At 37.5% G+C, this 144,179-nt stretch overlaps 8 protein-coding genes and 3 pseudogenes across 9 annotated transcripts; 7 read left to right on the top strand and 4 right to left on the bottom strand.

The window, feature by feature from the left end:
• Positions 1-11,012: 11,012 nt before the first annotated feature.
• Positions 11,013-12,879, top strand: LOC143531977 (protein TUNICAMYCIN INDUCED 1-like). Its single transcript, XM_077027145.1, has 3 exons — positions 11,013-11,153; positions 11,256-11,570; positions 11,899-12,879. Exons 1-3 carry the CDS (start codon positions 11,013-11,015, stop codon positions 12,631-12,633), a joined length of 1,191 nt encoding a protein of 396 aa, XP_076883260.1. The 3' UTR covers positions 12,634-12,879.
• Positions 12,857-15,761, bottom strand: LOC143532026 (protein NRT1/ PTR FAMILY 4.5-like). The gene is made up of 6 exons (XM_077027183.1): positions 15,537-15,761; positions 15,341-15,419; positions 15,012-15,229; positions 14,479-14,916; positions 13,915-14,039; positions 12,857-13,819 (listed from the first exon to the last, which is right to left on the bottom strand). The coding sequence occupies exons 1-6, from the start codon at positions 15,537-15,539 to the stop codon at positions 12,958-12,960; spliced, it is 1,725 nt and encodes a 574-aa protein (XP_076883298.1). The 5' UTR covers positions 15,540-15,761; the 3' UTR covers positions 12,857-12,957.
• A 23,430-nt stretch (positions 15,762-39,191) lies between these two features.
• On the top strand, positions 39,192-43,898 carry LOC143532005 (protein LURP-one-related 10-like; annotated as a pseudogene).
• A 21,151-nt stretch (positions 43,899-65,049) lies between these two features.
• Positions 65,050-71,125, top strand: LOC143532004 (mitogen-activated protein kinase kinase kinase 5-like). 2 transcript variants are annotated; one of them, XM_077027165.1, is made up of 11 exons: positions 65,050-65,438; positions 66,001-66,516; positions 66,662-66,749; positions 69,309-69,371; positions 69,448-69,611; positions 69,722-69,797; positions 69,890-69,949; positions 70,030-70,155; positions 70,240-70,449; positions 70,547-70,647; positions 70,758-71,125. In XM_077027165.1, exons 1-4 carry the CDS (start codon positions 65,050-65,052, stop codon positions 69,324-69,326), a joined length of 1,011 nt encoding a protein of 336 aa, XP_076883280.1. In that variant the 3' UTR covers positions 69,327-69,371; positions 69,448-69,611; positions 69,722-69,797; positions 69,890-69,949; positions 70,030-70,155; positions 70,240-70,449; positions 70,547-70,647; positions 70,758-71,125. The 2 variants fall into 2 exon arrangements, with proteins under 2 accessions (XP_076883280.1, XP_076883279.1); XM_077027164.1 differs by lacking the exons at positions 69,309-69,371; positions 69,448-69,611; positions 69,722-69,797; ... (3 more) ...; positions 70,547-70,647; positions 70,758-71,125 and having other exon boundaries at positions 66,662-67,002.
• A 13,137-nt stretch (positions 71,126-84,262) lies between these two features.
• Positions 84,263-85,322, bottom strand: LOC143532003 (uncharacterized). Its single transcript, XM_077027163.1, has one exon. The coding sequence runs from the start codon at positions 85,284-85,286 to the stop codon at positions 84,360-84,362; it is 927 nt and encodes a 308-aa protein (XP_076883278.1). The 5' UTR covers positions 85,287-85,322; the 3' UTR covers positions 84,263-84,359.
• Positions 85,323-90,703: 5,381 nt separating this feature from the next.
• On the top strand, positions 90,704-93,032 carry LOC143531976 (serine carboxypeptidase 1-like). Its single transcript, XM_077027144.1, has 7 exons — positions 90,704-91,073; positions 91,144-91,251; positions 91,334-91,605; positions 91,691-91,942; positions 92,035-92,141; positions 92,456-92,561; positions 92,669-93,032. The coding sequence occupies exons 1-7, from the start codon at positions 90,704-90,706 to the stop codon at positions 92,822-92,824; spliced, it is 1,371 nt and encodes a 456-aa protein (XP_076883259.1). The 3' UTR covers positions 92,825-93,032.
• A 2,493-nt stretch (positions 93,033-95,525) lies between these two features.
• LOC143532001 (serine carboxypeptidase 1-like) lies at positions 95,526-98,060 on the top strand. Its single transcript, XM_077027162.1, has 8 exons — positions 95,526-96,189; positions 96,255-96,362; positions 96,444-96,715; positions 96,798-97,055; positions 97,282-97,388; positions 97,498-97,590; positions 97,692-97,803; positions 97,908-98,060. The coding sequence occupies exons 1-8, from the start codon at positions 95,820-95,822 to the stop codon at positions 98,058-98,060; spliced, it is 1,473 nt and encodes a 490-aa protein (XP_076883277.1). The 5' UTR covers positions 95,526-95,819.
• A 2,906-nt stretch (positions 98,061-100,966) lies between these two features.
• Positions 100,967-103,136, top strand: LOC143532000 (serine carboxypeptidase 1-like; annotated as a pseudogene).
• An 8,397-nt stretch (positions 103,137-111,533) lies between these two features.
• LOC143531975 (uncharacterized) lies at positions 111,534-112,097 on the bottom strand. Its single transcript, XM_077027143.1, has one exon. It carries the CDS (start codon positions 112,095-112,097, stop codon positions 111,534-111,536), a length of 564 nt encoding a protein of 187 aa, XP_076883258.1.
• Positions 112,098-128,672: 16,575 nt separating this feature from the next.
• Positions 128,673-135,771, top strand: LOC143532025 (uncharacterized). The gene is made up of 14 exons (XM_077027182.1): positions 128,673-129,089; positions 129,460-129,685; positions 130,026-130,268; positions 130,345-130,457; positions 130,538-130,636; positions 131,217-131,304; positions 131,376-131,605; positions 131,693-131,877; positions 132,433-132,962; positions 133,506-133,607; positions 133,690-133,987; positions 134,528-134,676; positions 135,071-135,355; positions 135,455-135,771. The coding sequence occupies exons 1-14, from the start codon at positions 128,785-128,787 to the stop codon at positions 135,674-135,676; spliced, it is 3,075 nt and encodes a 1,024-aa protein (XP_076883297.1). The 5' UTR covers positions 128,673-128,784; the 3' UTR covers positions 135,677-135,771.
• Positions 135,772-135,923: 152 nt separating this feature from the next.
• Positions 135,924-141,300, bottom strand: LOC143531999 (uncharacterized; annotated as a pseudogene).
• Positions 141,301-144,179: the final 2,879 nt, after the last annotated feature.

Raw genomic sequence — 144,179 nt, 5'->3', positions numbered from 1 at the left:
CGCGTGGCAACACTCTGATATGACTGGGTTCCGCGAGACCTGGCACAACATTCTCTCAACACCTTCAAGTCTGTTGAGCCAATTGCGCAGAAGAAGAGAGTCATGGGGGATGAAAAGGCGAGGGCCATGAATGAGCAGGTTGAGGATCTACTGCGCGCAAACATCATCCGCCCGATACGATACCAGACGTGGGTAGCCAATCCTGTGATGGTAAAGAAAAGTAACGGGTCGTGGAGGATGTGCATTGACTTCAAGGACCTCAACAAAGCGTGCCCAAAGGATTGTTACCCCCTCCCAAACATCGACGCAAAGGTGGACTCCGTGGCGCCATTCAAGCTAAAATGTTTCCTGGATGCCTACAAAGGCTATCACCAGATTCAAATGGCACCACAAGATGAGGACAAGACCGCCTTCAGAACCGACAAGGGTGTTTTTTGCTACACAAAAATGCCCTTTGGTTTGAAGAATGCGGGCGCCACCTACCAAAGACTTATGGATGCCGTTTTCAGCGAGCAAATCGGGAGAAACCTAGAAGTCTATGTGGATGATCTGGTGATCAAGAGCAGGGAGGAAAAGCAAATGCTCAAAGACATCAAAGAAACCCTTGGGCGCCTAAAGGAAGTTAACATGAAGCTCAATCCGAGCAAATGTACTTTCGGTGTACTAGAGGGAAAATTTCTAGGTGTAATGGTCACCAAGGATGGTTTCAAGGTGAACCCTGAGAAGGTGGAGGCCATCCTTGACATGCCCTCGCCATCCACCATGAAAGAAGTTCAGAAGCTGAATGGTAGATTAGTATCAATCAACAGGTTCCTAGCGAACCATGCAACCAAATCTACCCCATTTGTCAATACATTGAGAAACTGCTTAAAGAAAAGCCAGTTCAAATGGACTCCTGAGGCCGAACAAGCTTTCAGTGAGATTAAAGAATGTTTGATAAATCTGCCCGCGCTCACAGCTCCACTTCCTGGTGAAACTTTGACATTGTACCTATCAGCAGGAGAGCGCGCCATCGGCGCAGTATTATTGGTGGATCGCAAGGGAATCCAAACGCCAATATACTATGTGAGTCGGGTGCTGACAGATCCTGAGACGCGCTATTCCATCATGGAAAAGTTAGTTTTATCACTAACACACGCGTCTCGCAAGCTTCATAGATATTTCAATGGTCATCCCATTGAAGTTCTGACTGGTTACAACATCCAGCAAGTCTTGCGGCGTCCCGCGCTCTCAGGAAGGCTGACAAAGTGGGCGCTGGAATTAGGCGAGCACACGATCGCCTATAAGCCCCGTCCAGCAATAAAGGGACAAATCTTGGCTGATTTCATTGCCGAGGTCCCAGAAGGAAAAATTGAAGAGGCTCAGCGCGAGGTAGACCCTCCGCGAGCCAGCGATGAAGGAAGTGTTTGGAGATTGTTCACTGACGGAGCTTCAAACAACGAAGGGTCTGGCGCAGGCCTAAAACTGGTGGATCCAGAGAATCAAGAATATACTTACGCCATCAGGTTGGACTTCAAAAGCACCAACAATGAGGCTGAGTATGAAGCCCTGCTGGCTGGCCTGCGCATCGCGCACAAATTCGGGGTTAAAAAGCTAGAGGCCCATGTTGATTCGTACTTGGTAGCAGCACAGGTCAATGGCCTTTATGATGCCAAGGAGAACACCATGCCTCTATATCTAGAGCAGGCGAAAAAGCTCATCGAGCAATTTGACTGCTTCAGAATCATTCATATTCCGCGCAGTGAAAACAAATCTGCAGACGCGCTAAGTAAGATGGCATCAACCAGTTTTGATCACTTTGGCAAAGATGTCAGGGTAGAAGTAATGAGCACCCCGTCGGTGGTAGCGAAGTCTGTCCTGGTAACTCATACAACCCCTTCATCATGGATAACTCCAATAATGGAATTCTTGAGGGAGGGAAAGGTACCAGATGATCGCGCACAAGCGAGGAAGATAAGACACAAGGCGCAGAACTATGAACTGCTTGATAGTACATTATATCGACGATCTTATCTTGGGCCGCTCATGAAATGCCTAGATGCTGAGGAAGCAAGCTATGTGATCAGAGAGATACATGAAGGAATCTGTGGAATACATGCTGGCCCGCGCATGGTGGTTGCCAAGGCAATGAGCGCAGGTTACTATTGGCATGGCATGTACTTGGACGCTCTAAAAGAGATCCAAAAATGCAAAGCATGTCAGAGCTATGCGCCAAACACCATGCGGCCAAAAAACAACTTGATTCCGGTGACCTCCGCATGGCCTTTCCACAAATGGGCAATCGACATTGTGGGTCCCCTACCGCAAGCGCCTGGGCGAGTAAAATTTTTGGTAGTGGCAGTAGACTATTTCACAAAATGGGTTGAAGCGAAGCCACTAGCAAAAATAACAGCCGAAGCGATGAAGCAGTTTATCTGGAGCCACATCATATGCCGTTTTGGCTTGCCCATGGAAATTGTGAGCGATAATGGCAAACAATTCACTGATAAGAGGATATCCAGCTGGCTCAAGGAATTGCGCATCAACCAAATTTTCACTTCAGTTTATCACCCTCAGGGGAATGGACAAGTGGAACGCGCGAACCAAAGCTTGTTAAATGGGCTGAAGAAAAGGTTGGAGGGAGAATCCCATTCTTGGGTCGAAGAGCTACCTAATGTCCTGTGGGCACACAGGACATTAAGCAAAACCAGCAATGGCGAATCCCCGTTCAGCCTAACCTATGGAACAGAGGCAATGATTCCAGCGGAAATTGGATGCCCATCCCATAGAGTGCTCATGATGAGCAAAATTGATAACGAGCGCGAAAGAAGATTGGATCTCAACTTACTTGAAGGGCGCAGAGAGGCAGCTATTATCAGTGAAGCCAAGTACAAGAAAAAACTGGAAAAATATTACAACCAGCGTGTGAAAGAATGCCACTTCAAGAAAAATGATTTTGTCCTTCGAAATAATGAAGCTAGCCGCGTGATACCCCCGGGAAAAATGTCCCCCAACTGGGAGGGACCTTATCAAATCTCAGAAGAATTGGGGAAAGGCGCATATGCTTTAAAAGATTTGAATGGAAAGAAGATACCACGCGCATGGAACGCGGCACAGCTTAGAAAATGTTTCATGTAAATGTCAAGTTTGTAATCAAGGCTTTTTGAGCCATTATGAATAATGATACGTGCTATCTTCTATTAATGTGGATTCTAGTACCTTTTGCATACATGTTTCACACCTCCCTTTATTAGTTTTGAGCAATATGACAACATTGTATTGACATCAAAACGAAATAAAACGAGGTAAAACATACATGCGCGAGCTTCACGCTGAAACGCGTAAGGAGTCTTAACTCTAAAGCGTCAGGGCCTTAGCCCAATTCTATTACCATTCGCATACATGTTTCACACTTCCCTTTATTAATTTTGAGCAATATGATAACATTGTATTGACATCAAAACAAAATAAAACGAAGTAAAACATACATGCGCAAACGCGTTAAAGAGTCTTAACTCTAAAACGTCAGGGCCTTAGCCCAAAAATGTGAGCCTTAGCTCAAACAACTCACAACATCCATCCTGCATGCTGCGCAGCCTAACCATAAAATACCTAAACACAACTAAGGCAGAGCAAGCGCCAAAACATAGTTGTTAAGGTCTCAGGTTGAGGTCGCGCATAAAATTGTAATGGATATCTGAGTAACACACTGACGCGTAAGGCTAAAAAACTCATAATTCCATAAACGCGCGATAACGTCGCGCAAAAGAGGAATAATGAAAGCGCCAAGACACGTGTCAACACAATCAAGATATGGCAAAATCACTTACAATATGACAAGGGTTAAGTATAATAAATTCCTTACAACCTTGTTCTTATTCCAACGTGCAAGCATATCTTATATTCAACAAGCACACATGCGATATAAAGAGATGAATGGGGAATGCGCAAGATGCGAAGAAGGAAAAAACAGAATTTCATTCAAAAGCATTGAAATTTACAAGTTTACAAGATGAGATACAAATTACAAATAAAAATAAAAACATGAAGGGCTTCTCAAGTCTCCACGTTGACATTAGCCTCTTCATCATCCTCATCATCGCCCTCGGCATCTGGCGCAGCCTGCTCCTCTTCATCTCCAAACTGACCATAGTCAAGTTCTTCATCTTGAATGGAGTCTTCTACCATAACAGTGTCAGGAGCGGATCCTTTGGCCACGCCAGACCCGCTAGCAACGCCAGCATTCTCCGCGCCATTGTCGCCGCCAGCCCCTTCGCACTCATCAAGTAATTTCTTTAGCGCGGCGAGATCGGGCTGGTCAGCAAGCGCGGATATCTGCAAATCATAAGCAAAAATATGAGTACAAAAAGACTTAGAAAAAAAGTCAAGGTAATCCTATTAAGGTTAAAATACCTGCGCAAGGATGGGAATGGGAGTGTTCATGTAATTCTCCCCCATCGCGGTCATTTCCGCGCAGGCAGCGTTGCTCTGATAAGGGTACTCGGATGGATTCTTCTTCAACATGCCATATTCATAACCATCCGTGAACCCTTCAGCTCGGCCCACCACGCGCGCGGCAGCGTTGTAATCCATCACCAGGGCCTGAAACTCGTTTGAGTATTTCATCGCGAAAGCGCAACGAGTCATGCCCTGTGAGATGAGCCAGTGGCGATCCTGCGCGAGGCCAGCAACAGACGTCTCGAGGGAAGGAACCTGAGAGTTTAATAACTCAACAGTTTCCTTAGTCTTTTTCAACTCCTCTTTGTCAGACGCTGCTGCCGCCAAGATTTCTTCTTTCTCCGCTCGCGCAGCATCAAGTGCTTCCTGGCTAGACGCCGCCGTCGCCTGGGCTTCATATTTATCGGCCTACTCGGCCGCCAGCTCCCTCTTCAGGCGCGCAACCTCACTCTCCAGTGATGATTTTTCAGTGATAGACTGGACAAGAGCTTGGTCACGCGCCTCCGCCTCTAACTCCAAGTCACGCGCCCTGCGCGCGAACTTGGCCGCATCCGCCTCCGCCGCCTGCAGCTTCTCCCGCGCCGCCTGAAGCTCATGCCCGCGCTTCACGAAGGCGCTGTTGGCACTGGCTCTGTTCTCACTGAGCTCGGCTTGGAGCTTTTCAGCTCTCTCGCGAGCATCAGAAAGATGCCAAGCAGACACCTTAGCCTCTTGCTTGGCTTCCGCAAGAGCATCACGTACTTTTACGTAATCAGAGCGAAGCTCTTGGGAGGCAGCAATGAAGGCCGACCCAGCAAACATATGATCATTGAGCAGGTCGTCGCGAGCGCGGCCCTCCTGGAACCTCCTTTCAGTTGGAGGCACAGCATGAGCCCAGAATTCCGCACACACACCCATGGACTGAAAGGTGCTGTCTTCAGTTATATTCCATCTCGGGCGGTAAGTGTGATCGGATTCCTGCAAAAGCAAAGTAATTATCTAAGTTATCAAAAAACTAAGATGGAAGTCCGCGCAGCGGAACAAAAAATAACCTATACCTGCGGGGATGAAGCAGAAAAGTCATCGCCAGCCCTACGAGAAGGCTCCGCCGCGAAACCTCGTGGCGCAGCAGGGCTGGCGCGGGCGCCCGCGGAGTCTTCAACTTCAAACTCCTCACCCTCCTCTGAAATAGGCCTATTCTCCTGCGACCTAGAATCAAAATCGGTCTCGCAGGGAGGGCTGTGCGCAGGAGGAGGTGAGGGAGGTCTCGACGCCGCCAAGTCAGCGCGCAAAACGGTCTCCTGCTCCTTAGTAATGCCGATGAGGGGAGATTCATCGCTTGCAGGAGCAGGAGCAGAGCCAACGGCGCTGGGAACGGCGCCAGGAGTGCCGCCAGAAGCTTGTGCACCAGCTACGGCTTCTATGAAAATCAACAACAAGAAATGGTTAAGGACTTGATCTAAAAGAAAGTCAGAAAATAAGAGCGCAATACGTACCTTGGCGCAACTCCGTTCGCGCAGCAAACATCGCCATGAAGTCCATTCTACCCTTCTTTGAGGGTAAAACGGGGGACTTCGAAGCGACCTCCGGCGCAGCCTCGGCATATTGTTGCGCTGTCGCCGGCTCTACAAACATTTGAGTAAGACAAGATTCATTAGTAATCCTATAAGGATCGCGCTCATAGAAACATAAAGGATAAGCAAAGTTTACCTGTCGTGGGCGTTTCCGCCACGCGAAGGGAAGAGGTAGTCGCACCATGCCTCAGGTGGACAGGAGGTCTGCCCACTTTTATAGGCAGGGAAGACAAGGAAACCTTGGTGGTAAACTCTTGGGTTTTCCCAAATCCACCCGCCTGAGTAGGAGGGTCCTGAACAACAGGGGCAACATCTTTTTTCTGTTTCTTACTGGCCCCTGCGCCAGTTTTCCCCTTAGCTTTACGCTTTAGTTGGGGCGCCTCCTCCTCCTCCTCCTCTTCCGCGAGCTCCAGCTCGTAGTTCTCCAGCGCATCTACAACACATGCAACAGAAGTGTTAGAAAAATTTGGTATTATAAAGGAAAATGTATAAGTACAAAGGCTTACCAGGCGCATCGCTGTCGAAGACAAACCCCAGATCAACAGGGATGAACATGTCATCAAAGCGATCAGGGAAACCAACCTCCCCAGCGCCAAGCGCGACGGAGCCACCCTCCATGTGCTCATCATAGGCAGCATGGATATACTCCTTGGTGACTGCACAAAACAAGTCAAATGAGTTCAGCAAAAAAGAATTATATTCGCGCAGAAGTAAAGAAAGGAGATAAAACTTACATAACCCGTCGACTTGGATAACGGGCTCAAGCGCGCTGTCCGCCCACCTCTTGCTCATACCAACCCCCACCAGCGCCTCCTCACAAATGTTCTTGGCGGGGGATGGTTCAGCGGTCAGCTTATTAACCCAGGCGCCAGTTGGGTTCTTGAGGACACCCACATCCGCAGGCGCAGAAGAAATCGCGCGCATGGTCATGCGGATGGGGATCACACCAGCCCTTATGTAAAAGAACCTCTCAGACCAGTCATGAAGGCTCTTGAAGGAAACAGTGGAGCACTTCACCTTCTGACTGCGAGGAATAAAAGAGAACCAATTGTCTTGGATCTTGGGCTTGTAAAAATACTGAAAGCGCCGAGGGGTGGGCTCCTCGCGCTGGGATTTGCACATAAACTCAAAGTGAGTCATGCGCACAAGTCCAAACGGATGAACTTGGGATATATGAATCCCATAAAACTGAAGCAGTGCACCCACAAACCTTGTCATTGGGAGACGAAGGTTGCAGTGGGTGAAAAAATGGCTATATAGGGATATATAGCCGGTAGGCGGGTCCGCCGCCGTTTGCCCGGCACTAGGCAACATGCAGCCAAACAGGGTGGGAAAACCCTGAGAGGCGATAAGGCGGTCAAGATCAGACTGCCTCAATTTGCAGGGGATTTCATTCCACCTCTTCACCGCCTTGGTCCTCCCTACCTCCTCCGATGAGCCCTCAGCAGCCTTCTTCCCCTTGCCGGTCTTCTTCAATGTAGACATTACTAACGATTTTATACGGCAATGTATGGGGGTGATTGTGTTGTCTGAGCTATCAGACATACAACGGTGATAAACAACGAATGATGCTTCTGAAACAACAGATATTTGGGAAGCAGAACAAAGATAATCAGAAGACAAAGAAAGAAAAGCTCAGAAGAATAAACAAGAAGATGAAGGATAAAAAAACTCGAAGGGCTGGCTTTTATAGGCCCAGGAGAGAGAAATTTGGGGGTTGAACGGACTACACGCGCCCCCACTCGCAGGCTTAAGCCAATACGAGCGCAACACGTGTCCCTGACACTGTGTGAGGTGACATGAAAGGAAACTATACGGCTGCTGCCAGAGTTCACGCGCCACCACTCGCAGGAACGGACCAGCGTGAGCGCGACACGTGTCCCTGACAGCATGTGAGGGGACACGAAAGGCAACTGTAGCACCTCGAGCACACGAAAAGGTCTGACACGTCTCCATCACTGACCCACGTCAGCAACAACCAACCACGTCCAGGGACGATTCGTTTGCACCCAAGAGGATAGAACTTCGCGCAATGAGGAATAATAAGAAGAAAAAGACAAAACCCCTACCAAAAGAGCAAACTATTTAGTCTAACATCTATCTTACCTCGCTCGCGCGAGACAAGACACACATTAGACTGGGGGGGCTTGAAGAGGTATGTACCCGCCTCAGCACGGAGCAAGGCGGGTCAACCCACAAGATATAGACAACAGGCTTGAAACCAAGACATTACGAAGGCACAAAGCCATGCGCATGGCGCATACAAAACATGCTCAGGCATCATATGCCCAGGCACCACACATGCTCAGGCATCATATGCCCAGGCACCACACATGCTCAGGCATCATATGCCCAGGCACCACATATGCTCAGGCATCATATGCCCAGGCGTCACATATGCGCGCGGCGCGTCAGCGCGCGGCGCATATCACATCTGCGCGTGAGAATAAAGAGAAGACCTCGCGCATCCTCAGGATTGGCGCATATCACACATGCACATAATCAACCTCATCCTTATCCAAATCAGGATTAGGGCAACCCTGATTGTGCACGTCAGACAACCTTCCAGAAGGTATCTTTTTAAGGAATAAAAATATGCTGATGTTGACAGCTGCCAAATGAAAGGTCGACAACTCAGCATGACACATGTGCTACCACGTGATTACAACCAATGAGAAAGCGCCAGGTGTCCCAGAGGACACGTGGCGCAGAGCGATTGGAGGAGGCCAACAAGGCTGAGCCCAATCAGTGGAAACCCTAGCACTATAAATACAGCATCAACTCCACAAGGAGAGACACTGAATCATCGACAGTTACTGCCAGTAACACACATTCATTCACATTCAATCATATTCAGTTATATTCACTCACAGTCAGTTACATCCAGTAACACAATCATATAGAGTATTCAGCTACTAAGCAATACTCTCCAGATTTCCTTATTGGGATATTACTATCTTCTCCACAAATACTTATTCTCACACCGGAGGGTTACCCCAAAGAGGACCCCTCTGTCCCTTTCTGAGGGGTAAGTTGACGGTGCTGTTCATTTTGTAGGTGGAAGAACCCAGATCCAAGAGAAACCATCGGTGAAATTGCATAATCACACCCGAGGAAAGTAGATCGTCTACCAGTGAGTCGATCCACGTTTCTTCAAGTAACCCAAACGCCACGTGCATAAGAGCTTTCAAGAATGTTTCCCAACGGTCACCCGGTTTCCAACACCTGACATATACGTTTTTGGCGGCCACCTTGTTTTTACAAACCTCGACGGCCGCCTTGTTATTAGGAGACGTTCCAGGAGCCTTGTTTTGTTCCAAGCGCCCTGTTTTATTCCGGGCCCAAATGATAAGACCCATTTTACTTTCTTTTTGTTAGCCCAATAATTGTATGACCAAATAGTGTTTACTTGTATAACAGCCCTAGGCTTGCTTTCGCACATGCCAAATGTTTCCTTCCGCCTGGAATATTATTTTTTGACACAAAATGTCAATTAGGGTGTGGCCCTATGATTAGGGCCGACCCAATCTTTTTGGAGGCCTAAAGCGAAATGAAAAATTAAGGCTTTTTTTATTAGTTTTGTTATCGTCCCGGATTGTAAAAGGATGCTATTTTTTGTGTCGCATATGGTTATGCGTGTTTATAGAAAACTTTAAATGGATTGTTAAACATTTAAAAATGCTAACATATTGTGACTTATACCAAATACGATGTCATAATAACAGTTTTCATTTGCATGTTAGCCTTCCTGGTAGTCACTTATGTATAGTGTAATGGTTTTGAAAATCAACGTTATTTTTACCGGAGATATATTTACTTTATATAAAAGAATACAAAGACTAAGGGCTATTATGATATGTACAACTACAAATGAACATTTATAATAAAGGTTAAATCAAACTTCTAAAATAGAAACGATGATTATGGATCTTAATTCTGGAATATTCACATCCCAAAAATAAATAAATTAAAAAATAAATAAACATATAATTTCTGCTGAAAACTCTATATGATAGCCAAACATTATTATTATTTCACAGCCCATAATTTAAAAGCTCGGTTATATGATTTTTTTTTTAAATATGAAGCCTTAGAAAATAGGGTCCCAAAGCCCTTGCTTGGGCTGTCTCTACTATTGGGCAGGTACTGCCTATGCCCTCCCTAATGTAGGCTACACCATAGCTCAAATTTATTCGTTTTCAATCCCATAAGTTGTTCGGGCCTTCCACGTGCTTACGTCCTCTCAGTTATCGCTTAATATTCATATAATAACTTCAAAATGCTCGCTTAAGCCCCAGTTACCTACACATACAAAACTAACACAAAATACTCGCGTTCGATATGGTAAAACAATATTAAACATTAAAACATAGACATTTATCCACTCATCAATATGTTTCCCATTGATATTGAATGGAAGATTACATCATACGGGTGCCTTGTTTGAAGATAAACAAAGATGAATCACTCATGGTGCTTTGGAACTCATACACGGTGCTCTAAATGACATGCGGTAATTATATGTTACAACGCTAAACCCGAATTCTGAGTCGTAGGCAACACATTAAATATCTAATATTCATCTTACAAATCATTAAAGAGGTTTTGTCACAGCTGCCACTTTTATCTAAATAGGTAAAGAAAATAGAATAATCCCTAACTTAATGTTAGAAAACAGACATAGTTAACAATTTGGATGAAAACTCTTAGAATTATAAACGTCAAGGGTCCAGATGTAAAGAAATTGTTTTTGAACTAGTCGCGTAATTAACCAAATTTCAAGGGCGAAAATGAAACATCACTCAAATTGGTGTATCGTTTATGTACCTCATGCATAAAAAGATGTACCTTGGGTGGCCGTAATTAACTACCTAAATCAAGTACTACAATCGTCATTATGAGCCCCTAATTAACCAGATCTAGAAAGTGTGCAAATATCGTTTTAGTTTTAGTTGAGATTCACAAACAGTTCAAAAGTTCGTTAATTCACCACCAAAATCATCACATCAATTCAACCAAAGCATGATCCTCACTAGATTCAATCTCTTCCTCCTATCGCTATCATTATCACAAGCAATTGCTTCTCCAAGGTTCAATCTTTCCCACTTCATCCCACCCAAAACCAGCCAAGAATCTCGTCCTCAATCATCTCTCTTCTTAAAGGTAATAACAATAGTCATTAATAATCGATTAAGATTCAACCCTGTATTGTAATTTGACTAATTTCGAAAACCCACAATCTAATTTTGTTGTTATTGATTATAGGATGTGTTACGAGCTATATGTGATGGTGAAAACTGGAAATTGGAAGATATTGGGGTTTCGGAATTGGGTATTGAGAAGGTGAAGTATGGGAGATTGCAGAGGTATGAGATTGAGTTTCAAATGGGGAATACGAAGGATTATTTGTTTTATATGTGGGATAATGTTTCATTGTGGAAGAGGTTTAAGGATAAAAATGGGGATTTTGAGGTTTTGGCTAATCGACTGGCGTCACGGGCTGTTGTTGGTTCGGTTAGAATTAATGGGCCGGTTGAGTTACTTGTTTCGGGGCTTGATGAGATGTCGTTGGTAATGCCGGTATGATTGTTTTTCGAAATAGACTTGTTTTTGTGAATGCATTTGTTTGATTTGGATCGGGATCATTTCAGAACTTCCAAATAATTTAAGAACACGATACCGACTAGTCATTTGAGGGTAGTTTTTCATTTATTGTATGATTTCATTTATGTAAACTTGTTATTACATATAACAAATGACAAAACTACCCTCGAATAATTTTAAATTTGTAAGATAAAGAAAAAGAAATTATTGGTTGTTAGGAGATCTTGGAAGTTTTTAAATTTTTTGGAGTTCTGAAGAGAAACCGTATTTGACTATTCATGTATGTTTGGACCGTGTGTTTCAGTGGAACACGTCTCATACTGGTCTGAAGCGGATACTTATCGGTGAGGGCATTATAGTTGAAGTGAAGAATGCATATGAAGTATCTCTTTCTCAAGCATCCATTATTGGACAACAAACAAACGTTATTGCTCATCAGGAGCAATGTAACCACCTATGGTTTTCTTCATGTTTGATGTGTATGCCATTACTTCCAATAAGGATTTCAGGGTCTGCGTCTGTAGTTGCATACAAAACTCAAAATCCCGGGGCCTACATTGCATCAAATGTGCTATCCGAGGATGTTATCGAATTGCTGCCCGATAAATGCTACTCGAGACAAACTTATAAACCACAACAATGTCCAATTGAATCGTTGAGGTCGTGGATACGAGTGGGTGAAAAAGTGTTGAAATTATTTTTATCTGACAAGGTTAATAATGCAAAAGTTAAAGCAAAGATTGATGCATCAACCGTGTTTCGGTTTCAGTTAGAACTTGAAAGGATAATTAGGAGTAATGATACTCGGTGGGCTACTATGGCGGAATGGCGTACACGGCCTACTTTTGAGCGTGTATCGTTTGAGGTGTTGGCAATACTTGAAATGAAGAGGTTGAAGCCGTTAACTTTTAGGAAGATTAAGCCTTTTGTTGGAAGAGATTCATCTGACTGGAATAACTTGATGTCTAATATTTCCTTCACGAAATTGTCATCTGTTCTTGTAGCCCCTGAGGCTCTTACACTAGATGTGAATTGGTAGGAAATTTGTATGTGTATTATTGGGAAGGCTCTTGCACCATGAAGTAACTTCCGCCCTTAGAGTGTCTCTCAGATTACTTGTAAAAATAAAGTTTATAGTTGAGGTTTGTAAATCAAATTATAAAAGAAATGAAGAGCCAAAAGATTCGGGTTTTCTATTTCAGATGCTTTGCCACAAAATGCATTGGATTTGTCTGAGTTCTTGCTCAATACAGGTGCGCTTTTGTTTACGCTTTATTCATTCAAATTTGTTACATGCTTTTGTAACACATAGAAAAATTACAGACTTATAGATATTATAAAAGGGGTACATTATTGATTAAACCTATGCAATAGACGTATGAATCTTTCCTTCACTCGTGTCATCACCATTGCTACCCATCTTTTTATATTTATACCAAGAAGCACACATCAAATAAAACCCTAGATTCACTAAACTTAATACTGCTAATAACCAATAAAAGTAATTTAACTTATCTCTATTCAGATTGTTACTAGCTAACCACCCGTTACTCACTTTGTTAACAACCTCCACCACTATTGAGCTCGTGTAGTATCCAAAAGCCAATGAACACCATGCGATAGCTGTCCCAAGTGACTTCATTCCTGATGAACTCTCTTCATAGAAAAACTCTAACAACCCTACTAATGTAAACATATCAGCCACCCCAAAAATAGCATATTGGAAACCGAGCCAGAAAACCGTTAGTGGCAACGGTCCCGGGGAATCAACCATGTTATTCTCAACCGCCACTGATTTCCGGTGCGTTTCCACAATTCCTGCCACCGCCATTGAAATGGCTGAGAGAACTAATCCTACGCCAATCCTTTGAAGGTGTGTGATTCCTGTTGGAATCTTAGTGAATCTTCTGACCAGTGGCACGAAGATTCGGTCATAAAGTGGGATTAGAATAGACATGAACAGTAGTGGAATTACTGGAACTGAGGGACCGGGAACCTTAAAACCATGAAGGTTCCTGTCCATGGTTGTGCTTTGTTGGATGGTGAAGGTTTGCAGTTGAGCCAAACATGTGTTCATGAATATAGTGCTTATTATTATCGGCAGCATGCGGATTAATATTTTGGTTTCTTCAACTTGTGTTACCGTACACAGTTTCCATGATCCCGATGGTGTCAATTCAGAAGCATCGAGTTCACTTCTAATAACCGCTGCCCTATCCAGATATCTGACATTAAATAAAGTATTAGCAGCCGTAAGATACAACATTTAAACAATTAGCATTTAAAAGTTACAAATAGTCAGAAATAATGTAATGCCCACCTGAATTGATCTGTTCTTTGTAGGATATCCTTTGATATACCAGATTCTTTGTCATGAATCTCATGCAACTCCTGTGTCCTCTCTGGTACTGGTAAATTTCGGTTTTTAATAGCCACCACAAATACCTGAAACCGATAATATGCATTTTGTTAATCTATGTTATGAGTAATCTTCTGGTGAGACATTAAGTGTATTATCAATTATAGACTTGAGTTCAGTTTCGTCCGAGTGGTTTGACAGTTTTATCTGATTCAGGTTAAAATTGAAATCTTCAACCCTTTTAAGTCACAATGGTTTCATTTCATTCAAAAATGAATTGTTTGTAACTATTTCAGTTATGTGCACTAACACTGTTAGATTTTTCTGTTAAGTAGAAGGGTATTTCAGTCATTTTACAGAAATAGTATTTTTGGTCTAAAAAAACTAAAACAACCTTTTATTTAACAGAAAAATCTATTGTGTCAAGGACGAAATGGTCAAAAAGTGAAACCATAAGTTTTGAAGTAAACTAGTTAAAATGGTCAATCCACATGTACGAAAATCGAACTTAATTCTTAATTATACCTGTAGAATTCTAGTAATCGGGCTTCCTTTAGGTACATAATTTCTATACATGGATTTCCCCATAAGTAGAAAAAGAGCCGATACTAGGACCGATACAGAACACACACTGAATCCCCAATCCCATCCTCTGTTGGAGCTGATCCACACCACAAATGTGACACCAAATATAGCCCCGGTAGTGATGCTAAACATAAGCCAGTTAAAGTAGCTTGCAAGTGATTTCACCTCATTCGGGTCACTTTCATCAAATTGGTCTGCTCCTAATGAAGGCAGAGCCGCTTTAATTCCACTTGTTCCAAATGCAATCAAATACAGACCCGTGAATAGTATCGCCTCTTGCCCGCTTTCTGCTGGCTCACATTGATTTTCTAGGCTGGCGTTACAGGGAACCGGTCTTAACTGTTGGAAGTGTGCTTGGACTGCTAGAAGTGCATAACCCTGAGTTTACACATTAGTCACATCATGTTAAGTTAAATACATTGTAAATGTAGCTTAAGAAAAATAATTATTATTTTATGTTTTAAGTAACGAACCATGACTTCAAAAGAAGCGAATAGGATGCAAGTCTTGAATCTTGACAAGTAGGTGTCGGAAATAAACCCTCCGAATAGTGATAGTAGATATGCAGTGCCCGAAAAGTTTGTTAGGGTCGTGGCTGACTTGGTCAAACTGAAGTTCATATAACCATAGAAGTAAGTTACCAAGCTGACTGCCATTGAAATGAATGCCATGTTTTCAAGCCCCATCATAACTGCATAAAAACACACACGAATGTCAAAACGGTCAATAACAAACAAAAAAACTATTAACGCCTTTAAGATTCATTCCAAAATTAGCATATGTACTAGGTTATAATAAATACCATATACAAACATAGCAGCTCTCGTCCCACCGGGCCTTGTCTGGTGTTTTGGTTGCATTTTGACATTTCCACTCGTCCCCTGAAAGTTGACAAAAAAATGCCTTAGCAAGGTATTGGTGGGGCCCGTGAGGTTTTCCTATCAGGTTTTCATGGTTAGTTGGTCACCAAAAACAAAAAATCAATGTCTAAGCATTACCATTTTTATGGTCGAATCTAATATTCTGTTGAAGGAACTTCAAGGTTGGAGTGAATATGTGTTACTGACATTGGTTAAGGTTGCTCTTATAGTGAAGCACATTTGTCTTATTGTTCTTAGGAATCAAGTGGAATCTTAAAGGTATGTCAAACTTTCTCTTTGTCCTTAAATAAGACAATATTATGGGTCAATATATTTATGTTGTCTGGTCACTGTTTCATGTAATTAGTTTTATACAAGTTGAACCATGGCTTGAGTAGGAACATGGTTGATTTGAGCATTGTTAACTAACCAGAATTAAGGTGACTTCATATCAGGGATTAAACAAATCTCGTTTTGGAGGTAGGTAATTTGACTAATATTACAAATGAATATGTATTATGTAAATCTCAAGGTCTGACCAGAAATAACAATAAGTTGTTGGTACGTTTAGTAATTGTGGGGATGGATCAAATACAAAGGATTGTTTTCGTAGGAAAGAGTATGTAACATTGATTAGTAATTTAGTATGATCAATGGTTAAGAATAACCGAGGGTCCGTTTGGTTCATGGAATTCAAGGGAATTCTATTGGAATTGGAAAACACTCCTTTCAAAATTGTGTTTTGGTTAATAAGGAAAGGAATTGGAATTTGAAAACATTCACTCATTCAAAGGAATTCAACTTTCCTTCCTATGACTCAAAAGGATTCAAAAATCAAAACATTTCATTGGAATGTTCAATACTTCAATTCTTATCAAAAAGCCCTTGATATCTTATTTTCCGTAATCTACTATTATAATAAACAAAAACAATAGTTGTGCCATATGACACCTAATTGTCCAATTTTTTGCCAAGTGGCATCATTATTGTTCAAGTTTGAAAGTCATAACTATCTAATTAATAAATATTTTAGACATTCCATATTAATGATTTATGATCTATAATTTCATAGTTGAAAATAAAGTAAAATAAAATAGAATTAAAAGAACATATGTAGAACTTTTGAAACTCATTTTAGTGTGTGTAAATTTGTATTATATGTTTTTAGTTTATTAGTGACTAATTCAAAAGATGTCACGATTTGTCTTTACTCTGAGCAATATGAAAATGTTCATCTCATTTGATTATTTTTTACTATTAATTTTATATAATAAACCTTTTTATATATATTGATAATTTTTGCTAAAATGACATAGTTCAGTACTCCAGGAGAATAGCTTATTGATGATGATGCGCACAGTATTTTTTTCTTTCAGATCTAATAATTATGTGCATTCATTTTGTCACATGTTAACTGATAGTGAAATTCTTGTGCTTATTCATTGACAAAAACTTGCATCATCTAGAGTTTCGGGCCAGGCTGATATAGAAAATGAGTTGTTTTGTTCCCTAAAATATAGTGGTGTCATGGTGAGTTTTGTTTCCTTGATGATATCCATTTTATATTCATGAAGAAATTCATATCTTTTTGGAAGAAAATCCTGGTGGTGATGACATTGTGTTGTCTGTTATAGGCACAACACTCCTTTTTTTTACAAGTTAAGACCATAAAATATACTTGACTATTATAAATGATAGGAAAATGGTTGTATTTATCGGTGTTGCAAACCCATTTCATACAAAATCAATGTAATGAGTAAGATCATGAGTAGGGTGTTCGAAATACTAATCTGTTTCTTACAAGTTGGTTGTTTATTATTATGATTTGTTTGTGTTCTATCTTCTATACAAAAATCTCAAAATTGATTGATATATGGGATGAATGATGGTTTGGTTTTCAGTGAGATACTTATTTATTGCGAATAAAATCTTTGCAACAGTTTTTTACTATGATTTACGTAATGGGTCTTAACAAGTTTCACTTGAAACATACCCACCATTGGTATGACTTGGAACATTTTGGGAAAGATCAACTTGTATTCGACACTTTAAGTAAATGGGTCAAATTTGCTATTTGTGTTCTCTTATAGCTAGCAAAAGGGACGAGTTGTGTCAGTATGCGCAACACATAAGAACCAATTTGGTCGGTACAAATTAGGGTCAAAACTGTTTATTTTAAGAAAAATATTACTTTTGGTTCCGAACATGTTTTCTTTACACAGTTATTTTTCATTTACACACAAATATAAAACTCATTATAACTGTTTAGTTTCTTGTATGTTGTTGGAGTTGATTAAAATGTGTCAAGATCATCTAAAATTAAAAGTTTAATAAGATGACATGTTTGAAACAAAAGAAAGTGTGATAAAATGCATATAAGTTTATTAGTATTACACTTTCTTTGCCGATATTACCAAATATACAATTGTTCTTGCTTCTAATTTTATAACTTAAGGCATGAATTAGAAAAAAAAAAAGACATGAAGTAAGCAACAAAAGTTTATTTTTTGTTGGTTATATATGATTAATAATTTAAAATCATTAGACCCTCAATTTGAATCCTTTGTTACTTTTTTTTACCGATAGAAACTCTTGCAACTATTAGTTTAGTAGCAAGATATGTTGAAACTAATACAACAATATATTTAGGAATAATTTTTTTATTTTTGTTTTTTTTCATTTTTTAGCTCTTGACTTTTCAACGGTTTTGATGTGATTTTTCTACATGATTATTGCAACTTGAAGAACCATAATCGTATAATAAGATAATGTATGAGATTTAACTTTTAAAACCCGTGTAATACACGGGTTTATAACCTAGTTGTAAATAAAAAAATTTGAATAATTAAAGCCAAATAGTTTTTCTTTGGTTTCTCGTTGAATAAAGAATACTATAACCACTTGAATCAATTTAGTTTCCTGCTAAATGCTAAACCCAAAAGGCAAAAGCCCATGACATTGATGGGCATTCAAATCTAGTAGTGTTTAGTTCAGGTGTAGCTTTCGGTCAACAAAACAAATCATTTTTAAACTTTTTTTTTTCAAAAACATTGTAATACGTATTGTGAGCACAAACCAGAATATGCAATGACGATTTTAAAGCTGATGTTCTCCGAGGGAGAAAATTAGGGTTGGGAGATACTCAGATATGGTTGAAAGACGAGGGGCTCTATAAGGCTATGCGTACTGGAGGGCCTACAAATGGGGAGAATTGTGACACGTGGCGCCTAGTCAGCAAAGGGTGGAATTTGTTTTTTGGGTGGTAATGGTGTAGAGGCTACAAGTTAGGTCCAAAGTATTTTTTTTTATTATTTTCTTTTTATAATTAAACTAATTAAATAAAAACCAATTTATTTAAATAGTTAAATAAAAATGTATTAAAATTAAAAAATAAATACAAAAAAAATCATAAAACTAAAAAAAACACACCAATAATAAAAATAAATTATAATAAAAAAACACACCACAACAAAATACATATAGAAATACAAATAAAAAAACCAATCTATTCGTCTTCATCTTCGTCTTCATCCCCGTCCTCGTCTTCGTCCTCCTCCTCGTCTTCGTCCTCCTCTTCGTCCTCAACGGGACGATTATCCCACATGTGCTAAACCAAATCCGCCTTTAGTTGGTTATGTATATCACTTGATGTGAGCTGGTGAATGTTATACGTTCGTTAGTCTTGGGTTGGTTCAGGGAACTGTTCTGGAACGCTTCCTGGTATATAGTGTTGACATATTGCGTTTCCCTCATCTTCTAAAATCATATTATGCAATATGATACACGTATACATGGCATCGCTCATTTTCGCCAACGTCCATACACGACATGGGTTTTTCACATAATGAAAACGTTTTTTTAGAACCCCGAAACGCCTCTCGATATCCTTTCTCGCAGACTCTTGCTTCCTCTTAAAATAATCTCTTTTTTCTTCGATCGGGTCTTGAAACGTCTTGACGATGATCGAGTACTCTGGATATATCTCATCTCCCAAATAGTATCTGTGACGATAGAAGGTATCGCTGGCATAAAACGGTAGGACCGGTATTCTACGGCTGATGTAATAATCTAGCACGGGTGACGCGTTGAGAACGTTTATGTCGTTGTTGGACCCGACTGAGCCTAAGTAGGCTGACCAAATCCAGAGGTCGTGTGAACAAATGGCTTGAAGACTAACCATTGGCACTCCATGGTCACCACGAGTGCATTGACCTCGCCATGCGGTTGGACAGTTGGCCCACTACCAATGCATGCAATCTATACTCCCGATCATGCCTGGAAAAGAATGTTTGCTTTCGTGTACATCGTATATGCGAGTCAGGTCGTTTGAAGTAGGAATCCTCAGATAACGACGAGAGTATAATTGTATTATTCCTATACAAATAAATTATTAAAAAATATTTATATTAAAAACAATAGTTAATACAAACAATTTAAATTTTACCGATGCAAAAATTCTCCAACGCATCTCTTGTTGTTTTCTCAGTCATCTTTAAATACTCGTAATTGATATCGGTCGTGTTGCCGTATGCGAGAATGCGTAGAGCCGAAGTACACTTTTGGATGACGGAGAATCCTAAATATCCTCCTGCGTCGGGTTTTCTGTTGAAAATACTCACACTCCCGCTCCATATCTCCAACGATGCGCAGAAATAAACGCTTGGACATCCGAAAACGACGTCGAAACATAGCGTCGTTATATGTAGGTGTGTCATTGAAGTAGTCCTTCATCAAACGATCGTTCGCTTGCTTACGATCCCAAAGGATATATGACCGTCTATGTGGTGGCGTATAGCTAGTAGAGCCGGACACCATGTTATTGGTGACGGCCCGAACCGCGTTCGTGACCTCTAGATGCTCTTCCGCCACTCGTCGATGAATCTGATGAATTCTTCGACTCTCGTTGATTAATTGATCCCAAATCTCGGCAGAATTCGTGTAATCCGGGGAACTCATTGAGTTTGAAGAAGTATGAAATGATAAAAATGACTGATATTTTTATGTTTGAGTTTGTGTATGATATGGTGAAAATGGTTTAATTGGTTTGATATTTATATTAAGTTTTTAATTTATTTTTTTTATTGAGCCGTTACCCAACGGTAACATTATTATTATATTATTATTTTCATCTGTATCGGCGACAAATAAACCCCGCCCCATTTCGCCCACTTATCGCCGGGAGGAAGGGGGGGGGGGGGTTTACACCCCTTCGCGATCAAATTTTGCCCAAATCGACACCTACTACACATGGCCTAAGGGTGATCGTGTCATTTTTACCTTTTTACATTCTAGTTCCTTTTCATAAATTTTACCAACCAAACACCACAATTTTTTTCGTTGGAATTAATATCCATTGAAATCTAATTCCTTATAAACATTTCAATTCCTACATATTTTTTTTGTGAACCAAACGCCCCCTAACTATGTTTTGTTTTAAAAAAACGTATTTAATACAACATGCTTTACAGAACCGACATGAACTGCACACATAAAGAGGGAGTTGTCACAATTTTGCATAGAAACTAGAACTTAAAATAATAGATCAAGTCAAGGGCAATCGTTTTTTCTTAAGCCACCGTCACATGCGTGTATTGAATCTAGTACGTCTTTGGCCGTATCCAATCTCACCAACCTTCTAACACGCGGCAGTCAGCATATATGGGACTCACAACAACCTCTTAAACTCTTTTCAAATTTTGACAACAATTGTCACATATTGCTCTTAAATCCCCATACTATTAGTCTTTCTCAGGATATGATGTCAACGTTTGCGTTCACACCAGTCTATGTCTATCATCTTGGTGGTGGGAACAAGCGAGTAAATTTACCAATTTACTTTAATGTTGTTCAAAGAGAAAAATTGGGACAAGGTACGACCAATACTTTTCAACAAGAATAAACTATACTTAAAATTCCCAATTATTAACATATCTTAAAATGCAAGTCGAGAAGTTTGAGATCTTCAACTTTGACGATCAAAATATTAAAATAGAAGTTGAAAATTTTAATATCTTTAACTTTGGCCACCAAAATATTAAAAATGAAAATTGGAAAGTCTGAAATCTTTAACTTTAGCCACCAAAGTTTATAACGCAAGTAGAGATGTTTTAAATTTCAACTTTTGCCACCAAAGTAGTTGTTCTTCAAACTTTAGCCACCAAAGTTTCACGTCGTTTACACTTTTGGCAGAAGACATTTAACTGCTCAACTTTGGCTACAAAACGTTTTTTTGACAGTACCATAATGAACTGAACCGATATTGACTGATCAGTTACTGTCACGTCTCCACTGCAACGCACCGGTTTAAAGCAACTACAACTAGACGGCTTGGATACTTTCGGGTATCCGACGAGGTAACTAGAGTAGGCGCTAGGGTTTCGCAAATCAAGTTCAAGCTATCGTAACGGGCGGGATCTCCAACTTCTTTAATTTAAAACTCAACTCAACATCACAGATTACCTTTATGCTTAAAAATATTCCCAAACAAGTAAATGACATTAAATTCCCCAATGTGAAATTAGTGATATAGTATTCCTCTGCTCAAAACGGTTGAGTGTTAGAATCTTAGAGCGTGAACGATGGATGATTTTAGATAATACAATAAAGAGTTAATTATTTAATGTTCCATATGATTTACCTATATTCGTAGGTTTAGTCGTAGCTTTCAAAAATACATGGGTTAGAAGATAGTTTGATAAAGTGCACTCAGATATATACTCCCTAACATATAAAACTCGCTCTAAGTTTCATTGTTACTAGCTTTAACAAATACTTCAAAACTAGTGTTCTATTGCGCCGGGGCATGTTGGATCTATTCATGTACATGTCGCGTTGTGTTTTTTACGGTACGATATTAACGACATTGGTAAAATCCAAGCGTTGAAACTCAAAAAATAAATTCATCAAATTAATATTTAACAAATAAATTTTAAACGGCGCTTTTCGGTCGGTAAAACCCAGACGTTGGTAAAACCGAGTATTGTCATTCCCAGGCGTGGCAACAGTGAGTCGGTAAATCCCGTGTGTTCATAAACCTAGATCGTTGTCGGTCCCAGGCGTCGCGATGGTGATCAACGCGAATTCGGTTGGTTCGTTCTTTTTCGTTATGGTTCTGGAACTAAAACAAAAGGGTTGGTAGAATCCGAACGTTGTCGGTTCCGGGCGTTGAATCGGTAAAACATGGGCATTGGTAAAACCCGAGCGTTATTGGTCTCGGTGTTACAGCGATGAGTCGAAGCAAATTTGGTTGGTCACGGTTACGTTCTTAACGGTATAGGAACTAAAACAAAAGGGTTAGAAAACCCAAGCAATGTCGGTCCCGGGCGTTGCCGTGGTGAGTCGACACGAATTCGGTCGGAGGGTTCGTTACGGTAATGTAACAAAATAAAAATGTCGGCAAAATTCGGGCATTACGATGGTGAGTCGGTAAAACCTGAGTGTTGTCAGTCTTGGGTGTTATGTCGGTGAGTCGACATGAATTCAATCGGTTTCAATTATGTTAATTACGAAAACGAAACTAAATAACAAAAAAAAAAATAAAAAGCAAAAACAAAATAAAAAATACACCGTGGCCCACTACCCGACCACCACTTGGCCCAATTGAACGCCTAGGGGCACCAAACTTGATTTTATATATATTTTATATATATCATAACGATTTTTTATCCCCGTATTAAAGGGGTTGTGTTTCTTTATCATGTCTAATATTTATTTTTTTGGATTTTAATTTTATTTATTGTAAGAATGTTAATAAAATACTTAGGGTTTGATGATGAAAGGGTTTCACAAATAAATGAGATGTTATAACCCATTTAAAGCTATGGGTTTGGTAAAACTCATGACCCACTAATTGTTTTTACTATAGAATTGTTACTTAATATAAAAAATATTTTTTTCTTAAAAAAATTGGATATTAAATTTTAGTATATCCTTATTTTATAATATTTTCATATCAAGATGATACTATATTTTAATATAATGAGATGTTATAACACGTTTAAGGTAATCTGGGTTTAGTGAGACTCATACCCGTAAATTCGGGTCAAATGCATGAGAAGCCTTCATTTATAAATAAAACAATCTGGTGGCTTGAGAGAATGTAAGAAGCATCCAGAGAGCATTTAAGGATTTCGTTTATATATATTTTAGATGAGATATTGGTTTTTAATACTCTCAACTTTCACATGTTCGATGATATCACTGCCAACTTTCCATTTGTTGCCCACCACTCTCAACTTTCACTGCATTTGTTTATGGCACTCTCGAACTTAACGGACCCTAACTCCGTTAGTTCTCTTGCTGACGTGGCAATTTTTTGATGACTTGGCATGCATATGTGGCATTTTTTTATTCTTTTCTTAATCCATTAGACACTATCCAATTATCCCCTACCTCATCAACCTTAAAAGCTGTTGGTGCATTATGTCAGTAGTTCAGTATCTAGTGTCTGTAATCGTGTTAGTTGGTTTTGTTTTGATTTGTATAGGTTGTCTCACAAGTTCGCCTAATATAAGCGAACTTGTGGACAAGCGAAGTTATTGACAACTTCGCCTAGTCTGTTAGGCGAAGTTGTCGAAGGCTTTATAAGCGTTGGCTACGGCTTGTTTAGAAGAGAATTCTTGTACGTGTAATTGTGATTGAACATCACGTGTTGAAGGGTTGCAATACAACGTGTCTTTTGAGTATTGTAACGTGAGTTTGTGCTTGGTTTTAACGTATATCGCATCTAACGCTCGTATCGTCTTACGTAGGGATTCCGCACCTACGTAGTACGAGATACTTCCGGGTAGATCCGGCTGGGAACCTACAATTGGTATCAGAGCATTTTGCTCGTGATTGTGTGGTTCGGGATTATCACACGAGGGTAGAAATCGTTCCGTTCGACTATTCGCGGGACAAGTTTACGTTGAAATACCGAGTTTTTGTGTCCTACCCATCTCCCACTATCAAATATAACCCATTACACCTTCGCATATCTCGCAATACGTCAAATTAAAACTTGCAAAAACCTTGTGTTCATTAGGCGAAGTTTCCGTCACCGTTCGTAGGGTTTAGGCGAAGTTATAAGTTTAAGCGAAATTATCAACCAAGCGAAGTTGATCTCAGGCGAAGTTGTCATCAAGCGAAGTTGAGAGTTGCAAGTGAAGTTAAGAGTTTCAGCCAAGTTAAGGAATCAAGCGAAGTTAAGCATAACTTCGCCTACTGGTCACTGTTCAAATTAAAAAAAAAAATTGTGTGTTTTCAAGTCGTGTTTCTTTCAGCGATGACATCGATAAACATTACGGAACTGGTGAAAATGGAAGTTGAAGCCGGTTCAGCAACTAAGGCTCCGAAAATGCTTAAGGGTACCGATTTCATTGCTTGGAAAGATCGGTTTGAACAGTATGTTAAATATCAAGATGCTAAGATGTGGGTGTGCATTCAAGATGGATACATTCCACCAACGGCCTTGTTTGAGGGTCGTGAACAGATTAAGAAGTACAATAAAATGGAAGAGGAAGAAAAGAAGATGTATGAGGCAGAAAGTAAAGCTCATGCTGCAATAACAATGGCTCTTCCACAAGAGATTCTCCATACATTTAAGAAGTACAAAACTGCTAGAGAGCTATGGGAAGCACTTGAAAATCGATATGAGGGTAATGTGGGAATACGTGCCTCCAAAACAAAGCTACTAAAAACCCAATTCTCTGTGTTCAAGTATCTGAAAAATGAATCACTTGACGATATCATCACCAGATATTATCACTTGATGACCGAACTCAGCAATTACTCCATTGTATACAAAGAAGAGGAGATAGTAGAGAAACTTCTTGATGCTCTTCCACCGAAATAGGAAATGTATACGGTTTTAATGAGAGAGGATAAAGAATTTGCTAATATTGATCTTGAAACAGCTGTCAATAAGTTACGAAATTTTGAGCTCAACATGGTTCGAAAGGAGACACCGACTGATCAGGTTCAGGATCCGGGAATGTATGGTGCGAAGGTCTCTCCAAGTTCAAGTTCAAAATCAGAATCGTCTGCCTACTACTCAAGGGGAGAATCAAACTCCAACTCAACTCGAGATGGTCATGTGATTCTCAATATGGATGGCGACGTATGCTTCGTAGCTGGAGGTAGTAGTTCTCCAAAACCTCAATCAACAACTGGTAATATACCCTCAAATGTTCCGACCTACAATTACTCACAGATGCTCATGAGTGTTAAATCAGCTGAACAGCAGTTTGCTTTCTATGCATCTTTCATTGCATCTTATGAGAATTACATCAAGGGTGAAATAGTCGATCCCGCAACTTTGGATGAAGACTATGATCAAATTGATGCTGATGATCTAGAAGAGATGGACCTGCAGTGGCAGATGGCTATGATAGTAAGACGGGTTAAAAGATTCATGAAGAAAACGGGTAGAAAGTTCATTGGCGAAAGACCAGGTTTTGACAAATCAAAGGTTAGATGTTACAACTGTCAACAAAATGGTCACTTTGCCAAGGAATGTACAAATGAGAGAGTCGAACGTAGTCAGAACAAGACTGCACAACAGAATGGGGGAGGTAGTGAGAACAGGGCTATGGTATCTAGACAAAATGGTGGATACAACTGGAATCTACAGGTTGAGGAAGTATTCGAACAGGCAAATTTGGTGAACATCGAAACTGAAGGAAACGAGAGAAAGACGGGAGAAAATCAAGCTTATATGGCAGAAGTGAACGATCAGCTCTCTGAGGTAAGTTCTGAACTTCATTGTATGCAATGTGAAAATCTATCTGAACAATTGAAAACTGTAACTGATCAGTTTGTTAGTTTGGATGCTCAATTTAAAACGTTAAAAGAAGATCATCACTACACTAAAACTAGAGAAAACAGTTACTCAGTAAAAATAAAAGCTAGTGAAAAAGATATCAGAAGTCTTAAAGCCAGTCTAGCTGATAAAATACAAGTAATTGATCTTAGTTATGAAGTGTTAGAGGAAAAAACCAAACTAATTGCTGAAAGGGATAAACAGATAGCTGATTACCAGGTAAAAGTTGTGGAATTAAACAGAAAAATTGAACAATTTAGAAATTCCTCAGCAATGCTTGATCACATCGTAAGTGTTCAACGTTCCCCAGTTAACAAAGGGGGAATTGGATTTTCTGAAGTTCCACCACCGTATAACCATAACTATACGTATGATCCTAGTAATCAGAAATCTGTTGATGTTGAGATTAGTCAGACAGTTCCTGTCAAAGTTTCGATTAAAGAACCTGAAGTTGATGTTGAGTAAGCCTGTTTCGAATGTTAAGATTTCTGTTCCTAGCTCTGTCTCATCAAATTCGGACAAGACATCCGAATCTAGTGAGATAAAAGAAGAGGTAGTGTTACTAAAACGTGGGGAGGAATATAAGCCAACTGAAAAGAACTCTCCCCTAAACCCGTTTGTCCCACCATATGTTAGACAAACGAATAGTAATGCAACCTCAACATCTGAAACAACTGTTGAGACGAAAGTTGAACACGGGAGTTGTTTCAGATGCAATCAAATAGGACACCTGATTGCTGATTGTCCTCTAAATCAGAGATTCAGAAGTATGAGGCCTCAGAAAACTGAGAATAAAACGAATAGAAATTACTATAATGGTAAGAATGCTAACTTACCAAAGTTCAGACATTTGACTAAACCAAGATTTCAAAGATATCAGTTTCAGTTTTTCCCAGTTAACAACCAAATCTACCATCATAATTCGGTTAATTCACTAAGGTTTGGAAGGCCTCATAGTCAATCCTCAAGAAGGTTTCCTTTTAGGACTTACAGAAATCATTCTCAAACTGACTTTGGACAACCAAAGTATGGGATGTCGTTTAACAGATTTAATCGACCCAAGACCAATAGGTCTTGGGTCCCCAGATTTTAGTCTTTTCTTTAACTGTGCAGGAACAGTTGAACAGGATTGTAAACAATCTATGGGTTGTGCATAGTGGCTGTTCCCGGCACATGACTGGTAACAAGAATTTGTTACACGAATGGAAACCTGTTCAAGGAGGTAGGGTAAGTTTTGCTGGAGAGAGTGGTGGTAGAATTACTGGTATTGGAACTGTGATAAATGGTAAAATGAAGTTAGAGAAGGTGAATTTTGTTGAGGAGTTGAAGCATAATTTGTTGAGCGTGTCTCAGATTTGTGACAAAGAGTACACAGTGCACTTTACTAAAAATGAAGCAATTGTTCTGTATCCTGGTTTCAAGATACCAGAGGCATGGGTAGTGATGAAAGCTCCAAGAGAAAAGAACACATATGTAATGGATATGAGGTCAACCGAGATGGCAACAGAAGAGTCATGTCTTCTGTCAAAGGCAACTGAATCTGAGTCCGAGTTATGGCATCGAAGAATGGGACATATACATCTTCGAAAAATGAACTACATTGTCAAGAATGGGCTGGTGCTTGGTGTTCCCTTGAAAAATTTTAACTTTGAAGACCAATGCTTATCGTGCAAGAAGGGAAAGCAACACAAGAAACCTCATCTCTCCAAGAAGGCTAATTCAATAGTCAGTACCCTAGACCTACTTCACATGGATCTCTTCGGTCCCGTGAATGTAAAAAGTCTAGGTGGAACATCATATTGCTTGGTAATAACTGATGATTACTCTCGATACTCTTGGGTATACTTTCTGAAGGCAAAAGATGAGACGGTTCAGCTAGTAATTAACCTGATTACCAAGGTTGAAAATATTGTGGGGAGAAAGGTTAAGTACATCAGGAGTGATAATGGGACAGAGTTCAAGAACTACCAGATGGAGATGTTCTGCTTACAGAAAGGGATAGACCACCAGTACAGCGCCCCGTACACTCCGCAACAAAATGGAGTGGCTGAGAGGAAGAACAAGACGCTAATTGAAGGAGCCAGAACCATGTTGGCTGATGCTAAACTTCCCGTGGTGTTCTGGGCTGAAGCTGTTGCCACAGCCTGTTATATCCTTAATCGTGTTTTAACTGTTAAAAGATTGAATAAAACTTGTTATGAACTTATGCATGGTAGAAAGCCTAACTTAAATGGTCTCGAACCATTCAGGTCCCCATGTACGATATTAAAGACGAACTCAAAATTTGGTGAGAAAGCCGACGAAGGTATTTTAGTCGGATATGTTGTTGGGACACCCAACAGAAGAGTCTTTAATCTATCGAACAGCAAGGTTGAGGTGGTATGTAACACTGACATTACAAGTTACAAACCACCAAAGCCTAGCACGGGACCCGATGAGGCTTTCAACTATGATAAACTGTTCAAATCTTTCAATATGTCTTATTTGGATTTAGCAGAAGTTGATGAGAAAATTGCTACACAGATTCTGTATGATGAGGAAGAAAATACTGTGCAACATCCGAGATACGATGAATGTCAACCTTCCTCGTCAAGTGCTTTTGATACTCCTGCTGCCACTACCGAGGAAGAATTTTACAACCCATTTCATTCTCAACAACAATCACCCATTGATGAACTCTCTTCGAACTTGGAAAACAATCTGGAAGTCAGTACGGTTCCGACTACTGGAGTTCACAAAAATCATCCTTTAGAGAATGTGATAGGTGATCTGTCTAACGGTGTACAAACTAGACGAAGCTTGAATGAGCACACTTGTGTTTACGCAAGCATTAAAGAAACGGGTATCATTAATGAATGCTTATACACCTGCTTCATCAGCCAGATTGAACCAAAGAACTATCAAATGGCTCTAAAGGACAGCTCGTGGGTCGAAGCCATGCAAGAAGAGTTAGCCCAGTTCGAGAAAATAGTTGCAAAACCGAAGAATATGCATGCTATTGGCACCAAATGGGTTTTCAAATGTAAGAGAGATGAGAAAGGGATAATCATAAGGAACAAGGCGAGGCTGGTAGTGAAAGGGTTCAATCAGCAAGAAGGAATCGACTACAATGAAGTGTTTGCTCCTGTGGCAAGATTGGAAGCGATTCGACTATTTTTGGCATTTGCTGCACACAATGAAATGAAGGTGTTCCAATTAGACGTGAAAAGTGCTTTTCTTAATGGTAAAGTCGATGAGGTAGTATACGTTGAGCAGCCCCCGGGTTTTCCTGACCCTGACTTTCCTGATCATGTGTACAAGCTGAGTAAGGCGCTATATGGACTACATCAGGCCCCTCGTGCCTGGTACGAAACCTTATCAGATTACTTACTTGAGAATGGGTTCGAAAGAGGAAAGATCGACAGCACGCTGTTTGTCAAGAGAAAAGGGCGAGATTTTCTACTAGTTCAAGTCTACGTGGACGACATCATATTTGCTGCATCAAAAGTCGTCATGTGTCAGGAGTTTGAGGAAGTCATGAAAAAGAAGTTTGAAATGAGTGCAATGGGTGAATTAACTTTCTTTTTAGGATTGCAGGTTGATCAGAAGAAAGATGGGATGTTCATCCATCAAACTAAATATGTCCAAGACGTTCTCAAACGCTTCAAGATGGAGGACAACACTCCATTTGATACTTCGGTTTGCGTCAACCACAAACTGGGTGCTGATTCAGACAGTGATGAAGACGTGGACCCCACCCAATATCGAGCAATCATAGGTTCTTTAATGTACTTAACTGCATCTAGACCTGATATTATGTTTGCAGTTTGTCTCTGTGCTCGATTTCAGGCAAGCCCAAAGGAATCTCACATGAAGGGAGTCAAGAGGATCTTGCGTTATCTCAAACGCAAGCCTAAGTTGGGATTGTGGTACTCAAAAGGGGGAGAATTGGATTTGCTCGCTTACATAGATTCTGACTACGGAGGTTGCAATCAGAACAGGAAGTCGACAACCGATGGATGTCAGTTTCTGGGAGGAAGATTGGTGTCATGGCAGTGCAAGAAGCAGACCTCAGTAGCCATTTCCACCTGTGAAGCAGAGTACATGGCAGCATCAAACTGCTGCTCCCAGGTTCTTTGGATACAACAGCAATTGCGCGATTACGGTCTGAATTTTACTCAAACTCCTATTTGCATTGATAACACTGCTGCAATCTCAGTAACTAACAATCCCGTAAAACACAGCAAAACTAAACACATTGACATTCGTCATCATTTTATACGGGATTGTGCTGAGAAGAAATTAATAGTGCTCGAAAAGGTTGATTCGTTAAATAATTTCGCTGATCTTTTTACTAAAGCGTTTGACCGAACTCGTTTTCAAAATCTTGTTGAGTTTAACGGGATGATCAATCCCGAGTAACCGTGTTTCTCGTTTCTATTAAAAAAAAAACCATCACTGTCGCTTAGAATTATGTCGGTTGCTTCAGTCTGAAGGACACATCTTCGGATATGTTTGGTCCTTACTTCTACTAGTAGATTATGAGGATAGCCATTGACCAGATGACTAAAAGTGACCGGGGCGGTTTATGATGGGTTTTGTTCTTTTGCTGAAAAATAGTCGTTCATACTTAGTTAGAAGGACACATACTTGTATGTGGTCGGTCCAGCTGATCCATTGGATCTTCAGGATAGCCGTTTACCTGAAGACTTTGACTTGATCGGGGCGATAGAATCTAAAAGTTTTTGTTGGGAGATGATATAATTTTTAAAGTCTATAACTTCGTTAGAAGTTTCAATACAATGTTTAAAAGAAAATTGATCCAACCGTGGAAAGTGATACAAAACTATTTCTGTGTGCTTAACTAGTGAAGTTATTAGGCCTAAAAGACTCTAGAACAGTCATTGTATGTTATGGTAGCTTTTTATGGTGCGTAAAAGTTAAAGTGATACTAACTAAATCTTCTCGATTTAAAGGGAAGACTCATTAAGAGTTGTGTATGTCTCCATATACATCTTTCCGAATGACAGGCAGAAAAGCGATTAACCAGTCATACGAGCCCGTGAGTGTTCTGATTTCCGAGAAGATAGTGTGTCAAGTACCTGCAGTGATCCAGATTCGGGACTTGCAGTAGTCTACTGGTTGAAGCTATGTAAATCTTTATTATTAAAAAAAAAAATTTTAAAAAAATTAATGTTAAGCCTTTTGAAGCCTATTTTGTTATAATTGTCAAACAAGAGGCAAGAAAGAGAACGGGAAGAAGACTCTAAAGTTCAAGATGTTCTTACTGTTTAATCAGACACTACGGGTCGAGGTCAACTCGGGGTGACTTGGGGAAAGCCAAATAAGCTATGAGAATAGATAGGAGGCATCACAATCTCTGATGTGTTGTCCGTTTAAATTTTGAGCCTAATCGAACCTAATCCGTATTACAGAAGCAATGAAAACCATACTAAGTTGTTTACCTGCTTACAACCTGTTTCTTTATGTCATAATACCGCTGAACATGGATCCATGTGACAGTCACTAAATTAGTATGATTCTCGTTCGGATCTTTTCTAAAACATGCTAGTCCCTGTCAAGACTGAAATTTGATCCCGTTTACTTAATTACTAAAATTTTTAATTGCATATTTTGTCTTATGGTTGAAAACTTGGTTACATGGTTCTTTGATCGTAACGTTTAAATCTTAAACGGAAGTTTTAAAACCCAGTTGCATTTTGTTCAAATATATAAGGACCTGTTTTGTAAATTTGAAACTAAGCGAAGTTATGCTGGGGTAGGCGATGTTGTTACAAGGCGAAGTTATGGATAAGCGAAGTTAACCATAACTTCGCCTGAGCTTTTTCAAGCCTATATAAAGGTCAACACAGTCAAACATTTCATATTCTCAAATTCCAAGCGAACTTATCAGTAAATATAATCCTCGGCGAAGTTACCTCTCAAATCAATCCTTGTTGTCAATCTTAGTTTCAATCCGTGTTAAAGGTGTGTAGGGTCGAGACGACTTATAATTCGTGTCAATGGTGTTAATCGGATGCCGTTTTGGTCCGATGTGAGACCTCGTTCATGCAAACCTTTAACTACCACTTGTTAAACTCTTTTTGACGTGGTCGTAACCAATTTGATCGTCTAGATTTCTTTAGTAACATGTTTTTATTGTCCACAATCACCAATTTCACCAAACAAACCTCGTCTGGCCATCTAAACATTCGCCGTTTCAGTTCAGGCGAAGTTATAGTTTAGGCGAAGTTGTTCTCAACTTCGCCTTAGGCTTAACTTCGCCTGCTGCTTTTATCTTTAACTAATCAGGAACGAAGTTGTTCAAGGGGCGAAGTTAAGGTGAGGCGAAGTTATCCTTAACTTCGCCTTATACCTAACTTCGCCTGGTTCCTTATATTGTTTAAAAGCTTATCTGTTATCAGGCGAAGTTATAGTAAAAGCGAAGTTGTTCTCAACTTCGCCCTTTCCCTAACTTCGCCTGTACACCAGAAGATATCATAACTTCGCTCATGGTAATAGGCGAAGTTGTGATATGCTTTGACGATTTTCTAACTTAGAACGGTTGTTATGCAGATATGGCAGCTGTAGCAGGAGCCGGTGGTGCTGGTGGTGACGAAGGTGGTGATAACAACCGTCAATTCTTTCCGGGTCATAATATGTACATCACGCTGGACCCGGATGCTAGCGGTGTTGATGATTATCGCGAGATCATCTCTTTCCTTATCCGCTCACGTATCTTCCATGCTATTACTACAACTCTGCCCATTTCTCTGCCGAACATTGAAGACTTCTGGCAAACGGTAGATTATGATTGTAGAGTCGAGCCTCCAGTCATGCGCGCCACAGTTAACAATCAGGAGGTGCAGTTCTCATTTGAACAGATAAGGGTTGCCTTGCAATTTGGGAATGAAACTAGAGATGATCCTACAGACTTTACCGCTCCATTCAGAGATGGTGCATTTTTACGAATGGGCTATTCCGGTCCATTGGGTGACACTCAGAGGCGTAAGGGATTTTTGTTGGATCAATGGCGTTTTCTCATGCATGTGATGATCGTGTGCATGTCGGGTCGTAAGGCTGGTACGGACGGGATGGGTGCGACGATGCAATCGGCAATGACAGCACTGACTTACAACAAGCATTACATCTTCAGTCAGATGGTGTTTTATGAAATAGACCGTCAGAGACTTGCGGTAGCTCGTGAAAGATTCTTGATGTATCCAAGATTCTTACAAATAATCTTGAATCATGTGGCTCTTACGCTACCTCAGCGCCGTCCCATTCGATATGTAGAGAGTGTCAGCAAGAGGATATTCGCACAATGCAGATCGTCGAGTGCTCGAAGTAAACCAGAGCTTCGTCCACGACATACTCCGTTATTTGGTTATCTGATAAACCCGGCGTATGTTGCTCCTCGTGGAGACGAGTTTCGGGATCCGGCACCACAACAGGATGAAGCTCCTCAACCACCACCTGTGGTACAGCAAGCTTTGCCAGCTGTCCCTGTTGTGGCACCGGAGGAACAAGTAGACCTTGAAGCTGCGTTTGGTAGACAAGGGTTCTTTGATATGGAACGAGTTGATCCTGAGGCAGAGATTCAGGTCTCAGTAGCAGAGGTTTCTTGTGTTGATGTGTCAATGGTAGCTACATCTGTGGCTGATTCTGAGAGAACAGACTCTGACTCCTCAGCTGATGATGTTGCTGAAGCAAGACAGATTCTGGTCGCCCAAGAAAGGATTCATGGAAAAAAAAAAGAAAGATACAGATGACAGTGACTCTGATTTTGAGGAGGAGTTAGATTGGTTGATTCGTCGATCTAAAAGGGTTAGAACTAGTGAAGGATTGGGAGCTGGTGAAAGCTCGAGGGTGGTTCGTTTCTCTCCACCCGCCTTATCGGGTATGACTATGGTCCCTGCATCGATGACTGTGACAGGATCGATCACCTCGGGTGTTCCTGTGATAACTACATCATCTTCCTTTGGCATTCCACCCACTACCTTTCAGCTTTCGGCTCCAGAAATTGTTTCCTTGCCATCTCCTACACTTACTCCATCGGAGGTTGTTGCATGATTCGTTGAGTCGACACTGGTTGCCACTGCAGGGTTATCTGTTACAATACCACCTGCGGTTACTTTTCAGCCTGTTTCTGATGTTCCGGCTACCTTGGGAATTCCTCCACCGTATGCTCAAGACACTTCTCATATGAGGTTTGATTTTGATGCAACTTTATCTGACTCAGACAGGATAGTAGCTCTTGAAAGGGTCGTGGCAGATGAGTCAAGAATCAACCTGATCCAGACTCACGCTATCCAGCGCCTTGTTGCAGAAAATCAGATTCAGTCGTCCCTCCTCGTTGAGCACGGTAAACTTTTTGATGCTTTAAAACAGTTCTTAGCATCTCAGGGGGAGACGAGTTGCAAGGGCAATGAGTTGAGGACGAAGAAGAGTAATGATAGAGACGATGATCCCAATGCATCGAAAGGTGCAGGTGGTGAGTTGCCAAGAACTGAACAAACTCTTGGGACTTCCACATCTCAGGGGGAGTCAACTAGTGCAATAGGTGGATCAGGGGGTGATGATGTGGTGGTAGTGGATGATGAGGAGATGTTAGATGATGATACTGTGGGTGACGACGATGTGTTACCAGATGAAGAGATTGAGAAAATAGGAGCTGAGATTGTGATTGACAGTGAGGTTGAAGAGGGAGAGATTGTGGAGGATAATGTTGAGCATGAAATTCCAGATATTGATAAGTCAAATATGGGTCAAGATATGGGAAGCGATGAGACTGAATGGGAAGAGCAGCCGAGATAAAGACAAAGAAGCCAGCAGTTCCAACTATGTTTAAAAAGAGTTATAATATCAAAGGGTATGCTGAATCGAAGAAGGGGATTATATGCTGGTTGTATGATGAGCAGTTGAGGCTATTTGTGATTAAACGTTACGATGGGATTCGGTACTTCAAGAGGTTGTTGAGATCGTTGAATACCTTGCCTGAGTGTGAGGTGAAGGATTTGGCCAAGTTAGGGTTGATAAACAGGAGTGATGATAATATGGCTAGGATTATTGGAAAGATCGTGTGGAAAGAAAGTATAAAAGAGAGAAAGTTCAAGTTGTTAAAGCCGCAGAAAGGAAAGGTTGTTGAAGATAAGGACAGAGAAATGAGAGCTGATGGCAAACCTTGGATGGTAATGAAGTATAAACCTATCCGGTGTTTAAAAGAAGTGCCGATGAAACAAATGCCCAAGGATGTCTTAAAGAATCTGAAATGGTGGTATGTCGATAGTCAAACAGCTGAAGCGGTTAGGGAGGATGAAGATGAACAAGAGGTGCTGAGAGTGTATGATCCTATGCACTTAGTGAATTTGTCTCAAGCTGACTTGCAGGTGCTGAACGAGAAAAAGATATTCTATATTCCTGCATGGAAAGATGAAGCCAAGAAATATCAGAGAGTAGTTTCCGTTTGTGTCAGAGAAGGCGTTCATGCTTGAAGACGAGTGACTCGAGATTTTTGGGATTACAAGACAAGTGATTGAAGATAGAGATATGAAGCTACTGCCAAGGGGGAGTATGTTGGTGCATTATGTCAATAGTTCAGTATCTAGTGTCTGTAATCGTGTTAGTTGGTTTTGTTTTGATTTGTATAGGTTGTCTCACAAGTTCGCCTAATATAAGCGAACTTGTGGACAAGCGAAGTTATTGACAACTTCGCCTAGTCTGTTAGGAGAAGTTGTCGAAGGCTTTATAAGCATTGGCTACGGCTTGTTTAGAAGAAAATTCTTGTACGTGTAATTGTGATTGAACATCACGTGTTGAAGGGTTGCAATACAATTTGTCTTTTGAGTATTGTAACGTGAGTTTGTGCTTGGTTTTAACGTATATCGCATCTAACGCTCGTATCGTCTTACGTAGGGATTCCGCACCTACGTAGTACGAGATACTTCCGTATAGATCCGGCTGGGAACCTACAAAAGCCAGACCTCATCATCCATTCATCCAACTCTATCACCCATCACCATCAGAAAAAAATAACCAGCACCACCATAGCTGCCTCATTGTAACACCCTTGACAAACACAACATCGTCCCACTCTTATGCTATCCCACATCCGCCGTGAACAAGAGAGATCCTTGGTTCATAAGTAAATGTTCTGCCTCTTCAATCACCAACGCGTTTTGGGCAACCAAAAACAAATTCGTGAGCTCTTCGTGGGCAGAGCGGACAATATTGGTGGTGCGAGGGGCCGGATGTTACACTCACAACCACCATCTCTGATCAAGATAAAATCGAATCATAATATCATTCCCCCCAAAACCTGGGCACCAAGAAAAAACTTTGCATCACTCCGATTAGGGCTTCAATCAAAAGTTGGGCTTCAATCAACGACCATAAACATAAAAGTTGATTTGCTTGCAGGTGGTCGTAGATCTCGTTTTTTTTCGAAAATAGAGAAGTTGACTTCATTCATTGTATCTCTCTCGATCTACTCTTTCATTTGGTTACAGGTAGTCGTATGATGTATATCTCGTCTTTCCGGTGTTGAAAACGTAGATCTTGTGAGAAACTTGTTGTAGAAAACGCTAGAAAAAGGATATGCGTTGAGGTGGGGTTGTTGGAGGTGATGTCGAGGTTCAGATTAGGGTTCATAGTGATCGTCGGAACTACATATTGGTGGAGTGGAGGCGGCGATTCAATGGTGGTGGTGGTTGACCTAACATGCTGGAAGCCTGGAAGAGAGGTAAAAGCTTGAGACTGGAACTTCATGGAGGGAGGGTGAGTAGTGGTGGTGGTGGTGGTGGAGTTGGGTGGTGGTGGTGGTCGGGGATTGGTGGATTTAAATTGGGGGAGAGTTAGAGAGATTATATTTTGTTTTTATTTTAGATTTTTTTATTTTTAATAATGAAGTGGTGGTGTGGGACCAAGTTTTTAATATAAAAATGTCAATAATGCATGCCACATCATAAAAAAATGTCACATCAGCAAAAAAACTAACGGAGTTAAGGTTCGTTAAGTTCGGGAGTGGTGGAAGAAAATAAGTTGAAACTTGGGAGCGGCGGGTAGCAAATCAAAAGTTGGGAGTGATATCATCCAACAGGTGAAAGTTGAGAGTATTAAAAACCAATATCCTTTTTAAGATTAAGATTCTTAGTTCTATAGTGTTTTATCCTTTTCTTTTTTTTTTTGCGCGCAACATGTATTGTAGTTTATTTGCATCATCATATGTTGTTTTACATTATTCGTTTATAATATTTATATATATATTTTTAATTTTAATTTTATTTATTGTAAAAAAGTTAATAATATACTTAGGAGTTGATGATAAAAGGGTTTCACAAATAAATGAGATGTTATACCCGGTTTAAAAGTTATATAGGTTTAGTGAAACCCATGACCCACTTATTTTTTTTTACTATAAAATTGGTTTGTTAATTATAAATAATATTTTTTAAATGGATACTAATTTTTAGTATATCCTCTATTTTATAGGATTTTTCATATCAAATATTTGATAAGATTAATTTTTAATATAATGAGATGTTATAACCTGTTTAAGGGCTATCTGGGTTTGGTGAGACCCATACCCATGAATTCGGGTCCAATACATGAGAAGCCTTTATTTAAGAATAAAGCAATCTGGTAGCTTTCATAGAAAAGGGAGGACCACATCACGACACGTAGGATTTTTAGACTTTTGTTTATATATATTATAGATAGATAATAGTATCACCTTCTTCAAGCTTAACCCAAAACCATAGTTTACTTTTATGTTTTGGAAAATATTTTCAAACAAGCAAATGACATTTTTTACACCTAAAAAGCACACAATAAAGTTCAGTTTTGCTTATTCTTTATACTCCCTTAACATTATAACTAATATTATTTTCACTTTATTATTTCAATTCCTTCATTAAAGTAAAAAAATAATCAATCTATCTACCGGTCACAAAATACATAAATAAAATATATAATCATCCTTTCTTTTGAAATTATTATTATTATATATTATCTAATTAGTATAATTGAGAACTTTGATGTTATAAAATGTGTTAAGTCTGTTTTTTTTTATATTTGTATTAATGGATTTGATACTAAGATTGGTATTGGCTGGATGGTTTGATTGGCAAGGGTTAATATTTGTATCGGTTTGTAACCTGGGTTTGATTCTCTGATGCCCTAAATGTTTGTTTAATTTTTTTAAGTGTGTTATTTATGTTTTTGTATATGTTAGAATGGTTTGTCTTTCAACATTAACTTTGATGTGAGACGGATAGTTGTGTTGTTAAGTGAAACCGACCGAAATTACGTACAATCACCGCATTTTGTTTTAGTATTGGTACCGTAACGAAAACTGACCAAGTAACAATTTTGTTTTTATTTTTGCTTATGTCTTTGTAGTACCGGTACTTCAAACGAGCGGTACCGTAACAAACGTAACGGAGGCCGACCAATATTTTGTAGACTCACTGCCTCAACGCCCGGAATCCTCAATGCTCGTGCTTTACCAATGCCCAACTTATTGACTAACGCCACCTCAATGGTACACCTCAGTTTTTATATTGTTTTTGTTTTAGTTCCGACACCATAACACGCACAACCAAAACTGACTGAATTCGTGTCGACTAACCGCCTCAAAACCAGTACCTATAATGTTTGGGTTTTATCAACATCCGAGTTTTACTTATTTGCTCGGCGCAATGCTTCGGGTAAAACATTATTTAGTTATAAAAAAACTTTTTGGTAACTTCGTTCTTGGATCAGGCTTTTTTATTTGTTTCTTTATTTTTACTGCTAAATTACTGTACATTATGGATATTGAACCAATGACGACCTTTTTCCTTTTCACATCCATATCACCTCATTAGATCAAAATTGTCGGATAAATAATAATATATAATATTGACATTTAGACACTTGATGCTACAGTGGTCAATATTGTCATCATATTAGTTACCAGTTTCTCAAACTTGTATTCACTTTGACGACACCACACACATTATTTCTGTACGTATGTGATGACGATGGCTCAGCCTGAGGATGAACCTGCGGTATCTCCAGTTTGCGTGATCGGACGTCAATTTGTAATCTCGAATCCACTTGAAGTTATAGTCGAAACAAATTCAAAAGGCAGCCTTCTGGTCACGGATACGAACCATAAAGTTATGCTCAAAGCAAAAGAGTGCAACACAATCTTCCATCATCAGTTCTTGCTTCTACATGCCGATGACAGACCTATCGCGATGGCCCGAGACAAGGTCATCCCTAATCTTTTATTATAATTTGAAATTTTGATTCCAAAACTAACCTTGTGGCGGAACTATAGGAGGATCAAGAGAGTCCATTGGCCCTCTGGTCACTAGAATTTATCAATCTTTAGCTATGTCTAAAATAATATATATAAACGAAAACCAAAAAAACCTAGATGTGGTCGTTTCCCACCCCTATAGAGTCATCGGATTGCTTGATTTTAAAATGGTGCATTTAACCCGGTTTGACCCAAATAGCTCTCATGGGTCATAACACCTCAAAAGTCTAATTCCTAAATATCTCTCACAATCAGACGTGTTTTCTTCATCTCTTTCTCTCCCTCAATCTGAAAAACCCTAATTTCGTCCTGATATCGAATTTAGGTCTCGCTAATAGATTTGGGTGATCTTCTATTAGCGTCAATTGCCGGGTAAGCATTCTAATATGTTAATTTTGTTGCTTCCAAAGCGAATTAATTAGATTTTCATATACTTCAAGAGTACTGAAATTGGTAGTGACTTTGTTGATTTCGCTAACTTTGGGTGTAGACTTCGATGGGCAACTCTGTTAGGGTTTCATATCTTATATGTGAAATAAAACAAGATTCTTTCGAATTAAACAAGATTCTTACGAATTAACAAGTTTTAGGGCTTTTTAAGAATTTGGGTTTTTATTCTGGTACAATTTAACTACATATTTGAAAGATATGATAATGATTTTCTGGATCGTAAGTTTGGTTATGAAATCAGTTAATAGTAGTAGTAATAATAATAATAATAATAATAATAATAATAGTAGTAGTAGTAGTAGCAAAATCTTTGTTTTTTCACTATACACAAGCATGTATATGATTGCATAATAATACTTATGGTAGTTTCACATCTTCAAAATGGTGGGTATTCTGATGTCAACACTCTTGAGGGTATAGCTGGTAATAACTTTTGATTAGTTATAGAAAACAAAATTAGATTCACAATCATATTTGGCTAATGCACCGAATCTGACTGTTCTTCATTATTCATATGATTAGTTTAGCGACAAAAGGGTAAAGAAATAAATAAGGTCAATTTGATGTGCAGTTTTCTGATTACGTAATGTCTGGGTGGTATATAATAATGAAAGATGTGGATTAGCTTAGTTGAAATTGGATCAAGTACCTTACGTGCAGGTATGTGTTAACCCTTTAAAACATACCTGCATAAGCATTTAGAAGATTATGTTAGACACAATTCAAAAAATAGGTGTGTTATACGGGCTGGTTAGGGTTGGGTGACTGGGTCGTCTACATACATTTCTTTCTTCTATATTATGAGTATTATAAATGAACGCATTTGGCCCTTGGAAATAGAAGCCTGTAACGAAAAAAAGCAACAATTGATTTCAATTACTAACACTCGAGCAAATAGTCACAAACATAGAGTTTTTTTTAGCTTATAATGTACTCTTTCCCTATAACTACTATTTATATTAATAATACTCTATTTACTAAGGTTTACTAAGGTGTTGTGTGAAGTATTAATTTGCTCAATCAACTATTAGCACAAAGCTGTAGCAAAAAAAGAGTAAATTTAGAAGTTAAAATAGATTCAGGTCAAAATGGGTTATAAAAGAAACTAGGTTCGCCTCATAACTGTCTTAATAGGTTCGGATCACAACGGGTTCTTACTAAAATAGGTTTGTGTGAGGTCGGGCAAATTGGGTGGGTTTGGGTTTGTGTCACGGATCAAAACGGGTTCGGGTCAGAGCGAGATGTTTAAAACATGGTCATTTTGGTTTGGGTTAGGACGGGTCTGATCAAAATGAGTGCAGGTCAAAGGTCTGATAGAAAACATGGTCATATACGACTGGATGCAAAGAAGAAAGAAGAAAACAATTTATAGCAACGGAAAATCAAAGTTAAACCGATAATTTTTAACAAGTTTGGCTCGCTAAAAAATGCAGTATAGCATTTAGTCCTTTTGTATCTCACAGAAGGCAACTAATGGAATTGAAGGTAGAATTGTAAATCTGTCATCTAAAGCTCATCACTTCACCTATTTATGTACAAGAGATCTAAGTTAATCAAATCATTGATAAAGATAGGTAAATCTATCGATATTTTATCTGGTAATGTCGTTCTATTGCAGGTTTACTCACTACTGACCTATGCTGAATATTGTCGCGATATGGCCGCTCCCTCTTTTTTGGAGTCACCGGATTTGCTTCATTTTTAAATGAAGGTTTCTCATGCATTTGATCCGAATTCACGGTATGGGTCTTATCAAACCCAGATATTTCTTGAACGGTTATAACATCTCATTAAATTAAAAACTAATCTCACCAAATATTTGATAAAAAAATCCTATAAAGTAGGAATATACTAAAAACTAATATCTGATTTTTTTAAAAAAAGATATATGTTATTTAAAATTAAAAAACCAATTTTATAGTAAAAAAAATAAATGGGTCCTGGTTCCCATCAAACTCATATATCTTTTTAATCGGGTTATAACATCTCGTTTATTTGTGAAATAATTTAATATCAAACCATAAGTATATTATTAATTTTCATACCAAAAAAATATATAAATTCAAGAAATAGATAAATATTAAAAACAAATAATATAAAACGACCCCGTAAATAAATTTTATAACTAACTTATTTTTTAATTAACATTTACATACTAAAACAAGAACATTCAAACAAGAGTAAGTATAGGAAATTAAGAGAATAGCGAGATTGGTAAGAAAATTATTTACGGTTAAAGCAAGGGAAAGTTAGCAAGATCGGAAGCTAAGAGGAAATATTTTTCTTTACATGTATACAAATATTCGATAATGTCCCATCTATTTAATTTTTTAGGTTAATAAAAAGGTAACAAGATCGGTAATCATTAAAGAATTCCACACATAAATCAACAGTCTTAAGCATTAGAAGTATACAATATGTAATTTTAGTCATAAAAATAATATAAATATTTGGGTTTATTTATTTATTTATTTATTTATAAGTCTGTGAATTATTAATGTAAATAAATTTATTTATAAGTGTGTGAATTATGTCAACATCTTAAATAAATTTTATAGTTGAAACAAATTTTACTTAAAACAAAATGAAATTTTATGATACCAAAAGTTAATTGGATGAAATTGGGACTGTATACCATTAAGCGATGCTCATTATTCGACTAGGACTTACTCCAATTCAACTATAAGCCTACCCATCTCAATTGAAACAGCCCAAACGTTAAAAGATATAATAAACGTAACAAACTAATATATACGTATCAAATCAGAACTGCATTGAAAAATAAAACAAATAATTACAAAAACTAAAATAGCAAAACATTAAGAAAAAAAAACCAAAATAAACCTCGTAATATATATATATAGAACTCTAAAAAAGTTAAGAACTCTAAACAATTAAATATTTTTTTAATTTTCTTTATATACTAACATTATTTAAGAGTAGTTTTATCATTTTTATATAAAAAATTTTGATTACATATATTAATCACAAGGTTACATATGTGTAAAATTTATGTACTACCAAATTTACATAGGTGTAAAACATAACATAGATATGTATAAAAACTAATTTTTAAAATTATAATTGTAAATATAGATATACAAAATGATAAAACTACACTCAAATAACATTAACATACAAAATTTTTTATAAAAAACGTTAGGTTTCAATGGTTCCTTCAAGTTCTTAAATAATTTAACAGTTCTGTAATGATACTCATTATGAGACGGGCCCTTGGTTGGTTATAGTAGGAATGGAGAAAAACCATTTGATGACCCTCTAATTAAAAAGTTCTGATTCCACCACAACCGACATGAAATGATGTTTGATTTCATCTGTAGTTGATGACTGGACATAAGTGATGGAAAGTGTATTTGGGCGATAGTGTTGCAAAATCGGATATGATATTTTGCACACAAGCAGCACATGCCGTACGATCTAAAACTAACGTGCATGCGTTCTTGGCAAACAAGAAAAGAAAGAAGGATGCATGGGATTTCATGTTCAAAGGAAGTTGGTCCAAGAGAAACTGCACGATATATATGGGAGATTCATCTAATATAATAGCACAAGTAATGAATTTTTCTTTCACGTTTTATTATCTATTTTTATTTTTACCATTTTTGTGAGACTGTGCCCCATATCGATCAATTATTGGTCAAACTGTTCAAGTTTTCTTTGTTAGTTTTAATTTCAATCTCTAGGACAAAATTTATATTTTGTTGAATTTCCCTATTAATTAACTATTGTTGACGCGCACAATGAAAGTTTCGGAGAATGTTAGGTTTAGTAAGGACAGGTTCATGTTGGAAGTTTTTGCTAATGTGGATTATGCATTCATAGTGACACTTATTGCGATTGTGGATGCAACCAAAAGCTCCACAATTAGGGATAGAGTTATTGAAGTTGTTACTGATGGCGTCATTGAATCAGCTCTTGGATTGGGCCCCTAGTAGTTGTACTTGCATTATCCCTTTGTATTATATTCACGTTCTAATGAATTGTTTTTTTTTTTTGTACCCTGAATCATTGTGACATTAATTTATTTTTTGCTATTTCCATTTTTAGTATTAGTTTGAAATGGCTAGAAATATGATAATATTGTAGTTTTTAGTTGTGAAAGAACATAAAGATAAGATTTACGGATTTGGTATAGTAAATCATTCCTATATGAATGATGTGTTGTTCACTTTTTATCTGTATATAGTAAAGACATGGTTGGCGGCGCAAGCCTTCTATTGGCCAAGTGGCAGCCCATTATTGGGTCACACTAATTTGTTTTTTTTCCTTTAGTGATGGTATCGTAACCAATGTAATGGAGACCGACCGTACTTGCGTAGACTCACCACTTCGAGGTTTGAGACCAACAACGCTCAGGTTTTACCAAATTATGAGTTTCACCAACCGAGGCCACCCCATTGGACCACCACAGATTTTATATCTTTTCGTAATGAAAACCAACCGAAGTCACCAACCTCGATGCCCGGTGCCGAAAAAGCTTGGGTTTACCAACGTCTGAGTTTCACCAACTAAGACTACCTCATTGGTCCACCTCAATTTTTATATATTTTTTGTTTCAGTTCGTTACCGTAATGAATGTGACCAAAATCTACAGAATTCGCTTGGATTCACCATCTTAACGTTTGGGAATGACAACGTTTCTTAATCAAGAAGTGATTTTAATCAAAAAGATAACAAAAACTTTTCAAGTTGGAAAGCCAGGTTTATTAGAATCAATGAAAAAAGATTCAAAAATAAAACAAATCTCAGGTACTAATATAACTCAAGAGGTTATAAAAGAAGATGAAAAATATTTTCTTGAAATACAAAAATACCAAAAAATAGAAGAGCTACTTGAAAGAGTATGCTCAGAAAATCCTATTGATCTTGAAAAATCCAAGAAATAGATGAAAGCATCAATAGAAATTATTGATCATAAAACTGTAATCAGGGTAAAACCTATGAAGTACAGCCCATAGGACAGAGAAGAATTTAGCAGACAGATTAGGGAATTACTTGACTTAAAATTTATTACCCCAAGTAAATCACCTCACATGTCTTCAGCATTCTTAGTGGAAAATGAAGCCAAAAAAGAAGAGAAAAAAAGAGAATGGTAGTTAATTATAAAGCAATTAATGCAGCTACCAAAGGCGATAGTCATAATCTGCCTTGCATGCAGGAATTAATAACACTCTTAAGGGGGAAAACTTATTTTTCAACTTTCGATTGCAAAAGTGGTTTCTGGTAGGTACTGTTAGATGAAAAGACTCAGTTGCTGACGACATTTACATGTCTTGATGGTCATTACCAATGGAAGGTAGTTCCTTTTGGGTTAAAACAAGCACCAAGCATATTCCAAAGACATATGCAAAATCTTTTAAAAGGTTTAGAAAATTATTGTACCGTCTATGTTGATGATATCATAGTTTTCTCAAACCCCGAAGATAAGCACTATTTTCATGTTTTATCAGTCTTAAAGACAATAGAAAAATATGAAATTATCTTATCAAAAAAGAAAGCTAATCTTTTCAAAACAAAGATAAATTTTTTAGGTCTTAAAATAGACCAAGGGACTCATTGTCCACAAAAACATATCTTGAAAAATTTACATAAGTTTCCAGATGTTAGAAAACAAAAAACATCTTCAACAGTTTTTAGGTATTTTAACTTATGCAGAAAGTTATATTTCTAAACTTGTAGAGCATAGAAAACCACTCTAGGTAAAATTAAAAAAAGGATTATGTATGGGAATGGAAACAATCCGATACAGATTATATTAAAAAGATAAAGAAAAACTTAACCAGTTTTCCAAAACGTTATCTACCAAATGAAAATGATTTTTTAATCATTGAAACAGACATTTCTCAAGATTATTGGGGAGGGGTTTTGAAGGCTAAAAGAGCCGAAAAAGAAGAAATATGTAAATACACTTCGGGAAGCTTTAACCAAGTAGAACGGAATTACCATAATAATGAAAAAGAATTATTAGCGGTAAAATACACCATTTCAAAATTTTCTATCTACCTAACCCTGGTAAAGTTCCTGGTAACGACAGATAATAAAAACTTTACTTATTTCCTTAAAACAAAAATTTCTGGAGATAATAAGCAAGGCCATCTAATCTGATGGAAAATGTGGTTCTATAGATATTCTTTCGACATTTCGACATTGAGCATTTCGAGGGAACCAAGAACGTGCTGGCTGACTGCCTGACACGAGACTTTCAAAAACATGAAAAAACTATTCACACATTTTTGCACCTATTTAAGGAGCCAAAACCCCTCTCAAGGAGGTACAAACAATTATATTCCACATAAGGAAAAAACCCATGGAAGAATTAAAGTCATTGCGCCTCAAAGAAAAAAATTATTCTTATAGAATTAAAATCCATTCAGGAAAAAATAGCACTCTATGATGAACGTCTAGAAACAACTGTCAATTCAGAGCAGGAATCCAAAAAGAGACTATTCCCTTTCAAACGGCAAATGGTAAAGAAAAAACAAGTCCGTTTACTACAGTTGCTTTGGAAAAAAAGCAAAAGAAAAGTAAATGAAGAACTAAAATCTTTATCTAGTCCAGAAGCAAACGACTCTGGTAAAGACAAATCAAATCCGTTGATGGCTGACAGTTTGCCAAAAACTGAAGAGGTCTCACTAAGACCAAGCTATTCTCAAATTACCCAGAGACCAGAAAATCCCAAAACAAGGTTCTATGTTATCTTTGACGGGGAGCATAGGGGGATATACGAAGACCGGTCAATAGTCAAAAGCTACGTGGATTGAAGTAACTATCCATTCAAAAAGTTTGGGACGTTAGCACAAGCCCAACAAGAAGCCACACGCTATTCAGTAAATCTTGGAAAAAGAGAAATACCTTTGAATGTAACAATCTTTCCTGATCCCTTAAAACCATGAAAACAAGAAAGAACCGTTGAGTTCAGAAAAGTTTCCCCATTTCTCTCAAAATAAAAAATTTCTAAAGAGAAAGAAGAAGAAGAAGAAACCCAAGATATTGTATCTCTTGATGAATTTAGATCATTATGGTCTAAAGAGCGGTCTTTAAGTCAAAATGACTTCGAATCCGAGCACATTTACACAGAAGATAAGGCTACTAAAAGTTTAATTGTCTTTTGTCCAGGCGTAAGCCCATAACTTATCTTCTTAGCATTCTCTGCTGGGTTAGTTAATTATTTTTACCTTGCCTCTAATTTACAAGAAATTAGTTTAATGGCCGAAGGAATGAAGAAAGCTATCAAAAACTTTCGCAAAAAGATTGCAGCAACAAAAGACGCTAATATCTTCATCAAGTGTACTTCTACACTCCCAGATTGGTAACAAGGAAAAACCTTCCAAAGCTACCATCATCTAGAAATCGGTCTTGTTAAAACAAGAACTATAAATCCATCCAAAGTCATGGAAGAAAAATATGAAGACCCGAGTAACTGGGTTGAAATAAAAGTCAAGAGTCTTCTAAAAATTCTCGAAAATTTGCAGAAGATAAAAGTCGCAAGCTTTAATAAAGTGAACTATTACTGTCACCACTGCATAATCACCGGCTTCAGTAGTATTCCACTATCAAAGCACGGGAAAGAAGCTTTACAAAAGATGGAGCAAAGAATCATTTTTAATAAAGTAGAAGCAGGACCAATCACTAAAGAAAGGCTATGTCAGAAGATTCAGCGTATTTATGAAAATCATAATTGCCAATATTGTTCAAGCGATATAAAAAAAATAATAGCTCTCATCTTTACAGCTATTACTCTGACGAAGACACCAGAGAACCGGACCCAACACATGGGTATGTCGACTAAAAATGTCATGCATGACGAAATTATAAGGGCATTTAGTCCATTGTATAAATCTTCTCCTCCTATATAAAGGGGAATGATTTTTAGTTTGAGCATGGCATCCTCATCTAGTTTTTTTTTTCTTTTCTTTCTACTTGTAATATCAATCATGTGTGTTCGTGAGTAATCTCCTTGCTAAAGGAGAGTATTATGTAGTTACCAAGAAGTTCTTCCCTAGGGAAGAACAGTTATGAAATAAATATATCAGTTCCTATTATCTATCATGTTCATCTTTAAGAATTTTGCAAAAGCTGGAGCCCTGGAGCCATAAGAGTACCATTAAGGCAGGAGGCCGTATGGAACAAATTGGTTGGGTTGGTCACTTGAAAAATTCAACTTAAGAGATTTACTTAGCTGGATAAGAAGAAAATGTAAGGTTTATTTTATAACTGTTAAATTATTTTAAAAGTATTTATTATAATCTCTCCTTAAGCGCTTTTACAAATATTTGATATCTCAAAGACTCGATTAGTCTCTACCGAAACTAAATGATTTCTAATCAAAAACTTAGTCAACACAAGATAATAAATAAAGACTTTATGTCCAATAAAAACGATCCCACAAATAGTTTAATACTAAAGAAAAACAAGCATCAACATTTTTACATGTCTTCCGCCATAAATGCCCATAAAAAGAGTTTAATACTCAAGAAATTGGTATATCGAATCTTTACATGTTAAAAAAATTGGTATCAGAGCCATGTGCTCTTTTTAAAAAATAAATATTAGGAAAGTAAGCTCAATAATTAAATGAGTTTTAAAATGGATCTAAAAGAAACCGATTGTGAAGAATCAAAAAATCAAGAAATAACTGAAGTAATAAACTTTAGAGAAAATGAAAATGGTTTTGCTTCAGATTATATGATTAATTTTGATCAACTAGAAAAAATTAACAAGCTAAAATTTAAGCTTGACACGAAAAGGATTTTTAATCAACCTAATAACATACAAAGTTTAGTCTCAAGGGCTTTCTCTAGAAAAAATAATATTTTCTACTGCTTCAATATCGAATAACTTTCAGTAGATATAAAGGATACTTTAGGAGAAGTGTATTTACCTCTTCTAACTAAAGGAGAAATAACAAAAATGTTTTTGACTATTAAACCTGAGTTAAGAAGATCTATGAATATGGTTCATATATGAGCAGTAAAAATTCTTCTAAAAGTATAATTTAGAGATGGAATTAATTTTCCTATAAAAATGGCTATAGTTGACAATAGAATTGTTAACATACAAGATGCTCTTTTGGGAGCAGTACAAGGAAATTTAGCATACGGAAAATTTATGTTTACTATCTATCCTAAATTTGCCTTACATCGTGATTCAATGGATTTCGATAAAACATTAAGTTTCATACATCAATGTGAAAGAACCGACCTTATGGAACCAGGTAATAAAGTATTTACGATCAATTATTTAATCTCGTATGCTTTAACAAATAGCACCCATTCAATTGAGTATAAAGAAAAAGAGAATATAACAATCTAAGATATATTCTCAGAAATTGGAACTATCGAAGGAGGTAAGTTTTCTGAACCTTCACAGTTACAAGAAGATTGGGCAATTAATATTGCTCGAAATAAACAACCTCTAGGACCCCGACCTAGACACAAAAACTGGAAACCCTTTACGATTAGGAGAACCCAGTTTTACTGAATCACAATTAATAAGATCTATGTCTGAAAAGGTAGACAGATATGACGAAATTCTTAAGGAAATAGCTGGGAAATGACATCATCACAGCCAATCCTTAAAAATTTAGAGCTTCTAAATGAAGAGATTGTTCAAGAAGAAGCTTCTATACAAAATTTTCTCATAAAAATAGAGCAAGTTAGAGTTGATATTATGATAAGTCATAAAACAAAAACTCTAAAAACAAAAGCTTTAAAAGAAGAAATTTTAGCTGCTAGAAAAAGAATTGATAATCTCAAGGCTAGAAAAGCAATTATTTCTATGACACGAATCTGATAAAAATCGAAGAATCGATTAAAGAATTAATCAAAAAGGTAGAAGATTTAACGACCAATGAAAGTCTAGAAGCCATAGCAGCAAAAATTATCAAAGACGTCTCAGACAAAATTGATAACAATAAAGAAGAGAAAACACTAAAACTCGAAAAACATAAAGAAAATACATCTGAAGAGAAAAAGAGATTTCAAAAATACTCTTTTCCCAACTTTAATGTTGGAAATCCATCATTAGGAAGTTCTAAAAGTCCAAATGCTTTAGAATGGCCTTTCGGATCTACCTCAAATGACTAATAAAAGTCAAATGAGAACTCTTTTTCAGAAGATAAATTCAGGAATTAGAATGAATTATTTTAACCTTCAAAATATCATTCAAAAAATAAATGAGCTACAAAGTAACTGGAGTATCGATCCATATGTTAAGTTAAGAAAACTAGCTCTTTTAGTACAACAAAAATGACCGTTTGAAAAAGAAATACAAGATCTTCAAAATTAGAAAATTATTTTGTCTCGTGGATAAATGATAACAATCACACAAAAATTAGAACAGATTTTTGACGAACAGCTGGAAAACTATTCGGCCGAACAAATACAGGAACTCGTTCAACTCATGACCTTAAGCGATCAAGAGTGCGAACATAAATTTTCTGAAAATAAAGATTTAAAAGAAAAATATTTTCCAAAAAATAAAAAAAAAGTTTTTGCTATAAAAGAACCCAAAATTGAAGAAGAGGACTCTTCAGAAGAGGAAATTTCAAAACATAGGACGAATCAATCTAGCACTAGCAGTAGTAACCACAAGTCATCCTACAGGATAAGGAACACGATATCTGAATTCTCTATGCCCTATCATAAGGGGATACCTAATTCCAATAAAAATAATGGTAGTTCAACAGAAATAGATACCATAAACATTGATTGTATCTTTGACTTTAATCAAAGAAAAGAAACAATCGACAAATGGAATACTGAAATCAGTTTCATTATCCAGTCTAATCCAGAGGAATTTTTCAATGCTAAGGCCTTATTGTTATTAATAGAACACAAGTCTGCATGAATAGTCCAAGATTTCATTAAAGGAACAACTTTGAATGAAGATTTACATGGTGAAGATCTCTTTGATCAAATTATTAATGCCATGTATAAGATGTTCTTAGGTCTTGATTTTCTTACAAATAAAGATCATGAGAACCAAAAATTGCTTGAAAAAGCAAGACAAACATTAACCCAATCACAACTGTGTGATATATTTCTTTTAGATGATTTTACTTGCCTTTTTGAGCAAAACTTATATAAGCTAAGTACAGGTGAATATCATTCTTGGATAGAAGTTTATCTAATGAAAATTCCTATTGTTGGTGAAAAAACCAAAGAACGATGGAACAAGGAAAAGAACAACTTAACAATGCACTCACTAGGATTTGCTACAAGAATTGTTAAGGAAGAAATTGTTGTTTACTACGACTTTTCCAACAAGCAAAAACAGTTAAAGAAATTTAACAAAAGTTGTTGCAATAAACTCACTGAAACGCCTCAATTATTTTTTGGTTGTGATCAGGAGAAAAACAAAAAAAAAATTCAAAAAGAAATATAAAAGAAAATACAAAACCAACAGAAGGTTTTGGAAACCTAAGAAAAGAAAATTCATCACTGGAAAATACTTTTCAAAAGAAAAACCTAAGGTTTATCCTCAAGGAAAGAAGAAATGTCGTTTTGTATATGCTCTGAAGAGGGACATTATGCCAACGAATGTCCTGATAGACATAAGTTCCTAGAAAAGGTAAAACTCATTTTTGAAGCAGAAATAGAGGGATATTATCATTCAGAAGATTTTTTTGATGACTATATGCAGGTATTTTCAGTTGAAATAAAATATGATTCATCTTCAGATAGTAGCATTAGCTTTAATAGTCCGAGATGAATAAAACTTTTAAATGGGGGATGAAGATGAAGACAACATACCTTTTTGTAAAAATCTTCAAAAGGAAAATGAATTAGTTTAATTAAATATAACTAATCCGAATTCCATTTATATCAAAGGAAAGATTTTCCTAAAAGGATATAAGGTAATAACTCTACATTGTTATGTAGATACAGGGGAAAGTCTCTGCCTAGCAAGCAAAAATGTTATACTGGAAGATCTATGGGAAAATACTCCTAAAGACATCAAAGTGACAATTGCAAATTAAGATACAATTAAATTAAATAAGGTTTGTAGAAACCTTATAGTATATTTATCAGGAGAACCATTCCCCATTCCTTCAATTTATTAACAGGAAACAGGACTAGATATACTCATTGAAAATAATTTCTGTCAACTATACGGGCCTTTCACCCAATGGTTAGATAGAATATCTTTCCACCTTAATCAAGAAATGATTTTGATCAAAAAGATAACAAAAGCTTTTCAAGTTGGAAAGCCAGGTTTTCTAGAATCAATGAAAAAAGATACAAAAACAAAACAAATCCCAGGTACTAATATAACTCAAGAGGTTATAAAACCAGATGAAAAATATTTTCTCGAAAAATACTTTCTTAAAATACAAAATTACCAAAAAATAGAAGAACTACTTGAAAGAGTATGCTCAAAAATCCCTATTGATCCTGCAAAATCTAAGAAATGGATGAAAGCATCAATAGAACTTATTGATCCTAAAATTGTAATCAGGGTAAAACCTATGAAGTGCTGTCCACTGGACAGAGAAGAATTTAGCAGACAGATCAGGGAATTACTTGACTAAAAACTTATTACCCCAAGTAAATCACCTCACATGTCTCCAGCATTCTTAGCGGAAAATGAATTCGAAAAAAGAAGAGGAAAAAAGAAAATGGTAGTTAACTATAAAGCATTTAATGCAGCTACCAAAGGCGATAGTCATAATCTGCCTTGCATGCAGGAATTAATAACACTCTTAAGGGAAAAAACTTATTTTTCTACTTCGATTGCAAAAATGGTTTCTGGCAGGTACTGTTAGATGAAGAGTCTCAATTGCTGACGACATTTACATGTCCTGATGGTTATTACCAATGGAAGGAAGTTCCTTTGGGGTTAAAACAAGCACCAAGCATATTCCAAAGACATATGCAAAATGCTTTAAGAGGTTTAGAAAATTATTGTACCGTCTATGTTGACGATATCATAGTTTTCTCAAACTCCGAAGATAAGCACTATTTTCATGTTTTATCAGTTTAAAAGACAATAGAAAAATATGAAATTATCTTGTCAAAAAAGAAAGCTAATATTTTCAAAACAAAGATAAATTTTTTAGGTCTTGAAATATACCAAGGGACTCACTATCCACAAAAACATATCTTGGAAAATTTACATAAGTTTCCAGATGTTTTAGAAGACAAAAAACATCTTCAACGGTTTTTAGGTATTTTAACTTATGCAGAAAGTTATATTCCTAAACTTGCAGAGCTTAGAAACCACTGCAGGTAAAATTGAAAAAAGATTATGTATGGGAATGGAAACAATCCGATACAGATTATATAAAAAGAAAAAGAAAAACTTTACCAGTTTTCCAAAACTTTATCTACCAAAAGAAAATGATTTTTTAATCATTGAAACATACGCTCCTCAAGATTATTGGGGAGGGGTTTTGAAGGCTAAAACAGCCGAAAAAAAAGAAATATGTAAATACAATTCGGGAAGCTTTAAACAAGCAGAATGAAAGTACCATAGTAATGAAAAAGAATTATTAGTTGTAAAAAACATTATTTCAAAATTTTCTATCTACCTAACCTAGGTAAAATTCCTGGTAAGGACATATAATAAAAACTTACTTATTTCCTTAAAACAAAAAATTCTGGAGATAATAAGCAAGACCGTCTAGTCAGATGTCAAATGTGGTTCTCTAGATATATTGAGCATCTCGAGGGAACCAAGAACGTGCCGGCTGACTTCCTGACACGAGACTTTCAAAAAACGTGAAAAAACTATTCACACCTTTTTGCACCTATTTAAGAAGCCAAAAACACCCTCAAGAAGGTACAAACAATTATATTCCACATAAGGAAAAAACCCATGGAAGAATTAAAGGCACTGCGCCTCAAAGAAAAAATTCTTCTTATAGAATTAAAATCCATTCAGGAAAAAATGGCACTCTTTGACGAAAGTCTAGAAACAACTGCCAATTCAGAGCTGGAATCTGAAAGGAGACAATCTGAATCTTTTCCCTTTCAAACGGCAAATGGTAAAGAAAAAACAAGTCCGTTTACTACTGTTGCTTTGGAAAAAAGCAAAAGAAAAGTAAATGAAGAACTAAAATCTTCATCTAGTCTAGAAGCAAACGACTCTGGTAAAGACAAATCAAATCCGTTGATGGCTGATAGTTTGCCAAAAACTGAAGAGGTCTCACTAAGACCAAGCTATTCTCAAATTACCCAGAGATCAGAAAATCCCAAAACAAGGTTCTATGTTATCTTTGACGGTGAGCATAGGGGGATATACGAAGACCGGTCAATAGTCAAAAGCTATGTGGATGGAAGTAACTATCCATTCAAAAAGTTTGGGACGTTAGCACAAGCCCAACAAGAAGCCACTTGCTATTCAGCAAATCTTGGAAAAAGATAAATACCTTTCCTGAACCCTTAAAACCGGGAAAACAAGAAAGAATCGTTGAGTTCAGAAAATTTTCCCCATTTCTCTCAAAATAAAAGATTTCTGAAGAGAAAGAAGAAGAAGAAGAATCTCAAGATATTGTATCTCTTGATGAATTTAGATCATTATGGTCTAAAGCGCAGTCTTTAAGTCAAAATGACTTCGAATCCGAGCACATTTACACAGAAGATAAGGCTACTAAAAGTTTAATTATCTTTTATCCAGGCGCAATCCCATAACTTAACTCCTTAGCATTCTCTGCTGGGTTAATTAAGTATATTTACCCTGCCTCCAATTTACAAGAAATTAGTTTAATGGCCGAAGGAATGAAGAAAGCTATCAAAAACCTTTCGCAAAAAGATTGCAGCAGCAAAAGACGCTAATATCTTCATCAAGTGTACTTCTACACTCCCAGATTGGTATCAAGGAAAAACCTTCCAAAGCTACCATCATCTAGAAATCGGTCTTGTTAAAACAAGAACCGTAAATCCATCCAAAGTCATGGAAGAAAACTTTGAAGACCCGAGCAACTGGGTTGAAATAAGAGTCAAGAGTCTTCTAAAAATTCTCGAAAATTTGTAGAAGCAGGACCAGTCACTAAAGAAAGGCTATGTCAGAAGCTTCAGTGCATTTTTGAAAATCATAATTGCCAATACTGTTCAAGCGGTACAAAAGAAAATAATAGCTCTCATTTTTACAGCTATTACCCTGACGAAGAGACTAGAGAACTGGACCCAACACATGGGCATGTCGACTAAAAACGTCATGCATGACGAAATTATAAGGGCATTTTAGTCCATTGTATAAATCTTCTACTTCTATATGAAGGGGAATGATTTTTAGTTTGAGCATGACATCCTCATCTAGTTTTTTTTCTTTTCTCTCTACTTGTAATATCAATCACGTGTGTTCGTGAGTAATCTCCTTGCTGAAAGAGAGTATTATGTAATTACCAAGAAGTGCTTCCCAGTTATGAAATAAATATATCACTCCTATTATCCATCATGTTCATCTTTAAGAATTTAGCAAAACCTCGATCCATAAGAGTACCATTAAGGCAGGAGGTCGTAGGAACAAATTGGTTGGGTTGGTCACTTGAAAAATTCAACTTAAGAGATTTGCTAGGTGGATAAGAAGAAAATGTATGGTTTATTTTATGACTGTTAAATTACTTCAAAAGTATTTATTATAATCTCTCCTTAATCACTTTTACAAATATTTGATTTCTCAAACAAGATTCGATTAGTCTCTATCGAAAATAAATGATTTCCAATCAAAAACTTAGTCAACACAAGACAATAAATAAAGACTTTATGTCCAATAAAAACGATCCCACAAATCGTTTAATACTAAAGAAAAAGGAGCATCGTCATTTTTACATGTCTACCGCCATAAATGCCCATAAATTGAGTTTAATACTCAAGAAATTGGTATATCGACATTTTTACATGTTAAAAAAATTGGTATCAGAGCCATGTGCTCTTTTTTAAAAAAAATTGGAAAAGTAAGCTCAAAAATTAAATGAGTTTTAAAATGGATCTAAAAGAAACCGATTGTGAAGAATCAAACAATTAAGAAATAACTGAAGTAATAAACTTTAGAGAAAATGAAAATGGTTTTGCTTCAGATTATATGATTAATTTTGATCAACTAGATAAAATTAACAAGCTTTATTTAAGCTTGACACGAAAAGGATTTTTATTCAACCTAATTACCTACAAAGTTTAGTCTCAAGGGCTTTCTCTTGAAAAAAATAAGATTTTCTACTGCTTCAATACCAAATAACTTTCAGTAGATATAAAGGATACTTCGGGAGAAGTGTATTTACCTCTTCTAACTACAGGAGAAATAGCAAAAAGACTTTTGACTATTAAACCTGAGTTAAGAAAATATATGAACATGGTGCATATAGGAGCGGTAAAAATTATTCTAAAAGCACAATTTAGAGATGATTTTCCTATAAAAATGGCTCTAGTTGACAATAGAATTTTAACAGACAAGATGCTCTTTTGGGAGCAGTACAAGGAAATTTGGCACACAGAAAATTTATGTTTACTATCTATCCTAAATTTGCCTTACATCGTGATTCAAAGGATTTCGATAAAACATTAAGTTTCATATATCAATGTGAAAGAACCGACCTTATGGAACCAGGTAATAAAGTATTTACGATTAATTATTTAATCTCGTATGCTTTAACAAATAGCACCCATTCAATTGAGTATAAAGAAAAAGAAAATATAACAATCGAAGATATATTCTAAGAAATTGGAACTGTCGAAGGAAGTATGTTTTCTGAACCTTCACAGTTACAAGAAGATTGGGCAATTAATATTGCTCGAAATAAACAACCTCTAGGACCCCGACCTAGACACAGTTTTACTGGAAATCTTGAATAGGAGAACCCAGTTTTACTTAATAACAATTAATAAGATCTATGTTTGAAAAGGTTGATAGATATGGCGAAATTCTTAAGAAAATAGCTGGGAAATGATATCATCACAGCCATTATTGGGTCACACTAATTTGTTTTTTTTTCCTTTAGTGATGGTATCGTAACCAATGTAATGGACACCGACCGTACTGGCATAGACTCACCACTTCGAGGTTTGAGACCGATAACGCTCAGGTTTTACCAACTTCCGAATTTCACCAACCGAGGCCACCCCATTGGACCACCTCAGATTTTATATCTTTTCGTAATGAAAACCAACCGAAGTCACACACCTCGATGCCCGGGGCCGACAAAGCTCGGGTTTACCAACGTCTGAGTTTGACCAACTAAGACTACCTCATTGGTCCACCTCAATTTTTATATATTTTTTGTTTCAGTTCCGTTACCGTAATGAATGTGACCAAAATCTACATATTTCGCTTGGATTCACCATCTTAACGTTTGGGAATGACAACGTTTCGGTTTTACCGACGCTCGAGTTTTACCGACCGATTAAACGTCTTTTTAAAATGTTTAATTATTTATAAATTAATTTGCCGAATTTATTTTGGGGTTTTCAATGCTCGGGTTTAACCAACATTGTATATACCACATCAAACGTAACCGATACCGAACGAATTGCGTCGGCTCATCGCCGTAACGCTTAGGTTTTACCAGCGAACAGGTTTTACCATGGGCTTCAACGATTTTGTTTTGCCGACCCATACACTAACCAACCGGATTTTGTCACGCAACGCGCGGTAAAAAACTAGTTATATATAATAAAAGAGAAGTTTAGCGACGCAACCACGTAATTGGTCCACATGGCCTTACGTGGTTGGACAACCTTTTTTTGCTATTTATTTGTTTTTTCAATCGAATTCGCGTCAGTTCACTGCAGTAAAACACGAGTTTTCAACCTTTTTTTTCCTTTTTATTTGTTTTTTGTTTTGAATTCGTGTCAATTCGCTGCCATAAAAGACAGAGTTTTTTTTACCGTTAATATCGTCAAATGATTCTAGCCAAATTTGCGTCAGCTATTGGTCACAACGGGTTTTTTTGTTTGTCGATTCCGAGGAATTCGCGTTAGTACACAACTGCAACGCGCATATATTTCTTTGGTTTTCGCCGCTTTTTTATTTAAATATGCTAATTTGTTGTATTTTGGGTGTTGACGAATTAACTTATTACTATCATTTCGATGCCGTAAACTGATACAAACCGAACACGTGTCAGTTAACCACCACAACACGTGGTTTTCTTTGTACGATTTAGTGCCGACAATGTCGATTCCGACCAAATTTGCGTTAGTTTGAGAACGAAACACACGATTTTTTACCGCACTTTTTTTGGTCTGTTGATTTTGGAATTGATGAATTCGTGTTAGTTCACTACTACGACGTGCACGTTTTTTTTATTTTCCGCATTTGTTATTTTTAAATATGTTAAATTGTTGTATTTAGATGTGGATGACTAGTTTTATATTTTGCTTTACTTTTGGTTCCATAACCAAATACCAACTGAACTGTTGTTGATTCTCCGGTACAATGCGTGTTTTTGTTATGTTAATTTGTTGTATTTGGGTATTAACAAAGTTTATTTTGGTTTATTTTCAGTTTCGTAACCTAGAACTGATCACTGATCGAATTCATCTAAACTTGCAGCCGCATCACACGGTTTGATAAGTTGTGTAGCATCTCGAATTTCTATAATATTATTTACGTTTGAAGAATTAATTTTAGTTAATAGAAAAATAATTATATGTATAAAAGGATGGTAGACTAAAATAGATGGAATTATATTAAATCATGGACTTAAGATGAAAACGGGCCTAAGGTCCATGAGCTTAAGGAGTGTAAAAACCCCTTAAACATTAATCCTTTCTAACTCCATCTCTACACATTAGCCTAGGGCTGTCACTTTTACCCGAAACCTGAAACCCAACACGAAAAAAGCCGTACCCGAACCCGAACTAACCCGCCTCGAAGAACCCGAACCCGAGAAAAGACTAACCCGAACCCAAACCGAAGTAACTCGGCTTGGTTCTCGGGTTTGATTTAGAAGATTTGGGTCAACCCGAAAAACCCGAATAAACTTTTAGTTTTGAAATTAAATATATTTTTATGTATAATAGGCTAAGTCTTAGTTACTAAAGTTATCAGAATCTGGCTCTAATCGACTGTTGTCATTCTAACTATTATGGATCGATTGCTTATTAATAATTTATGAATTCTGTTTATTACTAATAGCAACCATAATCGAACAACCAAATCACGCCCGAGTGAATAAGATTATGGTTCGAGTTAGTTTTACTCTTTTTTTGAATTGTTTTATCAAGTTAGGTTAATTTATTATTTCATTATATGTGTTATAGGCAAAGAAGAATATTTTGTTTTAATTTTGGCATTATAGTTTTTTAAAAAAATTTTGGTTTTGTGTTATTTTCTAGGATACACGAAACCCGATTAACCCAACCTGAAAAAACCCAAACACTCTCTACACCATTCTAATCAACGACCCAAGACCAAGAGAAATTAAGGAATTAATTATCACAACTGACCCAACGTTATGGAACCCGACACCGCAGCCCCGAGGTGCCGAATGAGCTGTTTGGATCTAGGTGTAGCTTTTATCGGGTGTTTAATTCATAAAAAAAATGAGCTTAAGGGTCACCTTAGCTTGGATATGGACCACCCAAAGCTACCTAGACCATAAATGCTCAAATACATATACGACGGACACGTAAATACATATACGGAGAATATGTTGAAACATATACAATGGATATGTAGGTTCGACTTATACTAGCGCATATGTATCTGGCATGCATGTACGTATACGCTGGAAAACATATACGCTGGAAACATATACGGGGGTTTAAACTTAGTTTTCTTATGAGGTTTTTCGTAAAGTCTTAATAACCCCAGCCATGGACTCTGCCCCTTGGATCATACTAGGGGCTGCCGCCCCTAGAACTCTGTTGTCAGGGGCGCTGCCCCGGACCCCTGTTAGCTAGGGGTTTCATTAACCTAGAAATGTGATATAATTAGGAGTAGTTAACTGATGCTTGTTAATTGCTACGCAGTTAGTCGTGCCTAACTGAAAAAGGTGTGACCATAAACTTATAAAGAAATAGGACACAAGTGAGTTTCTAGCCCGTTTTCTCTGTTATGTTTTCGGGGTTGTGTGCATACTTTATGTGATAGTTAATACATCAATATTAAGTGGTAAGTGTATGCCTTATGAATGTTATATGTATGTGATAGGACAGGTAATAAGGATGTATTTATGTATGAATGTATGGTTGTACGAGTAAGAAGGGAACATACTCTAATAATATATGTGAATGAAGACAACAGAACCTAATAATAACCTGTGAAAGAAAGAAGGGAACATACCCTAATAATAATATGTGAATGAAGGGAACAAACCCTGATAATAATCTGCGAATGTAGGGAGCAGACCCTGATAATAATCTATGCGAATGTAAGGAACAAACCCTAGTAATCTATGTGAATGTTATATGGCGAAATGCTCTTAAAACATATGTATTTAATGAATGAAAGTATTAAAGAAAGAATGAATGTATGTATGCATGTAAGAAAGGTACGCCGGTAACTATGTATCTTCGAATACGTTTGTATGTAAGTATGTTAATGTAATATATGTTGTCTGATTAACTAGAACTCGCTCAACGTAGCTGATTTTTAGTATGCAAGCAGGCTAATAGGATGAGACAGCCGACTTAAGGAGCACACATGGTTGAAGAATAAAGAAGCTGTCATTTGAAGATTTGAAGTTATATGTTTTATGATGCTTGAACTTTAAAAACATGTTTAAGTTTATATATAAATGTTTGATGTTTTAAGTATTCCATGAAAGTTTTAGTTCACTTTGATATTTAGAACTGTGTTTTTGAGCAAAGCCAACGTAAAAGTATGGCACCGGGATCGGGGCCTTACAAGTTGTATGTCTATTTATAAAATCAACCCGGCGCAGTGCGCCGGAAATGTACCTAGTTTATTATAGTTACTAAGGATTTACCCGACGCGTTGCGCCGGGGCAGGTCGCTAAAACCCGAGCGTTACCGGTCCTATGCGTTGAGGCGGTAAGTGGACGTGAATTCGGCCGGTTTCATTACGTGTGTTATTGTAACGGAACTAAAACCAAAATAAAGCGAAAAAATTATAAAAATTGATATGAACCAATGGAGTGGTGTTAGTCAGTAAAACTCGTCCATAGGTAAAACCGCCCATTATCGATCCCGGACGTTGAGGCGGTGAGCCTAGTAAATTCAGTCGGCAGCTGTCATGTTCGCTATGGTACCAGAATTAAAAATAATTGGCATTTGGTCAGTTGAGGTTTTAACATATGAAAATTTTATAATATTTAAGATGATTATTTAGTCGGTAAAACTAGCGTATTAGTGAAACCCGAGCGTTGAATCCCGTGCGTTTTAAAACCCTGGGGGGTTAAAGACCAAGAATTACGACAACAAGTCGACACGAATTCGGTTAGTATGGATTACATTTGTTATAGTATAAACAACCTTAGTAAAAACCAACCATTAAAACCTAAGAAATCAATATTTGTCAAGCTAACTTATAAACAAATTAAAATATATACAACAACGTTTATTCGGTTGGTAAAACCTGGATGTTGTTATAAACCCGAGCATTGTCGGTGTCGGGCCTCACAATGGTGAGTCGGTAAAACTCGAACGTTAGTAAAATCTAAGTGTTGTCAGTCCCGAGCTTGAGGCGCTGCGTCGTCGTGAATTTGACCGGTTCCAATTACATTCGTTGCGATACCGTATAAACAATGTTGGTAAAGTATAAGCGTTAAAACTAATAACAATCGTCAAATTAACATATAAAAAACAAAATATTTAAAAAGATGTTTATTCGGTCGGTAAAACCCGAGCACTGGTAACACGTGAGCGTTGTTAGTCTCCCGTGTTGGGACACTGAGTCGATGCAAATTTGGTCGTATCGGTACGTTTATGACGGTACTGAAACTAAAACAAAAAAGTCGGTAAAACCCGGCGTTGCCGACGGTAACCGTTTAGTTATCAAACTTTAAGAAAAAATATAAAAGGTTAGTCCAATCATACGATGCTACATAGACCAATGAAGGCCATGCGGCACCAAAGTTATCATCATAATTATTATCATAGTCATAGAAATATTAAAACATGGGTCATAACATACTCTACTTTTTATACTATTACATATGAGTTATCGAACAAGGAACAAATAAAACTTCCTCAATCTTAGTCGGTGTAAAATATATTTTTTGTTTGGCTACAACTATGCAAATATAACTGACACCGTAAAGACACTATTGCATCAAATTGTATCATTATATGTCCGTATGAGAACAAATAGTGATCAAACAAGCCGTCTTGGTAGTCATATGGATCGTGTAAGAGCAAAATCATACCGGTCATATGATATATGATATATGATATATGATATGTTCATATTAATTGAAAAAGAAATAACTGATGTATTAGGGTGTTAGGGGTGTATAGATGATGATGTGGAATTATATAGAGAGCTTGACCAACGACTCAATGAGGAAGTGACATCTCAAACTTGAGGAGTGTATTGAAATTTATAAAGACCTTGATATTAGGTAGTGATGTAAACGAACTGAACGTTCAGCGAATAATTCGTGAACCGTTCGACGGAAAGTTCGTTTACGCTTGTTTGTTTAATAAATGAACAAACACGAACAAAAAATTTTGTTTGTTTAGTTATTAACGAACATGAACAGCAGCCATATTCGTTCATTTGTGTTCGCGAACGTTCGCTAATGTGTTCATTTATGTTCGTTTACGTTCGTTCGTTTGTGTTCATTAGTTAAAGGTTTGTTTTATATGTTTTTTAATTCTTTTATTTGGTAATAACCAACCAAACATTTAAATTTATAATTTATTGCTTATGTTCAGCTCGTTTTGTTTAAGGTTTGTTCTATAAAGTCTTTCTTTAGCTAACAACAAATCTAACTTGTGCTTCGGTGACATTATCAGAACAAAACCGCCAATTAAGGAATGATTATGTTTATGTTTATCATCTGCTGAACTTTATATTTTGACTTTATAATATTGCTTTTTTTAAACTCATTTTTAAATAGTAAATGTCCGTATGCGTTCATGAAGCGTTTGTGGACAAGTTCAATTCCTTAACAAACAAACATGAACAAGAATTTATGTTCGGTTAGCATGCGTTCGTGAACAAGTTTAATTCTAAACAAACGAACATGAACAAGGCTTTATTCAGTTCGGTTCGGTTCGTTTACAACCCTAAATTATTAGGAGTTGATTGAGATTTATGAAAAATGACCAACCAATGAGAGCAGTGACGGAGCTTGAATTTTAGCTACCCAAAAGGTTGACGGTGGTGTAGTGTAGCCAACCAACCTGAAGCCATCTGGTACATCTAAGAACACCCTTAGAGCATCTACAACGGGGTGTTAAACCCAAGGTTTGGATCTATGTGGCGTACTGAGGACTTGGTTGTTACAAACTTCTTTGTTGTGGAACAAAGTCCATGGGCCAAAGTTTGTTCTCGCAAACTAGTGAGGTGGGCAACCTTTCCTCTCTCCATATCACATACACATATAGATATATTATATACACATATATTATATATTATTTTAATGAGGTTTATTGTTGTGGAATAAATGAAGGTTTTTGAGAAAAGTTTAGAATTTGATATGGAGTTGATGTGACGGTTTGTACAAGTTTGTTGTTGTAGATGTTGTACTAACAAAGTCATATAGCTAGTACGACCCTTTTCGACTTGTCATTAGGGATGGGCTCAATATTGAATCTAAGAATAACGTTACCGAAAATCTCAAAAACGAATACCAGTATAAAAAATAAACAAAATAAATTTTGTAAAATATTGTGAAGAAACACGGACCTAATCCCCTAAGGGCATAGATCCAGTGAGTCCACAGGGTACGGGTCAAATAACTACTAACTAACGATACGAGTCCGATCTCCCAAGTCCAATGACGAAAACCTGCAAAAACAACCACCGTGAGCTCGTTACGGGAAAGACAAGACGGGGGGGGGGGGGTCTTCCCGTAACCACCATCCGGCGTGAGAATAAGTACAAGTCAGATGAAGAAAAAGTACTTAAGTATTTAGAGTAGATAGTTGGGAGTGAATGAATACCTCATGCAGATGGTGGAAGGTATTTATAGCCGAAGGATGGGGGGATGTGGTTGGTCAGCTGTCTCTTTTCAGAAGATGCTCTCGTAACCGTCTAAACACATTGTCCTCATATGATAGGGCGAGCTATATGACCTATGTGCATGTTTGTAACAACTTGGACACGTGTCTGTATGTAATAGGACGAGCTAAACTTGGCCATGTGCGTGGTTATAACAACCTGACCAGCTGTCCTTCTTCTGTTGGCTGTTGGGTCACGTGCTTTCCAAGAAAGGATCTTGGTAAATCTTCTAGAAGAGAGTTAGTTAATTACAGTTGTCCTCTGACGTTGCCTTCTGGTCATCCTCGCGGGTGGGAACAGTACCCTGCGGATGACTTCTGAGGGCGTATGGATCCTCCCGCACATAATCTCTAGGATATATTATTGTTATTCCTTTGTCTTGAGTTATGTGGGTGATTTATATGTCCGGCGGGTGATACATGAGGGGTCCCTCTTACCCGTCGGTGGTATTTAGGGGTTTTTGGATCTTTTTGATACACTACCTCTATATATTGGTACCGTATCGTCCTTGAAATACTCAAAATCTCAAAAAGTGGATCCCGAATAAATACTGACGTTACGCGATATCATTTGCTATTATAAGTGATCTATTGCAATCCTTTTGAGATTGGTATCGTACATTTATTGAAGTTGGTGTACGGATGAGAGAACCTTTTTTGTTTCATTCGACGTACTCGTTAATTCGTTGGGTATACTTTTGAAAAATTCAGTGCAAGTTGTTGGTAATTAGTCATCTCTTCTTCGTTCCACACCTGTGTAAAGTGTAAACACATATATACAACTATCTATACATGATACGGATAGGTACGACTGAATATGCACACGAGCATTGACTCTTGACTTTTACTTCTTGCCTCTTACGTACGTACACACTCTTGAAAATATATGATCATGATCGTCATCGTGTTCTTTACTTTACGACAAGACATAGGAAACAAACAACGTCTCAATTTCCAAGTCTGATTTCTAAGCTAGTTAATATATATAATAAACCCAACGTATCTCCAGAGTTTCCATTAATAATAATGAGTAAATTCTTCAGTAGACGAAGGTTTCATCTTTCTTCACCAGCTAAATTGATACCCACGTTTTCTTCTACTTCTAATTCTAATTATGATAACAACTCCTCGTCGAAATCATCTCTGGGCGATTATTCGATCAACGGGGGGCTGCTGCTTTCGCCGCAAACGAACAAGAAGCTCACCAGGCAGCGTAAACTCCGTCACTTGACGTTGGAGGATTATTGTGCACCGGAGGAAGATGTACGTGGTGTGTCGAAATCGTTGCCTAGTTCTCCGATTTCTGGCTCAAAGTCGCCGCAACACTGGTCTTCATCTGCTGTTCCGCAGCCTTTGCCACTTCCTGTTGATGATTTGCGGTTGCCGGGTGAAGGATATTCTGGCGGTAATGGACGGTAAGGACTTTTATCGTGAGAAGTGTACAAATAGCTAGAGTAATTATTATTATCACACTATAAATTTTGAATTAGATTACACTGTATTATTTTTTATAACATAATTACTCTAAATCAAAACTGTAATTACTCTAGTTATTTATATGTTTAGTATGTTAATTTTATTTGTGCCGGATCCCGCCCACAATATTTGTAATGGTTCGTTAAAATTTTGAAATTACAATTTGACTTGATAAAATTTGAAACTTTAACCGTAATTAGACGCTTAAATTATGATAATTAATGATTTACTCGTTTTATTTCAAAAAATAATGTACAAAAGGTGGACAAAATTTTGATTAACGAAATCAGGACATTAATTCAAAAATTATGGGTTTATAACTCTAATTCTAGCCCAAGTTATGTCCATATAAATAAGAGTCTAACAGCTTTTGATCAACTCCTCATCAACTTCTACAACTGGACATAAAAGTGGAGTATGATTTTAGTGGCTGCATAAATTATGAAGTTCTCATTTCTTATTAGCCAAATGTTAATTAGTCGGCTCCTTCTTATTATGTAGTTCTAGATCTGATCGACACGGGATGAATGCTAAGTGTGGCGGTGTACCAATATCATCTAAACCTTCAACTTACGCTCGCCGGAAAGGTTATGGTTATCCTCAAGACATAAATGGTGACAAGGTTCATAAAGACATCAGGTTGCATGTTCCTGCTAGAAGTGCCCCGACTACCACCTTCACTAGTCCTACACTTAGTCCCAAATTCAGTACAGTCGATATTTTTGATTCTGCATTGGCAGGCACTCGGGAATTCCATATGTTACCACCTTCCGATGCATCAACAAGACGTTCGTCCCAACTGCACAGTCCACCGTTACAAAGTCCTTATCTGATTAATAGACCCGAAAGCAACAATAATAATACTAATGTTCATCCACTTCCGCTTCCACCTTCAAGGCCGGTTTCTAGGCATCAAAGTTTGGATAAATCAGACGGGAAATCAATAAAAGGTCAATGGCAAAAAGGGAAACTTTTGGGGCATGGTTCTTTTGGTACTGTATATGAAGCAACCAATCGGTATGTCGTTCATATGTGTTGGAATATTATGTTTCGGATGACTATCTTTGGTCATCGGTAACATATTATTCCAACAATATGGGAAGAGAAAATTTTGGAATCTATTTTGAAAGTTGAGTTTATGTTTATATTTTATATCTTGTAGTGAAACCGGGAGTTTGTGCGCGATGAAAGTAGTTGATATAATTCCTGATGACCCTAAATCATCTGAATGCTTAAGGCAGCTAGAGCAGGTTATTTTTTTTAACTGCTTTTCCATGTTTTCTGGTTTTACTTTTTAAATTCATAGAAGCTAGAATTATCGATTATTATTGGTTAATAGATAAAAATGAGTTAGTTTGCGTTATATTTTATCTTTAAAGGGTCAAATGTGTTATTCAAGAAGATTTTACTTAAAAAGGACACTGGTCAAATGAGTTGAGCGGGTCAAATGGGTTGAAAGTCACCCTAAATGTATCGCGGTGCGTTAAACTTTCTAGATAATTAACTTATTAAAAAAAGTTGCTAATCATTTATATTTAACAAATTAATTATTTATGGAAATTTTGAATAAAGAACATGAATACAGTGTCTAAGAATTGTTCTCGTCTGTCTCAAGCCAGCCCATTTTGACTCCACCAAAAATGACCAGTTTTGAACCAAAAACATTTTGACTTGACTCATGCTAAACACAGTATTGTTGTATAAAGAACAAACAGTGATTAGCACTTGTGTGGACTGTTGATCGTTGTCTATTTTGTGTATGCATCCATTGTGTAGGGGTATGGTACTAAACCCGGTTTTATGACCCCTTGTAGGGGTATGGTACTAAACCCGGTTTTATGACCCTAAATTTATTATGTTTGGCTTATTTTATTATATGGACTAATACAATGTTATTGGGCTGAGGGGGTTTTGTGGAGGTAACCCTAACTGGGCTAGGCCCATTAGGGTACCATGATGGTGGCCATGAGGCTCTCTATATAAGGAGGTCTCCACCTCCTTATTATGGGGGGATGCTCAGTAAGAGTTGCCATCATATCATTTTTGTGTCTGTAAACAAGAGATCCTCGAGATTTCTTAGCAGTCACCTCCACACCCCCAAAAAGCCATTGCAGATTTCAAGCAACCGGAGAAGAGGATCAAGACGTGGTTCGTTCATCTCGACATCCGTGGAAACATCGTCATGGATCAGGTCAGGTTCATTTCATGTTTTGACATTGGCGCCATCCGTGGGACATTATTATTATTATCTGGCCGTTTGTGCCTCCATTATTATTTTGAAGACAAGCCGGGATAGTCATCCTGCGCAGAAGAGGCCCTTGTGGGCCAGTCATTATCATCATATTATAGCTCGTAAGTCGCCTCGCGCGCAAGCTTAATTATTCTTATAGCTCGTAAGTTACCTCGCGCGCAAGCTTTATTATTTTTACAGCTTGTAAGCCGCAATTCGCGCATGCTTCATTATTTTTATAGCTCGTAAGTCGCCTCGCGCGCAAGCTTTATTATTTTTATAGCTCGTAAGTCGCCTCGCGCGCAAGCTCTATTATTTTTATAGCTCGTGAATCACCTCGCGCGCAATCTTTATTATTTTTATAGCTCGTGAGTCGCCTCGCGCGCAAGCTTTATTATTTTTATAGCTCGTAAGCTGCCTCGCGCGCAAGTTACATTACATTATTATCGAGACGCGCACTCTATCTTTTATCAGGCCACGCGCCACTATTGTTATGATGCGTGCTATATCTTATTCATGCTAGTGCACCATCATTATCATAAGGACCACAACATGTCACCATCATGGAGAAAACCTCCCAAAACTCAAAGACAATAAAGACAAGGCCGAAGGAAAGGGAAAACCGCCTCATGTCCTAACACACCTTATAAAGTCCAGCGCTCCACCTAAACGCTTGCACGCCTAGGAGCAACACTGGACTTGGGGGGCTTGTAGGGGTATGGTCCTAAACCCGGTTTTATGACCCCTTGTAGGGGTATGGTACTAAACCCGGTTTTATGACCCTAAATTTATTATGTTTAGCTTATTTTATTATATGGACTAATACAATGTTATTGGGCTGATGGGGTTTTGTGGAGGTAACCCTAACTGGGCTAGGCCCATTAGGGTACCATGATGGTGGCCATGAGGCTCTCTATATAAGGAGGTCTCCACCTCCTTATTATGGGGGGATGCTCAGTAAGAGTTGCCATCATATCATTTTTGTGTCTGTAAACAAGAGATCCTCGAGATTTCTTAGCAGTCACCTCCACACCCCCAAAAAGCCATTGCAGATTTCAAGCAACCGGAGAAGAGGATCAAGACGTGGTTCGTTCATCTCGACATCCGTGGAAACATCGTCATGGATCAGGTCAGGTTCATTTCATGTTTTGACACATTGTTTTTAGTTTCAGACCCAATTTCGTCTTCTACGACTAGTGCAGGATTGTAACTTGGTATTGTTTGAGGACAGCATTTTTTAGGATGTAGAATTCGGATTATAACTATTAAATAAATAGTTCATCGATATGCTCAAATTTGCAACTCCATATGAACTACCATAATTTAATAACAGTAGTTCATTCAGATAATATGCATCATTCATACACATTCATATATTATATAATCCACTGAGCTTTGCATTTACAAGTTGTCAAAACACTATTTGCATATTCTCCGATTGTCACCGTGCACATGAGTAGTTCACGATCATGATCATCATTTATTTCCTTACTTTCACATGAAGGTCGGCTATTGATGTAGTATGATCAGATCCTTGAATATATTATATATATTGTTCTCAAAATTCTATCTGTTTCAGGAAATAAAAGTTCTTTAAAATTTAGAGCATCCAAACATTGTACATTATCGAGGTTCTGAAATGGTGAGTTTCTTCAGGTCTCGCTTATTTTGGCTCCTGAATAAAAATATCTGTTGACAGGATTTTATTTTTTATCTAGGTTGAGGATAGATTTTGCATATATCTAGAGTATGTTCACCCTGGACCCTTAAATAAATATGTCCGAGAACACTATGGAGCTATAACAGAATCTGTAGTTCGAAACTTTACGCGTCATATTCTCTCAGGGTTGGCTTATTTGCACAGCAAGAAGACCGTTCACAGGTATCATTATCCTTTGCAAATTGCAAAAGCAACTGAATTGCAGATGAAAGTTTTAAAGGAAGATTGCTGGCCAGTATAAGTTTTCAATGATTTAAGTTTGTGTTACATAGAGATATTAAAGGAGCAAATTTGCTTGTTGATGCATCTGGTGTAGTGAAGCTCGCGGACTTCGGGTTGGCGAAACATGTGAGCTATATATTTCAATCATGTTAACCACCTTTAAGATGAATCTGTCTGGTTGTTATTTTTGTATTGTGAATAAATTATTCTTTTTACAGCTTTCTGCACATACTATTGATCTTTCCTTACAAGGCAGTCCACATTGGATGGCTCCAGAGGTATTTCTTGTGATTACGAACATAGGCGTCGCGTCGTATTTAGAATCGTAAAATAATTAACTTTCACCTCTTTCATGCAGCTTCTGCAAGCTGTAATGAGAAAAGATGTTAGTCCAGAAAATGCATATACCATGGATATATGGAGCCTGGGATGTACAGTGATTGAGATGGTGACCGGGAAACCTCCATGGAGCGAGTTCACGGGGGTAATTTTTGTTATTTAAACTTAAATTCAAGTGAATGTGATGTATCTTTCAAAGGGATTTATTGTTCCATAAATGTGTCATTAGGTGCAAGCAATGTTTAATGTATTAAACAGGTCCCCACCTATACCCGAAACACTATAATCAGAAGGGAAGGATTTTCTCAATCTATGTTTACAGAGAAATCCAGAAAAACGCGCATCAGCTGCTTTGTTGCTTGAACATCCTTTTGTGCGTCGGTCATTTGATCACAATATTTCACTTTGTGAGCAAAAAATTTCCGGTGTGAGATTTAATGTAAGTTTCCAATGACTATACGTATTACTACATTTTATTTGCTTATTTATTTATTTAATTCTTCTAATGTTTACACGCATACGTGTTTGTATTCCAGGAAATACCGCATATTCCAAGAGACTTGCCTGCAGTCCCCAAAGATATGATGCAACACTCACCAAGCACATGGATTAAACATGACAGACCGCAGTTTCACCGGTAAGTTGTTTAAAATTATAGACTGAAGTCATTTATGTAGTTTAAAAGATCAAAATTTGTTTTTACACAAAAAAAGAAAACACTTAGAATCATATTTTTGTGTTCTACAGTGGAACGCCTAAACATCCGAATTTAGAGACTAAAACGGACCAACTTCCAGCTTCCACCCGCCACTCTCCTCGGTCTACTCTTGAAGTTGTTCCAAGTGAGTTTACACACAATAACGGGGTCCCAAATCGCACCGGTAAGGGTAGAACATATTCTCTTCCAGTGACCCCCAGCAGGGAAACCTACCTGTTGTAAATTTATAGATATTTGATTTCCGATTCGTTAACAGAAAAGTAGAAGTTAGTATTAGTCATGCTTTGTTAGATATTTATTGGGGTTCTGCTTAGACAATAATGAAGGTTGTATCTTGAACGGAAGATGTTGTTAGTGATTATTGTATGTGCTTATATTTCAACAGCACTTTGACTGTATATATTTCAGGGAGAATCTAAACATATATATCGATACTCTGGTGTTGTTAAAATGTTAAAACTTGTGACCACAATGGTAGTTAGAAATGATCTATGTTTACAATCTATGATCTTTATTATTATTATGATATATATTATTGTGGTAAGTGTGAGACTCTTTCACAATCACGGAATCACCACAATAATAAATGAATATCATAATAATAGCTCTAATAGCTATAAAACAACGCACACGATTGTGGATCCACCACTACTAAGAGAACTTGATCGATCTCAGGAAGTAAATAAGGAACCATTGTTGATGTACCAACAACTAGCGGATTTCACGGTTTATTTAAAACCTTGAAATTACCCAAACCGATCATTGGTGTTGTTTTACGGCCAGTTTTTCTTCATAACTTTCAGCATATCGGTTTTGAAATTTTCAAACTGTAACGAGCGGTTTGAGAAAACAAACTTATTTAGTATGTGAAAAAAGAAAATCAAGAAAGGCAAATGATAATCATAAAGATCTAGAAATTAAGAAAACGAAGTAAGAAGCAAACTTATTTTTTGAGTGAAAAAAAAGGGGGAAAAATAAACGATGACTCATAGAAGTGTGACAAGTGACGTTCTCATTTACTTATCTATTTAATATATATTTATATGATGCTAGACTAAAATAAAATTAGAGTACTAACAATTATAAGAAAAATTGGGGTAAGTTAGTTTATACTAGCCAATAGCCAAAATGTAAAATGTTCCATTACAAGTGGTCAATTTTAGGAGCATTCACGGCAGCTTCTTTATCTCTATCTCTATAATTACACTACATTTATCTCTCATATACAATTAAATAATAATTATTTACCTCTTTATCATTATCTTTTATCTCTGCTCTACTCACAACCACTTTCAAATATATTAAAAAATAAATAGAGAATGAACAGTGTTCCTCCAAATTTACTCATCTCTTCAAAATTTTCTCTCTCCTCCACGCACAACCACTTACAATCCTCTAAATTTTTTTTTTAGAGATTTCTCTCACAAAAATTTTAGAGGAGCTACTGAGAATGTTCTAACTCTCTAACTCTTCTCTGTAAGCCCGTAATGTCGGTTAGGGCCAATCCTAGCGAGTCTATGATGGATTGGTGTTGAAGGGACCAAGTCAAGCATATGGCGTGAGTACATGGAGATCGATTACTTGGTATTAGTAGAAGTCAAGCACATGGCTTAGAACACCTTTCTTGTTAGTGAAGTATTACTTAGACAAAGAACTTTGCTTAAGTGTGTGTGATTGGGAGAGATCAAGGGCGATGCATGGAATGGACGTGATATGGCCTCTATTTATTATCCAAGTCAACTTGGATAGCCACTAACAAGCATGAGACACGTTATGGCTTTGTCAAAATTTTGCTGCCTAGTCATCCTTAGACTCCTCGTCACAAAATTGTAGGTGGGTTAGATGGTCTATTTAATCCTCATATCTTTGTTGATAAGTCATGCTTTAGATGGTCTGCCAAATCACTTACGTGCATATTTTTCATTTTAGATCTTTAACTTTGTCACATTTACCATTTGGTCATCCAACTCTCAAACTTCTCATATATGTATGGCTCAAAAATTTTAGGGTGTTACACTACCCAAGACTAACTAGGTGTTTGAGATAGTTGCTACACACAAGGCTTATTTGAGTTTTTTTTATTGGAATATTGATGTGTTTGATACCACGTGTTTATAGTGTTTAATATTGTGTGTTTTACTTGTTTATACGTATTCAGAGGCGGATCCAGGAATTTTTGCTACGGGGGACACAAAATGGCTTGGGTTAAAAATGGGTCGGGTCAATGAAAACAGGTTGACCGACCATTTTGGATGCCAGAGCGGAATGAACTTTCGGGGCACATAAGAGAGTAAAATGGTCTTTTTATACACCACCAATTGAAAATTAAAATAAATATTATATTTTATATAATATATAATAATTAAGTTACATTTTGAACCCACCTCTTTAATTATTATATACTATCACCGAACACCACGATCATTATTATGACATCAATGATGGAACCCAAAACTTTTAATCAAAAAATCATAATATAGTTTTTGTTTATATATGTTTCGTGGACTTGCAGACAGTAATTGATAATAATATGAGAACCACAAATTAAATTTTTGAAAAGAACCTTTTACATAAATTTTTTTTTACAAACTAATATATTTCAAGCCAAATAAAAAAATTATTACGTAAAATATAAAGTAGAGTTCATGCACAAAATGCTATTAATATGTCAAACAAATAACTAGTAACATGACAAAAATAAAATATTAAGTTCATAAATCTTAAAAACTATGTGACAGTAAGCATTAAAAGGAAAACAATATTATATTATAAAATAACATTAAGCATTTCAGTTAAATAATATGATTAATGTTTGCACAACTCTCAAATAACGTAGGCATTTAAATCTGCATTTTTCATCTTCTCCATTCTCTTTCTTGTCTTCTTCACCTTCTTCAATAGCAAGCCGAACCACCGCAGCTCAAGGCCTTGTAAATCCGACGATGACGGTAACCGAAGGTGGGCACAGACTGGTTTTGGACGGTGGGCAAGGACTGATTGTCGAGTCATGATATGCTAAATCGTACATGCAAACGCGACATTTCGGTAGCCGGACGGTGGGCACCGGCCCAACCTAGTCCTAAGCTGGATCCGCCCCTGCATATAGAACACGATTACTTTGAGTGGGTTTATGTTTACAGGTGAATCGAAACTTAAAGGAGATGATTTTGAGCATTTAGGATGGATTTGAAATGAAAGTAATGATATATGATATGATAGAGAGTAGAAATACGAAGACGTGGCCGCAAACGGGGAGGAAAACGGAGTTGGAATGAAGATTTTATGAAAAAATAATATGTCGGTATTGTAGCCAACGTATCTTATGGTGGCTCCACCGTAGCTTACGGTGGAGTCGGGAGAAACATGAACCGTAAAGCAGAGAAGAAGGACCGTAACCCATTGTCCCACCGTAGCTTATAGTGGGGGTATGATGGAAAATCCGAAATTTGTTATTTTTCTAACATCTTTAAGCCTAGAAAACCCTAACATCGATTATCCTTCATACCCTAGCCACCAAGGACGACTTTGGAGCAGTGCTTCACCATCTTAACACATCTCAATCACCAAAGCATCCATGGTTTCATTCTTCCAATTCATATTCGAGTCAATCGTAATGCAGAGGCAAGGCTAAACCACTTGTGACCACTTCAGGTGTAGGGTTTGCATATGAACTGATTATTTTTATAAACATTACATGTATTGGGATTTAGTTTTGATTACACTTTTGGTTTATTGAATCTATATGTTTATTGGAATTGGTTAAACATTTTTGTTTTTGGGACTTTCACTTATCATCAATTATTTGGTTTGTGTTCATCAACATTTAGGATTAAGTTTTTACCGTCATTGAACTGTTTACCTTTACTCATTGATAGATGCTAAGTTTTATGTTATTGAACTGGTAATTAAGTAGACCGTGTTCAGTTGTGTCAATTCTTCGGATTAAAATATGTGTATCATCATAACCAAACTACTGTGTCTAGTAATCATTCATCTATTCTAATACACGAATCATGACTATGTGATTTCCCGATTTGTATAAATTATTGTCAGTCAGTTTATTGCATATCCCGAACCTGAAGTGTAGTCACTATTTTCTTAAATTGTTTTACAACAAAATTAATTTCCAAACCGCATAGCATCGTCTGTCCGTTTAGTCTAATAATTAATAAGTCATGAGTCAAATTTGCACTTTTCACTGATTTCATCTGTATTCGATATCTTAGTTGTCCTTGCTAGTATCAAATATCACATGCAATCAATCAATCATGTTTTAAGGTTTAACTTTAACATACTTGAGTGGTGTAAGTCGCCTTCGTTATGGGTATTCTCACAGCAGCTATCGTGTTGATAATGATGATGGAAAAACTACTATTGGGCCAGTTTTCTTTTTTTGGTGATGCTCCGATAACGTGTTGTAGTAAAAAATCCGTGATAACCTTATCATCTTGAAGTTGTATAGCTTCAAGAGCTACTTAGTGAAGTTATAGGATAATCAATTAAAACTATGGTCTTATGTGCTGATGACACTTCTCCCATGTCATTGATCATGAAAACCCCAATATTGTTTGTGGACTAACCAAGCACATAAAAAGAAGCATCATTTCATAATTGATTGTATCGAGAGTGATGATATTAAAGTTGAACAAATTCCCGGAAGTCAACAAAGAGCTGACACATTCACAAAGGCACTAGCTTGTATAAAGTTTAGAGAAATGTGTAAAAGGTACTCGAGTAGAAGATCTATTGAACGCCAAACGAAATTAGAGGGTGATTGTTAGCCCAAATATCCATTGGGGCCGATCTAATCAATCGCTTGTAGCTTCTATTGTCATCTCTACTTACCAAAAGCCTTCAAGATTAAAACATGCTTAATGTTCCTCTTAACTATTAAAGGCCCCATATAGTCAAAACCATTAAATTAAATCGGAACCAAACCGTTAGTAAAGGTTCAATATTTAATTTCGATGTTTGGTTTTGATTTTCAAGAATAAAAAGTTGTTACTAATGTTATGGTTTACGATTTGACCTATAAACCAATAAAACTTGACCGTAAGCACCCATACAAACAACTATGAAATGCTTAGCCTATTGTTAAATTTCAAAGAGTTAAGCCTATGAGCAATATGCTCTATGCAACATCTGATTAAGAAGTTCAAGATCGATAAACATTAGAAGATATATATTACAAAGGATCACTTGAGAAAATGTTATTAATTTAAAGAAAGTTTTCTAGAAATAAAATGTTTTAAAACAAGCTCTCACTAATTTAACTGAAGATTTGTAAAATAATAATGTTTACAAAAAATGTTTTATAAAGGCTTTAAACATGTTTATAAAACCAAAATGTTTATAATACAAATTTAAGATTTTATACGTATTTAGAAACAAGTCAAAAATTTTATAAAATATTGTTGATTATTTATAAAAAATGCTGGTTTATTTGTTTAAATTGCTTAAATAATATTCTTGGAAGTGTAAGCCTTAACGTTTTGTGGTTTTAACTTTTAAATTTATGATGTATACATCACATGGTGTATGACCATTTTGGATAATGACACTTTGTTTGTCCAATATTTTTTGTGGTTTTAAATGTATGTATGTTGCATGACCTTTTCCGATGATGATATTAAAGACTCTAGGTTTAGGATGCCTTAAAAGTTAAAACACTCTTTATTACATTTTATTACATGTGTCTATGCGTCTATCGTCGCATCGCGCATGCATCTTGTAAAAGGGATATTGATCCACACATATATCTCATCCACTTTAATTAAAAATAAAAAAAATACTGAAATTCAGAGGTTGAAAAAAAAAGGCTGGTTAAAATAATTTTCTAAATTGATGTTAATATACTTTTATAGAATTTTCATTAGTTATTCTACCAAAGACTAGTATTGAACACGAACCTACCACCTATGTTTTATTAATTCACTACAACTTTGTATAATGGAAAGGCATTATGATTAGGCATCTAATATAACCCGACCTTAAAACTTCTAATACTACATCAATCAATGTCCATGATAAGAGTATAGCTTTTATCCCACCTTTATAATGCTATGATACAATCCCTTTGGTATATATAATATTGTTAGTAGTTATATCCTAAGCATATAGAATGATTTAAAAATTATTAAATGTTTGAGTACTAAATATTACTGAAACATCTTGTAAAAGGAAGTAAATACGAAGATCTATATATTTTTGCTACAGTTGTTCATGAAGCTTGTATGATGTTATAGAAAGAATTGAAGGTCACCTAAGAAGATGAGACATTGAAATCATTTTTGTCATTTTAGTGGTAGTAACTCACTTAATAATTGTATCGATCTAAAACACAAAAACGTATTAATGTTATGCGATCTCAACTTACTAAGGCTGGTCACTATGGTGAGGGGCTTCGAAGCCCCTCCTCAGTACCACGTCAGCGTCACGTGTGCACTAGGGGCTTCAAAGCCCCAGCCCAAAGATGCCCCTCAATGGTGTGGGGGCTTTAAAGCCCCTTTATTTATTATTTTTTATAAAACCAAAAAATCAACAAACACAAACCCATCTCAAATGGCCTGACCGGAAACCCACCTCCTCCACCTCTTCTTCCTCATCCTCCACCTCACCACCACCTCCGATCTCCCCAAAACCACAAAACCCACAGCCACCCAAAACCTCCAAAACCCACTAGCCACCCAAAACCTCAAAACCTTTACACAACACTCGTCTCACAATCATCCACCACCACCTTCTTCAAAACCACCGCCGGAAATTGGTCGGAACTTTGGCAAGGTATGTATGTGTGTTTGAGAGAGAGAGAGGGCCCACAAGATTTCCCATCCGTGCTGGCCGTTTGAACCACCTTTCCCTCGGCGCCCAACGAAGAACCGCGCCCCACTGCGGTGTTCGGCGCCCGCCAGCTCAGCCTTTGGAGCCCCATAGCGACCAGTCTAACAATATATGATAAACATGGGATTTATTTTTTAATATATTTTTTTTAAAAGAGAATGATACCCGATACATTTTTGAAATATGAAAAAAGAAGATTTTTTAAAGGAAATAATTCAACACAAAAATATATATGGTGTATTGTTTAATTAATGAAGAATTGACGAAGAAAATTCACAAAAACTCTTTAACTTGTAATGAGTTTAAAAAAGATAACTGTGCATTAGTGCCTGTCTTGTAAAGTTGAATAATTTCTCAATAACGACAACCAAACCTTGTTAAAGTTTCAGAAGTGTAATTAAATATGTGACTTGATAAATAACGCGAGAAAACAAGTGAAAAAGTAGGTCTAGGGATTTCAGATAGCTTACAGGAACCAAATCAAATGATCACAAAGCCAATCATGTTTGTAAAACCGAAATAAAGAAAAACATTAAAGTCAAATGTATAACATTAAATGATTAGTTATATAATTATATATTTATATATCACCACTTAATTACAATTCATCTAGGTGCTGTTTGTTTTTGCAGACATAAACTGTCTGCAAGCTGATTTCATCTGTTTTCATGTCTGCAACTGAAGATGTGGTCTGAAGATCTGCAAGCTGAAAATATAAGACTGTTTGTTTTTATAAGCTGATACTGTCTGCATAACTGTCAAACTTATCTCACAAGATAGAAGTCATTTATTCAAGTTACATAGAAAATATAATAATAAAATTGTGGCGGCGGACGGTGGGTAGTGGCGATGGATGGTGGTGGTGGACAGTGGGTGGTGGTAATGGACGGTTTTGGTGGGTGGTGGACGGTGGTAGTTGACGGTGATGGCGTCCGACAGTGGGTGGTGGTGGTGATGAACGGTTGTGGTGGGTGGTGGACGGTGGTGATTGGTGGTGGCTGTGATGGATGGTGGTGGTGGTGGTGGTGGCGGACGATGGGTAGTGGTGGTGGATGCTGGTAGTGGCGGCGGACGGTGGGTAGTGGCGGTGGATGGTGGTGGACGGTGGCAGTGGGGGATGTTGGTGGTGGCGTACGGTGGGTGGTGGTGGCGGACGGTGGTGGGAGGAGTGGATGAGAGGGTGGCTTCAAAGGGATAAGAGTATGATTTTTTTGCGAAGATGTTTTAAGCAATATTTCTTTGCTTTTCTTTTAAGATGAAAGAAGATAACTTAAGATCTGTTTTAAGAAAAAAAACAAACAGTCTTCAAGGGTAATGTCTGCGCGCGTGCAGACATTAGCTCCCTTGAAGATGTTTGAAGAAAAAACAAACACCCCCCTAGACATGATATCGGTAAAGGGCCAAACTTAAAAAGAGACTGCTAACAAATTAAACAAAACAGTAATCTATCACTATCTTCATTTTTAAGATAGAAGTTTATAGAGACCTAGGATTAAGGTTAACCATTGTTAGGTGAGTGTATAGATAGGCAGGCCTTGCTATGATGTAGCGCATAGTGACTGATTATTCTAAACTTTATGTGGACATTACATTTGATTTGTCTTTTTGTATTTATGTCTATACATTGTTTTTTGATGTTATTTATGTCTATTTTTATTTTGTCACTCTTTCATAATTTATTGTGTTATTGGTAGCTTTTGCTTATATCTCGCTGGTTCTAGTTTTTGTAACAATGCATAAAATAATATTTGTCATAAAATAATATGAGCGAAATCCACAAACGTATATGAGACTATAAATAAAAGCATCAATCGTGGTATATAAAACATATGTAAATGGGGATCCTTTCTAATCGGTAACAACCGACATACTTGGATAATGAGACCATATTCTACTAGCACAAGGCTAAGTAGTTAGGGGAGCGTATGATCATACTTATTGAGACTCAACAACAACTTAAAAATAAACACTTGTGCACGTAAAGCATATGAGACATATAACACACAATATAGCAAGTATTCTAAGTATCATACACCCTAAAGTTTGTTGTTTGAGAAATGAGTAAAATAAATCATTCTTGTTTTGAATAAGTATGCATGTTACCCCCAAAAATATAAAAGTGAAAACGGGGGATGAAATGTACTCACGTTAACTAAGTAACTTGAAAGATTGATTCGTGGATAATCGGAGATCGGGTTAACGAGCAAGACCTAGATTAAACGAGTCTTAAGTTAGTAGGTAGTCTTGAAAGGGTTTAAAGTAAAATATGACAAGTAAGTAAATAAATGAAGTTTATGGTTTAAAATGTAAATATTTGGGAAATTAAAGATATATTCTAAAAAGTATGTTTACTCGAAATCGGGTCTTGGTATTTTATTCATAAATATTACTCAATCTATGTTAAGTAACTTATGTGGGTTATAATGCACTATTACAAGACCCTTGGTTATATAAATACCAAAACAAGGTTTTAATCGAGTGTTCGGATTTATCAATTTGGGTCTAGATAATTAACTAAACTCAAAGTCAACTTTCCAAAATGTTTTGAGATAACTCAATAACATCAAAAAGACATAACCAAGTATATAGTTCTATTGTGAAGAACCTTAACGTCCGTTAAGCGAGTATTTGGTTTCACCGGTCCAAACTTGTTATAAGATCAAGTTGGATTCCGACACACCAAGTATGTTGATAAAATAACTTAAAATTAGTTTAAAATACATTCTTGAAGAAAAGATGAGTTTCGGTGGACAAAAATACAATTGTGTGTCTTAAGCAAGTGAACTCGGTTTAGTTCGGTTTTGGTTCGGTCCTTGACTCGGAATGGTACCGAGGATGGTTGTCACATACCCAAATACCATAGAACTATAAAAATGATTTTTGAAGTTAAATTATTCAAATTTACATAAATATGTTTATTTAACTGTTTCAAACAAAACTAGTAAATAAAACTATTTAAAACAAAACTATTTAAAACAAAACTAGTAAACAAGAGTTCGGTCTTGGTTCGGTTCTCAACTCGGGATAAAACCGAGGCTAGTGACTTCATACCCAATACCATGGAACTCTTTAAACATGAATTAGAAACTAAACTACTTATAATATGAACAAGACTAGTAAAGCATTAAAGGAAAATAATATAATCAAGAACTATAATGAGTCCTCCATGAAGCCTTGCCTTGTAGCATATCACCTCAACCGACCATGGCCGAAGAAAATGAAAGCTGAAGGAAACAAGGGGTGCATATTATATATATATTATACCACAAGATTCAATTAGTAAGTAACAAAACAAAATTAAAGAACGTTGTTGCTTGATTATTAAGAACCTTGAAGAAAGAATACTTGGATTTGAGAGAGAGTTTGGAGTAGATGAACAACCAAAGTGGTGCATGGAACCTTGCTTTTATAATGGTATAAGAGTATGGTTCATTCATATGGGGAAATTGTAGGTGATTGGTTAAGATGGTCAAACAAACTTTTGATAGTTGACAATAATAATCCCTAAAGTTTGTTTTAAGTCATTTTCCATCATAATTAAAGAGGTGTTCTAACATACCGAAAAGGATGTTTTCTTGACCCGACATTTATGAAACATAAACGAATATAAAATCCAACATAATAACGACAAAACCGAAAGATCAAAACGAGTCGGGTTTTTGATACAAATACAAATGCAAGTTAAACCGAAAAAATGACAAATGTTACAAGTTTCCTCATAACTAGAGATAATTTGAAGACGTTTAAAGACTTCGTACGGTTTAGTTGGGCCAGCTAGCAGTTGCCTTTAGACATCGAGTAATCCCTTACAGAGTTATGTTTGTTGAACTTTAAAAAAAAAAAAACTGGGTGCAGAAAGTGATACCAATGTTGTTGACGGCGGTAATATATACTAGCTGGTGGTGGAAATCCATGATTGAATCTTTTGACTATTTAAAACGATGTAAATACTTGAATTCTTTTTAAAAAATTTGAAGTATATTATTCCAGCTATTATTCGATGTACAAGCTAAAGGAACATGCTTGATGCATATACTTGTTAGGTAACGTATTAACTGTTTATGGCGTATCATTTATATATCTTTCTAGGTGCATGACTTGTGTTTACAGTGGGCCATATTAACCTTAGTCCGACCAGCTAATCAATGGCACCTTTAGGTTGACTAGAGGCACCTGCCATTTATTTCGCGGGTTTGAATTCCATTTTGTGTTAGGCTGAGGGGTGTGGGGGGCGCGAGAGGGGGCGCGAGTGGGGGCTCCAGCCAATAATATTGTGACGTGTGGCAGAGAGAGAAACTTGATAAGATGGGTGTTGGTTGTGGTGCTCGCGCCCCGGGCCATGGTGTGGAGGGGCGCGAGAGGGGGCGCGAGCGGTTTTTTTTTATTTTTTTATAAATGTATTAAAAAAACGTATTATTAAAAAAACTCATAAATTATTTAAAAAAACACACATTAATTAAAAAAACACATTAATATCTAAAAAAAAATTAAAGTACTAAAAAAAACATTATTCTTATTCTTCGGCTTGGTCTTCTTCGATCAACCTCTTCCGGATACGTTCCTTTTGTTTTTCCATCAGCATTTGGTCGACCGGATTTAGGTTACTGAAGTCTCTTGTAAGGAAGTCCAAATCTCTCATTCTTTTTTTTTCCTTTTTGTCATTAGAGACCACCTCCATGGTTTTGTTGAATTTATTGAGGGATTCAACAAGATCGGTGATGTTTACGGCTTCCCCCTCAGCCGGTTTTTTCCCCCTGGCGTCCCTTCCCAATGGCCGCCTCCTCGGCGGTGAAGACGTTTCATACCCCGCAACGTTTAGGTCGAATCCAACCCGGCAATCCGACCCGGCGGAAGTGCTATACGCTCCAGACGAACTAGTTTTAGTCCGTTTCGGCCCTACTTCTGCATCAGGGTCCGGCGCCACCAGCTCAACCCACTTAGAACACCTTCTCAACCTCTCCCACACATTTACATCGTCCCACGTCTTCACCGTCCCATACCTCCGCAGACACTCCTGCTTCCACTCTTCGACAGTGAAATTATAAACCGCCAAATCGTCACTGCCACTTGGTCTCATACGACCGGCGTTCCTGTTGAACAGATTAGTAAACAAGCCGACAAATTTTCTGATTTCGGTCCACCGACCCGAAATCATATCGGCGTTCCGCTCTGTACTCCCAACGAGCGAATAGAACGTCTCCCTAACCTTTGTCCAAAAGACCTTGCTCTTTTGGTAGTCCGCTGCAAAATGCATAAATAAATTTGTAAGTGTAACTTTTTTATTTAACTTTTTTATTAAAAATCGTTTTTAAAAACGTTAAAACAATTACCGCAACGCCGATCCTCAGAAATGACTATCCAAGCCCGACACAGGGCTTCCTTCTCATCCGATGACCACGGAGTGGTTTTCCGTTTCGTCCTTCCAGTCGAAGCCGAACCCGACCCGTCCGTTGCAACTTGTTTTTTCCGGTGGACGCGTCTTCTTTGTCCCGCAGCTTCACCTTCTGGTTCTTGTGTCTCCGGAACAACAAAGTTAGGAGACGGTTGTATGTTGGATGGTTGAAAGCCGGATGTTGTTGCGACCCCGAATAAAACATCGGTTGGTCCGGTGCCGACCATAAATCGTCGTAACTGTAATCTGAATCTAGATTTGGGTACCAATTTCCAGCCATGTTTTTAAAAAAAGGTTTCGAAGATGGGGTGATTTTGGGTTTTGGGTGTGGTATGTGATATTAGTATGTGATATTGGTTTTGGGTGTGGTATGTGATATTGGTTTATATAGAGAAATTTTTTTTTTTTTTTTAATAAACATTATGAGCCCAACGGCTCTATTTACGCAACCCAAGACTCCTTCACGCGTATTCCCAGCCGCTACCCCTCTTGCGCCTGCCTCTTTTTCCGCGCTCGCGCCCCTCTCGCGCCTCGGTGGTGTGGTGCTCGCGCCCCGGGGCGCGAGCGAATGGGCTCACGCGCCCCCTGTCGCGCTCCACACCCCTCAGCCTTATATATTTTCGGGTTTAAACTTCCCTAGATTATAGGGGGAAAGGAGTGTTCATCTCATATACCCTAAGTTCTATAAATCTTATAATATCACACCCCATTACAATTCAAAACATGAGTGGTATTTAGCTCAACAATCCCACCCGTCAATCCGATATGATTGCAACCAGTCCTACGCATGGTTTACAATGTTTTATAAATAACTAGTAAGTTATATATCATTATAAAGCTAATATCATTACAATGCTTACATAAAATAATCTAAATTTCTAAATAAAATATTCTGACAATTAAACCAGCTTAAAAACAACATTTTTTTTTATAAGATTTGATGGCAAAATGAACACCTATATACTAGTTATGCCCTATAGTACATGTTTACAGATGTATAACATATAAAAATAAAAGTATTTCTAAAAGATTTAATAGCTTATTATATACTGTAGAAAGGATTAGCATAAGTAACATTTGTGTAATAACTTATTATGATATCTTGTTCATCTTGCAAACATGACTAGGATGATGATGCAGCATGTTTTGACTTTCTTGTTTAACGGTTGATGACATCAACAATCCTGAATTATTATTCTCTCTTAATCTTAATGATTGATTGGCATTAACATATCTATTCAGCTTCAAGGAGTTGTACCTTCTGTTAAACAGTAGAATTGCTTATGAACATTTGTTTCATGATTACATGATGATCTAACACAACTTAATTTACAATCAATCAAACCAACCAACAAACAAATCCACTAATTATCATCAACTAACATCTAGTTAATTATTATTATGACTTATGAGAAAACCCGAATCCATTTGAAAGTGCATGAACTGCCGGGTTAAACGCTAGTCTTCCCAAAATCCCTTGCTTGTACGGCAAGAATGTTTTCTTCTTCATATCATTCGAAACCGCCCGGTTCACTGTGTAATGCAACTCGTGAGCCGACACCCGCGGTCCACGCCTCTTTGACCCGGAAACCGACCCGGACCGGTCTCGTAAACTCGAGTTTCTAGAATCCTCATCATGCTTCCTAAATATTGCTGAGTATTTCTTTAAAGGGTCTCTATCTAATGCTCTACCATCAGAAGCACTTCTGAATAAAAACAAATCCTTAAAGCTCCATTTTTTAGATCCTTTTCCTGATCCAGAAGATGATAGAGTCGTGGAACTCGTAGTCATAGTCGTAGTATTTTTTGTTTGAACCAACGGTGGTGGCACCGTTGGTTCAGAGGAGTCTCTAACGGGTGGAAGCGACCGAGTTCTTCGACTTCTTGATGAAGATAAACCCGAAAAGTTTCGCTCTCTTCCCCTAATTTCACTCTCTTTATTCTTGCCTTGTATGGTGGCTTGTGATGGCTCAAACTCTACCTTTTTAATCAACCCATCATGGAATAAATCTTCAGCCGAGACAGATGAGTCCGGAAAGAGTTCACCGCTCACATCGAATGCGAAATTATCCTCGTCGTATAAGTTACTTATCGATTTCGGAACACCGGGCTTTTCCTCCCATGCAAAAGGGACAGAAGCTAGAGAGTTCCTCCTGCGAGTGTTCTTATGCAAGACCAAAAGCTCATCAAACTCGCGGTATAGCTCGGTGATTCTTGCCGGGCTAGAGGGTGCGCTGGTGTTCTCGGCCATAAGTCGTGACGCGGTGGCATATGCGGAAGAATTAAAGTCGAAATCGGTGGGAATTACCGGTGGGATAACCTCCATCCGGTTGTTATGAGGTCGGAACACAAGTGTTGACGGGAGGATATTATAGAATGGAGACTGGAGGATGAGGTGGGGTAGGATGTGAGCAATATAAAATTGACTTATCATATATGAAAGTCTAAGTTGCCGTCTGTAACGTACTTCTTCTAGAACAACATTTGGCATATGTCTTCGGGTGCAACTTGTGTCTATGACTCTATGGGGAGTAATAAATAATGCAAAACTAACTTTGTTGTATATAATAATTGTTAAGGAATGATTGGATGGATATAGAGAGTATATATATGTTATAAAATGATATTAATAATAGTATTAATAATTAATATATCCTAAGTCTAGGTTCTTAGTTTTGAAACTACTTGGTAAGCAAGGATTCATAATCTCCAAGTTTGTTGTTTAGGGGTTAGGCTTGTTTGACAATTCTTGTTAAATTATAAACAGACTTGATTGATTCAGCCAGGTCACATGAACAATTAAGAAATATTTTTAAAGAACCAAACACATTGTATCTTTGAATGATTCAGATGCAGCCTTATAAAAAACCATTAAGAGACTACTATAGCCTCTTTTGAAATCTACATCTCCTAGTGGTTTGGCAAGAATATCAACAATTTGATATTTTTTCTTGATACTACTACTTCACACTACATCTATGATAACGTGAATTGGCTTATTAGACTGGCGGCATATGCTATATTTGGTTTTGTAGCATATAAGTACCGTAGACTTCAAACAAAAATTCCATATAAACTTGGATCAATGTTCTTTTAAGAGGATTGCTCTAATAATTTCAGCCCTAATTCCATAGGTGTCTTACATGGGCTAGCCTCTTTATGTGAAACCTTTTTAGTAATTTTAGCGCATATTTCTTTTGAGAAATGACGATTTTGTAGCCTCCACACTTGATTTCTATTCCATGAAAGCAAGGGAGTGTTCCAAGATCTGCCATTTTAAATTACCAGTTTATAGAATTTTTGAATTCTATGATTAATTTGAGACCGTTTCTTGAGAATATTAAACCATCTACATACAGATACACAAACAAGAGTTCTTGATTGTTATCTTTAATGTATAAGGTACGTTAATATGGACATTGTTTTAAAATTATGCTTAGCAACATATCCATCTATTCGACGGTGCTTGTTTATGCCAATATAGTGCCTTTTTAGTTTACTTACACTATTTTTCTCGCTTTATTTTTCCACGTGGTGGGTGGATCTGTATATACGTCTTCTCGCAAACCACCATTTAAGAATGTTGATTTGACATTGATTCAACGAATCAATCAATTGCTTAAGTAGCTAAACCGATGGTTAGTCAAATGTTCTAGCCATATACAAGAACAAACACTTCGTTGTAGTCTACTCCAAACTTTTGTTTATATATATCCATTTACTACAATCATGCTTTGTGTTTTCCTACTTCTCTCTTTCTTTTAACTTGGTTTTGTATGCCTATTTGACTCCTATGGGTTTATGTCTAAGGTGGTAGATTAACAAGATCCCATGTTTTTTACTTTGCTATGGATCCAATTTCGTGCTCCAAGGCTTTCATCCACTTCTCTTGGGTGATTGTTGTTTGCAAAGTAATTGGATCAACATCAGTAATTAGTGATGAGTCAATAACTTCACTATGGTCAATAATTGGTTGTGTATGATCATATATATAGTTCGTTAAGCAATCTTAATGTAGGTGAGTTTAGAGACGAGTCGGAAGATGAAGTGGATGGTTAGGATGACATTGGGCTTTAATTTCGAGTTGTTACACCAAATTCATTGTTTGTTTTTATGGATAGCGGCGCAGCTTGTTGCTCGCTTACCCATTATCCAGATGTAGTTTGGGTTGTGTTAAATGTTAATAAAAATTTCGATTTACAATTTGATTAGCCCTTTCTTTGTCGGTGTTGAGTATTGTCCTTTCCTATGTTTGTTATTTGTTTTCTTCCCATTCGTAATTCTTGTTTTGTCTAATATAACATCTATGCTGTCTGTGACTAATTTGGTATAAGGATTGTAAAGTTGTGTAGGCCTTGGATGTTTTATTGTACATTATAAATATGCATTTTTCAGAGCTATTACCAATATCTAATTTGTTCCTCTTTTTCTTTGGCATGGGCTATGCATCTGAATGCTCTTAAATGTGAGACTTTAATTTCTAGTCTTGTTTTCCTCAAATATAACAAATCCAGTATTTCATTAAAATTTCGAGTATTGGTCCCTAATTCAAGTTGATTATATTCTTTTGCCTCTTCCTTAATGATACGATGGCTGAATATGTAATTTACATATTTGCCAGTGAGGTGATTTTTAATGCCACGTTCTATATTGTCTTTATCATTGGACTTATGCTATTATGTCACTTTAGTAAACGAGGCTGTTCATATAATATATAATATAAACTTGTACCATAAGTTTTTGGCTTTATCCTTATTTAAAATTCCACGATTAATAGTAAAAAGTAGTAACTGGGTCCTAGATGTAACCTGCTGTGTCTTTTATAGTAAAATAACCTTTTGTCTATTCTTTTTAAATGAAAAATGAATTCACTAATTAAATGGTTAGTTTATTAAAATAACTGGGTTTAAGATAGATAAGCAGAGTGTCGATCGAACTCCTTGAAGGTTTGAGATTAAGATCTAAATAGGTCACTTTTAGGTTTTTAAGATTTAGAACTTAGAACATGAGACATGTAAACAAAATCCGTCGTTTAACCTTTAATTTTTGTTGTTTCTACCATTTTTTTATTTTTGGAATTTTATAATGAGGAACTATTTTTTCGTTTTTATTTTGACCGACCCACCCTACTTAGACGGTTTGATTTTGTCGTTCTCTGAAACCGCTAACAGTTAATGATCTACTTAAAATTTTCACCAAAACCGACAAAATGAAACCCCCCCCCCCAACCCAACCCAACCCAACCCACTAAGCCATCAAAAGCGATCTCTGTTGTTTGGGTTATTAAATTCTGTCATGTATTAAACTTATTATTATTAATAGTGCAAAACAAAATGCAGTTCAACCTGAAAGTTATAGTAATTAGAAGTTAAATAAATATTGAGAAGGACAAAATTAGAAAAAAGAAAACGACAACGTGCTAAGTTTAATTTGTATCAACGTACGCAATGAGTTATGTCATCAAATGATTAGACAACAGCTGTGCTAATTAATTAATGTTTTTGGTGGGAAGAAGTCATTGGGTTGGAAATTTGCTTTTTTACCAACAAAGTAACATAAAAGACTTGGTCGTATATTTGTGGCGTATGTAAGATTAATATTAATCTATATATTATATTGCTCATGATTATTTATCTAGTTATAAAAGATTATTGACATATAAATATATGATCGATGTTGAAATGTCAAAAAAAAACATTTATAAAATCTGCTTTAAGGACAGGTAAGGTCGTTTCCACATGTAACCCTTAAAAAAAACTATTTATGACTATTACCGAATTAAACTAAGGTGGACAGTTGATGTCAAGCAATCTTTGAAAGTGGTTATTATAAAACAATTTACAAACAAGTAACTTTGATTTGTAAAACAATTGTGAGTAAAATGACCAATAAGCAAGCTTGATAACTTGATTAGCCTATTTGGAAATCACATAAACATGATCAGTTATTTGGTCCGTTGGTTAATGTGTTAAAAGAGTTGAAAGTTGGTGTGAAACTCATGATAGCTTTGCATTGTGATAATAATGTTAACTACGTCATTTGATCTGCTTGCCGACAGGTTCACAAAAGGTGTATTTCCAACATAGCATGATTGTTTGTGCAAGTCTTTAGATCTTGTTGATTTGTTTAAATATTGAATTGTGGGGGATGTGAAAATTATTATATGAGTGTGTTATTAGCAATTCAATATTTATTCATTGTTTGTCATTGTTTGTTATTGAGGTCTGGCGGGCCATATTTAAACGAGTCTTGGGCTCTTGGCTGCTTGCTTACTTGGATGGACCGATGGAGCTGGGCTTAAGGAAGGAAGTGTTGGGCTTAATGATGATCTACAGTCATACTCTTATATATGTATCTTGTATTGAGCAGAATCGTTTTATTTGTATTTTGTGTAGAAATTTTTTATGTATTTATGTTATTCTAGGTTTAATGATGAAGAGTTTAATTTGTGACATATTGTACTCATACTTATTATCTAATCAGTTAGAGATACTTATATACGAAAATTCCATACTTAGCAATTGCCATATACATTAAACTTTCTGTTGTAACAAAAAATTAAGCATTTATAGATATAACATTGTATAACTAGTAGCAAATGCCAGGTCCTCTTTTTTTGTTTTTTTCCGTATTATGGTTCTTAAATAGGCAGATTAACTGACCCAACAGGCAACAATATTATTCTTTTACGTTTTGTTGGTAGAAAACTTAATAAAAACTACTTAGATCCCCTATCACAATATTAAATCTACATACACAAACGCTCAAGGGGGCTACATCCCCTAAATGATTTGCAATGCGTATATTTAACAGTTTGTCAAATCGATTTGATGGTGCACCCAAAGTTTTTACAGAGCTAATGCGCTGTTATAATGTGTTGAAACACAAGTTTAACACTTGTTCGTCAAGTGCGCACAGCATTGTATTTTAATTTTTAAATTTGGTTAACATTTCTATTAAGTTCTCATGAACTTGTATATAACGTCTAACCCAACATAATAACGTGTTCAACTATGCGAGATTATTTACTACATTTAAATGTACAAATGGTTTTGACTCGCACCGTTGCCCCTAGACGAAAAATTCTCTTATTGCTGGTAATAGGCATCTAAAAGTGAAAATTAAGTTCAGACAAATTGTTGTAATCATCATCATCATCATCATCATCATCATCATCATCATCATCATCATCATCATCGTACTCAGTATATCCCACCAATAGCAATGCTATGGTAGGGTCTGAGGAGGGTAAGATGTAGACAGCCTTACCTCTATCCCATAGAGATAGAGAGGCTGCTTCCGGTGAGACCCCCGGCTCGATAGTAGTTTTGAATCAAGCCTTGGACATAAGACACATAACACTCAATCATCGGGACACCGGCTGATTGGTGCATGTGCCCTTGTCTTTCGGCTATCAACGCCACCACATGATGCCTGATTAACCTTCCGCCACTTTTAACGTTATTTTCACGTGATTAGTAAAATAACGTCAAAATTAGTGCAATTTTACTTTTGCCCACCCAAGGGTTCACACATATATACATTATATGTGCGCACCGCAAGCAGGGCGTAACAAAAAACAGTTTGGGAATAATATTCCTAATTTGGATTAGACCAAATGAAAAACGTTATAGGCTTGAAAGAGTAAACACAAAAGATTCGTGAAGAAGTTTGCAAGCAGGATTTTGGATATATAAACACACACACATAGAAGCACAAAATGTGTTACATACAACAGCTAAAATGACCCACATTTCATGTTTATTACTGGTTTTTTCACTTTACTTTCTGTCCATTTCTCTTGCAAGCAAGGATAATCAGATCAGCCACCTGGACAAATTGTTCCTATCAAGAAGATCAGAGAACCCACCAAATGCAGAACAATGGACAGAACAAGATATATCAAACTTATCTCCGGTCCATATTGTACCACAAGAAGGATCAATGGACGCAGACAGGATTGATAAGCTACCAGGCCAACCAGAAGTCGATTTTAGTCATTATGCGGGATATGTAACAGTTGATGCAGAGGCTGGCAGGGCATTGTTTTACTACTTTGCTGAATCGCCTCACAATTCTTCATCCAAGCCTCTTGTTCTGTGGCTTAATGGAGGTAATAGTTTGTTTATTCGGTTTCAATCTAGACAAGAAAATATATGGTGATGTATAAAATATTTCTACAGGGCCTGGATGCTCGTCCCTTGGGTATGGAGCCATGGAAGAACTTGGACCGTTTCGGGTCAACAGTGATGGGAAAACACTCTACCGCAATGATTTTGCTTGGAATAATGGTTTAATATGTTTCTGTCATTAATCTTATTGTTTGCATATATATAATGTTAAAAGGCTCAAATATGATAATAAAATTGACAGTGGCAAATGTACTATTCTTGGAGTCACCTGTTGGAGTGGGATTCTCGTATTCAAACAGATCATCGGACTATAAGACAGGGGACAAACAAACGGCTAAAGATTCCTACACTTTCCTCCTCAACTGGCTACATCGATTTCCTCAATACAAAACCCGTGATTTCTTTATTACGGGTGAAAGCTATGCAGGTCACTATGTCCCTCAGCTTGCTTCCCTCATTTGCTCAGAGAACAAGAAAAGAAACAAAACAATTATTAATCTACGCGCGATTGCTGTAAGCAAGTATCATAGTGATATACGGTACGTCCTCAAGAACATAAGCACTAATTCAGTAATTCACTATCCAATTGTAAGTGCAGATTGGGAATGCGTTGATAGATCACAATAGCTGTGTGCAAGGGAGGTATGACTACTTCTGGACGCATGCCTTGAACTCAGATGAGACAAATGCAGAGATCAATAAGTACTGCGATTATGTTTCTGGTAATTTCTCGGCTAAATGTGAGGATTATCAATACAAAGGAGGCAGTGAACATGGTGAAATTAACGTATATAATATCTATGGTCCATCATGTGATGTTGGTACACAAAAATCTGGATTTCCAGGATCTGTGAGGTTTATAATTCTATTAAATGAATAACATATATATAGTTGGCCATAAAACCAGTCATACTAGATAACAACATGATGTACTTCTACCAGGTCAAGAATTTTGATCCTTGCTCTGATGATTATGTATATACCTATCTAAATAGTGCAAAAGTGCAAGAAGCTCTTCACGCCCGAAATGCCTCATGGGTTCATTGCAAGTACTCCTTTTACTCTAAACTTACATAGTAACATTACAAACACAAATGTTTCAAATGATTGTTGAAATGTCATAGTACTCCTTTTACTCTAAACCACTCATTCTTTAAATGTGTGTAGTGGTAGCCATTATGTGAAAGACAGCCCAGAAACCATTTGCCTACCATCAATCTGCTAGTTGGGAGTGGCATTAGTGTCTGGATATACAGGTAATTAAGTACCATATTGAGTAGTTCGGTCGGATGAATATTTGAACTTGGTACGCTTGTTATACATGCACATGAAACATAATATTTGATGCATGACGGGCTTATAGTGGAGACCATGATGGAGTGGTCTCAGTAACATCCTCAAGGTATGCGGTAAACAAGTTGAAGCTTCCTGTAGAGACTGCTTGGCGACCATGGTACTGTAACAAAGAGGTACACAATATGTCTAACATCAACCGTGTTGAGACGTAACAACTGAATTGATATTATTGGTACTATGACATCCAAAATTAACATAATGTATGGCACAAATGTAATAGGGTGGAGGATATGTGGTAGGCTACAAAAAAGGATTGGTGCTGACCACAGTACGAGGCGCGGGGCATATGGTTCCAAGCTACCAACCAGAAAGAGCATTGGTGATGATCTCCTCATTCCTTAAAGGGAAACTTCCTCCATCTTTGACTGAAGTCTAGTTGTTTACATGCATAGTAGTTTCTCATGGAGTCAGTTGTTCATCTTGTTTATGCTTTCTTGTGAGGTTGTATTTATGCTTTCTTTCTACTAATCAAAAGAAAGAGTTGTTCATCTTGTTTTTATTCTCTCTAATAATTTAAAGTAAGATCACATATATAGATTGTTTAAGGTCAATTTTATTTTTTATGGGCCCTAAATAAATTTTATAATATATCTAACAATGACTTTCTAATAACCAAGGGGTCCATGCATGGCTTTTACAACCCGATTGGTCGGTCGGATTAACAACTGGTGCGGGTACGATTAGAGCGGGTGAATGTAGGTCCCATTGATCATTGCATCAATCCATTCATTCATTCAAGAACAGCAAAGAACAAAGAACAAAGAAATGAATGAACCCTAAAAGTGAATCTTTATTACCGACCGAGCGTTCTCATTGTTTAGAGAATGTTGATGGGTTCTTATAGCCCAAGAATCAACCGAAGAATCGTTTATAATTACAATATTACAAACTAACCCTTACATAATTCACTCCAAAAGTTTTGATTCAAACTTGGTTAACAATTAAGGCTAAAAATCTCCCTCTAATAGTTGATCCAAGTTTGAGTCTTCTTTTCGCTGATCTTGTTTTATGCTTACCGCTCCACATGGTTCTTATGATATGCGTCACATACATAACTTTTACAGTTTCTTTGATTGAACCCGATTCGTATCACACGAACTTGAATCCATCTCGCAAAGATTTTTGGATAATCTGAGTCACTCGAATTTTTCATTGTAGTTGTATCACGCGACTGTTCTTTCTTATCCCTTCACAGGTCACTATTGTATCACACGAGTCTTTTCCTTAATCTATCACAGACTATTCTTACTTTATCATATCAAACGATTCATTTCTCACCACTATTGTCGGTTTCATACAAACATTCAAGCGAGTTTTCTTTTATAGCTGTTTCAAACAACTATGAACTGGTTCATCCGGTCAACCAGTGAACTGGTAAGGCGACGAATTTTAATTTGATGTCTGGTCCGGCTTTGAGAATATTGCTTCTGAGTGAGAGAATAAGCTTTCAATTTTATTTTATCCCCAAAATGTTCTTGTAATCAATTCAGTACTATGAATCTACAATTTCTATACTAATCCAATCTGCAGCTTTGTAATTAAACTTGGTCAATGAGTCAATCTTAATTTGCAACCAGCAAACTTTGCAATTCAAGTTAACAGAAAAATATATAATCTGCAGCTGGTCAAAACTCGAGACCTGCTGAGTCAAATTTTTTCACTGTAAGCCTGAATTTTGACTTTGGTATTGACCAGTGCTAACAACTCAATTCCTTTCAAATCAGTCCATCATTAAAGAACTAATGACCAAAAACGTGAATCTCAAGCACTTTGTACCAATATATGAATCTCGTCCATCGCAACCTAATTGCTATCTAAACAAATCAATTCTAAAATTCCACCATCAATAATACTAACCACATCCAGTAATCACACAATAAATCTTGTCAATTTGAAGTATTCACACAAACAAAGTTATTGTACAAGAGAAGTATACCCACGATAAAACGTTGTTGCATATCGAGAAACGACTATAAACTTCAAAAGAAATTTTACGACTAAATGCGAGAATCTGAGCAAACCTCATAAACTAAAACCATACTTGACTCAAATAACAGAGGTTAAAATTGAGTATCTTGGAATGTCATCAGTTAGTAACTTTTGTTCAATTATGATTCATACTTATTATGAGATCTGTTAAATATACTTACCTACGAAAATTCAATACTTAGTAATGGACATTTATATTAATAAATTCTATTACAACCAAATATTTTAGCATTTATAGATATAGCGTTGTATAACACGAAACAAATGCCATTGCTAGCTGGACTTTGTTCTTATTATGATTCTTACCTATTGCAAAACAAATGCCATTACCTATTACTGGACATGCTTAAAAAGGCAGATTAACGGACCCAGCAAAATTATACTATTATTTTTTCTTAGTTGAATATTTAATTAAAATTAATCTACTTGGACCCCTTATGCAATGCGACACTATAATGCTAAATTTGAAGGGCAAAGGTATGCATCCATTTAATTACAAAAATGTTTTTTAATAGACACTTGTAATAGATTATACACAGATACCATTTACCAATTGAACAACGCACTTCATTCATACATAAATTTGGAACCATATTTGTAATGTCAAATATTTATAATATACTTCCATCTTTTTTAAACTGTAACACAGATATTTATTCTCTTTAATTTGATAAAAGTTGCTCTATGCATTTTTACCCAAAAAAAATACGTTTTCGTAATACGATCTGAGGGTGTCTAAGAAAAGTTGGGGTCAAGGGGGCTACGCTCTTGAGCCAGTCTCGATCACTAGCCGTTTAGAAAGAAAGCACAAGGTAACACCCCTAACTGATTTGCATAACAAAGGTGTTCAACCCCTAACTTTGTCAAAACCATTTGAAACTGTGTCCGACTATTGCAGATTTGATATGCTGTTATAATGTGTTTTGGAGCACAAGCTTAATATTGGTTCATCATACGTTTAAGCCGTTAAAGAAAGGTTTGATTAACTGTTTTAATTAGTTTTGATGAATATATATACATCTAATTAATTATAACACTGTGTTCAACTATACAAGATTGTGTTTTTATTTTTAGAGTCCATTGCAGCTTGACAAAAATTCATTCATTGTAGATAATAGGCATCTATCTATACATGAAAACTAAGTTCTAACAAATTTTATTAACACTTGCAATACACTAAACTTGTAAGCAACAAAACACCAATTTGGGAACAAGATTCCTAATTTGGATTTAACCAAATGAAAAAGGTATATACTTGAAATGGGTAAAGAATGATCATGAAGCAGTTTGCAAGCTGGATTTCGGGTATATATACGCACACAAAAGCACTCCTAGAAGCATAAATATATGCGTAACACAAGTTGTTACATACAACAGCTAAAATGACCCACATTTCATATTTATTACTGGTTTTTTCACTTTACCTCCTGGCCTTTTCTGTTGCAACCAGGAATAACCAGATCAGCAACTTGAACAAACTGCTTAAATCAAGAAGATCAGAGAACCCGCCACATGCAGAACAATGGACAGAACAAGATATATCAAACTTATCTCCAGTTCATATTGAGCCGCAAGAAGGATCAATTGAAGCAGACAGGATTGACAAGCTACCAGGCCAACCAGAAGCCGATTTTAATCATTATGCGGGATACGTAACAGTTGATGCAGAGGCTGGTAGGGCATTGTTTTACTACTTTGCTGAATCGCCTCACAATTCTTCATCCAAGCCTCTTGTTCTATGGCTTAATGGAGGTAATAATATGTTTATTCGGTTTCAATCTAGACCACATGGTAATATACAAAACATATTTCTACAGGGCCTGGATGCTCGTCCCTTGGATATGGAGCCATGGTAGAACTTGGACCATTTCGGGTCAACAGTGATGGGAAAACACTCTACCGCAATGATTATGCTTGGAATCATGGTAAAATGTGTTTCTTTCATCAATCTTGTTGTTTGCATATATATAATGTTAAATGCCTAAATATGATAATTAAATTAACAGTGGCAAATGTACTATTTTTGGAGTCACCTGCTGGAGCGGGATTCTCGTATTCGAACAGATCATTGGACTACACGACAGGGGACAAACAAACGGCTAAAGATTCCTACACTTTCCTCCTCAACTGGCTACATCGATTTCCTCAATACAAAACCCACGATTTCTTTATTACGGGTGAAAGCTATGCAGGTCACTATGTACCTCAGCTTGCTTCCCTCATTTGCTCAGAGAACAAGAAAAGAAACCAAACAATTATTAATCTGCGTGCGATTGCAGTAAGTACATATCAATATTGATATACCATACACCCTCAAAAGCATAAGCATTAATTCTGTGATTCACTATTTAATTGTGCAGATTGGGAATGCGGCGATAGATGACAATACCGATAATCAAGGAATGTATGATTACTTCTGGACACATGCCTTAAATTCTGATGAGACGAATACAGCAATCAATAAGTACTGTGATTATGCTTCTGGTAATTTCTCGAGTACATGTGAGCATTATCAAAACCATGGACGAAGTGTATTTGAAAAAATTGACGTATATAACATTTATGCACCATCGTGTGATGTCAATAGCGATACGCAAAATTCTGGTTCCCCAGGCTCTGTAAGTCTTTTGATTCTACAAACCATTAAATAATTAGGAACCTCTTTTGAGCTCTTAGATCATGTCTGAAGGGATGGCTGAGATCTCCCTCTATAACGCCCCTCTCATTCGACGAATTGTGATTCTCCCGGACGACATTAATGGCTAAGAAGAGGCTCATTTTATTTTAAGTCATTTAATAGTTTCAACTGTTTCAAGTAACTAACGTACTGATGTACCTCTACAGGTTAAGAATTTTGATCCTTGCTCTGATGTATATGTGGAAACCTATCTGAATAGAGCCGAAGTACAAGAAGCTCTTCATGCCCGAAAGACATCTTGGTCTCCTTGCGAGTACTCCTTTTTTTCCTAAATTTGCATAGTAACACTATATTCATAATATGTTTCACATGTTTGTTAAAGGTCATAAAGGGGCGACTAATCATTCTTGTAATGTGTATAGTACTGGTAGTCAGATCTGGTACACGAAAGACAGCCCAAAAACCATTTTGCTGACTATCAATCTGCTAACTGGGAGTGGTATTCGTGTCTGGATATACAGGTAAATCCTATTTTGAGATGTTCTGATGAATATTTGAATTTAATTTGTAAGCATGATGAACATGGAAAAGAGATACAATTTTTTCCATGATGAACATACGGTGGAGATATTGATGGACGGGTCCCAGTTACATCTTCAAGGTACTCGGTAAACAAGCTGAAGCTTCCTGTAGAAACTGCTTGGCGACCGTGGTACTTCAACAAAGAGGTACATAGTATGTCAGATATCAACCATGTTGAGTAACAGCTGAAAAGTTACTGTCGATACTATAACATCCAAAATTAACAAAATGTATGGCATGAATGTAACAGGTTGGAGGATATGTGGTAGGCTACAAAAAAGGATTCGTATTGGCCACAGTACGAGGCGCAGGGCATATGGTTCCTAGCGACCAACCAGAAAGAGCATTTTTGATAATCTCCTCATTCCTGAAAGGGAAACTTCCTCCATCTTTGAATGAATAATCTGGACGATCATATGACTTCAATATACAATATAACATGGACTTGATTTACTGTGCTTCAAGTTCTTAATTATTACTATATGAAAAGACTATTAATACCTTAGAGGAGAATGCTTGTGATGCAGAGATTTTAATACTTCATATTTTTGCAATATAAATTATATATCGAGTATTTTCTTGACCCAAGTATAGCCTGTTAGATTTAATAAACTGGATTCCGAGAAGAGGCAAACAAAATTACACCAGTGAACTGTGAATCGATATAACTCACCAAAACGGAAAATGCACATAGATGAGTATTGAATAACTCTCTATATTATTACGTAGAGAGAATCTCACTCAATAACTTGTAACACCCCGCCTACGCTAGGGCTGACATGCACGTACATGTACCGTGGGTCAGAATTCAATGCGCAATTTCCGCTAAATAAAACTTTACAATTAAATCAATCAATCAGTCATACCGAGTAAAAAATCTCACCAAATAAACTTTACATTTACAATAAATACAAAAATATGGTACAAAACATCATTTATTTTCCTCATTAATAAAAATAACTCTTGAATCTTTAAGTTTTCTCTTGAGCCCTTGATCAGTTCTTCTTCCCGGATGAACCTATTACCTCAGGTACACTAAACTTAGTGGGGCAACAACTACAACAATAATGCAATGTCCTATTTAATAACTATCAATCAATATATACATACTCACTGGATAAATCAAGTTCACTAGACACCACATTTACCTAGTCAATTGGCCACATTCACAAGGCACCTTTCGGTGCATCACATTCACTAAACACCTTTCGACATATCACATAATCACATTCACTAGATCATTAATGGTCACATACACTTTTTCACTACGCCATATTCAACAATTAAATTAAAGAAATGATAACCAAAAACATTATTTACTTATTACTAAATATTTTAGAGATACTTAAATACGGAAATTTCATATTTAGTAATCGACATTTATATTGATAATTCTGTACAACAAAATATTTCATCATTTATAGTTATAACATTGCATAACACCAAAAAAAATGTACCATTGCTAGCTGGACTTTGTTTTTATATTATTATTCTTATAACCTATCGTAAAACATATTGGACATGCTTAAATAGGCAGATTAATGGACCCAATTAACAATATTATACTTTCTTTTATTTTTTTCTTAGTTGAATAATTAATTATATCTACTTGGACCCCTTTATACAATAACTAATCTACTTAGGGAGATGTTCTTAATGTATAAACAAAAAAAGCATAGCAAGGATTCAGGATACAAGCCGGTTTAAAGGGCAAAGGTATGCATCCATTTAATTACAAAAAGTTTGAAATAGACACTTGTTAAAGAATTTTGCGAAATTGGATTCAGTTAATTAACACCGAAGAAGAAGAACACAACTATGAACTCACACAATCAATCAAAGAAATATGAATCTGAATTAAGACTAATGATTATTTATTGATTACAAAACGAATACAAGAAACAAATATCAAATTTATAAAGTAACGAAAGATAATTGAACTAGATTACAGAGAATGAAAAGGAGCCCTAATATAGCCCTTAACGGTTAATAACAAACACATTTGTAAATGTTCACATATATCCCCTGAAGTGAAGCTTCACGAGACACGCAACTTTAGCTTAGGGTGTCTGTAGTGGTCGACAAAACAAGGCAAAATGGGGCGATTTTTTTGGTGACACCCCCCCCCCTCCCCCGGCGACAAAGGGGTGAAATGTGGGTGGATGGGGGGTGACTATTTGTCGCCTGGTTTGTATTTGTGTTTATTATTATTATTATATGTGTGTGTGTGTGTGATATATATACACACATATATATAGGCCTATAACACAATTACACCCCTAAAACAAAAACCCACCATTTGCTGATGGGGCGTCACATGACGCAAGTTGCCACATTTTGTAGCCCTCCACTACACATAGCCTAACTTCGATTCCAGTTATACGAACTTTCAGATAATGACGATTTAACCCCTGGACTTTTAGTCTTCATTAAATGATTATGTAACGACACATTGATCTTCTGCGTCACTCATAACGCTAGTAATGTCAAATATTTGTAATATACATCCACATTTTTGTAAACTATACCACAATATGAAGATATTTGTTATCTTTAATTTGATATACTTTGCTTTATATACTTATTTATCGAAAAAAATGTTTCGTAATACGGTCCAAGGGCGTCTGAAAATAGTTGGGGTCAAGGGGACTACGTTCTCTTGAGCCGGTCTCACTAGCCGTTTAGTAAGAGAGCTCAAGGGGTAACACTCCTAACTAATTTGCAGATCAAATGTTTATAAAAATTTATCAAAATTAACCACTTGAAAGTGCTATGTGTTTTAAATGCACAAGTTTTATATTGTTCATCAAGTGTTTTAAGACGTTAACCATTTGAAAGTGTTGTGTGTTTTAAAACGTTAACCATTAAAAGGTCTAATTAACTGTTGGAATTAGTTTTAATGAACATATATATAACATCTAACCAAAAATTAGTGTGTTCAACTTTGCGAGATTATTTGTTAATTTTAGAAGTCCAAATAGTTTTGACCTTACCCTCGGTTGCGCCCTTTATGAAAATTTATTGATAATTGGTAATACGCATCTATACTTGAAAATTAAGTTCTAACAAGTTATGCTAACACTTGCAATATACTAAACTTGTAAGCAACAAAAAAACAATTTGGTAACAATATTCCTAATTTGAATTTAACCAAATGAAAAGGTAATATACTTGAAAGAGTAAAGAATATAGATTCATGAAGAAGTTTGCAAGCTGGATTTAGGGTATATATACACACATATATGCATGATACAATTTGTTACATACAACTACTAAAATGGCCCACATTTCATTTTTATTACTGTTTTTTCACTTTACTTTCTGTCCATTTCTCTTGCAAGCAAGGATGACCAGATCAGCAACCTGAACAAACTGCTCAAATCAAGAAGATCAGAGAACCCGCCACATGCAGAACAATGGACAGAACAAGATATATCAAACTTATCTCCAGTTCATATTGTGCCGCAAGAAGGATCAATGGAAGCAGACAGGATTGATAAGCTGCCAGGACAACCAGAAGTCGATTTTGATCAGTACACGGGATATGTAACAGTTGATGCAGAGGCTGGTAGGGCATTGTTTTACTACTTTGCTGAATCACCTCACAATTCTTCATCCAAGCCTCTTGTTTTGTGGCTTAATGGAGGTAATAATATGTTTATTCGGTTTCAATCTATACAAGAAAAAATATGGTAATATACAACATATTTCTACAGGGCCCAGATGCTCGTCCCTTGGATTTGGAGCTATGGAAGAACTTGGGCCGTTTCGGGTAAACAGTGATGGGGAAACACTCTACCGCAATGATTATGCTTGTAATAATGGTAATATATGTTTCTTCCATTAATCTTATATTGTGTGCATACATTTAATCTTAAAAGGCTTAAGTATGATATTTGTCAAACAGTGGCAAATGTACTATTCTTGGAGTCACCTGCTGGAGTGGGATTCTCGTATTCAAACAAATCGTCGGACTATACGACAGGGGACAAACGAACGGCTAAAGATTCCTACACTTTCCTCCTCAACTGGCTACATCGATTTCCTCAATACAAAACCCATGATTTCTATATTACGGGTGAAAGCTATGCAGGTCACTATGTACCTCAGCTTGCGTCCCTCATTTGCTCAGAGAACAAGAAAAGAAACCAAAGATTTATTAATCTGCGCGGGATTGCTGTAAGTACATATCATATATTGATATACTATACACCCTCAAAAACATAAGCACTAATGATCAGTAATTCGCCATCTTATTGTGCAGATTGGGAATGCATTGTTAGACGACAATACTTGGTATCAAGGGATGTATGATTACTACTGGACACATGCCTTAAACTCCGATGAACACATTCAGGAATCAATAAGTACTGTGATTATGTTTCTGGTAATTTCTCGAGTAAATGCATTGATTATAAAGACAAAGGAAACAGTGAATACGGTGAAATGGACATATATAACATTTATGCTCCATTATGTCATGTCAATACACAAAGTTCTGGATCCCCAGGATCTGTAAGTCTTTTGATTCCGCTAAATTAATAATTAGGAACCTCTAAGAGCATGTTTGAAAGGATGGCTGAGATCTCCCTCTATTATGCCCATCTCGTTCCATGAATCGTGATTCTCCCGGACGAAATCAATGGCTAATTAAGATGGTTCTCATTTGAACGTGTAACTAACCCACTGATGTATACTTCTACAGGTCAAAAATTTTGATCCTTGCTCTAAATTATATGTAGAAAACTATCTGAACAAGGCAAAAGTGCAAGAAGCTCTTCATGCCCGAAAGACCTCATGGGATCATTGCGGGTAATCTTTTTTTTCCCCCTAAATTTCCATAGTAACACTATAAACTCAAATGTTTCACATATTTGCTAGAAATCATGAAGGGGATGCCTAATCATTCTTTTAACATGTATAGTGGTGTTGCATACACGAAAGACCACCCAGCAACCATTTTGCCTACTATTAATCTGCTAATTGGGAGTGGTATTAGAGTCTGGATATACAGGTAAGTCCTGTTTTGAGCGGTTCTGATGAATAATATTTGAACTTAGTAAGCACGCTGTATATGCATACGAAGCATAACATTTGTTCCATGACGGACATACAGTGGAGACGCTGATGGAATGGTCCCAGTAACATCCTCAAGGTACGCAGTAAACAAGTTGAAGCTTCCCGTAGAGACTGCTTGGCGTCCATGGTACTGTAACAAAGAGGTACACAATAGTTAAAACATCAGTCATGTTGAATAACAACTGAAGTGATATTTTTTATACTATGACATCCGAAATTAACAAAATGTATGGCATGAATGTAACAGGTTGGAGGATATGTGGTTGGCTACGAAAAAGGAGTGGTACTGATCACAGTACGAGGCGCAGGGCATGCAGTTCCAAGCTACCAACCAAAAAGAGCATTGGTGATGATCTTCTCATTCCTTGAAGGGAAATTTCCTCCATCTTTAACTAAATAATCTGGACAATCAAATAACTTCAGTATACAATATATCATGGACTTGATTTACTGTGCTTTAGGTTCTTATTATATGAAAAGACTATTGATAGCACAGGGGGGGGATACTTGTGGTGCAGAATTTTCAATAGTTCAATTTCTTGCAATATATATATGAGTACTTCAAATTTTTCTCGACTGTTAGTTTTAATAAATTGGATTCTGAGAAGAGGCAATAACATTACACCAGGTGAATTGCAGTCATGCAGACACCTAGCTACATATGAAATGAGTATAACAAATATATTATATATATTGCATAACCAACAAACTTGAGCTCAATGGCTGTTTATTATTGTTGATCACATTCACTGCTCGTTAGCAAAAAGAACAGTGCCTAATTTCTACCAGTTTGCATATCAAGGTCTTGTTTGAGATGTTTTTAAAAAATCAGCTCTCATAATAGCATGTACCTCAAAAGAAAAAGTTTCTAAGCTGAATTAAAGAAGATACATTGTATGCGTAAGCTAAAATTATACAACTTTGTAAACACGAAAAAACATATCAAAATAATTTGGCATATATAAAAAAATGCAACAATCCAAATTGCAGAAGGCGATGCAACCGCAACTATAGAAGCAGGGAGTGCTTGCTGATTTGCGGGAGAATCATTTGATCCGCAGGTTGAACAGGTTCCTAAACCACCAAGTAATAGCAGAAGTACAAGGATGTAAATACTAATTCAGTACAAGAAAGAACCCATGATATCCTTAAGTACAAGTTTAAAAGAAAGCATAGGTGATGTTGGATTATAAGCTAGACATATTAATTCATATATATAGTTAGGTAAAAGCGTTCTCATGTGGTGGTTATGGTTTGGTAGTTATAACCGTTACATGTGGCGGTTATACTCCAAACATCATGACCATGTTGCTTCGAGCTTCATTTCACCAATTTAAAACCTGTATAAAGCATTGTAAACCTCATTTGTAAACACTGCGAAATGTACAATACCGATTAGTTCGATTTATTGGTGGGAGTCCTAAATCCTATGCAGTGACGGACCCAGGAATTTTTTTCTATGCTTGTGGTGGTCAAATTTCGCACAACCAAACGTGAAAGTTTCGGGGCGGTCTTGTCAGGTCAGAAAACATTATAAAATAGCGACGGTTTATTAAAATATAATAGTTACAGAAAAACATGTTTAACAAGACTAGATCTCAAGACCATAGGCTTCGCATGTTAGAATGTATAAGGGACACGAAATTTACCGTTACAACAACCTTTAACTCTTTGTTATAGGTTCACTCCTAAAACTCTTTAGGGCTTACTCAGAAATTTTATATATTAATTCTACATAAAATTAAAATCAATGGGTTTATAGATGATTTCTCTGTCGGCAATTGCCCCACAGCGACAAACAACTGAAAAGTCGTTACCAGTACTGGCCCCACACCGACAAACACCTAAAAACGCCTAGGGCAGTCTTATCAGATACCTATCCTCGTATACTGATGGATGCAAAACCCGCGGAATCTAGAATTGGAAAATTATTTTAAAATATTACCTGATTTCGTTGCAAATCCATCAGTAGCTACCGACTAATTGCAGTCGCTGCAAGTAACATGCGTCGATGATGCTCATTTGTTTAGTTTTTTTTCAGATGTAAAGACTTTCATGGCTGATGTTATGTGATTGCGCTAGCATATATAGTTGCATGTAGTACAGAAGTAGAATGTGTGTTTATTCACTTGATCGATGTATGCTAGGACACATAGTATTTGTTCTTGATCTCTAATATTGAGTTAGTATATATATAGTCCAAAGGGCACCCTAGCTATTATGGTTGCAACTCGCAAGTAAGACGACAACCACAAAGGAAGTCGGAAAAGCACAAAGAAAGACAACATGCCATAAATTAATTAACCAAAGAATCAAAGATAAATATATAAATAGTGAGATGTCTATCCAAAGTTATAACTTATAAGACTATGTTCATTGACAACCTAGTTGAACATTGAGATTGCTAAAATTAAAAAAAAAAATCAATAAAAACACATGATCTGGTCGTTCCACCCACCATGGTTGCAAACTAGATTGTACAAAAGTGGATTCTACACGTCACTTGAGTATTGGTTGATTTTTATTTTCTTTTTTCTTTTCCTTTTCTAATATTCATTTTAAATATAATTTGATTTTTCTTTAATTACTTATAATATTTAACTTTTTAAAATATTTTAAATACAAAATGTTGTTTAGTTTTTCTTGTGAGCATTCCAGTATAAATTTTATAAAAACCGGAGTTCGTTTCAAAATTTGTATTTTCTAATATAAAATAAATATTAATTATTATTGAGTAATCTTATCCGACACTTGGCAATACTCTACTGAACGAATTGCAAGCCTATCCAGTTATATGAGAAACAGGGAACAACTTCGTAATAGAGACACTCATAACGTGCTAAAAAGCGATTTGATTGGGAATATTTGGCAAAAATATGATGTTAACGAATAATTATGTAGTTTATATCATTTTAGTATGTTTAATTTTATATTTCATGCTAGGATTGTAACTTATCTTATCTATTTAATTAAGTGTGCTTGATAAATATAAATATATAAATATTTTTTATAGGTTTTCCAATCAAATAATATATTTGTTTTAAAATATAATAATTAGTTAGTTATTATAATAACTTGTAGTAAATTAAAAATTATCGTAAATGAAATTTATTTAATAAAAAATAGTCGAGGTAGAGCACTCACTTTACAAGTGAGAGGTGGGAGGTTCAAACCTCACTATCACCAATTTATATGGGAGATATGAGGGATGACCCTGGCTTGCCAGGGTTCGAGTCCTGATCTCACCCGGTTTTACCGGCTCCTCGCTGTCGTGCCATTTGGCGGGCGTCGGGGTCGGGTTTTATCCGGTGAATCCCTCAATAGGTGGACCGCTAGGGGCTCCGTCTGTCCGGACTAGTGGCCGGCTCGGGCTACCTTTAGCCAGTGTGGGCCGCGTACGGAGTATCCGGCGTTACTTAGTTGGTCGTTCAAAAAAAATTTGAGGTTGAATTGTTAATGGGAGTAAAAGTTTGTGATGTGTTGGGTTATATAGATTGAGGAGAGAAAAATTAATTTTTAAATAAAAGGTTGGGTTGGTTTAGATTAGTAACGGGCATAGTCTAAGTCGCTATAAGTTTAAAGTGTCTTATTGACATAATAATAATAATAATAATAATAATAATAATAAGTCTTATCAACAAAAGTTAATTGCCTTTTTTTTTAAAGTCTATTTATTAACCAAAATTAAATAATATTTTTCCAGATGTTTACAAACTCGTATTGAAGCATGCATATATTTCTGATCGAATGAAACTTGAAAAGGATAGTAGAAATAGCTTGACTACTTGGAACTTTGGAAGCACTGGAAAAAGATATATAATAACCTTTAAATATATATTTTTTGAAAGTTGGCAAAGATTGTTTATTAATACAAGACCTTAATCTTTTCATTTGCATAAGCTCGATAACCTTGTTTCTTAATAATTTTTTTAATGGCAAATCTTGTATAACGGCTTTAATTTGCGTGATTGGCTGGTTTTTTCATTTTAAAATAGCATTTTGCTACGTAACTCTACAGGTGTTTTTGTTAGGTTCAAATTACACAACACATATTTCGGATGTCATATATCCATAAATTAGATTCTTTTTTATAATTTCGTAGCACAAAATATGCGTATGTTTAATAAAATTTCTTTTTTTAATGGGATTACTCTGTTAAATGGTAACCAAGTTTCAGGATTGTTCCAATCAAGTCACTGGTTTAAGTTTTTGTTCTAATCAGATCACTTAACTTTTAAATTTATTCCAATCATAGATATTTAACCTGAATAACAGGTAATCCAATTCATTAACACTAAGATTACCAAAATACCCTTTAATAATACAATTTCTAACAGATTATATATATATATATATATATATATATATATATATATATATATATATCTTCAACCCTCTCTCGTCTCTACCCTCTCACTCTGTTTCTTCACACCATCACCGGACCACAACACCACAACACTGCCTTCCGTCGACATCCCCCAACCCTTTTTTCCTTCTCCGGCTACGAGTTGGGTGTAATCGGAGCAGCACAATCGGTGGTGTTTGGGTATACCCGCGGGTGTTTGCAGGTCGCCGGAAACCAAAACTAATGGTGTAATACACGATCTGGTCGTCGGAAACCAGCTACGATATCAACACAAGATCGGAGCACGCGCCACGCGGTGGTGTTTAGGTGGCCGGAAAAACGAAATCCGCTCTTTTCCTCTCGTCATCCCCGCACAACCCCACCCCATCGGATCCTCGTTTTTGGAAGTGAACAAGGTGCAAAGTATTATGGAAACGGAGACGAATATCGGGATATCGATGGTGGCGAAGTTTAGGCATTGGACGGTGACTTGGTTCGAGGGTGGTGGCCGCAGGTGGCCGGGGTTGGTGTCGGCAGTTCCTGGTGGCTGCGTTTACTCAATTTATCTTATTTGTTTTATTAATTTATATAAATCCTAAATAACCTATTATCTCAGGTAAATTACTTTTAAAAACACTTAAGTAACCTGTTATTCAGGTCAAATATCTATGATTGGGACAAATTTAAAAGTTAAGCGACTTGATTAGAACAAAAACTTAAACCAGTGACCTAATTAGAACAATCCTGAAACTTGGTTACCATTTTATAGAGTAATCCCTTTCTTAATAGCGAACTTCTTGTTAATTCTTATTATCTATGGAAATTAAACACATGACTTTCCAAGCCCTCCAAACCCAAGGTATTTAAAGGTTTTACCTTTGCCATGAACCACTGAGCGAAAACTCGAATAATTTATTTAGAGTTAAGATCTAAAGTTTTTATTTTTGTAAGGGAGATATCCACGTAATGGTAATTAGTAATCAAGTTCTTAAAACGTTCCAATAAGGTTACTTAGTTTTGTTTCCTTTACAATCACTCGACTTTCGATAGATGTTCCAATATGCTATCAGTACACCATCTCAAAAGTGTGCACCGACTTACTTGTCACATCATACAAATCGTAATATGGCTTTTTTCACCATATCAAACGAGCCGTATACAAATCGTAATATGACCTTTTTCTCCGTATCAAACGAGCCATATGACGTTATTCACGCCATATGATAGGGGAAATGATTATACGTGTTTAATTTTTATGTTTTTATTATCCAACTTACTAATCTTGTTGTTTTTCTTTTCATGTTGGTTTAAAGGTTCTGAGTACCATTTGGACTTGGTAACTACAAGATAGTGCCAAGACTTTCATATCATTTATGCTACTGTGAGTCTGTGACCTGATCCTTATGTGTGTTGCCTACTTGCCTCCCTCTTTTTTAACATCTCGCCATTGCCTCTTTGCTCAAAACAAAAACCCTGTAATTGTTCGGATTGATTGAGGTTATATTGTTGTCTCGTCTTAATATTGTGACTCCTTGCTTCTGAGTTTCAAAGGAAACATGACGTTTTTGCTCACTTTCTAATTGAAGTTTTTTCGATTATTTTTCTGTTCTGTGAACTTGTATCAGGTTTTCAAACCCATGTCGTCTTCTTCTTAATTTCAATGTAATTGTTTTGGACAAAAATCTGCTAAGGATAATGTATTCAAATCTGTTATGTGAAGTTTAGTGCTAAAATGGTAACAGTGATTATGTGAACGAAATAATGAAGAACACCGAGATTTGTTGCGAGGAAAAACCTTTTGACCTTGTTCAGATCAAAAGAAAAAAAACCCCGGGTGATGACAACTCGTCGATCACCAGTTTATTAATATAAAAAAATGGGTTACAAAGGGTATGGAGATTAGATCGATGTTACAAGAATTGCTAATGTGTACAGAGAGAATAGTGAGTTCTGCCCTGAGTGTGTGTGAATACAGTGATGAATGAATCTCCTAATCGATCATAATCTCAGTATATAAAGAAAAGAAATAATAACTAACTAACAAATAGGTCCTAAAAATCCGCAACTCCTCCACTAGCCACTCTATATCTTTGACCACGTGCATAAAGGAGTCTTGTAGCGAAAGTTTAGGCAGACTTGGTCCTTGGAGCCGTTGTACTTGATAAATATCTACCTTTATATAAGAAACAACCGTTAACAACACCAGATACCAAGGATCCATGATCCTGAAATAGTTCTGGAACTCTTCGGAAGGATAATTGATCTAGTCACGTCTTCAAGAATAACATATCCTCGGTACTCAGTTATTTGTGACTCAACAAGAAGTCTTATAAATCCGCCATTATCCCCACTAAACGTGTTACAGTCATTTGACCACGTGCTGAAGGTGCCTTGTAGCAAAATATCAGGTAGACCACGTCCTATAGCCGTTATACCTATCAAATATTAACCTACACATGAGAAACAATCGTTAGTAATACCAATTGCTGAGAATCTTTGATCCTGACAGAATCTGGAACACATTCTAAGGATAACTGATCCAGAAATATGCCAAGATAACGTATCCACAGTGTCAAATTTCCGTGCCCTAACAGTAATTGTGTTGATTTCGGAGCAAGAACCTCAGTTAACAAATTGTAACAAAACGGACCATGTGGGTTTTTGGTAGTCACATTAGCCATTTATTTAGTCAAATACATCATACGATTTGTATGATTGACCCACATACGTATCGTATTACCATTTTAGTCATGTCATATGACTAGTTAGTTTGGTCACTTTCCCCCTACCATATGGCATGTGTGGCACATATGTACGTATTACCATTTTAGTCATGTCATATAACTATTGTATTACCATTTTAGTCATGTCATACGACTACTTAGTTTGGTCACATTAGCCGTTAAGTCTTTTTTAATATGAGATCATTGGGGGGCCAACATTTTTAAATTTGAAACTACTAGTAGCAATAAAAATAAAATGAATAGAGATTATTATCAACCAGTACCATTATAATCCAATAAACCTGTAGTTTATAAGACAGTCTTATAACTATTTATTATCATAAAACTTGTTTATACTTTCTAGAATTTTCCAAATTAACTTTTTATCATTTACCAAAAAAATTTTTGTTCTTCTTCTTCGATTCTAGCACACGATAGGGTTAGAGGCCAAAAGTTTGGATAAACGCTACAATAAATCTTCTCTGACCCAACGATCTATACGGGGAACATTTGTCGTCAGGAAGATCACCTATCCCGATGACATGTTGTCATCATAGGAAAGGCACGAATCTTAATTTTGGGACGACCTAGATCGACATGTTGCCAGGGTAGTGTTAGCGGGATCACCAAATTATTGAGCGCCAACTGAAAACCTTTTCCCAGTAAATTTACAAAAACGTAAAACCAAACCATCAATTTTTGTTACTGTTTATTGTTCTCTTTCTTTCTTACATTTTTGGTCTCTGTTCTGTTTATTGCGGTTTCATACGCAGCGCTATAGTTAAAGGGCAAAAGTTGGATAAAGGGCTTGAGCCCAACCATAGTCCATAGGTGTCAAAGTGTTGATATATGAGGCCTAACAATATTTATAGATTTATTAAAAGTTTTTAAGCATGCTATTTAAAATGATCAACAAATTGTGATCATATTCATACAACATATTGGAATCACAAGATGTTAGTGATAGAATGGAGTTACAAAGGAGATACGTGGCCCATAATTGGACCTCAATGAGGATCAATTAAGGATGTTGAAGTCTTTGAATTGGTGAATGAGCTTGACCGTGTTTATAATAGAATTACATGTTGTAATTGTTTGTATATTGAGTTTCTTTTGTTGTAGATAGATGAGTTGGAATGATATTCGAAGGTAAATGATTCAATATGATATGTAGGTGTTATATTATACGCCCATAGGCATCTCACGCTAGTCATACAACGATTTGTGCCAGGATTGGTGTAAAATACATTGTCTGACATATGTTACGCCAAGGGGCATTTTGCCTTGTGGTGAACATGAGGTTTAGATGTTATGTTGGACTATAACTTATATTCTTGCTTATATTTAACATATTATTTTTTTAGGTAAAGCGTCCTTAATTGAAGGATAATCAAGTGATGAAGCGGATTAACAAACACATTTTGAAAAATGTTGATTGTTACATATTTTATGTCAAATTAAGATGATTATTTCTTCATTTAACACTACAATATTTTAGTTGTATATAGATGTTTGTAAAGGTAAAAATGATATTTATTAATTTTATAATTTATTTACGTGTTTAGTTTTGAAAGTTATTATATAATACAATTACTACATTGTATATTACATTTTTTTTTGAACAGCAAGGCTTATATAAAACATAAAACAAAGAGTACAAGTTAACAGAAACTCAGCAAGAAACTGAGGAACAAGATCAAAGAGGACCAAAGAAACTAAACCAAAACACCTAATACATCATTCCGTCCAAGTTAAAACCGAACCATAAGCTCCACTCCCTTATAGAAATCTTTGACCGTATAGAGAGCCACAAGAAAGCCAATTCTTTTATATCGTCCAATACTTTATGAATCAAAATAGCCTTGCCTTCAAAAATCTTCTTGTTGCGATTGCACCATAAACTCCACATCGTAGCGAAGAAAACGGTAATAAGCAATTTCTTTTTCACCTTGTTTGAACTCCAACCATTCCCAAAAAACAATATTGATTTGACATCTACAAAATTGCTCGAGCTAGGAATTTTGACCCACCTACAAACCTCTTCCCAAATGGCCACCGAAAACGGGTAACTTGCCAAAAGATGATCCACGTCTTCATCCTCAATAGAGCAAAAGGGACATAGCAAATCCGAAAATGTTATACCCCTATAGGCTAGGGCACTCTTGGTTGGAATTCTACCATCGATTGCACGCCAAACAAAAATTTTTACCTTGGACGGTGCCCAACAATCCCAAACAAAAGGATGAAGTTGATACATATTGCCTTTTGATTGCTCCAAGTCAAGACGAACCATTTTTACTTTGAACCCGCCATGTAACCCATCTTTTCAATACCACTCATCTTCAACCTGTAAAATAGATTTATGAGCTAAAGCTTCCATAAGTTGTTGAAGTTGATTTCGTTCTTCAAAAGTAGACGGACTCTTTTTCCACCGCCATCTCCAAGAGCCGATCCCCCCTATAACCTCCCAACAATCCATAACCAAAGCTTTTTTGTGAGCTGCCAATTTGAAAACGGAAGGGAAAATGTCGCAAAACAGGCCCAATCCGCTCCAATTATCCCCCCCCCCCAAATAACTTTTATCACCTTTTCCAAACTTGCATACAAGATCTCTATGAAGGTCCAGGCCATATTTAACAAAATCCTTGTCTGTATCAGCTATAGATCTCCACACCCCCGAGAGACTTTTTTTTACCGGAACAACTCTTATGGTTCTAGCGTTCCCATAGAGAGCGTAAATTACTCGACCCCATAGAAGGTTCCTGGAGTTTTTTAACTGCCACCACCATTTACATAAAAGTGCCAAATTCGCATCTTTAATACTTCCAACCCCCAACCCGCCTCTACATTTAGATTCAAGAATACGATCCCATGCCACCCATTTGATTTTGTTTTTTTGATCAGCCCCTCCCCATAAAAAGTGTCTTCGGATGCCTTCAAGGATGTTAATAACTTTATCTGGAGCTTTATACAACGAAAAGAAATATGTTGGGAGGCTCCCAAGGACGGCCTTTAAAAGCGTTAATCTCCCGGCAAAGGAAAGAGTTTTGGCTTTCCAAGCGGACAATTTGGCTTGGAATTTGTCTATAACCGGCTTCCAACTTACAATTCTTTTCATATTAGCCCCTACCGGTAGCCCCAAGTACGTAAAGAGCAAGGAACCATGTTTACAATTGAAAAGTGCCGCCATACGAGCCACTTCCTGATCATCCACCTCAATCCCAAAAACACTACTCTTTGACAAATTAACCCGGAGCCCTGAGATAAGAGAGAAAATCCGAAGAATCCTACAAAGATTAAGAAAATTATCTCTATTCCGTTCCCCAATAAAAGTAGCATCATCAGCGAAGAATAAATGTGAAATCGTAGGTCCACCATTAGGGAGTTTGATCCCTTCGAACAATCCAATAGACACCGCCTTCTCCATCATTTTATTAAGGATCTCCATTCCCAACTTATTGAGTCATAGGCTTTCTCAAAATCGATTTTAAACACCAATATTTGTTTCCTAGACTTTTTCCCCCAGGCAATAATCTCATTGAGGATGAGAGGACCATCTAAAATATTTCTCCCTTCCATGAAGGCTGTTTGAGACTGAGAAATCAGCCCCCCCCCCCACTGATTTTAATCTAGACAAAAGAACCTTCAACACAACTTTATGAATAATCCCAATTAAGGAGATAGGTCTGAAGTCATTTAGACCAGCAGGGTCTCTTTTTTTAGGCAAAAGAGCAATGAATGAAGATCCACAATTTTTATTCAGAGACCCATGAATGAAAAAATGCCGAAAGAGAGCAGAAAAAAACGGAGCAAAATCAGCCCAAAACTCCTTAACAAACTCGGAATTGAACCCATCAGGACCCGGGGATTTGTCTCCATCGCACTTCCAAACAGCGCTCCTTATCTCATCAATAGAGAAAGGGGCTACCAATTTACCAATATCAGAATCGGATAACGAATTGAAACCGAGATTCGGAAGGCTTGGTCTCTTAGACAAAGGCTCTTTAAATCTAGCCTCAAACACCTTTCTAACCTCCTCTTTGATTGCCTTAGGATCTATAGACCAAGCTCCATCTATCCAAAGGCCATTAATTCTATTGGCTAATTTATGACAGTTAACCATACCATGAAAGTATGCAGTGTTATCATCTCCATCTGCAATCCATTTAACTTTAGCCTTCTGTTGTAAATCTTTTCTTTTTTCCTCCTCCCAGTTTCTTATAGCTTTCTTACCTTCAGCCCTTTTATGCATCTCTTCTTCATAAAGCGGCCGAGATACGGCTAAAAGTTCCAAAGAGTTCTGAAGAAACGTGGATCGACTCACTGGTAGACGATCTACTTTCCTCGGATGTGATTATGCTTCTTCACCGATGGTTTTCTTGAATCTGGGCTCTTCCACCTACAAAATGAACAGCACCGTCAACTTACCCCTCAGAAAGGGACAGAGGGGTCCTCTTTGGGGTAACCCTCCGGTGTGAGAATAAGTATTTGTAGGAGAAGATAATGTTATCAGAGTAAGGAATCTGGAGAGTATTGCTTAATAGCTGAATACTCTGTGATTTGCTGTGATTGTGTGTGTTACTGACTGTAACTGTCTGTGAGTGAATGTGATTGAATATGATTGAATGTGAATGAATATGTTACTGGCTGTAACTGTGTGTTGTTGGATGATCTTTTCCTTATGGAGTTGATGCTGTATTTATAGTGCTAGGGTTTCCACTGATTGGGCTCAGCCTTGTTGGCCTCATCCAATTGCTCTGCGCCACGTGTCCTCTGGGACACCTGGTGCTTTCTCATTGGTTGTAATCACGTGGTAGCACATGTGTTATGCTGAGTTGTCCACCTTTCATTTGGCAGCTGTCAACATCAGCATATTCTTATTCCTTAAAAAGATACCTTCTGGAAGGTTGTCTGACGTGCACAATCAAGGTTGCCCTAATCCTGATTTGGATAAGGACGAGGTTGATTATGTGCATGTGTGATACGCGCCTATCCTGAGGATGCGCGAGATCTTCTCTTTATTCTCACGCGCAGATGTTTCATGCGCAGATGTGATATGCACAAGCATGTGATATGCGCCACGCGCGGATGCGCCACGCGCATATGTGATGCCTGAGCATCTGTGGTGCCTGGGCATATGATGCCTGAGCATGTGTGGTGCCTGGGCATATGATGCCTGAGCATATGTGATATGCGCCATGCGCATAGGTTTTGGCTTTGTGCCTTCGTAATGTCTTTGATTTCAAGACTCTTGTCTATATCTTGTGGGTTGACCCGCCTCGCTCGTTGTTGAGGCGGGTACATACCTCTTCAAGCCCCCCCAGTCTAATGTGTGTCTTGTCTCGCGCGAGCGAGGCAAGATAGATGTTAGACTTAACAGTTTGCTCTTTTAGTAGGGGTTTGCCTTTTTCTTCTTATTACTCGTCATTGCGCGAAATTCTATCCTTTTAGTTGAAAACGAATCGTCCCTGTACGTGGTTGGTTGTTGCTGACATGGGTCAGTGATGGAGACGTGTCAGACCTTTCGTGTGCTCGAGGTGCTACAGTTGCCTTTCGTGTCCCCTCACAGAGTGTCAGGAACACGTGTCGCACTCGCATTGGTCATTCCTGCGAGTGGTGGCGCGTGAACTCTGGCAACAGCCGTATTATTTCTTTTCATGTCCCCTCATACAGTGTGATTGACACGTGTCGCGCTTCCGTTGGCTTACACCCGCGATTGGGGGCGCGTGAAGTCCGATCAGCACCCATTTTTCTCTCTCCTGGGCCTATAAAAACCAGCCCTTAGAGTTTTTTTTATCCTTCATCTTCTTGTTTGCTATTCAGATCTTTTCTTTCTTTGTCTTCTGATTACCTTTGTTCTGCTTCCCAAATATCTGTTACTCAGAAACAACCTTCGTTCGTTGTCACAGTTGTATGTCTGATAGCTCAAACAATACAATCTCCCCCATCCATTGCCGTGTGAAATCGTTAGTGATGTCGACGTTGAAGAAGACCGGCAAGGGGAAGAAGGCTGCTGAGGTCTCATCGGAGGAGGTAGGGAGGACCAAGGCTGTGAAGAGGTGGAATGAAATCCCCTGCAAATTGAGGCAGACTGATCTTGACAGCCTTATCGCCTCTCAGGGTTTCCTCCCTGTGTTTGGCTGCATGTTGCCTGCAGCCGGGCAAACGGCGGCGGACCCGCCTGCCGGCTATATATCCCTATATAGCCATTTTTTCACCCACTGCAACCTTCGTCTCCCGATGACAAGGTTTGTGGGTGCACTGCTTAAGTTCTATGGGATTCATATATCCCAAGTCCATCCGTTTGGACTTGTGCGCATGACTCACTTTGAGTTCATGTGCAAATCCCAGCGCGAGGAGCCCACCCCTCGGCGCTTTCAATTTTTTTATAAGCCCAAGATCCAAGATTCTTGGTTCTCCTTCATTCCTCGCAGTCAGAAGGTGAAGTGCTCCACTGTTTCATTCAAGAGCCTTCATGACTGGTCTGAGAGGTTTTTTTATATTAGGGCTGGCGTGATCCCCATCCGTATGACCATGCGCGCGATCACTTCTGCGCCTGCGGATGTGGGTGTCCTCAAGAACCCAACTGGCGCCTGGGTTAACAAGCTGACCGCTGAACCATCCCCCGCCAAGAACATTTGTGAGGAGGCGCTGGTGGGGGTTGGTATGAGCAAGAGGTGGGCGGACAGCGCTTGAGCCCGTTATCCAAGTCGACGGGTTGTGTAAGTTTATCTCATTGCTTTTTTTCCTGCGCGAATATAATTCTTTTTGCTGATATCACTTGACTTGTTTTGTGCAGTCACCAAGGAGTATATCCACGCCGCATATGATGAGCATATGGAGGGTGGCTCCGTCGCGCTCGGCGCTGGGGAGGTTGGTTTCCCTGATCGCTTTGATGACATGTTCATCCCTGTTGATCTGGGATTTGTCTTCGACAGCGATGCGCCTGGTAAGCCTTTGTAGTTATGCATTTTCCCTTATAATACCAAATTTGGCTAACACTTCTGTTGCATGTATTGTAGATGCGCTTGAAAATTATGAGCTAGAGCTCGCGGAAGAGGAGGAGGAAGAGGAGTCGCCCCAACTAAAGCGTAAAGCTAAGGGGAAAACTGGCGCAGGGGCCAGTAAGAAACAGAAGAAGGATGATGCCCCTGTTGTTCAGGATCCTCCTATTCAGGCGGGGGGATTTGGGAAAACCCAGGGGTTTACCACCAAGGTTTCCTTGGCTTCCCTGCCTCAAAAAGTGGGCAGACCTCCTGTCCACTTGAGATATGGTGGCGCTACGTCCTCCCTTCTCGCGGCGGAAAAGGGAAGTGGTGTTGCGCCTTCGACAGGTATATTTTGCTTATCCTTTGCTTATCTTTTATGGTTCTATGAGCGCGATTCTGATAGAATTACTAATGAATCTTTGCTCACTCAAATTTTTGTAGAGCCGGCGACAGCGCAACAAGATGCCGAGGCTGCGCCGGAGGTCGCTTCGAAGTCCCCCGTTTTACCCTCATAGAAGGGTAGAATGGACTTCATGGCGATGTTCGCTTCGCGAACGGAGTTGCGCCAAGGTACGTATTTCGCTCTTTTTTTCTGACTTTCTTTTAGATCAAGTCATGAACCGTTTCTTTTTGTTGATTTTTTCATAGAAGCTGTAGCTGGCGTACAAGCTTCTGGCGGCACTCCTGGCGCCGGCGCCAGCGCCGCTGGCTCTGCTCCTGCTCCTGCAAGCGATGAATCTCCTCTCATTGGGATTACTAAGGAGCAGGAGGCCGTTTTGCGCGCCGACCTGGCGGCGTCGAGACCTCCCTCACCTTTTCCTGCGCACAACCCCCCTCGCGAGACTGATTTTGATTTCTAGGTCGCAGGAGAAGAGGCCTATTTCAGAGGAGGATGAGGAGGTTCATGCTGAAGACTCCGACGGCGCCCGCGCCAGCCCTGCAGCGCCACGAGGTTTCGCGGCGGAGCCTTCTCGTGGGGCTGGCGCTGACTTTTCTGCTTCATCCCCGCAGGTATAGGTTCTTTTTTTGCTCCGCTGCGCGGACTTCCATCTTAATGTTTTGATGACTTAGATAATTTCTTTGTTTTTGCAGGAAGCCCATCACACTTACCGCCCGAGATGGAATATTACTGAAGACAGCACATTTCAGTCCATGGGTGTGTGTGCGGAATTCTGGGCTCATGCTGTGCCTCCATCTGAAAGGAGGTTCCAGGAGGACCGCGCTCGCGACGACCTGCTCAACGATCATATGTTTGCTGGGTCGGCCTTCATTGCTGCCTCCCAAGAGCTTCGCTCTGATTACGTAAAAGTACGTGATGCTCTTGCGGAAGCCAAGCAAGAGGCTAAGGTGTCTGCTTGGCATCTTTCTGATGCTCGCGAGAGAGCTGAGAAGCTCCAAGCAGAGCTCAGTGAGAACAGAGCCAGTGCCAACAGCGCCTTCGTGAAGCGCGGGCATGAGCTTCAGGCGGCGCGGGAGAAGCTGCAGGCGGCGGAGGCGGACGCGGCCAAGTACGCGCGCCGAGCGCGCGACTTGGAGCTGGAGGCGGAGGCGCGTGACCAAGCTCTTGTCCAGTCTATCACTGAAAAATCATCACTGGAGAGTGAGGTTGCGCGCCTGAAGAGGGAGCTGGCGGCCGCGCAGGCCGATAAAGATGAAGCCCTGGCGACGGCAGCGTCTAGCCAGGAAGCACTTGATGCTGCGCGGGCGGAAAAAGAAGAAATCTTGGCGGCAGCAGCGTCCGACAAAGAGGAGCTGAAAAAGACTAAGGAAACTGTTGAGTTATTAAACTCTCAGGTTCCTGCCCTCGAGACGTCTGTTGCTGGCCTCGCGCAGGATCGCCACTGGCTCATCTCACAGGGCATGACTCGTTGCGCTTTCGCGATGAAATACTCAGACGAGTTTCAGGCCCTTGTGATGGACTGCAACGCTGCCGCGCGCTTGGTGGGGCGAGCTGAAGGGTTTACGGATGGCTATGAATATGGCATGCTGAAGAAGAACCCATCCGAGTACCCTTATCAGAGCTCCGCTGCCTGCGCGGAGATGGCCGCGATGGGGGAGAAGTATATGAATACTCCCATTCCCATCCTTGCGCAGGTATTTTAACCTTAATGAGATTACCTTGACTTATTTTCTAAGTCTTTTTGTACTCATATTTTCGCTTATGATTTGCAGATATCCGCGCTTGCTGACCAGCCCGATCTCGTCGCGCTAAAGAAATTACTTGACGAGTGCGAGGGGGCTGGCGGCGGCGATGATGGCGCGGCGAATGCTGGCGTTGCTAGCGGCTCTGGCGTGGCCAAAGGATCCGCTCCTGACACTGTCGTGATAGAAGACTCCATTCAAGACGAAGAACTTGACTATGGTCAGTTTGGAGATGACGAGGAGCAGGCTGCGCCAGATGCCGAGGGCGATGATGAGGATGATGAAGAGGCTGATGTCAACGTGGAGACTTGAGAAGCCCTTCATGTTTTTTATTTTTATTTGTAGTTTGTATCTCATCTTGTAAACTTGTAAATTTTAATGCTTTTGAATGAAATTCTGTTTTTCCCTTCTTCGCATCTTGCGCATTCCTATTCATCTCTTTATATCGCATGTTTGCTTGTTGAATATAAGATATGCTTGCACGTTGGAATAAGAACAAGGTTGTAAGGAATTTATTATACTTAACCCTTGCCATATTGTAAGTGATTTTGCCATATCTTGATTATGTTGACACGTGTCTTGGCGCTTTCATTATTCCTCTTTTTATCGCGCGTTTATGGAATTATGAGTTTTTTAGCCTTTACGCGTCAATGTGTTACTCAGATATCCACTACAATTTCATGCGCGACCCCAACCTGAGACCTTAACAACTATGTTTTGGCATTTTGCTTTGCCTTAGTTGTGTTTAGGTGTTTTATGGTCAGGCTGCGCAGCATGTAAGATGGATGTTGTGAGTGATTTGAGCTAAGGCTCACATTATTGGGCTAAGGCCCTGGCGTTTTAGAGTTAAGACTCATTAACGCGTTTGAGCTTGAAGCTCGCGCATGTATGTTTTACTTCGTTTTATTTCGTTTTGATGTCAATACCATGTTGTCATATTGCTCAAAATTAATAAAGAGAAGTGTGAAACATGTATGCAAAAGGTAATAGAATTGGGCTAAGGCCCTGACGTTTTAGAGTTAAGACTCGTTAACGCGTTTGAGCTTGAAGCTCGCGCATGTATGTTTTACTTCGTTTTTATTTCGTTTTGATGTCAATACTATGTTGTCATATTGCTCAAAACTAACAAAGGGAAGTGTGAAACATTTATGCAAAAGGTAATAGAATCCACATTAAGAGTAGATAGCGCGTATCATTATTCATAATGGCTTATTAAGCCTTGATTACAAACTTGACAATTTTTACATGAAACATTTTCTAAGCTGTGCCGCGTTCCATGCGCGCGGGATCTTCTTTCCATTCAAATCTTTTAAGGCGTATGCGCCTTTTCCCAATTCTTCCAAGACTTGATATGGTCCCTCCCAATTGGGGGACAATTTTCCCGAGGGTATCGCGCGGCTAGCTTCATTGTTTCGAAGGACAAAATCATTTTTCTTAAAGTGGCATTCTTTCACGCGCTGGTTGTAATATTTTTCCAGTTTTTTCTTGTACTTGGCTTCACTGATGATAGCCGCCTCTCTGCGCCCTTCAAGTAAGTTGAGATCCATCCTCCTTTCGCGCTCGTTATCAATCTTGTTCATCATGAGCACTCTATGGGATGGGCATCCAATTTCTGCTGGAATCATTGCCTCTGTTCCATAGGTTAGGCTGAACGGGGATTCGCCATTGCTGGTTTTGCTTAATGTCCTGTGTGCCCACAGGACATTAGGTAGCTCTTCGACCCAAGAATGGGACTCTCCCTCCAACCTTTTCTTCAGCCCATTTAACAAGCTTTGGTTCGCGCGTTCCACTTGTCCATTCCCCTGAGGGTGATAAACTAAAGTGAAAATTTAGTTGATGCGCAATTCCTTGAGCCAGCTAGATATCTTCTTGTCAGTGAATTGCTTGCCATTATCGCTCACAATTTCCATGGGCAAGCCAAAACGGCATATGATGTGGTTCCAGATAAACTGCTTCATCGCTTCGGCTGTTATTTTTGCTAGTGGTTTGGCTTCAACCCATTTTGTAAAATAATCTACTGCCACTACCAAAAATTTTACTCGCCCCGGCGCTTGCGGTAGGGGACCCACAATGTCGATTGCCCATTTGTGAAAAGGCCATGCGGAGGTCACCGGAATCAAGTTGTTCTTTGGCCGCATGGTGTTTGGCGCATAGCTCTGACATGCTTTGCATTTTTGGATCTCCTTTAGAGCGTCTAAGTACATGCCTGGCCAATAGTAGCCTGCGCTCATTGCCTTGGCAACCACCATGCGCGGGCCAGCATGAATTCCACAGATTCCTTCATGTATCTCTCTGATCACATAGCTTGCTTCCTCAGCATCTAGGCATTTCATGAGCGGCCCAAGATAAGAGCGTCGATATAATGTACCGTCAAGCAGTTCATAGTTCTGCGCCTTGTGTCTTATCTTCATCGCTTGTGCGCGATCATCTGGTACCTTTCCCTCCTTCAAGAATTCCATTATTGGAGTTATCCATGATGAAGGGGTTGTATGAGTTACCAGGACAGACTTCGCTACCACCGACGGGTTGCTCATTACTTCTACCCTGACATCTTTGCCAAAGTGATCAAAACTGGTTGATGCCATCTTACTCAGCGCGTCTGCAGATTTGTTTTCACTGCGCGGAATATGAATGATTCTGAAGCAGTCAAATTGCTCGATGAGCTTTTTCGCCTGCTCTAAATATAGAGGCATGGTGTTCTCCTTGGCATCATAAAGGCCATTGACCTGTGCTGCTACCAAGTATGAATCAACATGGGCCTCTAGCTTTTTAACTCCGAATTTATGCGCGATGCGCAGGCCAGCCAGCAGGGCTTCATACTCAGCCTCATTGTTGGTGCTCTTGAAGTCCAACCTGATGGCGTAAGTATATTCATGATTCTCTGGATCCACCAGTTTGAGGCCTGCGCCGGACCCTTCATTGTTTGAAGCTCCGTCAGTGAACAATCTCCAAACATTTTCTTCATCATTGGCTCGCGGAGGGTCTACCTCACGCTGAGCCTCTTCAATTCTTCCTTCGGGGATTTCTGCAATGAAATCAGCCAAGACTTGTCCCTTTATTGCTGGACGGGGCTTATAGGAGATCGTGTGCTCTCCTAATTCCAGCGCCCACTTTGTCAGCCTTCCTGAGAGCGCGGGGCGCCGCAAGACTTGCTGGATGTTGTAACCAGTCAGAACTTCAATGGGATGACCATTGAAATATCTATGAAGCTTGCGCGACGCGTGTGTTAGTGATAAAACTAACTTTTCCATGATGGAGTAGCGCGTCTCAGGATCTGTCAGCACCCGACTCACATAGTATATTGGCGTTTGGATTCCCTTGCGATCCACCAATAATACTGCGCCGATGGCGCGCTCTCCTGCTGATAGGTATAATGTCAAAGTTTCACCAGGAAGAGGAGCTGTGAGCGCGGGCAGATTTATCAAACATTCTTTTATCTCCATGAAAGCTTGCTCGGCCTCAGGAGTCCATTTGAATTGGCTTTTCTTTAAGCAATTCCTCAATGTGTTGACAAACGGGGTAGATTTGCTTGCATGGTTCGCTAGGAACCTGTTGATTGAAACCAATCTACCATTCAGCTTCTGGACTTCTTTCATGGTGGATGGCGAGGGCATGTCAAGGATGGCCTCCACCTTCTCAGGGTTCACTTTGAAACCATCCTTGGTGACCATTACACCTAGAAATTTTCCCTCTAGTACGCCGAAAGTACATTTGCTCGGATTGAGCTTCATGTTAACTTCCTTTAGGCGCCCAAGGGTTTCTTCGATGTCTTTGAGCATTTGCTTTTCCTCCCTGCTCTTGATCACCAAATCATCCACATAGACTTCTAGGTTTCTTCCGATTTGCTCGCTGAAAACGGCATCCATAAGTCTTTGGTAGGTGGCGCCCGCATTCTTCAAACCAAAGGGCATTTTTGTGTAGCAAAAAACACCCTTGTCGGTTCTAAATGCGGTCTTGTCCTCATCTTGTGGTGCCATTTGAATCTGGTGATAGCCTTTGTAGGCATCCAGGAAACATTTTAGCTTGAATGGCGCCACGGAGTCCACCTTTGCGTCGATGTTTGGGAGGGGGTAACAATCCTTTGGGCACGCTTTGTTGAGGTCCTTGAAGTCAATGCACATCCTCCACGACCCGTTACTTTTCTTTACCATCACAGGATTGGCTACCCATGTCTGGTATCGTATCGGGCGGATGATGTTTGCGCGCAGTAGATCCTCAACCTGCTCATTCATGGCCCTCGCCTTCTCATCCCCCATGACTCTCTTCTTTTGGGCAATTGGCTCTATAGACTTGAACGTGTTGAGAGAATGTTGCGCCAGGTCTCGCGGAACCCCAGTCATATCAGAGTGTTGCCACGCGAAGACCGATATATAGGCTGTGAGCAACCTTTTCATTCTCAACCTCGTGTCGTCTGATATCGTAGCGCCAATTGTAATTTTTTGCTCCGGGAATTTCGGGTTGAGAATCCATTCCTCTGGCGCGTTGTCTGCCATTGGAAGTTTCATTCTCCCCTCCCGCGGAGTACTTGTCACTGCGCACAAATGATCCCGGTATACAAAAGTTACACCTGTTGGTGTTGGGAACCCCAACGCGCCGTGCGCTGGCGACGGTATGGCGTTGAATTGGGCAATCGTTCCCCTACCCAAGATCATATTGTGGCAAGAAGTGGTGGGCAAGACCAAGAAGTTAACAACTTCTGCTCGCTTGTGTTTCTCATCCCCCATAGTTAGCTCAAATTGTATTTGACCTAGGGGATGAATGATTTCATTTGAAACACCAGAGATTGGTGCATTCACAATTTCAAGCCTTGCTTGGTCTGCCGGATCCAGTTTCCTGAAACATTGCTCATACATGATGTCTGACTCGCTGCCAGTGTCCACCAGGACTTTTGACACTTCGTAATGAGCAATGTGTGTAGTGATGACCAGAGGACTGCTAATGGAAGGGCCTCCCCTGATTCTTGGGAAGATGACTTGCTGCTCGCGCCAATCTCCTTGGATTTGCGCGCTTCTTTTTCTTGACATTTGCCCCTGCCTTCCTCCCTCGGCTACACAGATTCTTTTGTACTTTTTGCTGGCAGAGGCTCCTTCTGGTTGTTCATATTCTGATCTTGAGTTTTTTACCAGGTGAGCCAGCTTGCCTGATTTCACATCCTTCTCAATTGCATCCTTCAAGTGGTGGCATGCATCAGTGTTGTGTCCTGTGGATTTGTGAAACTCACAGTACTTGCCACTGTCTGATGGTCCCTTGTAGTGTAGTGGCTTGGGGCTTTTGAATTGGACATTCTCAGTGCTTAACACCTGTGAAGGCGTTTTAGTGAGGGGAGTCCATATTCTTGGCAGAGGTATGTTAGGATCTCTGCCGCCCTCCCTCTTGTCACCCTCCCCGCGATTACGAACATCTTTTTGGGGCTGGGGTGAGCTTGGTTGCGCCTGCTTTTCTGCGGAAGAAAAACTGGTTGGTTGCAACCTGGACCATACAGAGTTCTGTTTGCCCCTCTTTTCTTTGCTGCGCGGTGACTCAGCTTGATGCGCTCTTTCTCTTGCCCTATCTTGGGCAATTTGTTTTTCATTCCTCGCGAAAACTCGCGATGCTTCCATTAACTTGGCCCACGTGGTGGGCATGCCATCTCTGCTTACGAGAGCTCGGCGGAGTTGATCACTGCGCGCGCCTTGTATAAAGGCCACGCGCAGGAGTTGCTCGGTTATACCTCCGATTGCCAGGGACTCCTGATTGAAACGAGTGATGTAGTCTTCAATCGTTTCATCATTCCTGCGCACGCAGTGCATGATGTCATCAGGATCGCGCGTGTGTCTGCGCTGCTGCACGAAGTGGGCTTGGAACTTTTCCAATAGTTCCTCGAATCCATCGATTTGCCCAGTCGGCAAGCTCTCGAACCATACACGCGCCGCGCCCGTGAGGCAGCGAGCAAACATGTGACACCATGTTGGCATCGTCCAGCTCTCTAGGTTTCCCGTGTTGTAAAAACCTTACAAGAAATCGTCTGGATCTGTAGTGCCGTCATATTTGCCCAAACCACTTGGCATCTTGGTTTTGTGCTGGATGGGAGCCTTCGCGATGCGCTCCGTGAACTTTGAATGTTTTACCAAGATGGCTGGTCTATACGGTGTGGTTACGTCCACTTGCCCTCTAACTGGCGGGCTGTACGGCATGTGCAGATCCAGATCGGCTCTGGCTCCAGGCGCCATGTTCACAGGCGCACGGAGCTGTGAGCCTCCTGCATGAGTATCTCGCGTCTTCCTCATGCTGTGCACTTCTTCATCACTGAACTCAGTGTGTGCAGTGTGAACAGAATGTCCTTCTTCCGGCGCGCGCGGCCTTTTTGTTCCATGAACAGTTTGCTTATCAAACGCTTGCCTTTGTGTTAAGTCGGCTAGCTTTTTCTGTTTGACCATCTCATTGTACTTGTCCATTAGACGCCGCTGCTCGTTTATGAGCCATTCTTTAGGATCATTTGTTTCATCTTCTGGACCCATTGGTCCTTTTTGTTTCGCGCCGGCCCGATTTTGTAACGTGAGATCGTCTGGAGGAGTTTCAGTCTGGCCGTGAGGAGTTGTGATGAAGGGACGGTTACTGGTGGTGCGCGTAGAATCACGCGGCCCCCTCAGAAACTGCTGTCCCTCATTAACGTCCTCACGTTCAATATCCTCCAGAACTTGATCAACGTTATGAACGCCAGAAACCATGGTGATTTTTTTTTATATATAGATCTGATGAGATCTGATTGCCGTTGTAACAGTGGATGGCGCAAATGAAGAAACGTGGATCGACTCACTGGTAGACGATCTACTTTCCTCGGATGTGATTATGTTTCTTCACCGATGGTTTTCTTGGATCTGGGCTCTTCCACCTACAAAATGAACAGCACCGTCAACTTACCCCTCAGAAAGGGACAGAGGGGTCCTCTTTGGGGTAACCCTCCGGTGTGAGAATAAGTATTTGTAGGAGAAGATAATGTTATCAGAGTAAGGAATCTGGAGAGTATTGCTTAATAGCTGAATACTCTGTGATTTGCTGTGATTGTGTGTGTTACTGACTGTAACTGTCTGTGAGTGAATGTGATTGAATATGATTGAATGTGAATGAATATGTTACCGGCTGTAACTGTGTGTTGTTGGATGATCTTTTCCTTATGGAGTTGATGCTGTATTTATAGTGCTAGGGTTTCCACTGATTGGGCTCAGCCTTGTTGGCCTCCTCCAATTGCTCTGCGCCACGTGTCCTCTGGGACACCTGGTGCTTTCTCATTGGTTGTAATCACGTGGTAGCACATGTGTTATGCTGAGTTGTCCACCTTTCATTTGGCAGCTGTCAACATCAGCATATTCTTATTCCTTAAAAAGATACATTCTGGAAGGTTGTCTGACGTGCACAATCAAGGTTGCCCTAATCCTGATTTGGATAAGGACGAGGTTGATTATGTGCATGTGTGATACGCGCCTATCCTGAGGATGCACGAAGTCTTATCTTTATTCTCACGCGCAGATGTTTCATGCGCAGATGTGATATGCACGAGCATGTGATATGCGCCACGCGCGGATGCGCCACGCGCATATGTGATATGCGTGAGCATATGTGATGCCTGAGCATCTGTGGTGCCTGGGCATATGATGCCTGAGCATGTGTGGTGCCTGGGCATATGATGCCTGAGCATATGTGATATGCGCCATGCGCATAGGTTTTGGCTTTGTGCCTTCGTAATGTCTTTGATTTCAAGACTCTTGTCTATATCTTGTGGGTTGACCCGCCTCGCTCGTTGTTGAGGCGGGTACATACCTCTTCAAGTTCACCTCACGAATAGCGTCATTCACATGTTTTTCAGAGTTGAAGGAAACAGAGCTCCTCCAAACTTTAATCCTTTCCTTCAACCGTTTTGTATATCACATACAAGACAATAATTGTTGTAAGTGTTAGTACAATGTTTATAGTTCTTCTTGTTAAAATTGGTCTCGTCAATCTATTTTTAAACCCTATGATCTAAAAACCAAATGAAGAGAGAACAAAATATCTGTGGAGTGTTGGTTTAAAAATTACCAACGTGGGTTAAAAAATATCAATTTTTTATTATTATATTATAACTAGTGTGCATGAGCTAAACAACCTTTTCATTAGTTTAATGTTAAAACTTAAAAGCGTAAGTTAAAAATCACATTTATTATTTTATTAAAACGTTACTTGACGCACAATCTTATACAAATCATATAAAATCCGTATATTCCGTATAACTTCAGCATAATATACATTATCACATGTAACAATCTTAATTAAATTACATGAGTCTTATAAATCGTATGATACGTGAAAAATCCCACATAAACGGAAACTTCAATAACGAGGTAAAACCGCCCACTAACGCAGATGCCGAAGCTCAAACCGATGACCTATTCTAGAAGAAGCAACCGAACTACTATTAAACAGCTATATCGAACTAATATTGACTAGTGTGTTCTCCCTTTGTTATCTACATTCTACATGGACTCAACTACGACTGTTAATTGCATCAAACCGTGTAATAGAGTCAGGTTAATTGGATTTAAGAAAAAAAACAAAATTCGCTCTTCACTCAACCCAATTAAATCTCGGGTCTGTCGGGTTGCGGGTTAATAGAGTCAACTTCTAAAATTCATGAATCCAAATTCATCATCAAAGACTTATTTTATTTTTCATGATTGCAATATCAATTGTTTGCTTGCACAAATTCTTTTATACAATAACTAATTATATAAATTTTTGTGGTTAGCTTTATATTTATTTTAAGATTTAGGATGCAACAAAGTCCGAATCGTCACCCTAATGTTCAAAATTCTTTAATGTATATAGAAAACAAATAAAAGACTACAAAGAGAACTTCAGTTATTTGCAATACATTTATAAATCTTGATAAACTAAGCTACTATTCTATTTTACACTTTCAACTTTTAAACATAAACATATGTAAAATGATTAGTCATTACACAATTGTATCATTTCAACATATTTCGGGTTATTCAAGTTAACCCAAAACCTTTTTTTTATATAAATCCGAAACCCATCCTTAATTACAACTCGGGTTTATCAGGTTAACCCAACTAACCGTATCAAAACTTTTTAATTTTATTTAACCTGACTCTAATAAACTTATTTGGGTATGAGTTAAGACTCACGTAAACAACTTAATTAAAAAACCTTAAAAGGAGAAAATAACACGTGTATACAATGGGCACCAGAGGCGATCCAACGGCCATTAATCTGTCGTCAAGCTATACGCCGCAGTTCACCAACGCAAGCAATCTTCTCATTGTCCGTTAAGATCAAAATTAACCGAACAATAATAATAAAAAGAAAGCATATGCCATTGATTCTAAATGGGTTCTTTTTAGACATTCTCAGATGCCCATACTCTCTTTTAGCTTCACCATACACATATATATATACTCTCTTTCACATACCCTTTTCATTTCTTGATATTAAAATAAAGGTACTCAATTTCTCATCTTTTTCTTGTTATTTTGTGTTTCTTGATGACACGAATCTTGATCCAAAATGGGTGTGTGTTAATTAGCTTGATTCTTGTTTACAAACTTTGATTTTTAGTAAAACCCTAGTTTTGTCTTTAGTGAATAATATTCTGATGGTGAAATGCATGTCTGAATTTTGCTATTAATAGTTGCATTTATGTTAATTGGATGAATTTTGGGATTTTGTCAAAAAGAGGGCTTTTATGATTTTATAAGATAATTTATAAGTTACTATTTATAATTTTTTTTAAAAGGGTGTTTTTGATTCAGGATTCTGGAACTTGTTACATGGAAAGATTGTGAATCAAGTATTGATTTTTAGAGTTTGAACATGGGGACAGATAGGCAGCCTGTTGGTATATTAGATACCATTAACATGGAGACTGTAAGGAGTATGTTGACAACCCATACATATTACCCGTACCCGCATGAGCATTCGCGCCACGCGATTATTGCAGTTGTTGTCGGCTGCTTATTTTTCATTTCGTCAGATAATATGCATACATTGATCCAGAAGCTAGACAAGAATATTAAATGGTGGTCGATCTACGCGGGTTTGCTTGGGTTTTTCTATTTCTTTTCGTCCCCGTTTGTTGGGAAGACGATCAAGCCAAGCTATTCAAATTTTAGTAGATGGTAAGTTGTTCTTGAATCTTGACACTTCTTTTTTTATGATTACATGTTAAATTTGTAACTTTTTGAAATACTTGGTTAAATGGGCAGGTTTTTATGATTAAATTAAAGTTTGTAACATTTCGAATTTGGTTGAATGAGCTGGTTTTTATGGTGTTTGTTTTACGATAAGATCAAAGTTTGTAACCTTTTAAAGTTTTTGATTAAATGGGCAAGTTTTTATGGTTTTTATCTTATGATTAGATTAAAATTTGTAAGTTTTTGAAATTTTGATTAAATGGGGAAGTTTTTGTGGTGTTTCTTTTATGATTAGATTAATGTTTGTAACTTCTTGAAGTTTTTGGACCAATGAGCAAGTTCTTATGATGTGTAGGTATATCGCATGGATATTGGTGGCGGCTTTATACCATCTTCCAAGCTTTCAGTCAATGGGGGTAGACATGAGGATGAATTTATCTCTCTATTTGACAATATTCATTTCTTCTATTTTTGTTCTCCTTGTTTTCCATTTAGTATTCTTTGGCCTTTGGTATATTGGATTTGTATCTCATGTGGCTGGAAGGAGACCCGATATCTTGACTATTCTTCAAAATTGTACTGTAAGTTGAACCCAATGGAAATTACCTATTTGCCCATTGTCATTGTTAGGTTGTTACCAGTTGTTAGGCTTGTAAACGAATCAAACGTTCAGTGAACCTTTCTGTTTGTGGGAAATTCGTTTATGCTTTCTTATTAATAATTGTATGAACATGAACAAGTTTTTTTGTTCATTTAGTTAAGTGAACGAACATGAAAATGCTGCATTCATTTTTGTTCGCTTCGTTTTCAAGCCTACCAACTTTTAAAAGTTTTGGGGACATTTGACAAAATCTTTTGGGAAAATATTATATTTTAATGTTGGCTTTGGTCATCATTTTTATGGGCTTGCTATGCATGTAGGTATTAAGTGTGGCATGTTGTGTATTTTATAGCCACTGTGGAAATCATGCGTTAAATGAAACACCGTTTGGACGAAAAGATTCGGGTTTGTTTTCACTTTGGAGAAAAAGTGAAGTGGGTGACTTGTTGGCCAAGTTTCTCAAAATGTATGAGTTTAAAGATGAAGTATGCAAATCTTGGTTTGCACCAGTCGGGTCTGCCCGTGATTATCCACTTCTTTCTAAATGGGTTATATACGGAGAGGTATACTTTATTTTCTTAATTATCTTAAATTTATTTATATTGTTTTAATTCAGTTTTGTATATTTTTTTCTTTTAGTTTTCTTGCAGTGGTCCGTGTGAATCTTCGGATGAAATATCTCCAATATATTCTTTATGGGCGACATTTATTGGTCTTTATATTGCTAATTATGTTGTGGAAAGATCAACCGGGTACGAGTGCTTAATTGTTTAATTCTTGTGTACACAATTAGCTATATTTTTAATTTTTGTTTTTGAATCTTAATTATCAGATGGGCTCTTACCCACCCTCTTTCGGTCAAAGAAACCGAGAGGTTGAAGAACAAGCAGATGAAACCTAGTTTCTTGGATATGGTTCCTTGGTACTCGGGGTATATATTTCTACTCTCTTTACACACACATACTAGTGTGTATGTGTTAGGGGTGCACATGAAACCAGAAAGCCGACCCATCACCTAAAAACCGAACCAAAATAACCGAGCCCAAACAAAAACAGGCGGTTTTTTTATGTTTCCTTGAAAACCAAATGTTCGGTCGGTTTGCATGTAATTAAAGCCGAATTTATGGATTTTTTTTTCTTATTTTTACTTTTAAGCAATTTATAAGAATTTGATAAATAGTGTAACCCAATAATTATAGTCAAAATGTATAAAAATCAAGTAATTATCAATTAATAAAAAATTTAGGCCCAATTCATTATTCTGGGCCTTTTTGGGCTCAAATATTTCTTGCCCAAATGATAAGATCGAAAAAACCGGAACCAAACCGAGCCCAAGCCTAAAACAGAAATCGAACGGTATCCAAAAACTCAAAAACCGAATTTTCAGTTCTTGTTTCGGTTTGAGCCCAAAACCAACACATGCACACCCCTATTACGCATGTTTATACTTTATACTTATAACTGAGAAGCAATATTCGTTATTAAATGCTAGACTACATATTATGTTGCAGAACATCAGCTGATTTATTCAAGACCGTGTTTGACCTCCTTGTATCTGTAACAGTTTTCGTGGGACGATTTGATATGCGCATGATGCAGGTTTTAGATACTCTAATCTCTTATCTTTTTCTTATGTTTTTTCATTTCGTTAATTTTGGTTCTTTTTGTAGGCGGCAATGAGTGGTGGTCATGAAGGGGCTAAACAAGAAGACTTTTTATATGACCATTTTAGTCAAAAGGACGACTTTTGGTTTGATTTTATGGCCGATACCGGTGATGGTGGCAACTCTTCTTATTCAGTTGCTAGACTTCTTGCTCAACCATCACTTCATGTTTGGAACAATGGTTCTTTGAACAAATTGCCTCGTGGAGACCTTCTTCTTATTGGAGGCGATCTTGCGTAAGTTTCACATTTTTTCCGCAATTTATAGTTATTTAAATAAGAAAAGTTGAATTTAAGTTAATATTAATTGTATGTTATGTTTAGGTACCCTAATCCATCGGCATTCACTTATGAAAAACGGTTATTTCGTCCTTTTGAGTATGCTCTTCAACCGCCACCTTGGTATAAAGAAGAGCATATAGCCGTAAACAAACCTGAATTACCTCGTGGTGTATCTGAGCTAAAACTATATGACGGGCCCCAGTGTTTTATTATCCCTGGAAATCATGGTGGGTTTTTTTTTATTTTATTATATTTTATTTGGGTAACTTTACACAATAGTAACCAAGTTTGCCCAGTGTCTCGTTAAAGTTGCTCAACTTTCATTAGGTGTTCTAGTCTTATGAATTCTTTTTATAAATGGCCCTTTAAAAAAAATAAAAATAAGTGACCTGAATTATGGTGTTACAGTTTAGTGACTAGGTTTTCAGTTTTACTCAACCAAACAATTATGAAACTTAGGTTATTATTTAGTGAATCTTTTTCTATCATAATTACTGTCTATTTTAAGTTAATTTAAAAAGAAATAATCACTAAATAGTTGCTATGATTTACATATGTTATATATAGGTGGCTTAATTTTAAAGAAGTTAAACATTTAAAATTAAAATTTCACCAGGTTGGAACAAAAAAGCTTTGAGTGCCTTCAGTGGGACACCCGATAAACATGGTTACTATTATGTGAAGTTTTTCCCTTTTGTTTTTATTGTAAAGTTAAATACTTTATGTCTATGTCTACAGTTTAGTTCTTTAACATAAAGATTGTTCCTTTTTGGCAATTTCAGATTGGTTTGATGGGCTTCAAACTTTCATGAGGTACATTTGTCACAAGAGTTGGTTAGGTGGATGGTTGATGCCCCAAAAGAAAAGCTACTTTGCTTTACAACTACCAAAAGGGTGGTGGGTGTTCGGTCTCGATTTAGCTCTTCATAGTGATATCGATAGTTATCAATTCAAGTTTTTTTCGGAGCTTGTACAAGAAAAAGTTAAAGAAACTGATTCGGTGATCATTATGACGCATGAACCGAGTTGGATTCTTGATTGGTATTGGGATGATGTCACGGGAAAGAATGTCACGCATCTTATATGCGATTATTTAAACGGGAGGTGTAAACTTAGGGTAGCGGGGGACTTGCATCATTATATGCGACATTCGTATGTTGAGTCCGAAAAACCCATGGTGCAACATTTACTTGTGAACGGGTGTGGTGGGGCGTTTTTGCATCCGACACATGTGTTTAGTGGTTTTAATCGAGCGTATGGAACACGTTATGAAACTAAAGCCGCTTATCCATCCACTCAAGATTCAAGCAGGGTATTTAACAATCATTATGTTAAAGCTGTTTAATAAAGTTATGTTATTTCTATTTAAAAGGGTGAATATTTGAATAACATGATTAAGGAGGTATTGACGATTTTGACCCGTTTTCTTTAGCTAACTTTTAGTTTATCTGTTGACACATTAGAGATAGAACATACCCCAAATAGATCCATTCATAATAAAATGGGTCGAAATTTCCACTTCTACCATTATTCTCATCTTTTTTTCACTGCATTTTTTGGGTCGACAGTTGCTCTGCAATTTTTTTTGGTCAAAATGGACTGGGGTGACCTGAAGTTTAATTCTTTCTGTAAACAATCACTATGTTAAATCTGTTTACATTCATAGATAATAATAAGCTGGATATTCTAATTAGAAGATTGATTAACGAGGTATGGACAATGACCCGTTGACCCGTTTTTAGCCATCTTTTTAGTTTATACATTGACCCATTAGAGATAAAACATGACCCAAGTAGAGCCATCTCCCTATTCACTTTTTTCGCTGCATTTTGGGTTAAAAAAATTGTGTATGCAGATTGCTCTGGGAAACATATTAAAGTTCCGGAAGAAAAACTGGCAGTTTGACTTCATTGGCGGGTTCATATACTTCATCTTGACTTTTTCATTGTTTCCACTGGTATTCATTCATCAATTTAACCTTTTATTATTATTTTCTTTTTTTTAACCAAAGCCAATTATTTATTTATTTATTGTCACAGTGCAAGCTAGATCATATCTTACAAGCCGATACATTTTCTGGTCACATAAAAAGCTTTTTTAGTACAGTGTGGGATTTGTCTATGTACATGTTTGGTCAATCATATGTATCATCTACGGGTGCTTTGTTATTATTGGCAGCTGCCATATCATTCGTTCCCTCCAAAGTTTCCAAGAAAAAAAAAGTAGCAATCGGTGTCGTTCATGTTTCAGCCCATTTAGTTTCCGCTTTAGTTCTCATATTATTAATGGAGCTCGGTGTTGAAACCTGCATTAGACATAATCTTTTGGCAACATCAGGTATGTTTTTGTTTCATTTTAGTTAGAGTTAAATACGGTTTTAGTCCCTGTAGTTTGACCCAAATAATTCGTTTAGTTCACTAGTCTCAATTTTAATTTTTACAGTTTCATTTTCGTATCAAATAAAGTCCAGCCCACTAACCGCATCTAAGTTTTCTGTTAATGTTTTATTCAAGACCAAAATACCCTTAGATTAATAAATTTTTTGGGACCCACTTAAAAATAATGTATATTTATACTACAGGTATTACTATTAGGCAAAATGTACATATTTTATAAACAATACTCTAAGGGTATTTTGGTCTTTTAATTAAAGTTTATAACAGAAAATTTGGATCGAGTTAGTGGGCTGGACTTCAATTGTTACGAAAATGAAACTATTGGACCAAAAAATCCAGATTCATACTAATGGACAAAAAGAGTTATTTGGGTCAACCCGCATGGACTAAAACTGTATTTATCTCTTTTAATACTTTTTAACATGAAAATGTTTCACAAGTATATATATAATTTGCTCTATGCATATGTATATCATTTCAGGTTATCACTCGTTATATGAATGGTATAGATCAGTGGAAAGTGAACATTTCCCGGACCCCACGGGTCTCAGAGCGCGTATAGAGAAATGGACTCTCGGTCTTTATCCGGCGTGTATTAAATATCTTATGTCAGCTTTTGATGTTCCCGAGGTTGGAAACTTTAATTATTTTGGATTTCTGATTTTTCTTGAATTAAAAACTAGGTTAGAACCCCGTGTATTGCATGGGTTGAATAAAAGAAATATTAAATTGTCAGTAATGAAGATTTAGGTATTATAAAATGATATTTTGAGATAACATATGATTGCTATTATGATAAGTTAATAACTACTATTTTAATATATTTGAAGTTAAATATCTCACATAACTTACTGTATTTAATTTAATATATATTATGTTTTATTACTATAAAAGTATAAATTCAAAGGGTAAAACAAGTGAAGCGGGAAAAAGAATCTTGGGCTCACAAAATTGTGACACGGCACAACTAGTTATTTATTAGATATAGATTATGTTATATATTGTTAATTTTTTTGAATTTTAGGTAATGGCTGTGACAAGGACGAACATATGCAAAAACGGGATGGTTTCACTTTCTCGTGGGACCGCGATTATATACTACGCGTCGGTTTTTCTTTACTTTTGGGTGTTCTCGACTCCCGTGGTGTCACTTGTATTCGGAAGCTATTTGTATATCTGTATAAACTGGCTCCATTTGCATTTTGATGAAGCGTTTTCATCTCTCCGGATTGCTAATTACAAGTCGTTCACACGGTTTCACATCATGGAGGATGGAAATCTTGAAGTTTTCACTCTTGCAGTTGATAAAGTGAGAATCTTGGTTGATAATTTCTAGTTAATACTTAATACCATTCTTGTTATTATTATTGTTTTGGTTGAATAATGTTTTGGAATTTGATATACTTAGGTCCCAAAGGAATGGAAGTTGGATTCTAATTGGGATAATGAGTTAAAACAAGGGCACCAGTTGAGTTACCAAAGGAAGTATCCAAGTAAATGGAGGGCTGATTCTTCTCATCAAGATCCAGTTACTACTTTAAAAGTTGTTGATCATTTTGTTATTCAAACTTATAAACCAGAATCAGGGGTACAAGATTCATTTTTTCTCATTAATGAGGGATCTAGTTAGAGGTTTAGTTAAAATAGGTTTGTATCACTTGTTTAGTGTATCTACCATAGTAAATATTTGTGTAAATCCGTGCAATAATTATGTTTTCCTTAGCTAGTTAGAGAGAACTAACTTTTCAATATAAAAAAAAAATAATAATAATAAAAGAAAGAAAGATAACATTAATGTCCAATATACAAACTACAAAGTATTACAAACAGAATGTTTTAAATACATTGTTACAATGTCAAAAAATCCCATCAGCAGCCCTTCCTCTGAAAATACGCGAAGAGAGCAATGTGGGATAAATGTCATTTCAATGGTCTCTATAGCTATGTAAGTATGATCATGCTACAAGTCTATGTAAGTTAGCGTGTGTCAGCTGTACAAATCGACCACAATATTTGATTAGTGCAAATTTATCCTAACAGCTTCACTCTGTACATCGGTATTTACATGGTTTTGAGGACTATAATGTGAATGTACATGGCTAGAATGACTTGTCAGTTGTCATGGATACTTGCTCTAAGTTTGTGTAAAAGATGTAATGTTTCACTGTAAGATGGATCAGTTTTGCTTATCGGTTTGCATGAGTTTACATGATCCGTTGACTCTAACACCTGTCGTGAACCACAAAAAGAACAGTCAAAATCATCGGTGTATACATACACACATACATACATATAGTTTCAAATTTAAAGAATTGAAAACATACCACAAGTTTCCCATATCCAGGATATGATGATTCAATTGGAACTATTTCGAGTCTGAAAGCCCAACCTCCATAGCCTTCAACTATTGGAGTCACTTTAGTCTGCAAAACAATCAATGTCAAAAGTCAAAACTCTAAAAAGTGATTGAACTTATGGACTAACGGTACTACCTCACAAAAACTGAGTACATCAAGGGCCCCTCTCTTATGCAGGCGACGAATAAGATCGTTAAGTTCTAATAATCTTGGAGAACCACTTCTCAGCTCTCCAATCTGCAAAAACATATATATCAAACGTATCTTTCCATGATAATTAATTTACATTAAAAGATCAAAAAAAGTGATACCGTTGGTGCAGGGCGTAGAACAAAGCCCATTCGACAAGGCAAATCTGCAAGTTTGCTACCAAAGTGTGGGCAGCTATAAAACACCTGAATCATGTATAAAAAATTAAAAACACGTGTGCGCGTGCTTATATACACATTATCTTGAAATGAACATACCACACCAATTGTGTTATTAACAAGGTTATCTAAGTTCTCAGTTCTAGCTTGATGAAGCATCTGCTTGACAACTAAGCCACCCATGCTGCAATAATGATGCATTGTGATTAACACTAAGAGAAAATATCCACTACATTCACTCAAAGTTTTTTTGTTCCTCTAAAGTCACTCAACTTTCATCAGGTGTTCCGATCTTATGATTTTTTATATATAAATGATTAGATTTTTTAATTAACTGACATAAATGGAAACATATATGAATCCTAGTTATTGTTGATTATTTTTTTCATAGTAACTTGAAGTAAGACTGTAAGAGGTAATGGTGATAAAAAATCATTAAATAATCACTAAAAAGTAACCAAGATTCATATTTATTTTATTTTTCTCAATTTTTACAAATTTTAAACATTTACAAAAAAAATTCATAAGATTGGAACACCAAATGAAAGTTAAGTGACTTTAGATGAACAAAAAAAAACCTTTTAGAGTGACTTTAGTGGAACACTTGGAAAACTTGGTTATTGTTGTATAAAGTCACCTATAAAACTAATTCGATATAAGAAAATAAGTAACCAAACCATATATTAGACGGACCTGTGAGTTACAAATACAACGGGTCGATCTCCAATGCCTGCAGTAATTAGCTTTTCCAATAACATGGAGCTCACTTCCTGCATAATCCAAATATACTTGCTACACAGTTACACAAATAATCTTTATTATACAAGGACATATGGAAATGCAAACCTGAAGAGGCAAGCTTGATCCAGACCACTGTGTTAGATTCGTCTGCAAAAGTTTAATAAAAACAAGACGGCTTTTATAACTTCATAAACATGTCGATAAAAACAGTACTATTATAAACCTTGTATTTTAGAGTAAACATACGCGCGTGAGGAAAATCAGTCGAAAGCCATTCAGCAGGCCAAAAGGTACCATGCTTTCCTGCTTCTTCATCAATCTTTTCCACAAGTCCAGATTTTGATGAGGACTTGCATTCAGATAACCTCCATGACTTAAACGGGCCACCACGCAGCCCGTGAACAAACACAACATCAAACAAAGGATCCATGTGACTCACTGACTCACTATTGCTATCATCATACATTCTGGTATCATAGTCAAGATAACCCTCATGGACTTCTGAGAATGGGTTGACACGACCCTTATCCAACGGTGCACTAACAGCAGATTCCCACCTTTGTTCTACCGCATACTTCCATTTCCAGTGAGGCAAGTTGGGATTGATTAAATAAATCATCTCACTAAAATGAGGACACTTACGTGTTTCATCATCATCATTACAAAAAATATTCAATAATGTCGCTCTCGCATAGCTTCGAATCTTGAGATCATTACATCCAGATATTTTCCCATTAGCACAATCTTCAAGCCAATCACACCAAACTTTATCTTTTAATACAAATTCCTTAACTTTTGGATGAACCGAAAGAATGGTTAAAAACTTGGCTGCATGCCTACGAATATGGGCTGCAGGTGGGACCCGAATACTAGACGGATTCTGATCGGGTTGATCACTCGATTTCGTATCGGTTGATGCATTGTATGCTTCACTTGCTGCTAATTTCTCATAATCATCCTTTAACATGAGGCGACGAAGTAAAGAAACGACACCATAATCGATTATTCTCGTTTGGCAATCGGTGTCATCACTGCATATTTCAGACATTGTTTTGATACCCTTAAGAGTTGCTAGTGCAGAATCTACAACATTCACTTTGGGTGCATTTTTCTTGATGTTTTTAAAAGATGTCAAAAAGGGTTCAATGGAAAGAAGATCTTTTAAAGACTCGGTTCCCAACCGATTAACTGTTAAGTTAACCACGGCACTGGCTAATTGCTTAGCTGCCTGTGTGCCGGATACAACATTTGCCTGGTCGATTTGTGTCTACAAGAATTAAGTAGCTTAATCAATTATTGTAAGTCCATGATCAACAAATAAATACAATGCATGTATATGGTTTATGTTGATTATAATTATTACCAGTAACTATAAGGTTTTATTAGTTCATGGCACGTAGGCCCAAGTTAGGTTTCTTTGGGGATCTTAAGTTCTTTCCTATAAGGCTATAAACGAACCAAACGTTCGATGAGTTGTTCGTGAACCATTCAGTGGGAAGTTCGTTTATTTACTAAACGAATAAACATGAACACAACTTTTTGTTCATTTACTTATACAAACGGACATGAACACATGTCTCGTTCGTTCATTTATGTTCATGAACGTTCGTTCGTTTATGCTCCTTAGTTTACGTTTATGTATTCCTATAAATTGAAAGGCCCACAACAATTTAGTCTAGTTTTAATTGTCCGTGTCCATTTATATCAACGAACAAATATAAATGAACATGGGCACATTCATTTTATTCATGAACGAAAAAGAACAAGAACACCCTGTTCGTTTTATTGTTCGTGTTCGGTCGTTTGTTTGATTAAAGTTAAATGAATGAACACTAACATGCCTCGTTCATGTTCATTCGGTTCGTTAGAGGCCTAATTGAGGGTTCCCATTCATTCTAATTACATGATTCAGTTAAAACATGTAGCCACTTTTACAGTTAAAACAAAAAATGAAGCTACAAACCTTCACTTTATCTTTAGGTTGTCCTTTAAGTGATGCAGTTCTATGCTTCAGAATATCACTCAACAATATAGCTAACCAACCTTGAGAAATTGGTATAGAAGAAGGTGCATAATCTTCAAGAACACGCGAAAGAATCTTTACAGCCGAAGAACGCGTAGCATCAGAAGAAGTTTCACCAAACACCCATTGAAGCAGAATGCTTGACCACTTTTGACCTTCTTCAAGAGACAAATGCATGTTCTCAGTGCATAATGATTCTAAACCTTTCGCCAACGCTTCTTGCACAGACTCATGTTTCTTCATTCTTTTAGCAGTTTCCCTCATCAAATAAAGACTCTTTTCCATAACCTCCTTTTGAGCCCCGGGGCATCGTTCAAGTGATAACAAGAAAGCAGATAAAGCCACACGAGTCAACGGGACATCATCACTTTTGCTTGCTTGTGACACTGTGGAAAGAAGGCTGGAACCCCAATCGGGTACAAACTCTTCTGAAGGAAGGTTTCGGTCTTCTAGCAATAACCTTGCAACTAAAGTCCCGTGCCATTTCACAGACCTCTCGGGTGCAACCAAGGCGGTCATGATGGCTTGACCATCATGGTCAAGTTCTTGGATATGTGACGGTTCACGTCGGAAGCCATGGCCCAATTGGCTAAAGCCCAAGCAGCAAAAGGGACTGCAACATGTTGGCAATGCAAATCATCCCATAAACCAGGGATAAAAGTTGCAGAGTTAGCACCTATTTTGTTGAATAACATTCTTTTGTTTTTCTGTTTGGGTTTACCATGTGGCTGATTTAGCTTCTTTGAACGGTTTGGTCTAGAAGCGGGTGGTTCTGGTTCGTTCCAGTTTGTGCCACCTTCTTCAACCACTTGCAGTGCAGCTGCAATGTCTCGCAATGCAGCTTTTCTTGATAGCTTTGGTTTCAGCTTGATTTTATCCACATTATCATCATCATGTGAAGTGACAATATCCATTATTGCTGCAACAAGCATGCTCCTGCCTTTTAGTGGATCAGCAGTTTTATACGAATTAGGGCTCGTTTTCTGCTTAATTGAAAATGCAGCATATCAATTAATGTTTCTCATTTGATATTTTGAATGGCCACACTATATCTACACCACCCCGGCTGATTTCAAGCCATCAAACAGTCATCCCAAAACACTTCGACGGACATTTGGACCAAAAAAGTCAAACTTTGAAAATTATTGATCAAAAGGCCGTTTGAACAATATTCAGACGGCCATTCTGACAATTGTTGTCAAACTTTAATTATTGTTTACAACGACCATTTGAAAAATACCTGGATGGCCATTCTAACCATAAAAGATCAAATTTTTGAATTTTTGGTCAAAACGTCCGTTTGACCTCTCTATCCAGACGGCCCAGATGTCACAGACACACATAACCGTCTGTTCTATAAAGCACTAATTAGTAATTATACCTGGTCTTGACAGTGACGATGGGTCGAGAAGATGAACCGGAGAAGATTAAGAACCGCTTGAGGCCGTCTGAGAACCGCCTCAGAAACATTAGGATCCGCAATCAAGTAGGCCAAAGCCCTAGCCGATTCCACCTGAGTACCATAACTCCCACCTCTATTCAACGCCACGGAGTCCAACAACCAATCCACCACCAACCCACCACCCGCCCCAACAATGGCAGACCTCCTGGTCGCATCAGCCGCCAACAAAGCCGCAACCTTAACCTCAAACCCTGCACGAACCTCATGGTTAGCTGAAGACAAAACAGAACTCAACGACTTCCATAGCACCGATAAAGCGACACCCGTATGCTTCATGGTGTCCATGATCCTCCTGACGGACTCGTTGGACGTTCGATGGTGAAATCTTCCATCATGCGGGTTTTCTTACGTCGGACTTCGTGAAACTCGTCGTAATCGTAGAAAACAACGTAGGATACGGCAAGGGTGGCGGATAGAATACTGGAAACAACGGCAACGCGGGAGAAGGAGTTTGGGCGGAGACGGTAGAGGAGGGGACCGGGTTGGGCCGGAGAACAAGCATTTTGTAGCTTCTTGAGGATTCGGTTATAGGCGGATGAAGGTGAGGAAGAATAGAGGCGATTTGGTGCATATTTAACGGTGGTTTTGATTATCAATGTATGGGAAAGCATGATAATATTGATATTATGCATGCATGTAATGTAATGTAATGTAATGTAATGTAATGTAATGCAATAAAATCTTTGGGGAATTGGTTAAATCAGTTTTACAAGGTTTTAGAATAGAATTTACGACGCCGAGAGCGAAGATCGTGGGGAATATGCGGCATAAAATAAAGTATAGTGGATTTTTTTTATGTTTTATAACTTTATCCGGTTTGGAATCATCTGACATTAATTGATTAACAAATGTATAAATGTACAATGGTGTTATAGTGAAAACTTGTATTAACATCCTCAAATGAATATGTACATTGTGATTGCAATTTAACTAATTACTACAACGTGTTGTTTAATTGTTTGCTTGATTCCATCAACATTTAGTTATTGGATTTTGTATCGATATTAAACTAAACATTTAAATGTTAGTTTGAAATTGATCAAAAAGGTTTGAAAGAAAAAAAAAAATTAAAATATATCAAAAGAATTTGAACTTGTAATGAATTTAGAGACAAAATAATCTATATTTATATTATATTATAAGAGGAGTGATGGACGAAATAGTCATTTCACAATTTAGATGACAAAACGTATTTTTTGTGCCGGTTGGTTTCTATAGATTTGATCTATAATCTATGACATGCATGTTGGTTTTCAAATATATAATTTATATGGGAAATGACACATGTTTTTTGTTAATGTCTATTTTTGGTTGGCAAATTTATGCTTACCTAGAAATAGCTGCAAAGTATAAATAGTTGCATATTAATGATGTGTGATTTTTAAAATTGTCGCGCTAAGCCACACAACGTACATTATCACTTTAGAACAAGATCAGTTTCGTAGCCCTATATATGCTCTCATTGACTATGGTTTTCTTATGATGTTTGTTAGCAAATTGAAAATTTGAGACATTTGGATTTCATCTTATGGAGAACTATGAAATTCAAATCCTAAATCAGCTCGAGTTAAAATTGGTTTAGTTTGGTCAACAAAGGTCAAAACTTGCTTATGATCGGTTTAGTTGTCATTGTGAATTGGTAATAGTTAGTTAAAAAAAGACATACCCGTCGCGAAGCGTGTCGATCGTCTCTCCCTCGTATCTATACTTAATATATCTATATTTCTATACATTACATATCATTCATATAAGCGTCATTTCATCTGCTACCATCTCTCGCTCTCTCTTCTTAAGGGCTAATTAAAGCTCAGAGCACTTTCTCGGTAACAACTATTCTTAGGCGACGTTATTTCCACTCTCTGCCAACGTTAAATTTCAATTAATATGGAATGAACTCAATTGAATGGTTATATATGTAATCACTTGAACGGTTATATAACCCTAATCTCTCAACCCCACCATTCGACATCTCAAATTTCACCACTGTGGCACTTCCTCCCACCCTCGCACCATTGCCACCACCACCACCACCACCATCATCATCATTGTCGTCGTTTTCCATCATCGATTATCCACTTGATCTTAAACCTTGATTGCTCCGGCACCCTCATTTTAGATGCAAGTCCTCGTGAGTTTCTGTTTCGCAATTCCAAATTTTATTATTAATTTTGCAATCCAGTATAATATGTATTAGAATCAATAATTAGTTGGTTTTATATTTGATTTTGTTGTTCGAGATCGCTTAGACAGTTCTAGAATTTCTAAGAGTGGTTCTTTCTTAAAGAAGATGTTAACGCATATGTACTGCTTCTGAATTTGATTTTACCTGTTCGTGACATTAGGTGATATGATTATCTTGTGCTCTTGATATTAGATTATGTGCTAGTTACTTCACTTGATGCCAAATGGATAAATTGAGAGATTAGGGATTGTTATGTACAATGCAACATCCACAAATTTGCCTCAGATTTTGCATACTTGTTATAAGAAAGTGAACAAATAAGATACCAATCCAATTTTTATCTAACTGGCAATGAATTTTGGAAATTGATATATGTATATGTTTGTTCTTGATCTCATTATTACAACAGTCTCTGACTAGAATTGTTTCGTACGATGTGGTGATACAGAATGAAGAATTTATTGATGAAATGAATCTCTTAGCTTGTTATACTTTCAAGTTTCAATGACCAGCGATGTTAGTATATGTTGAAGACACTATCAGTCATGTAGAAACTAGGGTATGAAAACATATTGAATCTATAATAATCAGTATACTCGTTACCCATTCCATGCTACTTCTATGTATTTATAGTTTTATACAATCTTTGTTACTTGAGCTATTAAGGTAATGTTCTAAAGAATATAGAGAGACTATTGCATCTTTGATGTTTGTTGCTGAAAAAATTTCTGATCTTCTAGAGCTGCATGATCTCTAGGTTTTATTTAAAAAAAAATATGGGAATGGTTTAAAATGTTATGTTAATCAAGTGATAAGTTTCCAGATATTATAACATTATATGAATATGGTTTTGACCTAACATCGTTACATACGTCTAATCCGTTTGTTGGTTACCATTAGCCTCCAAACCGCTAGCGGTGGAGAAGAGAATTAAGTGGCTGCAAGATATAGCGGTCGGGATTATAAGGCGATTATAAGGCGATTATAAGGTGTCGGATTT

The sequence above is a fragment of the Bidens hawaiensis genome, unplaced genomic scaffold, assembly GCF_021521415.1.
Source record: "Bidens hawaiensis isolate Kalapana, Puna unplaced genomic scaffold, B.hawaiensis_p1.1 tig00009327_1, whole genome shotgun sequence".
Lineage (NCBI taxonomy): Eukaryota > Viridiplantae > Streptophyta > Magnoliopsida > Asterales > Asteraceae > Bidens > Bidens hawaiensis.
Note: the sequence above shows the minus strand (reverse complement) of the source record. Positions and strands in the feature narration are given on the sequence as shown.

Coding starts and splice junctions, on each gene's coding strand:
- LOC143531977 (XM_077027145.1), top strand. CDS start 11,013: ATGATCCTCACTAGATTCAATCTCTTCCTCCTATCGCTATCATTATCA. Junction 11,154..11,255: donor AATCATCTCTCTTCTTAAAG/GTAATAACAATA, acceptor TATTGATTATAG/GATGTGTTACGAGCTATATG. Junction 11,571..11,898: donor AGATGTCGTTGGTAATGCCG/GTATGATTGTTT, acceptor CGTGTGTTTCAG/TGGAACACGTCTCATACTGG.
- LOC143532026 (XM_077027183.1), bottom strand. Junction 15,230..15,340: donor AGCTGCTATGTTTGTATATG/GTATTTATTATA, acceptor GTTTTTATGCAG/TTATGATGGGGCTTGAAAAC. Junction 13,820..13,914: donor CAAAGAACAGATCAATTCAG/GTGGGCATTACA, acceptor ATTTAATGTCAG/ATATCTGGATAGGGCAGCGG.
- LOC143532004 (XM_077027164.1), top strand. CDS start 65,050: ATGAGTAAATTCTTCAGTAGACGAAGGTTTCATCTTTCTTCACCAGCT. Junction 65,439..66,000: donor TATTCTGGCGGTAATGGACG/GTAAGGACTTTT, acceptor CTTATTATGTAG/TTCTAGATCTGATCGACACG. Junction 66,517..66,661: donor GTATATGAAGCAACCAATCG/GTATGTCGTTCA, acceptor TATATCTTGTAG/TGAAACCGGGAGTTTGTGCG.
- LOC143532003 (XM_077027163.1), bottom strand. CDS start 85,286: ATGGAGGTTATCCCACCGGTAATTCCCACCGATTTCGACTTTAATTCT.
- LOC143531976 (XM_077027144.1), top strand. CDS start 90,704: ATGACCCACATTTCATGTTTATTACTGGTTTTTTCACTTTACTTTCTG. Junction 91,074..91,143: donor TGTTCTGTGGCTTAATGGAG/GTAATAGTTTGT, acceptor ATATTTCTACAG/GGCCTGGATGCTCGTCCCTT. Junction 92,562..92,668: donor CATGGTACTGTAACAAAGAG/GTACACAATATG, acceptor CAAATGTAATAG/GGTGGAGGATATGTGGTAGG.
- LOC143532001 (XM_077027162.1), top strand. CDS start 95,820: ATGACCCACATTTCATATTTATTACTGGTTTTTTCACTTTACCTCCTG. Junction 96,190..96,254: donor TGTTCTATGGCTTAATGGAG/GTAATAATATGT, acceptor ATATTTCTACAG/GGCCTGGATGCTCGTCCCTT. Junction 96,716..96,797: donor TTAATCTGCGTGCGATTGCA/GTAAGTACATAT, acceptor TTAATTGTGCAG/ATTGGGAATGCGGCGATAGA.
- LOC143531975 (XM_077027143.1), bottom strand. CDS start 112,097: ATGGTTCGTCTTGACTTGGAGCAATCAAAAGGCAATATGTATCAACTT.
- LOC143532025 (XM_077027182.1), top strand. CDS start 128,785: ATGGGGACAGATAGGCAGCCTGTTGGTATATTAGATACCATTAACATG. Junction 130,458..130,537: donor GTTGTGGAAAGATCAACCGG/GTACGAGTGCTT, acceptor CTTAATTATCAG/ATGGGCTCTTACCCACCCTC. Junction 135,356..135,454: donor TCACTCTTGCAGTTGATAAA/GTGAGAATCTTG, acceptor TGATATACTTAG/GTCCCAAAGGAATGGAAGTT.